Raw genomic sequence first — 144,179 nt, forward strand, 5'->3', positions numbered from 1 at the left:
TTTTTTTAATTGTTTTCAATTGATAAATAACAGGGAGGCAAAAAAATGCCTTCACTCTCAACTCTAGACAAGAATATGGAGGTAGTTAAGAATGAATAGAGTAGAAAAATACCGTGACATCTGAGAACTGGTTTTGACAGAAATGTTTCTAGCATTAATTGGGGCATTGTAAGTAAAATGTGGCAGACTTTGCACAGATTCATAGTCAGTACCGCAGTAATAACCCTTGACACACATTATTTTTGAGCCACTGCTGCCCCGACGCAATGTGTTAAAATGAACTTCCAAACCCAATCAGAAGATGTCACAAACATTACTGCTCCACTCCTCAGCACATGGTAGCAAGTCAGGGCAGGCCTCCGGGAGACTTGCAACGAGTGGTGAAGTACGGCAGCAAGGCAAGAGAGGCCCTCAGATGTTTAAACTCTTACACTTCTGTAACTGTAACTTGGTCTGACCTGGAACCAGTGAACACTGCAGCTGCTGCTCTTTCTCATACTCTCTGTAAACACATGTGCCCTGTGCATTTAGCAGGTTCTTGTTTAAATGAAAAAAATCCCATAACTAAACCCCCACATTTTTTCGTATTAGAAAAAACTATCTTTCTTGTATTCTTTTTTAACCACAAATTTTACTTCATCAGGCTTCTTTTTAAATTGCCTTACACTATTGTACTTCATCTCAGTTTAAAAGAAAGTGAAATTTTTATATATAAATATATATACATATACATATATATATATATATATATATATCCTATATGGACCACAGAATTTCTCTGCATGTGTTCTCTGCTACTCAGTTTACATGGGCAATAAGGATAATAGAATTTCCACAGCTTTTTCACCTTTCAGACCCATTCCAGATTCTTTAAGGGTCTCTGAGAGACTATTTTTAAGCATGCTATTTAATCATCCATAGAAAATACAGATCCACTAATCTGAATTCAAAAATGCCCACTTACTTTGGTACATAAAGCTATTTGAAAAGTATTTTTGTACCAGAACATATATAATACTATTTTGAATGATCACAGGGATTGTGAAAGCACAAATTCAGAATGTCTGTTGTGTATAAAATCCCTGAATAGACGGAGCCAGATATTGCTAACTGCTCCTTATTTAAAGTTGTCATTAACATAAACAAAAGGTAAATATTTTCCAATTACTCCATACCCCTTCTTTCCTTAGGGGGTCAGAGTCTGCAAGTACCTGATTCAGTTCCAGAGGGATACATTTTCCACTGGCACACAACTACAGCATCAAGTACTAGCACTGCAATATGTTGGATGGCTGAGGATGTCAAGGGGTGAGATTTAAGCCTGAAGCAAATCTCAATTTGCAGACTGTGTTCATCTCTAATATATGCTCAGGTTCAAATACTATTTATTTTAAAAATGGTTCCAGAGTAGATACACACTGAAAAAATCAAGGATGCACTGGTTTTGCTTTACCTGTCTTCTGAAGAATACAGTAGTGCTCTTCAATGGATGGGCATGTGGAGAGGATCAGTCATCTGTCTGATTACAGTTGCAAGGCATGGGGTGCCATAATCACAGTATATGAAATGTTGGACTGAAGAAAGTCCTGAATATATAGCTGTTTATTAGTGGGCATTTATAACACAATATTATTTATCTCTAGTACCGTATTTCCTATATTTTAGTAAGAAAAACTACAAACATGATAGTAAACAAAATTAAATACAAGCCTCACTTTGTTGTTTTCATAAAAAAGGAGGTCCTAACAAATTAAACTTTTTGTGGTTCATTAGACCTAGACAACCACAACAAATCTTCAACAAGTGTTCTGCGGGCTAAAATCTGACGTAGTTACAGGCCCAAAAGTTTTATCAATTGCTGATTCATCTGAGGCTGAAACGATCATGACCAAATGTCTTGCTCTTCTACTGATGCCATGAAGATTTTTGCCTTTTCTTTTATACCCCTCTTATACCTTTTTACAACTTCTGTATTCCTAGCGCTTTTTGCCTACGTTCTTGGACTTGTTTGTCAAGCTAAGAGACTCAACATTTTAGAGGCTTCGTAGCTAGGGATCAGTGTGCCCCAGACCCCAAGGTCCTCTCCAGAACACACTCAGTAAACTAAGAACCATCCAGGGAAAGGTTCCTTGGGGAGGGGGGGCTCGCTTGAGCCTCTAACTGGGGAATCTTTGATAGATATGCTAATTAGTAAAACCTATAATGTTATACCCAATGTTGGGGGGAGGGAGAGACAGAGATAGACTCGGCAGGATGCATCTCGATGCATATGACTTGGACGTGTGCACCTAAGGATCCTTACAATAAATACCAAGGTAAAATCCCTTTTCCCCTTCTAACCGTGTATGACTCTTGATTTTAAGACCAGGAAAAGACATCACTACCAGTCTCACCATAACTCAAAGGATCCGTTTTATACACTCAAAAAACCCCTCCTACCTTCAGAGGTCCAAACCCTTCAAGCCAACTCTTTTGACCTGGCCCTGATTGTTACAGATCAGGGCCAAACTGTGGACTTAAATGCAGGCATTCATAGTTTACGACAAAGCCATTCCTTGCTTCTCAGGGTGAGATTTGGGCAGAAACTATTTTATTCAAAACAAATCTGATAAAAGGGAGAATGACAGGAGTGAGACATGGCTCCTCCTTCCACAAAGGATGCTTCCTTACTAGCAGAATCCTCCTCTCCTTTTCCCTCCCTCAGTTTGACAATTGCAGAGTGCCAAGACACGGAAATCATCTTCCCACTGGTGACATCTGTCTCCCCAAAGAGCTCCGGAGGCAGTTATTGTGATAGCTTTGGAGTCTGTCATATGATTAGGTGAACATCGAACAATCTGGGACTTCATTTTCTTAATGCCAGTGGCTCACATTTGACTGTCTGGTGTCCTGATTTCAGCTGGGATAGATTTAATTTGCTTCCTAGTAGCTGGTACAGTGCTGTGTTTCGGATTTAGAATGAGAGTAATGTTGATAACACATTGATGTTTTAGTTGTTGCTAAGCAGTATTTATACTCAATCAAGGACTTACCTGCTTCTCACACCACCCCATCAATAAGGAGGCTGGGAGGGGACACAGCAGGGACGGATGACCCAAACTGGCCAAAGGGATACTTCAGATTATTTAACATTGTGCTCAGTGGAGGGGAGGGGAGGGGGTAGAGAGTGTCTGTGTGGTGTTTAGCTACCTGCTGAGTTAAAGTACAAGAGCTGGAATTAATACTATGTGTGATTTTGTTTTCATTTTTTGCGCTAAAAACAAGGAAATAGAAGCTTTTAAATAAATGTATGTATTTATAGAGCTTGTAGTTTAGGAATGCCTTCTCTTTCATTTATTGTGTGGTATATATCTGTCATAACTATCAATCAGCATTGTCCATTTATGCATCTACTAGAAATATTGAGTTCTCATTGTGGAAAGCATGATGCTTATGAACATGTTAGAAAGCTTTATCTGCCACTTCTTTGCAAACAGAGACTTCAGAACACTCTCATTAATGAAACGTAAGTGAAAAAGATTTTTTAAAGTAATAGCTCTCCTAAGAAATGGCATTTAAAAGGAGGAGTGATAAATATCAGAAACAAGTCAAAGAGTTGAAGAAGTTTTAAGCATTATCCTTTTCAGCATGTCTATCAATAGAAAGCTGACAATGGTATTATTGCTATTTACATACTGGTAACACACTGGTATGAATTTGCATAACGTATTGTAGTTCTGTGCTCTAGGGACTTGCATTGTAACATATTGGTGCTTAATGAACTCTGAAAAAATTGATTTTCCACAGAGTAAATTAAGGAATGCATTATAGCTGTTAAAGCAATCTTAAGGGAAATCTGAGGCTTCCACTGCAGCACCGTGCTTAGTAAGTAATAAATTACATGTTATACTTATTTGCCTTAATTCATGCTAATTTTGTCCAATTAATGTATCACAGTAATTCAGAAGCCTGTCACAGGAGAGCTAATTATTTATTGGATTTTTGTGTTCAGCTCCCTAGGAGTCTACTAGCAAACAAACTTGCGACTGTCTTTCTGTTAGGTCCACAATGACATTCTTATGTCTTACTGGGGAAAGAAAAAGAATGTTAATCTTTTTTTATTTCAGTTATATAAATGGATCATTATTCATTTAAGTTAGTTTTTTGTTTACAAATTGGTGTCACGTCATGACAGACTGCCATACTGTTAGAATGAAATCCAGTGTTTTTCCTCTTCCTGTAAATGCCTGAACATAACATAATTCTTCTTAAAGACCATGGCAGTACTTTTCACAATCTGAAAGCTTCTTCCTAGTGGTGTGTAAAGTTAAAGAAAAAAACCCTTCTCATTCTTTTCACTGCAACTTGCCTTTCAAAATCCACTGGCTTGAAAAATCACAACGTGCCTATAGCAATTGATACTGTTTCATAAAATTAGATTTTTAACTGTGGCAGAATGTTAATTCACAGCAAAAAATGAATTATTTATGAGATTAATTTGTGCAATTCATACCTATAAATAATATGGCAGTTGCTAAATAATTTGCACAGTGTGATAAGATGCAGACATCACAGTTAAACAATAAGAGAGTCACCAGCTGTGAAATACCCACTATCTGCTGGCATTCTGTCATGCACAAGCGTTTACAGAAAATTATTTGTTGGGGGTGGAAAGTATTAGATCTGATACTTGGCTTCTTCTCATGGGTAGCAGGAGAATACTTGTCAGTTGATTACTGTCTTCTACACTACGTGAAAAGAAGTGGTATTTCTTTAAATGTATAATGCAAAGTGATGTTACCAGCAGGCTACATAAAATCATGTGATGTAACCTGCCATAATATGATGCACATGACCGACTGTGTCACAAATTTAAAGAGACTTATTTTAGAAGAACTGTTGAGAAAAAAAATATTACCCCTTCTCCATTTCAGTCAGTTGCCATTGATCTGTGTTTGCCTATAGCCAAATGAATACCTGGTAGTTCAGTAAACGTCCCTGAGCAATATACAATCTTACATTGTAGCTATTATTATCACTTTAAAAGCATCTGTCAAGTACTTCATAGTTTTCTATCATTGTTCTTCAATCTCTGTCTTCCTAGCAAGCACACAAAAGCTCATCAAGGAATTAATTATCCAGTCCCTGTTTCATGGAAAACAGTTGTTTAATTGTTTATGGCATTCAGAATTTGAAATTGTTTTTGTCATTTTCTTTCTTGATTTCTCCACTCTGGAAAATATAAAGCCTGCACTTAAGCACGTTTTAAGTCCCATCAAAGTCAGCAGAGACAATGACTGAGTTTTCCTCCTAACTAGGAGCTTTATTTTCAGACCTGCATTACTAGGACATTCTGGACAAGGGGACAGAGTATGTGCACACCTTCCAAGGGTGGGAGCACATTTGGCCAACCGTACCATGCAAACATGATGGCTGTTCTACAAACGATTCAAAGGGGTGAACTATGCAAAAGAGTAGCAATCAATAAAGAAAACTCAAGAATCAGGAAGAAAAAAACCTTATGACAATGTCAGAAAATTCTTCCTGTCAGAAAATACATCAGTTTTGAAAGCACACTTGCCTGGAAGTGTTTATAACTTTTTTCACCTCTCAATCCTTTTCCCTTATGAGTAGTCTGCATCATTGCCTATATGGATAAGTGTAAATAGCCTCTTCTTGTGAGCCAAAACCCACACAATCTGACACTAAAAATCACCTTAAGCATTAATTATATGGAACAGGTGACAGAGGGTTTGCACTGTAAAGATGTCACACTGTGGATAGATAGAATAGGAAAAAGCCTAAAATTTAAAACAAGAACTGGAATCCCCAGCTGGGACGAAAGTTTAAAGTGCCCATGCTTATTCTCTTGTTAAGCCACTATGTTTGCTCCTGCTAGATGTGGCAGAAGCTTATAAGCTAACTTTTGTGTTACTTTAACCTAGTATAGAAACTTCAAAAAAAACTCCCACAGTATCAAAAAACCCTTGGAGAGGGAAGGCTGGTGATGAGGAACTAGATATTCATTAGAAACACTGTCTGTAACAGAGACTATGTTTGCTCCTTCCTCCTCCAGGCCACCTTCCTGTAGAGCCCAGCTGCACAAGAAAGGTAGGGAGGAATCGTATTGTACTTTCCTTCTGCTTCTTTCTGGTTGTGCTGTCTAATAAGGACCTGTCTTTAGAATCCTCTTATTGCCATGGAGGCAGCTGCTTTTTTTCTAGCTATTTTGTTGGGTTCTTTCCTGGTCATTCAGAATATGACAAAAGAAATCAAATTTCAAACACCTTCTTGTACCTCAGAAATGTATGGGAATTTTGAGCCACACAGCAGCAAGCGGCAAGACTGCTGTGAACTTTAACAGCCCAAGAGCTCATCCACAGCCTCTGGTTACACCTGTAGATTCTGATTTTTGCATCTGTAATTTTCCCATTGGCAATGTATTTTTTCATTCCTCATGACACAAGACATTTCCTGACACACCATTTGTTTCCAGTGCAAAGACAACACCTTCCTCTACACCTGGAATGTCTTTGTCTCCCTTCTTTTTCTCCCATGCTCTCCTGCCACCTCCGTAGCAAAGACCCATCAGCAAAGGGTTTCATACCTTTCTTTTCAGACTGCCAAGATTTCAGTGGTCTTTAATCATGCAACAAATTAAGAAAGGCTTCTCATGAAAGCATAAATATGTATTTAAGATAATGTTCACAGTGCAGATTATTTTTGTAATCAGTGCCTGTAGTGTTTCCTGCCACACAAAGTCTGTCATGTCAATAGGCTTTGTCAGAGCATAAAACATACCTTAAAAAAAATATTTTTTTACAAATTATAAATATTACTGCAGATTATTAAAATAATTTTACAAATGATTGAGACCAAATCAGTCTTGGTCTCAGTGGTTTTAGCAAAGAGTGAAATGGTCCTTCAAAATAGCTGCATCATTCTAAGCCACAGCTGGATGCAGAGCATGCACAAAATGTCTTTTTGGCAGTTCATATTATCATGGACAAAATCAGTGCAAGTATCACTAGAGAGGGAGAAAGAAAGATGTGGATACTCTCATAAAACTGCAAGTTTATATAAACTGCTTTCATTTACTCACTGAGTTCAGAAACAGATTATTTAAAGAGATAGAGAACAATGACAGCAACACCTTTAAATTATAACTAAGCAGCACCTGGGCCTCAATTACAATACTAAATTAAAGCAGAAATTATATAAAGGAAAAGATGACCCAACTCAACATTAATTGTAGAATGACAAAACCATGCAGGCTAGAAGGAAGCTCCAGAACTCATCTGGTTTGACTTTCTGCTCAAAGCAGATCCAGTAAGTCAGGCTGCCCTCCTGGTGAATGATTATCTTACTGTGGCACAATGGAAATCAGAGATAGCTAGTCAAGTAAGGAAGTTAGTGGCTTGTTTTAGAGTGAATTGTAGCAATAGGGAAGACGAGAGAAAGGAACCTCAAAAGAAGATATAAAAATAAGGCAAACTATGGCTACAAATAGAAGTTGCAGGTGACCACACATCTACATCTTGCTTCCATGCTGCCTTACAATATAGGTGATGGAATGAATTGTGCTAAGAGACGCCCATTGCAGATCTTTGTTTTCCTGCCCACCAGCAGGAAAACAAGGTGAAGAATACCCAGAATCCTCCTTCCAGGACTCATTTATGACGGTATTCCTCATCCTGAGCACTATGAGCTCTTCAAGTTCCTATTGTGTATGAAACTATTGCATTCCTGTTTCATGTCTCCCAAAACACTATCAAAACAAACTATAATTATTTTTCTGTAATTTAAAAGGTGACTTTCCAACTATATACAGTTTGAAAACAAGGTTGTTTATTTCTTTCCTTTGATAAAATCAAGCTGGTTAGCAGAAACAGCAGGAATTCTGCTTGCTTATCAGGACTTTGTATTATTGTGGATTCCCTTTTTTCTATCTTGGCATTCTGGTATATATTTGAGTGCTTCCCCAAGAGAGAGGAGAGAACACAGGCATTGATTCTACACTGCTTGCTGCTACAACTGCAATTGCCGACTTTCTACAAAACTTTTTCTTGCAAATGATGGTTCCATATGTAAATACAGGATGAGCAATAATCATCTTCAAAACTATAGTTCAATAAAATCACTTATGAAGAGGCCCATTACACAAGTCATGCCCCCTGATGTGCAATTGACCCTGTAGTCTGTTGGAGGGTTGCACCTCACCTGCTGCTCATACAAAGCTCCTTTTTCCAGCATACTACTGCAGTTCACTGTTGTATTTTTAAAGTGCTTTATATTGTTCTGCTGGAATTAACAGAGGGACTGGCTTGAAATCTTCAGGTGAAATGTGTGATAGAAATGCAAATAAACTACTAGCTTACTATTTGATGCAGAGACTGCTATATAGCTCTACTTAGACATTACATTTACTTTCCATGCCTATCAGTATGCACTCAGAGATTGATATATGATGGTTTCATAATTCTTAAATACTTTTTTGATATCTTAAACCTATAGAGCCTTCAGACATTTTCTTCAGGAGATCTGGAATACTTTGCTACTTGAAATAAAAAGAGCTTCAATTGGCAGGGTTTTAAATCCAAACATTTAAGGCATTGATTTTACTTAGTTTTTCTAAAGTAACTCCTTTAGGAAATTGAGTGCTACATTGCTAATTTTAACTTTATTCATTTTAAAGTGCTCCGGGATACTAGCACAAAGGGCACTGTAAAAATTGCATTGTGCTGTATTAGGTTTGAATAGGATGAGTTATAGAACTGTTTGAGACTTTGAATTTCCCGAATGTAGTTATTACAATGCTTATAATACTAAAGGCTTCTTATGTGTGCATTTTATGTTTGGGGCTTTTTTTTTAAATAATCATAACTTCTAAGAAATATCGACTATACATAGTCTGTAACTAAAGCTTTATAATAATTTCTATTGCAATACATCTATACAAGAGGATTTTATAGAACAGTTATTCACACCTACATAAATATAATTTAAAATGTAAATGTGCATGCTTAAATTACAGTGGAAATTTACTTTTTCATGCAATGAATCTTTACACTATTTCCAGTCTTGATTTATCTGCAATGGAATTTTTCTTTTGCAACACAATTAATATGTTCATGTTCTGTAAATCTGAGTACAGCACACAAAAATCTATCTGAATATCACATAGTAAGTGATTGTGTATTCTGAATAAACAATGCAAAATGAAGCAATTTGTAATGTATTTTGAATTCTAGGACATTTTTCCAAAAGAAGGTTAGGGGTTTATGACTTACAGCAGCACAATTAAATATACAATAAATACAAAGATTGTATTCCTTTTCGTTTTATGATTATACAAATTTATTCTGAACTGTTTCATTGATTTCAGTAAAAACTGGTCCATAATACTTTAACTTTTAAAAGAATAATGTAATTTCATAGGTGTCTCTTTCCCATAAGAATTCCCTGAAAAAATAGATTATTATAAAAAATGTAAATGATGTTGCAGAGAGTCTCTTTTTTTCCAGTGATTCATCCCAATACATGTATAATCTAGCATTCACTGGAGGGGACAAATATCTAACACGAGAAAGCAAAAAATTACTTTAAAAGCAATGAAAATATTTGAAAAATACTGTGAGTTGAGAGAGAAAAATAAAAAATATCCAAACAGACAAATATTGGCTTTGGAAGAATAAATAAAACATCCCTTAATTGCTTTTTCAAGACCGGTGGAAAATATTTCTCACAGACACAGGATTTTTTTTTCCTGCTGCCTCTCAACGCTGGATAATTTGTGAAGGAATAGCTTAGTGTAGAAAAACAAGGAAGATGAACTTAAGCAATGTTTTAATAGATATACCACCAAAGTTCAGCAGGTCATTGGGGAGACAGATCGATGGAATGTATGTTATCACTAACTTCAAAAAGAATAGATCTATCACAGAAAAAACACCCCAAACTATTTAAAAATTTAAAGCATTATCTATAGTATTTTTATTCAAAGGCTTTTTTGAACAATTGTGTTTCTTGCACACTTCTTTGACAATAGCAAGTTTCCACAAACCCTATCCTCATGGTCAAAATACCACATGGGGTTTTTAGATTTTGTGTGTAACTTGATTTGATAAGTACTTTAGTTCTGTTTAAAATATATATGCATTAGTGATTATAAGTTGTCTTTAAAAGAAAAGAGCTATACTGCTGTCATCCAACAGAAAAAAAAAATACCCAAAACTAAACCAAAGTCAGAAAATGATAGACATTTTTGCTCTTATGTTCTCTATATTAAAATACATGTTTATCACAATAAATCATGTACTACATAGCATATTTTGTGTTATCTGCCTGAGTCATATCCAAAAGAGACTGAAATCCACAGGTACCTTCTCACTGGTCTTCATATTTCTTGGAGCATGTCTTTTGTGTATTTCAGTGTGTTCTTCATTCTGATACTATAGATCTGCCTTTATTCTTCCTCCCTGAGGCCCATGGATTTTGTGAGTATATCACTGCCCACTTGTTCAGTGCTGCAGTACAGTAGGCCCTTTCCTGATGAACTGAAAGTGCAGTGTTTGTGCTAAAAGGACCCATCGACTTGAATAGCACAGGGCCTCTAAAGACCTTCACCCTGCTACTCAGACATGGGGAAACACGGCCTCATAGGCCAAAGAGATTGTGGAGAAGAGCAGTCAGTAGCAACAAGGCAACACAAACAAGAAGCATCACCTGAAGGCATGAGCATGTGTGTAACATTCACATCCTGCTGGTAGGTTGGGGAGACCAGAGAATTCTCTTCCTCAGAAAAATAATAACTGCAAATTTGTTACAACGTTGTGAAAACCAGGAGGTGTGATTAAGATACGTGATGTGTTCTACAGCTTCTACTGCAAAATAATCTGATTAATCTAAATTAATTTAATGTAATAAACTACTTACTTTTCCAGTGGTGAAATCTGCCTGGGGTTAGAGAAGAATAAAACAATTTCACACTTCTCACAAGCTGTATAATGACTGCTATCTCATTTAGAAAATAGAAATTTACAAACAAGTGGGAAATGTTGCTCACCCCTGCAGAGAAAAATTTTCGTTAAAATATTCTGGTTGTGCAAATAAAACTCAAAACTTTGTCTGTCAAGCAGAAAATAAAGTTATTTTTTAAATGCCTTGCTTTTTCCATCAAATGAGTTTTAAGTAAGCATATTCAGTTTTATTTCTATGAGTTGCTCTGCTTGAACAAAATATTTGTACAAAACAATCAATGTTCAAAATAAAATCATTTATGTTGGCTGAATTCAGCATTTTTTTATGTCCTAGTTAGGCCTAAAGTTTCATTCATTGTGGTTATTTTGGACAACTCAAACTATTTTTCCCTTTGGGACTGGGAGAAAAAGTAGAATACTGGAACAAATTCATTGAAACATATTTGCAGTCAGAATTAACTGAAAATTTACCCCAAGGAAAATTTCAAATAGGAAGGAAAATGTAAGAAGTGGAAATATTTCCATATGGAAATCCTGCCATATTGCCTGCCAAGAGTTGTCCTCCAAGTCTCATTTGCCAGAGGAGTGTTGCACGATCAAGACATTATACATACAATAGTAGCCTTTCTTAGCTAATCTGACTGAAGAAAATCCCCAGAAGATGTAATGTAACTAGGCAATCCAGCTATCCATTTATTAGTAGAGAGACATGGAAGATGACCTACCACCCTTCTAAAAGTACTGGAGTAGCAGCCTTCCAGCTTTCTGACACATGGCTCTTACACTCTTTTTTAATACAAAAACCAGTTCTGTTCCACGAATAAAGAAATGGGTTTAGGTCACAAACCCAGCTGGGCATTGAAAAAAACCCAAATAGTGAAATATAACTTCTCACGCTCCTCTGACCCAAGACTCTCTTAATAGTTAGTGGGAACAGCAGACACCTCTGCGCCACAACTCCTCTAAAACAGGTCAGATAAATTTTACCCAAAAGTGCCTATTTCTCTCCATGGACTCCCAAAATTATTGAGTAACACATTCAGATATAGATCTACAGCACTAGGTGAGATTAGTCCTCTTTCTGGTCTTCAGTCACATAGTGTTCTAGTGCAAGGAGAGAAAAGAAAGGGAAAAAAGACTTTACTTGAACTAGGAAGTTACTTTTACTGTCTTGTCTAAGCTCTTTTTGCCCAGGCCTTGATGCTATTTCACAGATCTCTTTCAGATGCCTTTTACACTTTGTCCTGAAGAATGGTGAAACAGAAATTTTCAGTCTCAGCTCCTCTCTGTACTTCCATGTAGCTCCCACAAAATTTCAGCAATCAAAACTACACTAATATTTTGTAAAAGAAAACAAAACCTCTTTGTTCTGAATAGCGTTTTTGGTTCAACTTCCCTATTCAGCTTAGTGAAGTAAATAATAACATTATGTATGTACCTTTTGATATATTTCTGCAATGCTAATTAATTTAACGGTATTAATATTTTTGAATTAATAGTTTCAAGAAACGCCAGTTTTGTGGTCTGTATTCGCATCTCAAGAGGAATATTTTAAATTTCCATGGACTTCATTGAAGACAGTGAACTCAGTCCAGTGTAAGTGACAACAAAGCCTACTCTGTGGCTGTAACTTTCTCCTAGCAGGACTCCATCTGTAATCATACTTTATGGCATATTACACTGGAGGACAAAAATTTGCTGCAGAAATCCAGTCTTGAACTTTGAATTTTTTCCCTTAAACTGCTAGCTTAATGGAAGAATTTAAGGATATTTTGCCAGCAAAGTATGGATAAAAGAGATGAATAAATAAAAAATAAAGAGCATAATGAGTGCGTATATTTTAAATCCTTTCACCACTAATCAGCTATTCTTACACTTATACAATTAAAACAGAAAACAAGCATGAAGATCTGGAGAGGTTACTCAACTCATCCTCTACTCCAAAAGAGGGTCAGCATTTAGGAGGTTAACTAGGATATATAATATAGCCTTCTTTTTGCCTACCACAACATGAGGGTATCAAGAAAGTCAGATTTTCAATATTTTTCAGGAGTGCAGTCCAGGAGCCTAGACATATAAATGCAAATGAAAAACTAGTTACCTCAATGTTTGTATATTCTAGTTCCAGTTGGCAATTATCTAAATCTGTGCATAAGGACTGACCTAACATCCATTGAAATCAATGTGGATTACTTTACCATTAACTTCCATGAACTTCAGAGCAAGCCCCTATCCAGGCCCCCACATGGAAAAATTACATGCACAACTGTAAATGTGCAATGTTTCAAACAAATTTGACTACTTAAAATTTTTTTTCTGGAAGTTTAATCCATAAACTAACACAAATCAGCTTGTTAGAAGAAAATCTTGCCTGCCAAATTGAAACATCATTTTTAAAATCAGAATAGATTAATTAATAAAATCACTAATGAATGTAAGGGTATTTTCCTCTCTTCTCACATATTTTTGCTGCATATGGCTTCATATACCTGAATAACTTGGAGTTTCTTCATGCAGCTCTAATAACAGCTCTTAATAACAGCTCTTAACAAAGCAACAAAGACACTCACATGAAAAATTTAGATATCTACAGAGAACCTTTAAAAAACACTAAAGCTCTGTTTTACTTCGTGTTTCTTGAACAACAACCTTTTACTATTCTGAGTACTTGCTGTACAATGGAGATGTTAATAGTTACCCTCAGACTGTACCTTATCTTTTACTGTAAACCTCTTAGGCAGTGCATTCACATTTCATGTCCTTTCACAGTGCAGCTCACTTGGAGACAAAAGCAAGAGGAATTTGTTTCAGTTGAAATATTCCTTTTTAACAGACACTTTCCAGCTCCCTTGCAGAAGCTGCCAAAAGGAAAATCAAGGATTGGGATTAGCTTTTTTTTTCCTCAGGATCTGAAAGATCTGTAAAGTCATGGGGATTTTTAAAACTTATTTGTTATTGATTAAAATGTCATTAAAGCATTTGCTAGTTGATGGGCTGTCAACTATGAGAGTCCTACACCTCTAATACTCTAATTGTAGAGTCTTTTAAGATGTTATCCTCAAATCTTAAATTTGTCCAGTTGGAAACTGCTCCAAAGTTTTACACTTTTCCAAACACTGCTATTGATTTTTTTTTTTGCTACAAGAACAATAAAAGACTAATCATGTTGATCATATATTAGTCTCAGGCTGAGCATTCTAGACACAGTGCTGGACTTTCATTTGTTTACATGTTCAAATCTAATGCTATTACAGATGTGTATGAGTAGGAAATACTCTGTTCAGGTATTTTTAAATATACTACTAAAAATTACAATAGTAAATTTTTTATAAGCTTTTCTACTTTCATATGTATATTGCTTATACATAAAAAAAGAATGAAGTCTCATTCATTCAGAATTTAACTGACTTAGAAGCATAAATTTTTGTTATTTATGTTACATAGAACATAACAGAAAAATATGTATTGCCTAAAGACTTTAAAGATGATTATGACCTTGTAATACAAAATATTATTCTAAGCAGAGGTGTACCCAGTAACTAATTCAAAGCTTCATTATAAGGGAACTTATTTCATTAAGAATTTGTGATGAACCTTTTGGCTACCACTTTCCTCTGCAGAAATGCTGGAAATCATATAATAATGCTCCTATCCATCTTTCTACTCTATTTGCAGACCCTGCACAAAAATCTCAAGAAAGAGGGACTGCTGGTGTTCATGGACCCTAAAGATTCAACAATTTTTCTTGTCTCTAAATGGAGAAGTGAAGGTTATCTCCAACATACGTCTTAGCACTAGGAAAGCAGTAGAAAAACCACTGTATCAACACCCAGAATGGTGCCACAGCTGTTTTCATGCTATGTGCTCTAAACCTCCAACAGAGAGACCTGTCTCCAGCCCCTTTGATAACAAGATCTGGTTCCCTGGCTAAAAACTGCAACAAGGTCATAACTAACAAAAGGACTTTAGTATTTCTTGTATTAAAACATACGACATAAATGTACAAAATTTTCAAAATTATTAAGCAACAGAAATAGCAGAAATAGAACATACTGTAAGTAACAAATACAGTATGTTTCAATAATTTATTTTAAGATTTGCAACCAGATCATGCAAGGTGGATTTCATCAGTGTAAATACTATCATTTGGTATTTTCTATATATCTTCTAAATTGGGGCGCTGGCTTTTTCTCCATCAGAGGTCTGCACTGAGAACTACTGTCAACATTCCCACCAAGAAAAATATGACCAAAACTGGTTCATAATGTCTAAGACCTACACAAGGGACATGGCTGCTTTTGGGAGTCTTTACCTTAATACAGGCATTGGACATAAGCCTTGATTTAAGTTCCCTGGCAACAGATCTATTAAAGCTATATTACTAAGGTTCACACTGCCCCTGAAAGCTTTATTAAATGATTATTTCATAGCATGGAGGGAAATGCATTGAAAATTAATATGCAGCATCAGCCAGTCATGGCTCATAGCTGAGATATGCTCTTTGTATCAAAAAGTAGGAATTTCCAAATAAGACAGGGTAAGTGAAATTCCTCTCATTAACTTTACTTTGCTAATCTGACTTCTAGGGCTACAGTGAGTGGGAGGAATGGCCATTTCTAGAGCTGATTCCATTTTTCTTCTGTCTTAGGAGCCCAATTTCATGTAGGATGCACTGCCCTCTTGGAGTGCCCCTCTGCTTCTGCATATCATAGAAGGAGCCCAGCTGCCTCACTTTAATGGCTGAAGTGAAACAACATGAACCTCAACTTGTATGAAAAGAGTAAGATTTGATGTATCCATCCAGCCCATGGGATTCTGACAGACTCAAAGACGCATCTTGAATATTTACAGAATTCAGTGCATTAGGCCATTCTTTTTGTAGAAAACAATCCGAGACAACTAATGCCAAGTAAAATCATGCCCACATACATCTCTTCAAAAGGATTTTTCAGAAAAAGCTAATTAGCTGAACTTCTACAGTGTTGCCACACTCAGAATATACATAATTTCTTCTATAAAAACACAATTACATGTTTTATGGAAGTGATTTTTAATGAATAGTAAGACCTCTAAATAATTTAAAGACACAATTTAAACCTAACAAAGTTTGTCATTTTACATTATTATATTGCTAAGAAATGTATTAACTCAGATCATGCAGTTCTAAAGCTGTGAACAATTAAGAAAATGGGCAAGTTCTCTTGTTGTCTTCAATTGATTTGGAAGGTGAGGGCTAGGAAAAGCCCAGGCAGGCAGCTCCTACCCTACGAGCACCAGGTGGCAGTCCAGCGTTGACTGACAGGTCTTCATGTTCTCCTGCACTCCCCAGGCCAAAGGCTTTCCTTGTTACAGTATTTGTCTGCCTAACCCAGTTCTGAAAGTCTTCCACGCTTTTCTAGATGCTAAATAAGATACATTCACCCCGGGATTTAAGGGCAGAGAATAAGAACAATGTTTTTCATAAACTTGCCCATACTGCCTTACTGATGCTGAAACGCCAAGGAATTATTACTTACAGCGTATTTCCACAAATTGGGTTTTGAATTTTCCTGGTTGGACAGACCATACTAGTACACCCCAAAAGTTTAAACAACTATAAAACCATGTACAAGAAGTATGAGGCATATAAGTCTATTAGAGCATGATGTTTTTCCCAGAACATATAGCAAAGGTAATTTCAAATCTCCGTTACTCGAAGTAAAATAATAACAAAACCAGAAAATCTTCACATCTTCAAATTAACACTGCAAAATCTTGCAAAATTGTGCTCACATATACAGATAGCTGTAGTTTCTAAGATGGAACAATAGCAATAATAATTTAAGTAATTTCGATGTTTACTGGGATGGTCATACTCCTAAAATGCAAACCTGCACTGTCTTATGAGGACATAAATTTTGTAGGCTTTTCTTTCCTATTTTGAGATAAATACAAACAGACCTTTACCAGAGCTGTGAAATGGCTCTCGCTACACATTTCAGGGTCATGTTTACCTATCTGTTTTCAGGCATGTATAGTTTTTACTAGTTTAATTACAGTTTATCATTTGGTATCAACATACTCAAATACTATTCAATAAAGTTCAAATAAATTAAGAAAAAAAAGGAAATATCTGCACAAAGAAATGAAATTAAAGTCATACATTCTATAAAATATCACTAGTGATGACCACAGGAATAAGAATTTGACAAGCTACACTGGCTAACATCAGTGAGCCACAGGAAAAATGGAGTAGTCCTGCACTTCTCAAGTCTTTTTTTTCTCTTCTATCCCAAAGTGGTACAATTTCTGAGTAATAATAGCATGGTTTTATTCCACAGAGCCAGTCCTTTTGAGCATTCTGAGTGGGATCTGCTGACTTCAGTAAGGAAAAAAAAGAAAGTTTTAATGCTTTTTAATGCAGCTAGACCTGCAAAACCATCACAGCTGAGAAAGATGGATTCTGTTCCTTCCTGTTCATCTTCAATAGAATTCTTTAAAATTACGATGAAAAAATGCCTGGTTGACATAGGTCATTAAATGTGGATGTTCCCAGTCATGAACTGTGCTAAAGAAGCAGGATTCTGTGCCTGCAAATAGGCTTGCAGGACAGGTGCCTCATAAATGACTTGGAAGCAATACATATTTTCTCTGAATCAAACATAGAAGGGGACACACATGCTCTGAAAAACAGCTCACATTCCTAAAGTTACTTAAGGGTAATCACAGAACTTTTCCAACCAGAATCCCACTGGCTCTGAAGCAGCTGAGGCAACCCCATATCAAGTCATGTATGCACCACTCTAGATCCGGCTTTTGTGTCCAGGCTGCCCCCACCATCTCCATACCAATCCTGTTTCTGTGTAATCCAGAATGCTGACTCCCCTTAGTATCAAAGGGAGAGAACTGCTGGCAGAATGCTTTTTCCAAAGATATGTTGACACGGCAACATTTTGCTGCCAATCTGCCCCAGCCTTGAGTTCCTAACAAAGCCTGCTTTTCTCTTGGATCGTTTTTAGCACAACTCTGAGCTTCATTTGGAGGGATGGATTTTTGTTATTAACTATTTTCTATTACAGTTGTCTTCAAATTTTATCCATAGTACAAACTGACACAATGACTATTAACATGGCCATGGAGCAAGTAGTGCATTATATGTACTACTTGCATAAAAAAGGCACCTATTGAGACCTTTTCATCAATCAGAAATAAACATTTTTTAAACCACACATGCAACACTTGATTTGCTGTGTCTTTTATAATATTAACTATTTGCCTGTCAATTTAAGAAACAACTTTAATTGATTTTCAGATTTCAGGCATCATTACAAAGAACTATTTTTATTTTATTGCAGTGGTTTCTACTTTATTGTTTCCTTTTATGTTAGTCTGTTGAGGTCTATTTATATGAGGTATTTTCTTCTTAACCATATTATAGTACCAGGGAGCTTTCCATAGTTCTTTTGAAACTTAGAAATAGCGTGGCACTTACATGATACTTTCATAATGTTGCCAATCCTCTGATAAGTGGTTCACATCAGATATTTAGCCTCAATACCTACTGCTTGAGAATCTACACTGATTCTCTTCACGTTTTGCCTCTGCATTTCAAGATTTATGAATATTAAGTTGTGCTTGCCCCAAAGCAAAAGTATACTCACTAAGATATTTGCTGAGATCAGGAGTCTCTCTGCCCCATTTTTAAAACAAAGGCATTAATAAGGAAGCACTATAAAATGTACGACATTGAAAAAATAAGGAAAATTCAGTATTTTTAATAAAGCGAGAAAAAAACTCTAGTTCAAAGCACCCTATCTGAGCTACCCTAAATAATGCAAAAGAGTAACAATTCATGGCACTTGAACAGAACTATTTCTGCTAAGAATATACCCGGATTTCTAAAACTATGACCATTATTTTTTTAACAATGGTCACCTATGGTAAAAAATATAACTGTCTATAATTTTAACCCTTAGAAACACATGGGCAGATACTATATACAGCGTCTATGTAGGTCAGTTAGACCCAGTGGCAGTGGTTGCATCATTACCCAGCACACACATAATTACTTTGTGTACCAAGCACAGAAGTCATGGACGCATTCAGAGAGTACACACCTACATATTCCAATACTGAAACCCTTTCATAAGGACTAACACAACTTCAGAATTTAAAATGCATACATAAACATGTGAACTTAAAAAAATTCCTGAAATTAAAAAAACTCCTGAAATATCTTTTTTTTTTTAATTATTACATTTCTTAAATTCTATTCCAAATGCTCTCAGCTTCCTTTGTGATTTGATCTGTTTTTATGTGTACATGAAAATAAGCAACTTGTTTAAAGCAAGATGAAACTGGTCCATATTGAAACAAAAAAAAATCACAGAAGAATAGGAATTAAGAGGTTTATAGGTTTACAAACAGGTGGAATAAACGTGCTATGGCAAAAACATCCCATTGAGATAAATGCTGAAGCAAACTAATGGAGACTTGGTTTCTAAACTGTGACTACACAATATTAATTCTGCCCCTCTGTTTGTAATTACATTGCTTTCCATTCTATATATTAAACAGTTCCCCAGCTCCTCTTCAGAAAATAATAAATTGTTTAATTCTAAGAGAAACCACATATGGTTAAGATAATTCAAGAGAGACAACTGAGTAATGCCATTCATATCTTTTTTTTTTTTTTTTACACAAATCTTTATATTAAACTGAAAATAGACGTCTATTCTGTTTATTACAGTAGATATTCTTACTGAAGTCAATAGTATATGGGTATTCACAGCGGGTTCTGTATAAGTCACTATTGAAATATCTTATTGCAATTATTTTTCAGCAATTTCCTCCCACTGTTTTTCTATATATTATAGCATATCGAGCACAAAATAAGATGTTGATATCTCGCAGTATAGCTTCTATTGGATTATAAATTAAGATAAATTGGATTGTCAATTAAGAAACTCAAAAAGTCAAGGCACCCCTTGGATTTAGAATGCTCACTCTGCAACAGAGCCCTCACCTCCCCACCAGCATCAGGGCTGAAACTCGAGCCACTTCAGGATAATTCTCTCACTCAGCATACCTGCAGAAAGAAGAAATTCCCTGGCTTCAAGAAATAGTGTTACAGAAATTTTTTTTTCCCTTTACTGGCAATTGCTATGTAGGACATTATATGGATTCCCAGATAGCATTAATGGTTCTGTTTTCTGCATGCCTCAGGCCACAGGGCTGTGATTACTTTTAATCAGTTTCAAGACTCCCCACCCTCAGCTGTGCTTTGGTTATCTTCAGACTGGATCAGTACTTTGTAGCCTACCTACCATAACACTTGGAAGTTTCCCTGAGGCTTTCAGGCTATGTAGAATGCAGCCAAAATGAAAGTTTAGGTCCCTTTCCTTCCCCTTTCTTTCCCTACAGGAACTTTTCTGGCTGCTCCCTGTTTCCCATCACTAGTCCCAAGTACTATACAGCAAGCAGAAATCCTACCCTTTTTTCTGTAAGGCAATACCATAAAACAAAACCAAAACCAAGACAACCAAAGCAAACAAAAACAAAAGGAAAATAAAAATATAATTGGTAAAATAAAATTTTCCAGGAAGCATGCAATGCTTATTTATATTACTCTTAAATTTCTTCTGATTAAACATGCAAATACACATAAATTCACTTCACACATATTCCTCATAAAAAATAGTTCCAAAATACACTTGACAAGTCAACAACCTCTAAAGCTCAGTGGAATGGGTGGAATGGGGAGACAGTGTGTGGTACCTCCCCAAAAACATAATGAAAAAGATTCTGTCACACACACACTTGTTCCTCACTCATTAGCCTTCTTCATTTCAGTCAAACTTATAACTTAAGTGTAATTGACCTCTACCAATATAACAAGCATGCTTTCTTTTTCATATGATCTCTAAGATAAAGAGATGCCAAAACTTAACACAAGTGCTTAAAGAGAGTGAATACTACTGACAACGGTAATTTTCACTATCATATGCTAACTATCAGTAGCATAACAAACACTAATTTTTCTATCATTGCAGCAAAATCATGTCAGTGTATGGGGTGGGAAAAAAATGGGAAGATGTAGTGACAGTACTCTGTGTATATCCAACTCTTATTATTCAGAAAAGCTAGGGAAGGGTGGAGGAAATTTATTTATAAAAATCCCCATTGAATAATATATTAATTATCAAAAGTGTTTTGCTCAGCAAAACACTCAGACAATTTATACAGGACATAGACAAAATACAGCAGCCATTCAGAAAACCGAGGCAGATGAGATTAGGCTTGTGCAGGTTGTGTCACTGACACGCAGCCTTCTAGACAAGCAAGTGAACATGCTACTAGACAAGCAAGTGAACATATTACACAAGGACCTACGCAAACTACAAAACGATCAAAGACTGCTTCAATATCATAATGTAAAATTGTAATGGGAATGCAGACAGGATGATAAAAAGAACCAAATCTCTTTGAAATGTGAATCAAGAGGAAAAAAAAGTGACAGGCTCATAACATTTTCAGATGAGGGTTTAAGATTATGGCACTTTCTGCAAGAGCAACATAGTAAGTGAACACTAACACATGCAGCTGTTAAAACAACAAGATTAACATATTTTTTACAAGCTGTATAACTCCACCATTAGAGAACTCTTCAAATTTCAGAAAGGAAGATATCCCAGGACAGGGGAATGGAAGGTCTAGTTAAATGGAGAGCAGTGCTGCTAAATAAAGTCGAGTGGTTTTTAACCTTCAGTACAGAAACTGCATCTCCTATAAAATAACCAGACTGGCCTTCACTGATTTCCCAGCATTTTCCAAAAGGAAATGCAGCAAAACAGTAGCAAACTACTCTTTTGGTAGTTTTGTGATAACAGCCATAAACTCAAATTTAGCCAAAAGGAGAGTTTTGCAACTGCGTACCAGCAGTGGTCAAAAGCTGCCTCTTGCAGCTCTGGTTGTGGGAAGCCTAATGCAAGACTAAGACTCCAGCTGCAGGAAACCATGTGTTTTTATTTAGTGTGGACTACAATACTTCACTTTATTCATTATTGAAATATGGGTTGCAGGAACAGTTTTGTCCTTTAACTGGAAAAATACCCAAGTCCCAGTTAACTTCTCTGTGAAAGACTGGCTGACTGGCTATGCTGTGACAAAAAGAGCAAGGGCAGAAGCTCTGTACAAAGACAGGAGACTGTCATGAACAGCCATGAAAAAGACAGGCCTAAACACAGTGTAATAAATGCGAAAGAAAAATAAATAAATAAAGAGAATTAAGATAAAGACCCAGCAAAGGTACACTTTTTTTTTTTGGGAAAAAGCAATCCCAAAATCACTGTTAAACCATCTGTGGGAAAACATGCTTTTCCAATTATGGGAGAAGGTGTACTTGACTGCCCCAAGTAAAATGTTGCAACTGTCTGGTTTCAAAATAGCACAAATATTTCTGTTAAATTCACCTGTAAAATAAAAGGAGAATTGGAACAATTTGACAGTTTTTGATGGATTTGTAATTTGACTGCCTCTTGTAGTAATTCTACAACATAAATCTTCATCTTGAGGCATAACAAAACACCAGGCAGCAGGTTGAAAATGCTTCTTGAAGTAGCAGTCAGTTTGGTCCTACCAAATTGAGACAGTCTAATATATAAACACAACACTATAGAAAAAGAAACAGCAAAAAAATGTTGCAGGTTTAGTTTAAGGTTCAAATAATTTCATGAAAAGTAGGAAACACTTGCTAGTAACCAGAAAACAAAGTGAACAATTTATGATCAAGCTTACAGTGACAGCCCTGCACATAGATGTAGGAGCATAAGCTGCTTCTGCAAGGTCTTTTGTGGCCTCAAGCAAAGGATTCAAATACTTAAGGATAAGCATTGGTTACTTTTCAAGATGAAATATTATCTATGTGATAACCTCTTGGAATATCTCTTTCTTTGCTACGGAACACTGGCTCAAGCCCAAAGTAGCTATAATAAGAAATCAAAGCGACATAAAAAATAAATATTTACAAGCATATATAACAGGGAAGCCAAAATGGGAGGAAGATCAGAAGCAGTAGATTTTCTCTGAGTGCCAGCTGGTAGGATGCATGTTGCAAGCCCCATGAGGAGGCATGTTTGGCCCACAGGAGCTCCAGTACCCACAACTGTGATTTAAGGCAGGGAGTAAACTCCAAAAAACTTAAATCAAGAGGACCAAATTCAGCAATTCACACAGTACCAGTAACTGAAAAACAGATTAAACCCCCCACAACTGGATATTTATTCAAAAATTAAATATCTTTTTTTTCCAAGGAGAAGAGCATTTTACTCCAGCTATGTATTGCTTTCTACTAAGGGTGGTGATTTGCTGGTGCATGCAGGGAGAGGGAGAAAAGGTGTTCAAGTTTTTAAAATACATGTTTATGAACAAACATGTGGCTTTGGTCCAAGTCTTTTTGTTTACTCATTTTGACCTTAATAACTTAATACCTTAATAACTACTACGCAAAGTATTTTCTACAGAACTAGAAGAACACTGCATTTAGAAGGGGTACAAGTTTTGTTGGCTTGACAGGTCAAGGTGGAGGGCTTTTTGGAGGCTTGTGGGACCTTCACTTCTCCTCATTTTGAGCTTAAAAAAAAGACAAATATTCATAATTCTTCATTTCTGTTGAATCCTTAGAAATGTTTTTCTGCAGTTTAGCTACTATTGTGAATGATTCCTTTACATAGCTCCACAAACTACCCTCATACAAGGAATAGAAGAGCAAGTTAAGAAAAAGTCAAGAGAAATGCCTAGGGAAGACAGCACTGCACTGTACATTACAAAGATCAGAGGCAGCCCAGAAGCAGAACTAGAAAAAAAACCTCTGTTCACAACTTGCATCGCAATGCAGAAATTCCCAGAAATCTCAAACATCGTAATTCTCATTTCTGAAATCAAGAAAGCTGGAGGAAAAAAATTGCAGGAGGGACCTGATAAAAGTACAAGTTAATGAGTCACTTTTGTGGAAGGTTTTACTGAGACATTTGACCTTAAATAACAGATACAGTAGATTTTTAAGTCAAGTCAAAAGACTATCAGTCCTTGAATCCAAACCACTTTCATATCTGGTGAAGAAAGCTACTAAAAATGAAAGTTTTCTTTGCTTTTTTGGAAGGAATTCACTGAAACAACAAACCAAACAAAAGGCTTTCAGCCTAAGCAAACAAAGTGAAATTGTGTTAGGAAGAGTTCTGAGAAGCAGATTCTTCCTAAAGTGTCAATCATGACAGAGTAATATACGATAGGGGAAAGAACTTAAGGATCTGTTCAAAACATAGAATGAGACAGGAAACAACACTGAAATTTGTACATACACAACAATATTAATCCCTCAGTTTCCTTTGCTCTCACCTCTGACTGGCAACCTCAGTTCATAGAAGTAGTGATAGAATATATTTTTGTGATATGTTTACATATCATATCTATTTCCATGACTGTAAGAGAGAACACCGAAAATAGAAAGGAAGTGACTGGTTTCTCAGAAATAGAAATAAAATTTTAGAGAAATTGTGTTAGTGCTCTTAATAGCTAACTCTAAGAAAACTGGAACAATTGAGGAATTTTCAAAGCAACAGAGAGAAATCAGAAATCTTCATGGTCATTTAGTGGACTAAATGACTTGGAAGACCTTTCAGAAAAGCTGAAACATGGAGATCCATGCTGAACTTTATCCTACTCTACATGAATTATAAATCAATAAACTAAGATATACAGAGGCTTTTTATTTTGCAATATTTACAACACTTCTCTGAGAAGCATGCTGTGAGTTTATCATGTTCAAGAGGCATCTGGATCTGACACTGGGTGATGTTGGTCAGTGGTTTAGGGGTTACAGTGATAATGCTGGGTGGATGGTTGGACTGGGTGATCCTAGAGGTCTCTTCCAGCCATGAGGATTCTATGAGTTTGTGCAAAGTTTGCTTGTCAGCATAAGAAGGAGAAAGAAGAGGCCCCAGCTAGTGCAAACATTGCTAATGAAATAAAGATAAGTCTTTGTGCTGATGCCTGGTATATCACTGCAATTTGTATTGTATCTTGTACTGTCTTTTAAATGTCAGGTATTGCAATAAGCGGTTCACAGAAACACAGACTTTGTCTAGACTGAAAAAGACTTTGAGATCATCAGGTCCAACCTATGACTGAACACCATGTCAACTAGACCATGGCACTAAGTGCAATGTCCAATCTTTCCCTAAACTCCTCTAGGGATGGTGGGCAGCCCATTCCAGTATCTAATCACCCTTTCTGTGATGGATTTCTTTCTAATGTCTAACCTAAACCTCCCCCAGCACAGCTTAAGACCATGTCCCCTCGTCCTATCGCTTGTTGTCTGGCAGAAAAGGCCAATCCCCACCTGGATACAACCTCCTTTCATATGAAAATCTTTGTTTTCTTCACTTTGTCTTTAAAATGATTTTTGCTACAGCTTTTAAAGGAAGTATTAATCTCTGGGTTCCAAAGAAAAGATTGAAAATAAAAGTTGTGTTCTCGGGCATCCAGCTAGTCTGTCACCCAAAATCTGAATAGTTGTAGATCATACAGTCACAGATCAATGATCTCTGTTGTTTAAGATATTCTAATATAGAGTAGTTAATGAACATTAATACATATGGATTTGTTTTTCTACATTAAAAAAATCTAGACATAATTCTAATTGTGATATTCTGACATTTTGTTTATTTGATGAAGGAAAAATAACCCCAAACCAAACATGAATTATGGTATGACTCAGTTGGGAATTAGAAGCTCTGCAGGAAGGATGATGAAGTCTCTATCTGTGTCAACTGGGAAGCACACATTAGCATAAATTTTGCTCTTTCCTGGATGGCTAGACTTGCAATGCTACTACCAACCAGAGAAGCCCAACTTGCACATGCTTACATGGGATATTCCCTTGATGCAGTCTCCACTAATCTTCTAAGTGTTGTATGTGATTTCTTCTGTGTGCAAAAGCTACAGGGCAAACAGCAATCAATGTGTAATTTGACTTGATGCCCTTTGAGTTTCCCAGTACTCTGAAACAGGCAAAATCACTTAGAGCAGATGATTCAATTTGTCAGTCAGCACTGTGGGTAATGTGCATCAGCCCTAATTCAGCTGTAGCAGAAGAGGGTGTCTTGTCAGTCCGTCAGCATATTGGGCTGGTAATTCACAGGAGCAAGGCAGATTAGGATGTGAGCCATAAGCGATCCAAGCAAGAATATTTAGTTAGAGAGGAACTCATGTGCATGTACAAATATTAACATTTATAGTCACATAGCAATACATTTTATAGACATAAATACAGTGATTATAGGTATTGAAAGGAAAGTTCACAGACAGGTGCTTTCCCACATACCTCACCAAAGCTCATCGAAGGAACAAAGAAATTCTCCCTTTGGCTGTTTTTGAACATGCTTTCCAGTTTTCCAGGCCTCTCAGGAGGTTTTTGTTTTGGTTTCACTTTGGTTTTGGGTTTTTTTGCTCTCAAACTGCCTGGCTCCATCTGTCCTAGAACTCTGGGGCACAATTCTGGGAAGGGAAAGGTAAGAGGGAAATGCAGGTTCCTTCATTTAATATTTATTTCAATGGTGAAGTTTTTTTATAGGTATCAGCAAAGACAGAAGGACCCCTTGCTACACTTCTGTCAGGCCTTTATACATGGTGTTTGAAATCACCTAAACAATAGAAAATGATAACAGAGCAAGCAATGCATGTCCACTGTTTAGTATATTAATGTCAGGAAATAATCATTTACGCTAATTGTATCTACATATGAACAATCAGTTCTGCGGTCTAGGGTTTAAAAGTCCATTAAAGAAGACTATGTATTGATATAATACCCTTAATTCCGGGACTTACCTGAAGGTTATAGTAATATTCATACAGGTAGGCAGACAGTAGGCCTGTGCAGATGCAGATTTATAATTCTCTTTCATAAATAATAGTTTTATAAAATATATAAATATGGTGTTTGAGAACATCCCAGTATCGTATTTTAGCTTCTATTTGAAATATGCTAGAATACCTTTGGCCTCTATTGAAAATACAAAAGACCTGAGAAAAAAGTAAGATATCCTACATTTATTTAAACCACATAAGACACCGAAGAATCTTTTATCAAAGATCCAGGAGTACTTACCTTTCCTGATAGACTATTTCTTGAAATGTCAGGATCCTGGAGAATTACCATTAAGCCTCCAGAGGACATGTACTTTTCCTTATTGTCTCTTCTATTGTTTATCTGAGCTCAAATTTGGCCCAAATCATTCAGACACAAGATTTCAACAAGCATATTAACCCAAGCAGCGCTGGATAGAGTGTTTCATACATAATTAGTAAAAATCAGACATCTGAAATACAATCACCACGGAGGATATTGCAAACAAGTGTGCCCTTCCCATTTTAATTTTAACAAGAGGCCTCAAAAAGCCCTTACACTTTTGCGCAAATTGCCTGCCCTTTGTGCGGCACTGTCCTCGCTGGGACGCTGATAACCTACGCAGGGCACCTACAGTCAACACGACTTTGCCTTTCACTACCCTGATTAAGTAAGTAATGTTCACTTTCCAGGAATCCCCCATGGAGCAGCAGCATTCCTATGTGCCTGGCCGTAACAGCAGTAATGACTGGATTCTGAGAGAATTTGAAAACCTTCCTCAACACACTTATTTCTGGTTTTCAACCTATATTCAAAGCGATACTTTGGCATTGCTATGTAATTTTTGACAGGGTTACAGTAAATTCATCATGCTAAACTGAAATGTTTCTGGCAGATGTCTGCTCTGCAACAATCAAGCTATGTGTACAGTAAAATATGACAACCACAGAGATACTTCTAGTTGTAAAAATTACACATATAACACTTTATTAATGATAACTTGGAGTACGATTATGCAGTATATTATTTATTGTTTTAATTAGGAAATATTTATTTCAAAAACTTGCTTCAGCATGTTATATGGATAAAAAATTTTTAAAATTTAGTCTTGAGTCAAAAACTGTTATTGGTAAAAAGGAAATAAGCAAATATGTTAATAATAACAGAGATTCTTTTTCAATCTTTCAGTCTTTTCTTTCTTGGCTACTAGCAAATTACTTTTTCAGTCATTTCTAGTTTTCTCCCTCAAGACTTCCTTGGAGCAATGGATTTAGAAAGCTATATAGGGGGAAGGGGGGGGAACCCTGAATCATTAAAGGGGAATACCATAACTTTTCCAAAAGTAAACCTTACAAAACAGGAGACAAAGAAGTAGGATTTATTTTGAAAGTAATTTAAACTATTCATATGTATGAGAGTCAAGCTTAAACCATGCCAAATATCTAGTTCCATGAGCAGAAGAATTAATTTTCATTTGTGTGATTTCAGTTTCTCAGCTTGAGTTCCATGCATTTAATAAAATGGGAACTTCAACTGTAGGTTTTTCCACTATTAAACATTTTTAGTAAGTCTCCCTTCTGTGGATTCCTTGACAGCTTACAGGAGCTGACCAAATTCTGCCAGTGTCCTCTCACTGGGGTAAGAAAAAGATCTGTCTCCTTTGTTTTTGTTTGGCTTTTTAAAATTGCTCTAACTTTTCATTTCATTTAAACGAGACCAAAAGGCTTAAAAGTTCTTAGTAGGGAGTAAGAAAATGGATAAACACACATGCAGGCATATACATCACAGTAGATTATTAAACCCTTTTCTCTCTAGAAACCAGGAAAAGAAAAGGGTAAAATTCATTTGGTCATTGGAGAAATCCCCTTGTCACATAATACAGCCTTACAAACTACTAATGATTTCCATAGGGGTCAATTTTCATTTTATCATTTGACTCCCTTAAGAATAACACAGGACCAAGGAAGCCTAAGGGAAATAAATAAATAAATAAACCTAATGGTATAGTTTGCAAGCTAAATTTCTCCTGGAGTAGAGGAATGCAAAATTATAGCTGAATCAATGTAACACAGCATTTTATTAACCTGTAACTAAGGAGTAGGGAAGTGAAATATGCAGTAAAGTCTCTACACACGCCTGACCTCTCCACCTGCTCTATAATTTCCTGCATTGCAAGGTGTGGAAGGATAGTGTACAAAAAACAGTCAGTATCCACTTCCTTTTCTCAGCCCAGAGGAATTGGACCTTGTAGCTCTGTATTTTTGCTCTTTTAACATTTCAGAGTAGATTTGTAATGGTTATGATGAGCCTACTGGCAGCTCACAACACATGAATCCCATTGGTCCTTTGTTTAATACACTGGAATGCATTTTGTCTTGTAAATTTTCCATAAACTTCTATATCATAGATGAACTTCGATGCTTTATTTCACCATGAGTGAACTATTTATCTTAACACTGCTGCTTATCTTCCTTTCACAGCCCATTTTATTAAATTTTTTTATATTAAGCAAATTCACTTTTTATCTATGATGTTTGTTTTACAGGTAATTCATCCAATTTAAGGTATTATCTTAGGGACTCCAATTTCATTTTGCCCTTGAAATTAACATTTAATGTGTTTTACATTTTTGAAATAGAAATTAATCTTTATTTGAATTATTAGTCCAGAACTATAACCTACATTCACCATATTTGAATGCTGGTATGGGAATCATCTGTGACCACGTATTATCTCAGACAACTACTGTGAGAGAGGACATACATATTTGTGTTTTGGAGATCCTGCAGTGGTTAAAAACATACGTCTTTTATTTTAATGTTTGACAAAAGTAAGAATGCTATAAACCCCATTCACACAGGGTAATTTATTCCTGCCACTAGACAAATCCATGAGGTAGTACTGTGCCATCTCATCTAACCTCTCTAAGATGAAAGGAAATAAAATTCTGTCCAGTTCAGCATTTATCGACTCCTTTTTTCTCTGTATACGCTATACATATAAATATGCATTCATATACTCACACAGCCTTTTAAAGGTAAGCCTATCTCTGAGAAAAGCATCAGTTTTGGACCAAGACTACCAGGAGGTGGGTAATCAAATGCTGGGTTAGATGGTTTGTTCAACTCATTACTATCTTCACAGCTACATTCAGGTGGGAAATTGGACATCAATTTTTGTTTGCCTTTAGAGTTTAGTTCTTTCTGTATCTCTCTGGCAAATAAGAAAAGTTTCAAAGCACTGTAATTTGTGCCTGTGAAGATACCAGTACAGCATGATGAAGTCACAGCTCAGTCTTCTGCTGGATAAACTTGAGTAGAATAAGCTCTGAAATTCTCTCTTTTTAAAGTGATTTTATATCTGTAAGTGATTTCTGATGTTCTGTTTTGAACTTTCTGTTTTTCAAAATGTGAAAGACTGAAAGCATGTTCTGAAACTGATTTCCTTAGCACACTCACTCTTCCTTGCTTCCACTCACTGCATTATCCTTTGAAATACTGAAAGGTCGCCATGAAAGGCTGCAGGATTTCAGCTGAAACTCATTGTTCAGTACCTTCTTCACCATGATGCTCAAGTCTTTTCAAAGTGTTTAAAATTAATCTTTTTTATATGAAGTATATTCTGAATATTTCCTTTCCCTTTCATAGCATGGAAAAACATTTTTTCAGAAGAGATCCATCCTATCGGGCTCAGTTTGCTCTAAATAAGCACCTTGTAACTGTATGTATTTAATTTACTGTTCCATCAACTATTGACTCATCTACAAATTCTGCTAGAAATGTTTCCAGATCATTGGTTAAAATGTTGAAGAGTGGCAGGCACAGTGCCAATTTCCTCAGAACCTCTCTAAAATCACCCTTTTAATATGTTTTCATTTGACAACTACTGTTTTGAGACCTTTCAGTTACGTGGTTTCAGTCTACATCACCTCTATATATTAAAGAAAAATATCGCAAATCAGGATGTCATATAAGTCCTAAATCAAGTGTTAAGAACTCAGATATATTATGGCTACATAATTATTTTTATAAAACTTTTATTCTCATTAGTGAATAATAATCGAGAAGTATTTTCCATAAAACTACACTGAAAATTATATTTTCTCTGTGAATAAAATGATTCCAATTACTATTTTTGAACATGAAGAGTAGTAAGGGAGCACCAACCTTTTGAAACAGCTTGTTTATGTTAAAATCCACTCTCACCTATGATGTTAAAAACAAATTGATAGGTTACTACAAGATTACAGGTAAGTTCAATAAGAAAAAACATCACTCTTCAGTAGTTTTTCCTTCATAAATATGTATTAAGCATCAAAGAAGCAATGAGACCCAACAGAACTGGACAGGAAGTTTCAGTGAAAACAGAGGATGCTGGATTAGTAAACCAAGTGCCCAAAAGAGTGGCAAGAAGCTGAAAGCTGAGATGGAGTGAAAACACAGAACTAACAAACATAGATATGCGTTAATGACATGGTCAATTCATCTTCTCAGTTTGTCTGCTAATACAACACTTGCAGGTCTCCATCCTGGAAATTTTAAAAAGTGTTCTGCAAATCCCATGGAAATCTTTCAAGGGATTATGTAGATGATCATAATGCTGATTCTTTGGACCATTTCCTTTACAGAAGTTAAGGTGCAAGTGAAATGCTCTCAACTTTCATGCCACAGAAATCCATGCATATTATAGACATGAATGTATCTCTTACCTCAATACACTTTCCAACATCTGTGTGTCTTATTAGCAGAAAAAAAAATTCCTTCATGAGTTGCTCCCTCAGTCTTGTCATAGTTTGAAATGAGAAGCACAGCTCATACAGTTTATAACGCCTGAAATGAATGTTGCACTGAAAACAACAAGTTGAGACCAGATTTGATTGGACTAGGCAAGAGAAACTAGGCAGGGGCATACAAGCTATATGAAAGGTTAATATAGGAAAGGTTATGACAAGAGAATGGTGATTGTTCTACACATCCACTGGGAATAGAACATGGGTACATCAGTTTTATTTGCAGAAATGAAAATGAGATTAAATGGGATGAAAGAAAAAAGCTTTCTATCTGTAAGACTCTACTGTAGCACCAGTGAGAACCATCTCTGGTGTCCAAAACTCCCTTCATCAGAGGTTTCCAAGAACATGTTTTTAGACACCATTTCAGCTTAGACTGCTGAACTCAAAGTTCTCTAGAAGTTTCTTCCAATCATGTACTTCTGTGTTTCCACAAGATTTGTATGCACATTTTGGGATTAATATCTTTCAGCATTAGCCTTATTTATACAAGTGATTATGCAAAGTAATGTCCCGAAAAGTTGTAAGTTGATATTACTCAGAAACACAATATAATTTTGTCCTTTCCAAACAATGTGTAAGATAGGAATTCAGTACGAAATAACCTTTTTTTCATTTACAAGTCCATATACTACAAAAATATTATGGTTCTGCTTTCAGATGTTATAAAAATTAGTATCAGCTTCAAAAGGATGTGATACATGTAAAAATACCATTTTAACACCAAAAAGTAAATTTTCACCACAGACTTTTGTAACAAGACTTGCATATGCTATACATGGAACAATTTAAAAATCATTTTGATGCATTATGAATCACCTGTAAAATAAGTAAGTGAGGACAGTCTCAATTTTGGTAAATATTTATAGAGCCAAACAATATGAAGTATATGTAACAATCAAATTTCTAGTGAAAATGTGTGCAAGAAGGTTTATTTTGAAAGGAAAATTCCTACTCCCAGTGTCATACCCAATTAAATTCTCCAGGTAATGACCCCATTTGCATAGAGAGCTGAACCCACAAGTGGGAATTTTAATGGGCACACCACCTGAGTACATTAATTGAGAGTGACACTACTTGAACTAGTTTTGTGCTTACCCCACTGAAAATTCTACTCATATTATTTTTAATGTCAAGCTACAAGTCAAATTTCAAGATGATGGATTTGTTCTTTTTTAAGCATTGAATTTGAATAAAAGGCAGCTTTAATTCTGTTATGCATTGCATGGCTTTAACTAATCTGTAGTTCTGATTCTTACCATTGCTTCATTTTTTCAGTGGTTGGAATTTAATTTTATTCATTAATTTGCAAATAATTAGATAGAAAATAATGCCTTCAGCAGCTAAATTACTTCTGGATTGCTGTTTAATGTACTTTTACCAGAATATGTGTTACAGTTAAGCTGACATAATAGTTTACTACAATCCAATTGTGTAAATATGTCTAATTACTCTTTCTGAAGAAACAAGCGTGAATATAAAATTTCAGTCATGGATACCTTAATTTTCTTAAACTTAACCCCATGAAAGCTTGGTAGTTGCAAAGCAGATTAGGCAGGCAGGGACAGCAGCTGTCAAGAGTAGTGGGATCCTTGCAACACATTTCCCTTTATCCTTCACACACTACTTCTAATGACCTTGAAGTTATTGTGGATTCTAAGCCACTGCTGTTAGTCTACATTAAATATGTAATCAAGGTGTCTCCTCCTTATGTGAAGAAACAGACACATGGAGTTGCATTTCCTAGGGAAGAAAGGAAATCCGCATTGTTTAATACATTTATTCTCCCCAGCTTGTTCTTATTAGTCCTCAGTAACTCAAAGTAGCTCAGAATCAAAAAACTGGTGCATATATATATACATATGTACACACACACACATATATATATGCTACTGTAAAATGTACTGATTTGAAACTAATGTGCTAATCTTATTCTTGTAAGCAGAACTATTTTGAAGGTTGCCAGTTTGCAAGATTCTGCAGAATCCATCTTGATAGAACTTCTGGTGCTTTATTTGAGCAAGAAAGACATGACCAATACGTTTTCATTTTCAAATACTTCAACACTGTTGAGCTTCAGTTATTTAGATGCTAAGTTCAAAGTTCCAAAGACATCACTCTTACAAGTCTCTTTGACTAGAAGTTGCATATAGCAGAGCACATAAAAAGATGAAGAAATAACTTACAATGTAACATATATCTTGGTATTGTCCCAGACCGCCGTAATGAAGACCCTTTCAATTCTCTTTGAACCAAAATTTAAAAGCAAAACAAAACCAAACATACTACCTTGCAATAAAGCTAAGGAAACAAAGGTAGGCGCTGTGAATCTGGTGCCTAAAAAAGTAGGATTGTAACATGAAACGTAGTGGAGTACAGCACATTCACAGTGTGGTCACTTTGTGCAACTTGGAGATGAGACAAATTTCTGAATCCTACATCAGTGATTGAAGAGGAATTGTGTAGTGCTTGGGCACCAATTACATACCCTACTGAGATGATATAAAGAGCCCCAATTATAGTGGAGTATTTTGTCAGTTAAAATAGCATACGCATACCTGAATAAAAATCAGTAAGGTACTATTAAATGTATAAAAGGTATTATACAGTCTTTCATCTTACATTCCATTTTTATGAGTACTGAATGGTAATGTACTAACAATTGCTATAATATGCATCTATAAAATAAGCAAACAGGATTGTACGCAGTGTTTTATTGAGCGTGGTGAACCAATAGGAGAATTGGAATTGTTCAGCCTGGAAAAAAGACCTTTTGGGTGGCCTAACTGAAGCTTTCCAGTTACCTGAAGGGAGCCTCAAAGGAAAAAGGTCATGTAGTGATAGGACAAGGGAGAATGGCTTTAAGCTGAAAGAGGGGAGGCTTAGATTAGATACTGGGAAGCAATTCCCAGTATGAGGGTGATGAGGCACTAGAAAAAGGTTGTCCAGAGAAGTTGTGGATGCCCCATCCTGGAAGTGTTCAAAGCCAGGTTGGATGGGGCTCTGAGCAACATGATCTAGTTGAAGTTGTCCCTGCCCATGGCAAGTGGGTTAAGGTCCCTCCCAACCCAAGCCATTCTATGAACCTTTGGTTAAAACCCATAAAAACATTAAGAACTTCTAATCAAATTCAACATCTGCCTGTTTGGCAGAATGGTAATTCAGAGAACATTCTCTTTCCAACTATACCAGAAACAGCCCAGCATATTAAAGATTTCTGTGGGAGAGAAAACCCATCCTTCTATGACACTAGCACCAAATCACTGGTAAATAGCATAAGCAAGTGTTTAAGAGAAGGCTAAACTTCGTACAAGCAACCAACTTCACATCAAGTGCACTGAGCACACTCAGCAAGTGCTTCTTGGAAGTGAGTGCAGAGTATTATTTTTACTGAACTTCTTTCAATGTTAAAATTGAGTTAAGGTCTCCCTGCTCTCTTTGGAAGTGCGAAGAACTGGCAAAAAGTTTGGAAGGTAAGGAAAAAAGTAAGGTTAATGACTGTAGGATTCTAGAGTTACTACTGTCACCATCAACACCATGTGGGGTTTTCCAGTACATAGTGTATGCACTCAATTAAAGACTAAGACTAGGGCAGTATTTCTTTAATATTTTAATCATCTGTTTAACTTAATTTTGGTGCCAAGAGTAAGATTTCAGCTACATGATTCATTCTATGATCTGTCTGTTGCCTTTAAGAAAGTTACAAGACTGCAGACAGTAAGAGCTTTATCATCGAGATACATCAATACAACTGGCATTGCTCTCCAAGAACATACATCAAATATTGCAACCATTAAGATAATGTGAAAAAAGCCTAAATGTGTGAAGAGCTCAGAAAAGTTTCTCATTTAGAATGTTATAAAATCAGTGATTCATCAAAGTCAACAAACAGTTTTTAACATGAGGACTATGGCTGAAATAGAGCCATCATTCAATCCAAAAGCTCCTGAATGTTCCTGATCCTTCTTCACAGGAGCCATTTTTTCTAGAAATATGTATTATGGATACTGGCTAAACCAACTAAAATAGGTGTCAAATGGTGCTATTTGTCTGTGTTTATAAGTTCTTTTACTAAAACAATTATTTTCATGCACAGTCTCAATGCAAGACTTCATTATACCCACTCAAACACAATTTCTGCCGGTTTTAACATCTTTCCTCTGTAATGGCCAGAAAAGCAATTTTATTTTACCCTCTACAGGGGTATAGATGTAGAAAAATTAGTGTGAAAGACTGTAGACATGCAGTTTCTGCAGTTTTAAAGTAGTATAAGGATTCATACTTAGCTTAGGTCAACATGAAAAAAAAAAATTGAATACTAAAAGCCAATTACACTCTTGGATCAGCTTGTTTTTAGTAAACTGAAGACTTGCTGTGGATATATTAAAATAATTTTCATATTGATAAAATGTAATCATTACTGGAATTTCACCTAATTAATCCAATTTCACCAAGGAACGGATTTGCCCTCTTAATAACAAACTTTTTTACTGCTGGAGGTTCATGCTAGCACAGCTTCTAGTGCCAAAACTGGCTTAGCTCTATCTGTAGGACAACTTGGTACACTGGTTCACCCTCTGTGTAAATCACCCAAAGGCCAACACCTTTCGGAATTGTTAAAGAAGAAGAAAAAACACAAAAAGACATGAAATTATTCTTCAGAGGAGTAACAGGGCAAGACTAGAAGACAATGACATCCCAAAGTTTCAAAATAAAGATCTTTATTTCAAAATAGTGTTCGCAAGTAGTACATCCAATTGATATAAAATACAAACAGCATGTTTTTTAAATGGACCAGTTTGCAGAACTATAAACTGAAACACTGTACAAGTTCAGAAGAACTATTATAAAATAGACAGTTAAGCTCTAATGTTTTAATTTCATTTAAACTCTACTTTCACATTTGACTTCTAATTCTGCTTGTTTTCATTACACAAGGTGCTTACAAGATTGCTTATAGAGTGAAAATTACAAAACAGAATTTAAGAATATAAAAAGGAATTCCTTAAACTACATGCTAATATTCTCTGCTACAAAGATACATTTTTCAAAAGTGCTAATATCTCTATGTCAAACAGTAGCAGATTACATTTAAATGTCAAACAAAATACACAAGTTTTTATTTTTTCAATTGTCTGTAATACTTTGATACATCTAATCAATATGAGGTTTAATAACACTATTTTCACTTCTTAGTATTTCACAAATAAAGAGGGAAAAGACATACCTGTGTGTCCATGTGTGTGAGAAAAGGTATATACACATATGCATATATGCATGAACAAAGTTCTTGTAATTATTGTTTTCATAATTTCAATAAATCAAAAACCCACTGAGTTCCAGTAAGTATAAACAAGGGCTTGCACAGGGGAAACTGTATAGATAACTTTTACACAGGAAGAGAACTCCCTAGATTGGTTTTTTGTTTTAGTTGGTTTTTTTTAAACCATATCAACCTGTGGTAAAAGTAATTTTTAGTAAGATCTAGCATTCACTAAAAGCATGATATATAAATGTGCAGTTTTCCAAGCACAGAACTGGAACTGTTCCAGCAGGTCATGGATATTGGGGCAGGACAAGAGACTGAAAGTCATCTTCTCTGTCCCAAAAGCACAATCAGATAAGGAACAGCCATAATTCACCTCTGTGACCAGAAGGACATGAGGAAAGACAGTTCATGGTGCTGTCTAGCCCCAGAGAACATGTTCCCACAACCATGGTGTCAACCATAGACCCACAATGGACAAAGCACTGTCTAGACTTTTTCCAAGGTGCATTGAGTCCCAATGCTCAATGTGATGCCCCCAGTTTCCCCAGAGGCATTATGCCTTACAAAGACAAAATGCCTCCAGGCAATGCCACTCAACCAAGGCACTTCTTCCCCCTTCCCAATGTGGTTCAGCCTTTTAGGAGTCATAATTGAGCCCCATGGGCCTGATTCTGAGCACTGGGAATTTATCATTTTAACTATATGATTCCTTATTAACCTGCCTATTACCATAATATTTTTGTGCTCTCTAACTGGAAATTAACCAAAGGAAAATTCTGACATGAATGGAAATGCGCTCAGTTTACGCAACACAGATCAGAATCTGGCCCAATTTATGGAAAAAAAAAAACCCATAATAAGAATAATACTTGTAGCAACTATCAGAAAACAGATTAGGAAACCCTCTGAGGGTGAATCTGCATTGCATCAGAATACACCACAATATTGCATATGTTAAAGCAAAACACTTCCCAGCTCCTATAGTTAAGGATTTGGCTTCAGTGATAACTTGCAGTAGTAGGCACTACTAATCAGTGTTCACAAGAAGAAGCTTTGGTTAATATCAGACCATTTGTTGACTTAGCTTCACACTCCTGTGATCTTTAGCTTGTCACATTTGCATAAACTGAATTCACTGTAGTAGAAACAGACATTTATGGCCAAGTCACTCAACACATGCTATTGGCTATTGATGACTCTTGTAACAAGGACTAGATTTAGGAGATCTACAAATGTACAATCTACAAATGGGATATCCTGGGTAAACAGGAAAGTTTAAGTATGTGAGATCAAGATGTGTAGGTGGTTTACACAGAAAACTTCATGAGCTACAGACATGGAGGGGAGAAATTAGCACATGGTAAAGAAGAAAATTGGTACTTTGATTCCCTAAATCTGGGAATGCCATAAACCCCTATGTGTTCCACAATTACAATTACAGAAGAGACGTATTTCTTGGAAAACCTTAATGGCGTAACAGGGAATACAGTTAGGTCCAACAGATCCTAACTGTACTTTTCAAACATTTTAAACCCCAATGCTTTTATTTTTAAAGCATATCATATACTTTTTAAATGATCTTTTTTTACACAGTTATTTAAAAATAACACTTAAAATGTATCTGAGAATAAACATTTTTTCATTTACTTTTTGCATTTAATGACAGAATTCCTCGGTCAAGTCGGTTCTAATTTGGTTTTTATACCCTGTTTAAATTCTGCTACCCTCTGCAGATCTTTCTCACACCGTAAAGAAACAAATTCTAGGTTACGTGCACTGGCTCTGCCACGTAACACTGACCAGACCACTTAATGTACAGGTTTAGATTCTTGAGTAAACTTCTAATAATTTTCCTGTTATAGACAAACTTTGAAGATTTGTTAGTCTATCAGTTTGTTACTCTAAGGATATATTTCATGTCTACACAGATTTCCAAAGTCTCTTTCTGAGACGAAGCATTTCAAGTAATAATAGTACTGAAGTAAAATGATAAGTTCTCTATTCTGTCTTGATTGATAACAAAGAAATCCTGGTACTCTTCTAGTTCAGGGCAAAAATTATATTTCACTTTAGTTTGTCAGATAATCTCAGCAATGGAATACCAGGAATTGCTCTCTAATCAATTACATATTCAAAACAAAGGACATATTGCCAACATGACCACTGTAGCAAAACCAACGGTAGATTTCTGATGCTGGCTTTTGAATTAAGTTTAAAACAATAGAGCAAAGTTGCTTTCAGCCCAAAGAGAGAGAAATAAAGACATTTTGATTTTCAGAATGCCTGTAAATGTGTGCAGGCATTTGAGTGTTTAAACACTAAAGTAGGTAAAGGCAAATACTTAAGGCTTTGCCTTGCAGTCTGTTCTCTGACCAAAACCTATCACTTGATTCAAACAGCAATTTTGCCTTCATATGGCCTGCAGTATCAGGCCTATAATTCACTTTCAATAAACTCTTCCATTTGCAAAGCCAAAAGGAAGATGGAATGTAGCTTTAGTCTCACATACAAAACTATACATTTGGTGTTAGAATACAGATTTGAGGATTGCTTTTTAAAAAAATATTTATATAAAGGGAATTAACAGTGCAAGTGTGAAAATCTTACCTTGTCTTTCTTCAAATGTATTTAAAGAAAAGCTCTCCAGTTTTATAGAGAATAAAATAGAAAGGGATAAATATTTCATGATGGGAAGCAGATCCCACAGCATTCCATGCAGATCTCCAAGCAATCTGAAGATTCACAACATGCGTCCATTATGCCACAGTCCATATCACACGGGCAGTTACAGTCATCCCCCATCTCATCCCCGCAGCAACAGCAGCAGGCTTCTGACGTGCAGATGCCACAGGATGCTTGTCCCAGAACAATGTTACAGAGGGTGAGAAATTCACAGAACAAGCAAGCCAGGATACAGTGAACACAGCAATCTTCATATGTAATAGTTCAGTAGCATGTCAGGAACAAACAAAACAAACAAAAAAAAAAGCAAAGAAGAAAAGAGAAAATCATTAATGTGTCATTCTAAATCCAGATATATCACAATGGCAAATAAGTAGCTAGAGGAAAATGGTTCAGAGTTGACATAATCTACCACAAAAAATGTGTTTCCCATCTTCACAGTCACTTCTGCAGCTTAACTCATCTCCAACTCAGTGCAAGTTTCCCGTCACCACTTCATGCAAATCCTAAGTACTAACTGCTCAGATCTGCTTAGATCAATCTCCTCAGTCATTTATTATGCAAAATATCCATATATATTATTTTCAGTTATACATTCCTACACAAACTGATTAAAAAAAAAAAAAACAACCAAACAAACAACTAATCAGGGAAATTACCTAAAATTATTCCCAGCCTTTCCCAATTCATCACACCTTTTTGAATCTGTTTTGTTGGCTTGATACTTATGAAGAAAAGTAAAGGAGTTGCCTCAGCATTGTTGCTTTCTTTATTGTTTTACGCACATGTTAAAACCAGCTTAACAGCATCTTATATGCACTTCTTACTTTCAACAATATGTAAGATATTCAGTCAAAACACAGATTTTTTTCTACTGCTTTTCTACACAAATCTATGGGCAATCCTTTTAATGTACCACTTCAAGAGAGTTCATAACTACACCTGAACATCAATATCCAGCTTTTAGAAGTACTATTAAATTATATGAGATAATTAAGGTGTCGCACAAACTATCTGCAAAAAATACGGCACCCAAAGAGTAAATAAATAGAATAACTTCAAACAATTAATACATCCATGAGACATGACAGGAAAACAAAGATTGGAACTAAACATGTGCCAGTGAAAAGGAGGCTACAGGAGTGAGGGATGTACTCAATTGTACATAATATGTATAAACATATTTAATTTGTAAGAGGCAGTGAATAGTCATTCAGAAACAAAATGAAAACTTAAAAATACAAGAAGTGTTCAGGATGGAGAAATATTTTTCTTTCCTAGCCCCAGCTTTCTTTCTTTTTACTGCTTGCAAACTTTGAACTCTTGAGCCACAGACAGGTGAAGATAGGGAAAATGTTCTGGGGAAAACATCCTGCACAACCTCACCCTTTCCCTCTCGCTGCAGTCTATCACAAGTATCCTCTATGAGAGGCTGCTAGGAATGACAGGATATTGAGCAATATGGACAACTGGTCTGACCACCTACAGACATTATGTTCTATACATGTTATGTTCTTACAGTTCACAGGCTGAAGTTTGTTTTCATAGGGAAAAATTTGCAATTACTTGCAACAGTAATACTATTATCAGGCTTTCTAAACAAATTTATAAATGTAAAAAGTTATGCAGTAGCCATGGCAAGTATCTTGATTGATTCCAAATACCTCTACCATTGCAGAAACTCTGACTGCATGATAGTGCAGCAATGACTTACACAAGCAAGAGTGAATACTTACAGCAGTGCAGCGACAGAAGCTCAGACCTGCCAAATCTGTTCCAAGAAGCCAAGGAATTACTTGAACTCTTAGGGCATTCCTACTTACTATAGTACTTAGACACAAACTTAGCATGCACATTCCTGTACTGAAATGTGGCCACAGTCATAATCTACTAATGAACCCTTATGCCTAAAAGGAAAAAATGGAAACATCAGGAAAAGCAAGATGGGGGAAAAAAAATCCCAAAACCCTAACCTTAAAATTTCCCTACTACTGTGCAGGAAGCAAAACTGAGAGGAAACCACAGGTACATTTAGGGTGCTTTAAAGAAAGTTGTTTCTTGTATTAAAAGGTTTCTTTTCCCAATGACATAATGTCGCTAAATAAATGACCTTCATAGAAAACACAGAAGGTATGTGAAAAAAAGCTGGGGAGTATCAATTCACTGAAGAGGACCAAAGCCAGACTGATAGTGATTAATTAGCTGGTTGTCATGGAGATGGTGTTAAATATGCTCAGGTAAAATCTCCTTTCAGATTTTCTTTGAATATGAAGGAAAAAGATAAAGAAGCTAAGAGTTTTATCTAAGAAACCTTCATATTTGAGGAACTAAGGTTTTAGTATATTGCATCTTTAAAATACAGCTTGAAGAAGCTAATACAACAACAAATGTTGTTCTACAATTTTTTTTTAGTACAAAACATAATAAAACTTTGTGTGTATAGGTATTGTGAGTAAGATGTTCAAAAAAATCTTTCCTGCTTCATGCAGGGATATGTAAAACTGCAGGGAGAGAAATACACATTCACAGACATTATAATATGTTTTTATTCATGGACAAGGAACAGAGTTCATAGGTTAAAAAAAAGGAACTGTACTCAGAAAGCATTTTCAGGACCCACAAAAGAACTTTCCCCTCCTAATCTAAAAAACCCACCAAATCAAGACTTAAAAGAAGAGGCTGTGTTGGTTTAAATAAAGGTATTTCAAAGGTAAAAGCTATCAAAAATGGTCCAAGACACTGTAATAAATTTTGGCCATTAGTGTTATTATGGAAACTCTGTGGAGGGTCTTTCTTTTCATCTCTTCTTCCCTGACTGAAACACTAAAAGGATTTATTTACCTACTCTTTATTTTTATTTCCTTCTCCCCAGATGGCAAACCTAATACTCGATTCAGAAAATCTTTATATAACAAATTTACTTAACCTCCACAAACAATTAACAGAAAGCAGAGATACCCTTTAGTGCTCTGTTCATTCTTGCAATGACTCATTTGTACAATGAACATATACTTTGATCCACATTTCAAGGACAAACCTGAAATAATCATGCTTTTATGTTCTTCATGTTATTGACTTTTAATAGCTATCCAGGTAGCAATTATTCAACACATGACAAAGCATGCTGTTACCTAGTCCTACCTAACTTGCTGAATTCAGAATCGTGACTCTAAAAGGCTGTAATACATTTCGATAAAACAGGTGGAAGAATAATTTCTTCCACGTATGACCCCCATTTCCTGGCTTCTTATCTACAGATGCAATTATAGGAAAAAGATAGTTACACTGTATTTTTGTAGTAATAACAAACCTACATGCCACACAAAACTCATCCTTCTCCAGTATCTACATTCCTACAGCAACCTGTCCATTCCACAGAAAACATTATACAGCTAAAACTGACTTCCTTTGACTGCTGTTACAATCAGTGGAATGCAGCCATGAAGGTGCTATACAAAGCTCACTCCAAAAGAGAGGACCACAAATTTTTCATTACCATGTTGGAGACCACTACAATATATTTCACTGCTTGCACAAGACACCCCAGTAATTTTTTCCTGCTTATAAGATCAAGGAGACTATTTTAAGTTACATATTATTCTAAATTTCAAAACTTTTTAGTATATTAAGAATAAAGACTATACTTAACCTCCACTCTTTAACCTTACCCCATCAAAAGCCTAATTTTTTTTTCAGATGATTGAGGAGTGGAACACTTTAATCCAACTAGAACTAAACATATCTTGTGTATTTGTAAAGTCGGTGATTTTAATGTCTGATAATGTGTTTTCTGGCAACTTTTAGTATATTCTAGTCTTTCTAATAAGGAAATGATACAGTAATACCAGTTATGACACTGGCTCTTTTTTGTTTGTTTGTTTGTTTTGAGAATTAGAGGTTCTCATTCTTCTTTTTCCATTAGATACATTAATGCAATCAAGAATTAGGGGCATGTCTTTATTGTGGACAAAACTCCATCAGCCTTGACGTTCATGATGCACTACTGTTGATAGTAAGTTAACTCCCAAGTTCCTTGAGGTTTAAGTTTTCATTAAACCAATTTCCCTCTCTGTGGAAGTATTTAAGTCTCATCACACAGGCAAATCATTAATGAAGATAAACTTTTTCTTAGGACTTCTATACTACTCCACACCAATCTCAAATTTCCATTGCTTTTCAATTCTTACATTACACACTTCTCTAATTGAAAAATGCTGCAGTAGAGACTGTCACTATACAAAAGTGAGGATGTGAGGTACAAACATTCTCTAGAGGCATACTTTAAAAGAAAAAATAAATATTCCAAACCAGTACATCTACCTTAGTTCTTCTACCAAATGCTCCTGATTTCACTGAAGCACTATATCACATTTGTTGACTGGATCCAAGCTCCCATAAGCTAGGCTGAGTGGCATATATTACAACAGTCTTGGTCTGTCAGCAGTGCTAGTACATTTTATTAGGCCAACTCGCATTTGGGGAAAAAAGATGAACTTTCAGATACTCAAGCTTATCTTCAATTATTCTCTCATTTTGTCTGGGATGAAAGCTAGACCTCAAGTTAAAAGGGTCATTCCATCTGACATTTTTTAAAACCAATTTAAGTAAAGGTGTTTCCTTAATCCTTTGGCAAGTCCCCAAAAGGCAAAGATTTGTTACAGAACTTCATCAAAACTGTTAAACAATGCCAAGGCAAGTAGAACCCAACCAACACGTTCAAGTTTTTGCTGCTTTATATCACACACACACCCCTCCCCCACTATGTGCTGATTTAACCAAAGAGTGTGTACAGTACACGTAACATCTACTTTAACTGGACTCTAAATGTTACCACAGACAATATCCAGACAAGAAATAGGCTTAAGATCCCTTCAAACTGTTTACACACTGTTATTCAAAGCCCAGAAGGCCCCCCTTCTAACTTACCCCAGTTATAACAGCTATGCTCATTAAAGGAAAAGAAACAATATCAACAATAAAACTCTTTTAATGTTTGTCCATGTTTTTAAACATCTGCATGTGCACACCACTTTTTACTTCTAAAAGCTCTGCATACAGATATTACCATGGTATCCAATTCCTTTCAAATACTGAAATACATATTTATTTTACTTCAATTTCCCTTGTATCATCTCCTCTTCATTTTTATGAAAAGGTGCCACTCTACTTAAGAAACAGATTTTTAAGAGAGCTATAAACCATCAAAACTGTACAGGAAATGCAGAAGGTGAACTGAAAAATGTACAGAGAAATGCATGTGTAGGCTGGTATATCCTGCTTTTATAATGTTTGACACTAACCTGTCACAAACTGACTCAAAAAGCTTTCATACCAAGCAGGCAGGTCATATATGATAAAAGTTTTTCATGTCTACAGCGGTAAATAAGCTCACTTACAGGACGGCGACCTTGGTCAGCTTCTTACTAACTATATTCACCAAGTTCAGACAACTCAAAACACATCTCCAGGCACTCTGCTGTCTCACAGAGAGAATCAAAAAGGGCAAACCCACAATCAAAGTGACAGCTGAGGTCTTCAGCAGGGGTTTACTGCGGGCCCCCGCAGAGCCCTGAACAGAAGCCCCAGCAGGTGCTACAGGCGTCCCACAGTCCGGCAGCGCGGGCTGGCAGTGGCAGGAATGAACACACAGCCCACAGCCAGAGCGGCACAGCACCAGCCAGAAACCACTCCAGCACAAGGTTCTTAAACAGCTGCAGAGGCAAGGAGCAAAATTCCCAAGCAGAGGCACAGACGCCATCACACCTCCCACCACTCTGCAACGCACGGGGCCCATGGGTGGCCTCTGTGACCCATTCCCTTTCTTTTGAGAAAACCCACTGCACCCAGGAAAATGCTCACAGGAAAATAAGAAAAGGCAGAAAGAACAAACTGACACGTATGGAGTATGGTTATTTCTAAATATAGAGTGACATTTATTTAGACGGGGGAAAACATAGTTACAAAGTCTAGCATATGTGATATTTCACCATTTAAAAAATAAAACTATTATCTCTATTGAACAAGAAAATGAAAATGTTGCCTGCACAGGCAAATCACACTGAACACATGGAAACTTTCATCAAAGCTTAGATTCTCAGCTCTCAATACAGATATAACCTCAGAGTAAAATGATCCATTTCAAACATACAGATATACTAAGAAATATGCTAATTTCCAATACCTAAGACTTCCTTAGAATATGAAGCCTTCATTGCACTGCTCATCATTGCAAACACTGAGACAAGTTAGCTGCTAGTTAGCCCATGTCCTTATAAAACAGATGCTGTTGGAAGGCCCTTATTTTTGTTACAGGCCCTGCTTTCCACTCAATCCAGTTAAAGAACATGTAAATTACCTTTCAAGACTTCTGTACAAAAAACGATGTAAACCATGCTTAAAACACATCATGCTTCAAAATGCATTCTTAAAAAACACACATTTGACCATATGATAGTTATTTGCCCACTGCCTGATTGACAACTGTGTCCTGATACTACCTTGTCTAACAAAACCCCCTGTTTAGCACTTCATGCTCAGACACAAATCCACTTTGAACCAATTTCTAAAACACAACAAATAAAATGTTGGCTAAAGTACAAAGATTGCAGGATATTAACAAGTAGCTGCCTAAATACTACCTAACACTAGGGGATGGATTTCAGAAGTGTATGTATGCTTAAAAAAAAAAAAGCCTGGTTGAGAGATGGTGAACATATTTCTGCAGTGTTAGTCTATTGATGCACACTCTTACTGAATTTCAGGAAATAATACTGATCAAATGACTGAACACTATACAAAAGAAAACTTACTGCTGCTCTGGTGTCCCTCAAGAGGAAAAAAACCCAACACAATCCTATTGAAAATCATGTACACTAAAGGAAAGTTTCCTGGAAACCATTTTCCATATATTAAGTTATATAAACCAAAGTAAAACACTCCTACTTTAAACAGAAGTCTGCTAGCATCTAAGACAACTATTCACTCACTATTTCCCATGTATATATGCACCTAGTGGCTCTTAAGACCCTGGCTTAACACAAAGGCTATTTGTTGGACTTGCTTTGTCTTCAGTTAAGCCATCGGTATCACTTGGGATATTCTAATAAATTAATGTAGTCAGCAGCATCAGTTAAATAGTGTCCACCAACCCCATGCGTTGACTCAAAATCTAGAACAGATGAAGTTGCATTATACTAAAAAGGGGGAGGGGGAGAGGGATATCTCATTTAAATGCGCCCTGAAATGTTAAATTCAAACATTGAATTTAAAAGAACACCCACACTTTGGGTGAAATAGTTCATCGCATCTCTAAGCTCAGTACCACAAGAAGCACAGTCCAGAAAGCTGAGGAAGGCTGCTTCAGGCTTTGCTTCTGGAAAAGTATGAGTGGTAACCTAAATGTGGTGGCAAGTCTGCTCTGACTGTCCTTCCCCAGAGTCTTGTCCCCATGCCACAGGCTTTCCTTATCTAGCTCACTGCTGCATCTAGCCTTCCTACACTTCCTAAAGACCTCTCCTGAAAGAAACCCATTGAAAAAACATGCCTTTCTGGTTTAGAGATCCTGGGAAGGAAGGAATAAAGAGTAGATCTCACTGTCCATACAGGAGGCAGGCTCATGATCTGTTCACCATATCTGCTGTTTCCAAATGAATACAGCAATTGTGTGTGCTCAAAGCCTTTTGAGTATGTGAAGTACGACATTAAACTCAAATTATCGAGTCATTGGAGTTGTGGGAACTTCCCTGCCAAACACAGTAACTTCTGAGGTCACAACTTGAACAGAAGCGAGAGCTCCATGTTAAAAATTAATTAAAACCTGTATTCCCTCTCTCCATCCTTAACTTTTCATAAATGATTGCTTTGATTCAAAAAATGCGTAACATCAAGCTTCATAAAGATTTGGTAGGAAAACTTGGTTTGTATTTTAGAAAATAATAAGCACATACCTTGACCCTTCACTCCCTTAATTAAATTCCTCTTCCACCCTTCCCCCGTCCAACTTCCTTCCTTTCCTCCTCCAACTCTGCATGTCATTATTACTTACCTTCCACCACTCTGATACACGTATGTATGTATGCATGTATGTATGTATTCAGTTACTCATCTGTCTTCATTTCCTGACATCTAGATCTACTGTTCTGCTGCCTCACTGCTGTCTCCCTTAGACCTCCTCTCTTTTAAGTTGCTCTGGACAGGTACCGATGCATCTGATCACAGCAGCTAGACTGCCTTCCTTTTTATTCATTTACATTGCTTTTTCATGTTTCCAAGGTGTTTTTCTCCACTGCTCATAACAAACAGGTGCAAGACAGTAACAATTCTCTTTGCTAGTGGCCTACCAACCAGAGTTTTGGAAGTACTGTGACACCTCTGGCATAAATAATTCAAAATATTATTAAAATTTCTTTGAGCTAAAAAATTTTTTATTCCCAATATTCACTGAAACCTATCCAATCCCTTTGAAAAATCTTTAGAACTGAAACAGTGTTTAAAAACTGCTTTTTAGGAGTGACACTCCAACTATTTCATAATTCCTTTGGTTTTTTGTAGTGTAAGTTATGGAGCTGAGTAAGATTTCTTCAGGGACAATATGGATTAATAATAGATGTGGAGGAAAAGCAGAACTGGTGAGTGCACTCACACCCTCTTAAGTCTCACTGGATGTGAAAGTATTTCTAACCAGCATATTCTGGAATGCTGACACGACTACATGTACTACAGACTCATTTAAAAAAGAAGTTTTTAAAGCTTTTATACTACTGCTACCAAAATGTCTGTTACATTTTAAGCATTTCCTACACATATTCAGTTCCAAAAGCTCACAACGTGTGACCCACAGAACAAGTGAAATTTGCTGCTGGAACAATTGATAGAAGAGTTCTTAACTGTGGTGGGTGGATTTTTGAGGGGTGGCAGACCGGGAGGCTTCATAGCTTGTGTTAGGATTGCCTAGTAGCTTGGAGCAGTACTGACCGTCATGGGAAGACATGTTACCCAGGGTAAAGTAATACTGAGCTTCATTTAGCTTTCTATTAAATATACTGGAATCTGCTGTATATGAAGCAGCATGCTACATTTCAAATAAGCATGAGCATGAATATATTCCTGGGCAGGATGGCGGGCAAGCCCATCATGTTTCTTGATTCTATCCTGCTTCAAGCCTTTCCAGGTTCTCTGTTCTGTCAACAGACACAATATTCTAGAGCAAATTACCAGACCTGAACAAACTTTGCATTACAACCAAGTGTGGTGGTCCAAATATTCACATCTTGTCTTTTAGGAAGAATCAAGAAGAAGGCAGCTTTTGAGAGGGAATAAGAAAAAAATGAAAAGTATTTTTCTCTTTTCTGTAGTTTAAACTCAGCTTGACAGACAGAATTTTCACTTCTCTTCCTTTTTTCTTTTCTCTGGCCACTTTCCTTCACTTAATTCAGTTAGTCTTCTGACTGACAAAAGAACAGAACACTTAAGGAGGAAGACAATGCAGATGAAGTAAAAATACAAGGTGTGTATTTTCAGGTGTGAAAAAACAAACAAGGCTAGCGACTAGATTATAAAATCCAAGGGACTACATAAGGAATAGCAAAATTAAAGTGAATTGAAATATCTGAAAGTGTACAAGTTTACCTTATTTCTTTCTACTAAAACTTTCTGGATGCTATAGTAAACAAAGTAGGTGAGTTAATTCAGGTGATTCATTACTCACAGTACAAAATAAATATAGTTTGTCTCTTTCTGCATAAGACCCTTTAAAAAACTGCCTAGAATTCATATTAGTACACTACATAGATGTGCCCAAATACAAATACACATCTTCAAGTAAATTCAAACCCAGCCATTCTTCAGCAGTAACTACTGGCTTATGAGGTTAACACGGTACAAGTTAAAGCAAAGCCAAGTAGTTGAGCAATGTTGCAAATAATTTTCAATAGTTTCCATAATAGTTTCCATCTTCCTGTAAGCCTTGTCAATAGCCTCTACAGAAATGTCATTGAATCAGAAGAGGCAACTGCTCAGAAAAACACCTCCTTGCCAAAAAATGTTTATTATACAAAGAAGCTGTAGAAGTTAGGTTCAAATCAAATTGTGTATACCATTTTGAAAGGGTGTATATGCAATTAATATACTCTTCTGACAGTATAGTCAGATGTATTTATCAAGCGCATATATATATATATGCATATATATGCATATATTCCTGATTTAAATGCAATTACAGTCCTTTGAACAAGTAACTGGGCTAATTTTATCAGGTTTTTATAGTGCAGCCTTCCAGAAGTAGTCATAAGGGGTTAACATAACTTGTAGTAATAACACAATTATTTTTAAGTTATCAGCAAATCATTTTTCCCTTAAATAGAGAGCTCTTCATTGTGTTAATTTAGATATTTCAAGTGACTGTTGCCAGACTTTCTGATTGTGCATCTTCCAAAAAACTGGGCTGATAGAACAAATAAAGTATGTATTGATACTTCCTGAAAGGCAACAGCTTGATAAGAATACTACTTATAGTTTATAGTTCTGTCATGCAGCCCCATAGGGTACCTTGCTGAAAAGCAGAAGAAGCTGTCAGAAGGCTTGTACATGTGTGCATGTAGATGTGTTTACACAAATATGAAACATGTCTGTCAGAAAACTGTAAAGCAAAATAAATTTCAAAACCAGAAAATCACTTTTACAAACAAATACTCCCTTACGGGCATATTCCAATACACCAGACATACTTTAATCACTGCACGATAAAACCTGTGCTTCACTGGGACTGGGTAACAGCAAACTGCAGAGCTGCAGACATTTGCAAAACGGGACACGCTATTCAGAGCATATATCCAAGTTCTCACATTCAAAATGAGAACATTACAATGTATCAGATGTACAATGTTGACTATATTTAACCTTAGCTATTAGGTGACTGGAGAAACAGCATGTGACAATAGGACTACCCTGTATTTCTGTGCTTTGAAAGAATGCAAGTTATACAATGTGACAACACTATTTAATTATCTAAATTCTAATCAGACATGCATTTAAGAATAATAACATTTCTGACTGTATATAAAAATATTATATAACGGCAGTTTCAGGCTACTAACAATTGTGTTGGATATTAAAATCAGACATTAGAATTTAAAGCTAAATCTGAAGGTATCATTAACTTTCTCCTCAATCATTTAGTCATTTGACATAATTATATTCAGTTATTAAACAAAAAAACCCTCAACAACTGTATTTATTACAGGATAATTTTAGAAGAAAAAGGAAATGTTTGCCATAATTAATGATATAGGGGAATGAACAGGGCAGGCACTGCCTCTTTGAAACTACATTTTTTTTTTTTTATTCAGAGGTTGAATTTTTTAAAATTCAGAGGCCTGCACTTTCCTTCAGTCACATGAACAGATCTAAGACTTCAGATAGAGTCTTGCCGAAATGCATTAAGGAGAACCATATAAGAATATTTCACATAACAGAAAAGGGCATACAGGAAGTATGAAGTTGTGATTTTGGAAAGAAATGTTAGAGGACTAAAAGTGCAACAGAAAAGTAACAGTAGATTCTTGAAGACAAATATGAAAATAAACAATAGCAAGGGGGACCAGCCCATGGAAGGCTCTGAGTGAAGCTGTTCTTGATATTACTACACATATTCACTGAGTAAGTTTGACTAAAGTAGTTGAAGTCAAAAGGAGTCACTCCACTGACATCAGTAGTCTTCGTTCAGGCCGCTACACGCGGTCCTTCTGATCCCTCTTCCTTTCATCTAGACTGACAATCCTCCCCATTTCACTGAACACTTACTGTCTCCCATTTCTCTAAGAATCTGTCTGTCCCCTCCCTCTGGAGGTGTTTTTTTAACCAGTCACATCTATGCTTGCCTCAAACCAATAAAATTTCTGGTGCCTCTACACTCTTCTTGTTAAGGGCAGTAGCAAAATCCATTGAGTATATTAGTGCTAATGGGAAGGCCATGGAGCTCTGGAACCCTGAGTGTAAATGCAAGCAGAGAGCACAGAGACACAGCTAAAACATAAGAGAAATTATTTACTTTTGCTTATTTAAGCTACGCAGAAGGAGTACAAAGCTTTTTCATGCACATTATCTACATCCCAAATATAGCATAAGGCACACTGAAGCACAGGTCGATGTTTTATTATCTAGTGTCCAGACCTCATGGCTAAAAAGGATATCAGCTAACAGAACATTTCAAAAGCAAAGCCTACCCTCACAGAGCCTGCCATTACTGGATTTAAATATTTACTATGCTTTGAACTAGTAGTACTTTAATGTTTTTTTTTTCTGGTGCATGTGTGACAATGTTGACAGGAGTTTCTCAGTTCAGGATACTAAGTACAGAGACTAAGACATTATCAGATCATGTTGGCCAAACATTTGAAAGCAAGAACTCTCCCATTCCTTCCCTTTCCTTCAAATACTTAACATTTTTCTTTGGGAAAGAAGCTTGTCTTTTATCTTAGTAACTTCTATTTGCTTCTGGAGCATAAGTCATGCTTTTCAATTATTTTCAGTTGATTGCATAATTTTTACTGAGGTTTGGTTGGTCTTTATTCGCTTTGGGTTTTTTAATAAGAATATCAGCTTACCTTCTGGTGAAGTACCTGGCTTTTGAGAAAATGCAGAGCTTATTTTACTCTTCTTGCTGCTGTTGCTGTTGACAGACAAGGTGGACTGAATTTTCCTGTGCATTTTTTCTGAAACGGGAGCCGAAAGCTTTCTGTTGTCTGCAGGCATGTGCTTGACCCCGTTGTGAATTCCACTTCCCTTACTCAGACCCACATGGCCATTTTGGATTTTGCCACTTTCTTCCTCACTCCTTTCCAGTGCTGAAGTATTTGGTTGAGGCAAACGTTGAGGTTGTGCTTAAAGTGCAAGAAAGAAAGAGTTAATTTAAATTGTAAATTGATAACTGAACACTTTAGGCTAGACTGGGAATGCAACTTTCCTGGCTCTTATTGATCTAAAAACAGACTGACAATTTAACCTTCCCCCACTAAGACAACAAAGCAAAAAAATATCTCTAGATTAACAATAACTATTAGGTATTCAAAAAGCACCTCACTTCTGCATGAGGCCTAGATTGCCCATTCAGCAGTGCAAGGAAAGCCTTGCAAGGCTCTGTGAACTGCACAGAGAGAATAATGCAAGCAATTTGAAGAAAGGGAAAAAGTCAAGAGTGGGAACAAATGAACAAAACTGAGACAAACTTGTATTGAGGGAATGATGTATTGATGAAAAATGTGTGAAATATACCCAAATGAGAGAAAAAGTGTAGGAGTAAACATGCATACTAGTAACAGGCTAAGATGCAGGCTGGCCAACCTGCCAGCCTTCAGAAAATAACCCAGTGTCCCCCTGACACTCAGCAGTCACAGACCAGTATATTAGAGAAGAACAGGAATATCTAATAATAAACTAACAAGTTGGAGCTTAAATTCATAAAGATCATGGATTACTGAGAAGTACAAAACCTATCAAAATGTGGTTCTGTGGAGGAAGTAACCAGAAGGAGCATGCATTCAAACACCTATGGCAAGCCAGAGTCCCCCCTCCATATTCTTCAACTCAGAACCACAGTTTTAGAAATGGCTGTAATGGGCCAGTTAGGGATTAATGGCAATGCTAAAATGGTCAAAGGAAAAAAAAAACCCAACCCCATCAAGGCAAGAATCTGCAGTGATCTGACTAAGTCCCTGAGAGTACGTGTTATAAACTCATTCTAATGAGTAAGCATGAAACTTGACCATTCTGTGTTGAGCTACTGTATCATAAAGGAGAATATTTGTAACAACATGGAAAAGGGATTTCCCATGTATTCTTTAGTCTGTAACTAAAGAAAAGATGCATGATTTTTTAATGTAAATCTTTGTAATTAAAAAAAAGTGGTCTCAATTTAACAATTCTTATTTAGAAAAAAAAAATGCAGATTTTGTGGCAGAAAAGTAATTAAACTGTACACACAGTAACACAACAGGATTTCACAATCAAAAAGCATCAGCCCAATCACCTCTCCTAATCAAAACACTACTGCATCATGCTTGGACAAAAAGAGGTTTTCAGACAGTCCAATCTTCAACTATTTGAAAATGTTATGTCAAAGAAAAAGTTCAGACTCTATTAGATACTCAGTGGACAAGGAATTAGCCCCAGCAGTAAGGAAAAACATTGCTGCAGTTCATTCTCTTTTCAGATGGCTCATATCAATTTTCTGATGATTTCACAGTATAGATTCACATATAGATTAAACTGTTTACAAGGTAAAAATACACATAGATAATTATGGTTAGCTTGCTCTAAAAGAAACATCTCCTCTGATCACTTCAGGTGCAAGTTAACAAATTTTGCAACAAATACTACTGGGAGACACAGACCAACATGGTCTCTAAAAGGACTCAGTTCTAAATTTGCCTAACGAATCCTCAATGCTTTCCTTTTATTCAGAACACTAACACCATTCTCAGACTGCTTTCTCCACTATCATAAACTTTTCCAGATTAAACTTCACACAAATCTTAAACTTTATATCCTGGTCACGCTCACAGGCAACAAAGGATTCTTTTTCGTAATAATTTAAATATCAACTGGTTCATGCTTTTCTTGCCACTTGGTATTTTAGTCACTGCCACTAAGGTTTTTGGAAGATAGCTTTGACTGCCCACACCTATCTAGGTCAGCGTAACCCTGCTTGAACCTACTTGACCAAAGTGGTAATTTTCTGTTGCAGGAAAGAAACGACAGGTTGGGGGAAACATTTGTTTTAGACTCCCCAAAGATGTTACACGGAAGAGAAAGATCAAAGATCATTCCCTTCCATTACCAGTAGTAACCGCTCAGAAACCTCCAAGCCAAGAAAACGGGAGCACGTTATCTGAGACCTGAAGAACTAACTGTTGCCCAAAGACTTTTTTATTGACAATGCTGAAACTGCTTCTCCTTCAATTTTGTATTAGTGTTTGCAAAATCTGAGAACAGAAGCATAAGCAAGGCCCTTTCTTCACTTTGGAATTCAATTTCTGCTATGCATTTGGTTAACATTTCCAAACTCTCATAAAGGTCCCAAAACAAATTTTTAGTGAACTCTCTCCTATCTGAATAAGTATTATTGTAAGTATATTACCAGGAACCCTTTGCGTAGATTTGCTTTACATGTATGTGCAAAATTAATTTCATTAAAAATCAAGAAATTCCTTCCATTTTAAAAATAGTCAATGTAGACGTAACCACAGTCAAAAATCTTTGCCTATGTCAGAAATTAAAATTTACTCTCTAAAAATTCAGTGTTTATGTCCACAGCACCTCATAATTTTATCTTCATTCACCCACTTAAGTATACATTTTGTAATTAAGGAACAGTGTTTTTCATGTTTCATGTAATGAAGTTTCCTCACCCTGCACTGCCTATGATTCCCTGCTGTAGAGCAGTGCAGTTGTACTAATGAACTAGAATTGCTGGGGAGCAGTTAACCTTCCTCAATAAACACAAGCAATAGACTATTAAAAAAATTCTCTATGTCTGGATGCCAGTTTATAAAACTGACAGTTATGAGCTTTTCTAAGCCAGTTAAATTGGTGGTGGCAGATTACAAATTGTTTGTATATTTTTGGGGCTTTGCTACAATACAGTAACTTGATAAAATATCCAAAATTCAATTTTCAAAATTAGGTGTGTTTCTGTCAAACTAGGGGTAAATGGAAAGTCTTGGAAATCTAAACAAGATGTTTATGTTTTCGCTTTTATTATTATTTTTAGGAAGGGTTTAGGGACTTTTCTATGGTTTTTTAATTTTAATTTTTTATTAAGTAATCCTGTTCCCAAAGTACTCTTACTTGAGTCTTTTAGCATTAACATACAACTTTTTAGCTGACTGGCTTTACAGTATTCACATGTGATACCCAGGTCAAATCAAAATGGAATAAAACCCCAAATGGATTAGTTATCTCAATTTAAATTTATTTTAACTTTATTGATAATTTTGCACTAGGGAGACTTGAATCTTATAGTTAAAACACACTTGAAACCAATTAGGAACCATATGACCGCATTCTAGCATAAAGAACAAAAGCAATTGACAGTTACAAGATTAAACCACAACCACTCAGTTTGTAACAGAAATATTTTTACCTTATTTTTTAAAGGTTGTGTATATCTTAAAAAAAAAAAAAAAAAAAGGTGTAATATGGAGAACGACACAATGCTTCTTAAAACACAGTGATACCCAGGGACTCTCACTCTCTCTTTAATGATCCACTGCTCTCATTCAGCTGTCTTTCTTTTTTCAAATCTTTACATATGTGACAGCTCTCAAAAGTAGACCATAGACCATCTGGCATTTTCCGAGGTGTAACTTGTGCAAATTCAGCTCTACTGGGAACACAATGCTATCTTCTGCCTGCGTTATAAAAGATACAATAGAATGTAGAACTTATGAGTTGTTTTGAATTATTCATTTTTTGCCTGTATATTCAAGAAATTTTACAAACTCTGCATTTTGTACTACATAATCACATGCGTTAAAGGTACAAAGAAACTTTTTGACACCTCTTTTCTACAGAAAGATGGCATTTTGTTTGATATGTGAACATTCAGCGCCTGTTATATCATTCTAAACAGGCCATGTGCTGCTACAAAAGATCCCATTTTACACTCTATGTATGAGCAAAAATGTTATTCTTGATATTCACTAACTAATGCAATGCACATCAAAATTTCAAATGTGTGTTGGATGAACATTCAGCATCATCAAATCAGGATGGTACTGGTCACTTACTATATGTTAAAGATTTAAGAAAAAAATCATTCCTCAGACAACATAGAAAAATTGTCATTTCAAACATCTACAATGAGTAGTTTCAAAATGTCCTAAGAAACTGCTTTTCAGGTTAATATGTTTTTAATCTTTAGCAAAACCAGTAGATTTAAGTCAATATTTTATACAGTGCTAACACTAGTGGATTTTCAATAAGAATGATAAATATTAGATTAATGATTCAATAGACTGAATCTTTTTTGATAGAAAACTAGCAGATAATATAGGTAGTAATAACTGCACATGAATCTGCTGCCTGTGGAAAAGCAATAAAAAGGCAATATATTGCTATAGCATATAATCTATTAGCGTGTTTCACACTTCCTTGTAGTTGGTTTCCCTGCAAAGTGGGCCTTAATACAATAACTTCTGCTGTTATTTAACTGACTTTACAGAATAATTTAATTGTAAGGTTACTATCTGGTGAATTCAAGTAGTAAATATTTATTATGGTTTTTGATGGTTTTGAAGTAACTATGCACATTCTCTTTCAGCCTGTAAAAGCCCTAGCACACTTTAAACGAATATGCATGTATATATGCACTCTGACCGTACACTGTTTTTACACCTTGCAAAGTCCTAGCTATTGTTAAAAGAAAAATCCTGACGCATGCATTTAGCAGAAAAATGTATGTCAACAGAGGGAAACTCTCAACCAAAAGAGGACAGTCTAAGCTATCATTAGGGATTTTAGACAAAACACAAAACCAAACACACACTGAATGCAGACTCCTCTGAGTCAAAGTGAATCAAAAGAAAACATCAGGAGGGAGAGAAGAATTGAGACAGTTAATTAGTAGCCTAATCACATCAAAAGCAATTCCAAGGCAGCTGATACAGACACCCGTGGAGTTCGCTATGCTGGCCAATGAGAGTGATGGAAAAAATACTTTCCAGTTTACAGCCTGGGTTATGACTACACACCCAGAGAGGTAAGAACTATTTTTTTCTTTATGTATGACACAATAGTTTATGATGACAAATCAGGCCACAGTAACAGTATTTTGCAGGTGGATGTGGGAAGAATAAAACGCACAACTCCTGGTTGTAAAAACTGTAATGGTATTTTCAAATATTGAGAAAATGCAACATATTGTTTCACTTGACAGTATTCTTAACACTTCTCTCTTCCCAAAACAGTTCCAAATACAGTAAGATGAGCTTTTTCAGAAATACAGAGGTCCTGATCGGGTCCTCTAACACTGAAAGCCAAGATTTACATGGTGATTTGAGCAGGAAGAACTGTTTGATCTCAGTGGTCACTGCTCCCTCTGCATGGATCACATGGACCATACGTAAGGAGGGTAAGAATCAGGCCTCCGGTTTTTATCAGTGCTTCTTCGTAACAACAATTTAAGCTTAAGGGAGAAAATAAAGCAGATGACAGTCAAGAATTGCACAGTAAAGCCAGGGGCTGCCTGAATTCTAGAGTAAAATTAAGGCGATTCTAAATTACTTCTGGAGAAAACATAAATTCTTTAGATATAAAAGGCAATATTTCCCACTGACTAGCAAAAAATCTTAACTTTTCAAAGGTATTATATATTGTACGTGTTATACGCTCAATAAGAATAACATTTTAGTGAAACTGGGAGAACTCAAGTATCTCAATCCTCCTCCATCCCCACTTTCTAACTAAAATCCTGACTAGTCTCTAATATGATCTTCTAACTACATCAATAGTTTTCTCTGTCTAGCTATCCAGAATATTAACATTCAGATTACAAGATGTACCTCTGAGTCAACCTGTGAAGTGGCTTTTGTCAGCAATTATTTTTGAATATTTTCTGGGACATAAATAGCATATACTGCAGCTACCATATCAGAGAAGGCATACATTAACTAAATAACAAGGTACTATCAAGACACCATCTATCTTTTAAAATCATTTTTTTACACTGAATTTTTTATACCATGCTGACTTTACAAGGAAAACAAAGTATCAACTAACAGCATCAACCACCTTTTTAGAACTGCTTCTTGTAAGAAGTGAGGACATCTTCAAAATGAATACAATACATTATTATGAAACAGGATGTCCTTTGTAATGAAAATACTGTAGTGAAACTGCTGGTACGAGTTTTACAGGATCCACACTGAGAACACTTTGTTAGAGTACGTCTGAGAGCACATCCAGGGAACACCTGGTATAACAGAAACAAGGCTGCCAGGGGACAAAAGGAAAAGACATTTTATCCTGTCAGCTTTCACTTGGTGAAGGGTGGACAAGAATGGCAAACACATGTGTGCATGTGTGGTAATGGGTTGAGAAGCAACAAAAGTGAACAAGACACTGCCCAAAGTACTCTTACACCTGTGCAAAGACACCTGCAGTGCCTTCCTTTGGAAGTACTGCAGGGCTTTACACACTGTTTGAAGGGTTGCAGGAATTGTATAAAGATGTCTTTGACATACCCAGAAAGACGCAGTTACCACAGGGAAGCATGAACACGGCTGGTAGCCAGGGTTTACAGAGTTGATAACCATTCCAACTGAAAATATGGAGTAAATTTCTCTATTTACAAATCCTTTATCCTGATATGATTTTGGAAAATGAAAAAATGCTCACTGCTTTTCTTTAACAATCACAACAGCAAATTTTAAGCCTTTGCTAAACTGAGCAAATCCCTAACATTTTTAGTTACCTATCTTGTAACAATTATCTCAGAATCAAAATACCCTTTGGCTTCTAATTACCATTAGACTGTCTGTAAATTATTCTTCTTTATCAAACACACATCTTGTGACATTAGCAGTGTTTTTTCTGAGAATGCAAACATTGTCATCTATGATAAACTTTGCAGATGATCTGGCAATTCTTGGTAGATCACAATATAATTAAAAATAAAAATAATTCACATAATGCAATGATTGTTAAAGTACACCTACATAAAGCTGAATATAGTTCTTACTGTAGCATAGTTTGTCACTTCTTGAGAATGGACACTTCTTGGTACACAAAATACCAAGAGCCAAACACAAACCAGGGCATTCTAGGTAAGAGACACCCATACACCTGGGGAATAAATCCCTATATAAAATTTCATTCAAAAGCAGGAAATTTTACTGCAAGCTTTCCACTTGTAACATTTCTGTATCCATTTTTCTTCTCACACATTCTGCTAGGACGAGAAGAGAATTGTACTGTATTTGCTCTTATGTTTCATAGCGTTACAACTATGTACTGAAGTGGTAACAGTTGCACAGACATGGAATGGCAGGTTTCCTCATGGTCACCATTCCAAGACTCCTAGGGCATATTTATGGAATTTAATAGATTCATTAATTACTACTGCAGCTAGTTTGTTGTTTGGTGGGTTGGTGGTTTTTTTGGTTGTTTTTGTTTGCTTATTCGGTTGGGGTTTTCTTTAAGATTTTTTTTCTTTACTTAAGGTGAGATGTTTAGTTATTTTGTCCTGTGTTTTCTACAGACATAATTTGTTAAGAGGCATCTTCATCTGCTTGGGGGGTTTTTTGATTGGTTATTATTAATTTTTCCTTTATAGGGCACAGTGGCTTGTAAAAACTGGATCTGAGAACTAAATAATCAATGCATTAAGAATCAGAGAATTAGCTTTTTGCTAATTCTTTAAGTAATGAAATCAACCTATTTCTTCAACACAAATAATTAGCAATTTCCTAAATGTGAAGACAGTCCCTGAAATGATGAAGGGCACTAGGAGTGCAATACAATCCATCTCACTGAGGAACAGAATGCTTTGCTTCTGGAGCTCCAATTTTAAAAGAAAGTTTATCAACCACTAAAGGTAATTCAAACTGTTGGCATGACATTACAATAGTTATGCTATTCATACCTGCTACAACATATAGTTATACCAATGCATAAAGACACACTGGTGTCCCATGGAATTTGAGACATTAAGTTTCAAATATTTGAAACAGTTTTGATGCCACTCACCATTGTGTTACTTGCTCCCAACTAAAATAAAAAACATCAAAGAGAAGCTACAAACAACAGGACATCGCTTGCTGGGTATCGCCTCATAAGCAGCACAGCAGGATGCACCAGACAGGAGAGATAACCTCAATGTCATTAAAAGCCGTAACCTGAGCAAGTGCACAAACAGGTCCTCTTGCCTCCAGCACCTCCCGCTCCCTTCCTCAAAACCCCAGAAACCACTGACAAACTAGACTGTGTTTCACTGCAGGAAAGAATGTGGGATGGTGAGGCAACAGCTTCTCGGCCAAGCCAATTCAGCATTCACCTCTCAGTGAGAAGATATTCGGAGGTCAGGTTTATTTTCCACTGACCATATCTAACAAGTGTCCAGATGTCAAGATTACAGTGGTGTCTTGGGTGACTTTATGATGTATATCCCGTATCGCTGCCGTATGCCCAGAAATTAAACTAAACTAAACTCAGCTAAACTCATACAAAAAAATGTATACAAACTGGCTGTACTGGGTTTTAAAAAGAACTTGAAGGGAAATGCTTGGAATGAGCAATTCTGTTAATGTTCACTGCTCCCTTGATTTCTAGCCCTCAACTCATGTGACAGAATTTCAGAAGCTTCTAGAAAGTGTTCCACCTCAAATGTGATCTCCTGCTCTCAGTGCACTATCTTTTGTAATCTCTACCATTTTAAGTAATAACCAATTACTTAACTACTATTAACAATACTAACTAATTGCAGAAATCAAAAATAGGAGTGAAAACATAGTAACATCAATAAAGAGGATTATTTAAAAAGATGGCTGGGAAACACAGAACATGAGTATAAATATAGTAATATATACATTGATAACCAAGTTTTTGATTCCATTGCTGCACTTACTTTCTCTCTGCTATTCTTTCTCACAACCTATAGCTGATGCTAAGCTTGGCATCAGCTGATACAAACTACCCCAGAAAACCAAAGAAAAAAAGAAAAAAAGCACAGCTGCAAGAAAAATGTAACAGAGGAAGCAAACGGACAGTAACTACAAATAACAAGCTAAAACTTGGGATTTTACATTATTAAAACAATAGCAGGGCAAAAACATCAAAAGAAAAAGGAGCAGATAGGAACTGCCCAGAAGAAGACAGCACTGGAGGGGAAGGAGATAAAGAGAAAAAATACATTGTGAGCTGAGCCACTTCACTTCTGTGAGGGCAGAAAAGAGTATGGGAGAAGAAACAAAAAAATTCACAAGTAAAATCCCACTAGATCTGAAGTATTTGCTACAGATTTTACAAGTAAGAGGAGAATTAAATGATAGATTATTAGTTGATAATCAGTGAAATATAACAAAGATAAACACTTCATACTTATACAGTGATCTAGCACTGAAGCAATAGCTCCCCTTCTGCTCGAGGTCAGAGAGGATCCTGGAGCCCAGGCCAAAAATCAGCCATTTCAGTAACAGCAGCATAATGGAAAATGGAAATTCTGTGTCAGAAAGCAGGGTGAGGGCTTGAGGTCCACAACAATAACTCTTCATGATCCAGCTTTTCATAACTGCAGACTGCATAGTTAACAGAGAGACTGCCAGTAGGAGAAAAAAGATGTGTAAACATGGTAGAGAGAGCAGCAAATGTCCACCTATTTCCTGATCCTGAAAAAGCAAAGCGTGAGGAAAAAGAGAAACAGCATCTATCTGCACAGACAACACTAAACACACTGAGAAGATTTAGTCTCTGTTATGGATGTTCTTCAGCTGCAAGAATTCCCTTATGGCATGCAGGGTCTAGCAGATGGGTACAGGACCAATCCACCTGGCTCCCATGCCCATGGGCTGGATGAGTGGGGCTTCCCCACCCTAAAGCACTCTAGGTACCCCAGGTCACCCCAGGTCACACACGGAAAGTCCAGGCAGAGCTACCATCACCAGTGCTGTCTCATGGGCTGCTGTATGCCACTAATGGACCAGCTCGACATCAGGACGACCCGGAAATGATAGCTCTTTTTCCTCTTTTGAACTGTTTTGCTGTGCCTTGAAGTGATAAGGCACCATCTAACCCAAAATGTTTTTGTGCAAGCTGTACAAGTAACATTCTTGAGCATATGCTTTGAAAAGTGTTCTTATCAGAGTCCTTGAAAAAGCTAAATTCTCTTTTTTTCTTCGCTAGATTCAAAGCCACAAGCAACCATGGACTAAAAGGCTGAACCTCTGTATCAGAACTGTCTTTTCCCTTCCTCACCCCACCCCACCAGCAGTTTAACTTTGACTCAAAAACGGTTGTTTTATATGCTAAGGGAAAAGGAATATTTCAGAATATAAACCTTTTTCAACTGAGAAGTTTGTGTGTTAAATTCAAAACTGAATGTACTCAACATGCAATCATTGTCACCAATACTAAGCAAAAAAGGCAAATATTTTTTAGTTAACTGCTTATTTACCATATTCTACCAAAATTATCTAGGAAGACCTCTTTCTGACTTGGCTGGAAAAACCCACACACCCTGGCCAAGTTTTCATAATGACCTCCATTACAGGAATTCAACATCGTTATTAAAAAAAAAAGCTAAATGAACTTTTGCCTGTTGCTCATGGGTTCATCCCTTAGAGTAGCACAAAAGTCAGACTGCTGACCATGCCCTGAAGACCGAACTTCCTGTAAAAATGGTGCACTTGGTTTCCTGAAAGGAAGCAAAGCATAAGCTGCTCAAACAATAGACAAGAAAGCTCTGATATCTGAGTGACACAGTTACAAATCTGTCCTGTTAGAAAAATACAGTGCCACATCATTGACCAACAACTACAGGCACAAAAATTCAGAGAAACAAATGCACTAACTCAAAGGAGAAAGCATCAGATTAGCTGAAGAAATAGATAAATTGTCTTAATGGGATGAAATTACCTGTAAAACATTTTTCTTTCATTCCACAACTGAGCTAAAATTCTGATTCTCCACTCTGTTCATGAAACAAGATATAATTCCCTATGAAACTGTTGCGTCCAAATGATATTAACAGTAAAATACTAGTTTTTATCTCTAACATGCAGATAGGGATTATTCTCATTCCAACATGTTTAAAAGCATTCAACATTACCTGTGGAATTATTTTCATTCTCTATTAAAAATATTTCTTTCAACTTACAAAACTATGCAATTTGACCCGCTGAAGTTTAATTGGTTCACCTTTTGTTTAAAAATATTTTTAAGTAGCATTTGAATTAGAATTAGCTCCATGCTTTGAATCGTTGCTTCTTGCAACACAGATTTTTTTTTTTAAACCATTTGTTTTGTCTTATTTAGAAGGCATACTTCTCTTTATTCACAGAAAAAAAAAAAAATCCTTCTGCCCACTAATCACAATTACTTTTTTTAATGGAGTGCAGAGACAGCAGTGAAATCTGTGCTATGTCAGTATTATTCACAATACTGAAAAATGCCCATTTATTGATTTTAAAAACGTTTTGTTACAAGGTTTTGCAACAAGCTGAAGGATTTCACAGAAAAGAAACAGCATTTTAAGTGAAAGCATTAGAATTTATCTACTTTTTTTTGTCATTTTACAGTTCAGGAGCTTTAAAAAGTCACAGCTGAGACAGCAAGCTTCTCTTACCCAAAAAGATCCAACATACAGCATAGCATAGATAGCAACTACATCAAACACAATCCTTGCTGCTTATGTAAGCCTTCAGCCACACAAAAGCACTCATGGCATCAGCAGCAACAGCAGCACCTGACCAGGCTGGTGATGGGTGAGCCAAACTGCTGCCTCCATCCCCCTGTGCTATGCAGCCATTCCCTGCAGGGTAAACATCTTGGCCTCACTTCTTGCATTTCTTGGCCCCAAACAAAAACACTTAAGAAACCAAACAACTTAAACAACAGCTACAGGGACAGAATGACACTGTTTTTAATACTACCTTATCCACTCTGCTGAAAAGCCTGCCAATCTGCCATTTTATTTGCCATTTGGAGTTAATTCCAGCACCCTTTTCTGTCATGTTCCTTCAGTATAACTAGCTACATTTTACTGTGCCATAATGTTTTCTGAGGCTGGTAGAACTAACAACTCACAATGGGAATATTTCCCTACCACCTTTTATTTAATTAGCATTATGATAATCTAGTCAGAATTCCCTGTTTCTGTACAGTGAGGTACTGAGTAGCCAGAGTACTTGAAAATCATCAATATTTTATTTTTAAATACATCCTTTTTATTGGCATTCCCAATTTTCAGTCTTTAACTTTTTGCTTTTGTCGGTAGCTACAAACTAACACAGGTTAATTTTTTTTATTTTATGAAAATTTAAATCACATAATCACATGGCTCTAGAAGCTGATTTTCATAGTGTGTTGTAAAATTTAACAGCTGGGGTTTTTGCCTGAATTGCACAGCATCTTTACAAAATGTTTAATTCACTGTTAATTCTCCAATAGTCAGATTACTCATGCTAACAAGAAGGTTCATTGCTACTTAAAAACCAGCTTAAATGTTGATGTTAACACATGGATGCTGAAACAGGCTTTTGTACTGAAGCACTTTAAAATATTTCCAGTCAGCCTCTAAGCACAACCTTACTCATTGCTTACAGGTATGTCATTGTAATGGAGAAAGAAGCAGGGAAAAAAAGGACTGTTCAACAAATGTAAGAAAAATAGGAAAAGGGGGCACCAGAGAAAATGATGCTAACAGAAAAAATAAAAATGGCTTGGCGTCAGAATTATTATAGGGATGGGTCAGTCTTTTCTTTAGTCAGTCTTTTGCTTTATAAGACAAATATGGGAAAGAGGATACAGAATAATTTATTAAAAATGGGAACAAACCTTCAGCATTCTTCCAACTTTGACTCCACCATATCACTGATACACACCCTTTACTTTCTTCCAAAAGTACCCTAAATTCTAAAGAATTTTTTTTAAATCAATACTTTGAAGTGCCATTCCATTATAGCCATCATGAAATGCACTTCTAAGTTTTGAAAGCAAAGTGTATTATTCTATCAAAACCCTCCCTATTCTATCAAACATGCCTTCTCTCCTTTTCCATAAGGACCTGTTCCAGAAATATTCAACCAAATATTAATAATGAGACCTGAACTTCTTGCCCTATTCCAGCTATCACAGCAGAATCCCTGGTGTGGATGCAGATGTGATAACAAACAAAAGCTTTTGCCAGGCTGTTTTCTCTTGTTCAAGGAGGGAGCATAGCACAGCAAATGGGATCTTGCTGTTCTTCTCAAAATGTTAGAGTAGCAGATGCTCTGTTATAATGCAAACAGTCAAAACCAAATAGTGATTTACTTAAAATTGAGTCTGTCAACTAAATTGTAAGTAAAAGATTCCTCAGGCAAAACACTATGCTACAAATGAGAATCAGAAAATCAAGTGGACAGAGACAGGGACATCAAGAAGACAGTCAGAAGTACATCAAGAAGAAGTACATCAAGTAACAGTCAAAGGAGTGGAACAAGAGAAGTAACAGATAAAAAAAGGTACCTTTTACTAGAATTCCTCCTTTAAGAAGTGTTGTCTTTTTTCCCCTTCCATATTTCCAAAGTTAAACACTGTCTTATTTGTTGTAAATACAAAACTCACACTAGTTGCAAGTTTCCAGGATTTGATCCAGCACAGAACAGCTTACAGAAGGGCTGTACAGAAGAGTCTCATGAAGCACGGAGATCTTTACAGCTACTTCAGCTGCCTTAATGTACACTGCCAGTTACTTCATAGTGTGATTAGCTGAATGATCTATTACTATACAAAAATATTTACCAATACTGATTTTACATTATAAATATGATAGTGACTCATCACTAAAAAGTCATCACACATTAAAAAGAATATATATTGAGGTAGGGAAGTACTTCACAAAGTAATAGTTACAAAGTGACATGGGAAATACTAAATGAGATGGTGTAATTTGATAAAATCACCTGTAAGAAAACTAAATGTACATTATTCAAAGCTAGCTCTGTATCCCACCTCACCATCCAAATACTTTTCTGCATCACCTCTGTGAAAAACTGAGTTTGATCCCTCAGACAAGCTTTTCCAGGCAGGTTAATCCCAAATTTTCCACCAAAACTTGATTTCCTTCATTTTGAAATTTTAGCAAAAAGAGCATTGTTCACTGATCTCCTGTATTCCTGAATTGTACAGACCTAAAAGATGTTCCATTCTGGTTTGACACTGCCCTTACAGACAATTCTGGTCAGCATAATAATCTTTCACTGCTCTTCTGTCAAAACGTGCATTTTATTTCAACTCGCAACTTATGGAATACGGTCAAAATATGCACCTGTCCTACAAAAGGAGATGGGAAAATGTAGATATCTTCTAACTGGCTAAGAGGTTTGATTTTTGAAGCTGTACCCATACCTGAAGACAGGCTTGCCCATAGTCTGTCAAAGAATGGGCAAATAGTTTATGCTGTCTGTCAGTAGCAAAAACTTGCCCTGAAGGTCAAATCTGACTCATAGGCCATTTTTTATAGGTTTGCCTAACAGTTTGCTCTACTTGGCTTGTCTCAAAAGCAAACTTCTTAACATTTTATGCAAACATTATACAACCTTAAGTCTGAGCTATAAATCAATAAAACTCACTTAAACTTGAGGAACCTCTGCAAGAGGAAATAGCCTCTTAGTTGAAATTCTTCTGTAACTAACATTAGCATTGCTAAATTTTCTCCAAACAAGTGTCATAATATTTATAGTTCAAAGCGAAAACATGATAATTGAGATACTGCATAGCACTTGAGGGAAGATAGTTTAGAAGCAAAATTTAAGCCTCTAAAATTCATGGGTCCAGACAAACTCAGAATTTCAAAAGTTGTTGGGTTAGAATGCATGAGTTTGCATTTTATAATCACAAACTTCAAGAGCAGTCTCCACCCAAAAATATGTTTCTCACATGCCAGAACACTACAGTTCATTCAAAAAGAGTTAAGGCTCAGGTAGTAAATAATTAATCATTCTCTTAAATCAAGCTTCAATATATCTGGAGGCCTACTTCATCAGTAAAATGATTTAACAAAATTGGTATTAGAAATAGCCTGAGTGACCACAGCTGTTTGACATTTTAATGTTTTTCAAAAGGGTCCTCTGGGTTTGGATTATGAATAATTTTTTAGGGGAAAACAGCAAACCACACTACGCAACATACCAATAGGTCATAAGCTCCTGTCTTTCCTTGTCTTTTATAAAAATTCCTTCAGGGAAAGGTACTTGTGGGTACTTTTGCACTATAGATATCATATTGTCAGAATGCATAAGAAGGAAGCAGTATTCAGACCTCTCTTTCCTCCTGTGTAGCTATATAAAGAAGAAAAATGTTTAACCATGACTACTTAGCTAAGGCTGCTCCTGTGACCATGAGTCCCTCCTCCTCTTTCACTTTTTTATCAGTAAATAAAAAATTCAAAAAGATTTTAAAACTATTTTGACTCTTAAATTTTGAAGAATTCATTTAATTGTTTTGATGTAAACACAATATACAGTACTACTTTTGAGCTCTATAAACCTACTCCGTGCTTTTCACACCCATGACAATAAATACAAAATTAAATCTAAAATGGGAAAAAGAGAACTTTTGCCATGGTTTAAGTTCATGACATTTTTGCCAGCGGACAGGTTCCTAAAAGTATGTCTTAGATGATGATACTTTCTCACACTTTGTAATTTAGTGTTTTCTTTGCTAAATATGGCTAACTAAATCCTGTTAGTACTGAAAACAGAAGACTGAAACAATACTGACTCATTGGTTTGGTAGTATAGTATTTCACATACAATGCAGTCGAGTTTTATTATTCTTCCTCTTTAAGGAACTACTACAAGCATATTCTACTTTTTCCCCTATATGAGGAACTAATCAGAAAAAGAATGTAACTGTTCTTTCCCATATAGGCATAACAGCATGATTAATTCTGAGACAGTACCAATACAACACAGGAAAATATTCTGAAATTAAGATACAATTTACTTCAGGCCCAAACACAGCAAGCAGAGCAATCTTCACATTACTTAAAGAATTTCACCTTTGTCTGGTACTGATGATTACTGCCATCCAAACTTCCTCAGCCTCAGACCATAAATTCAGATAATGTTTTGAGAGTCAGAAGTAAAATAAAACAGAAACTAAAAGGCTGCAAGTAATTCTGGCTATTAGTGATATGCAGAATACATACATCTATCTTACGGCCATCTGGAATAGTTTAAAGTTCTCACTGAAGTTTGACTACTGTACTGTAAATGGATCAACAGCAGCAAGAAGTTCATTTCTTGACATGGAGTGACAACAGAATATAAAAATTCCTGATCTATCTCAGTCCACCATTAGCTGTATTTCCTTAGAGCAATCAACGTAGAGTTGAAGGGAAGATGCTACACAGAAAACACTTGCACCTCGCACCAGCTCTGTTTACAAGGGACTACTAATTTCAGCAACACTCGCATCATTTCACAGTGACATCTGTAAACACAGAATTCACAGGACCAATTAGGTTGGAAAAGACTTCTGAAATCATTGAGTCCAACATATGACAGAACACCACTATATCAACTAGATCATGGCACTAAGTGCCATGTCCAGTCTTTCCTTAAACATCTCCAGGGATGGTGATTCCACCACCTCCCTGGGCAGTCCATTCCAACATCTGATCATAGTTTATGTGAAGAAATTCTTCCCGATGACCAATCTAAACCTGCCCTGGTGCAGCTTGAGACTCTGTCCTGTTATCGTGGGAGAAGAGACCAACCCCCACTTGGCCACCACCTCCTTTCAGGTAGTTGCAGAGAGTGATAAGGTCTCCCCTGAGCCTCCTTTTCTCCAGGCTAACACCAAAGACTCAGTCAGACTCCGAAGACCGTAACTGTAATGGTACAGGTATCTGTGAAAATCCCTCTCTGCCCAGGAGAGGGTAAAATGAAAATCAAAGGGAAAGGCTTTGGTTGTGCAACTCACCAGGCCCCTAAACAGGCCTGAGAAATTTTTCAAAGACTTTTGGAGCAGCTGTAGTAAGAGAACTGCCAGGTCAGGGGAGAAACCGAAGCAACACAGGCTAGTTCTCTGCTGGGGAGAGGATTAGAAAATCTCTGGGACAAGAGTTCTCCGGGAAGACCTCTACTCCTCTATTACTTCTACTAGCCAGATTTCTCAAAGATTAATCTTTTTTAAAAGAAGGTTCTAAATATCAAATACTGTGCTGCTGTATAAATATTGAACTGATTAAGTTTTGTTCATTCATAGGTTAACAGATTTTTATACTTGGGTGTGTTTGGAACACTGTGCATAAATCACTTCTTTAACTAATAGAATACACTTTTCAAACTCAGTAATATATTTTGCATAATTTCCATTAATCTATTCTGCACAATTTCTGTAGTCACACACTGTTATGCTGCAAGAAGACTGTATTTGTCATACTTTCTAGCTTTGAAAAGAACCATTGCAGTTAACTCAAGCACTTTGCACTATTTTATAGACAGAATAAACAGGACCATTTGAAATCACAGCAATTGTAAGATGACTGTGCATCATAGAACAGACAAGAAAAGGTATCTGGATTAATATAAAACAAAACAAAGAATTCTAACAGCAGATTATCTACTTCTTGTTGGAAAAAAAAAAACCAGTTCCAAACACAAACAGTGTAACTTAAACTATAGAAATCACTCACTTAGCCAGACAAAGAAAGGAATCTCCAAACCTTAAAATTAAATAAATAATAATGTAAAGTGAAAAGGTCAACATAAAAATATAGAAAACAAAAAGATAAAAAATCTAGGTTTATATTTCAGAAGAATATAGTAAATAAAATAGTTGCCACAAGAACACATAAAATTGTTTGATCCCCACAGAGCTGAAAGAAGCATCCCTTTCTCTGAAGAACCACTCTTATCAGGAGGGTGTTCCATGGACAAGAAAGAGGCAATTGAAGCTAGAAAATGATGGATAGCAATGACCTTTCTATCTGTAAAACATGGGCATATTTTAGGTATTTAATCTTGAGAATTGGATTATTATTAATCAATTATTCATGACAATTTGAATCTATGGTAGATGTTTTTTGTTTTCTTAAATATCACATAGCTAAGGTTCTGCTTGAGAACCAGAAAGGAGATTAAATCCTCACAAGCAAATAGTGTTGAAGACTGGCATTTTATTCCCTCCTAAACATTCCTTTCCCTGCATAGCAACACACATTGAAGATAACCTAGTACCCCCTGCAAAAATCCTGCCTAAATATTCTAAAATCCATCTTTACTGCCTTTTTTTCTCTAAGAGGCAAAAAATATCCCATACCTCTTCCAGAGAACAAAGCAGAGCATTGTAGTAACACAGAGCAGCAAAAACTGCTATGGCTTCATTCCCACAGCTACAGGTTACCCTGATGCATGTTTTAACATGCACTCCTCCTCACTTGCCAACAGTGAGTGATAACAGAAGCAGAACCACTCCATTATGGGCCACCAGACCATACAATGAAAATAAGCAGAAGGTGTTTGCAGATATTTAAAATGCACTGCCAAAAAAGACAGCAGATGGGGTTATTCTAAAGCTCTTTTGAAAAGCAGAACCTCTGCAGTCAGAAATAAAATAAAAAATATGTGTGCATCTGTGAAGGGAAGGGAACAGGTCTCAATATTTTCTTGAAGAATAACTGTACTGAAAAATAGATGTATTTCCAACTGGGGGAACCACTATGGAAAGACTCTCACTCAGATCCTAAAACTGAAGGATATGGATAGCAGTTGCCACCTTGTGATGACTAAAACCAATTTAACACACATAAAATCAGCAAGTAATTGGCAGTTTTTCCTGTTCTCAAATACTCTGTTAAAAAATGTACACCTTATTCCTAGTCTAACTGAACTTCTGGACATTATATTGAGTTCTCCCTTTGTCTTGCTATAGTTGAAGAACTGTCTTACCAAATTTCTGTTTGTTGTGGTATGCTTCTTAGGGACTAGGCAAAGCCCCTCTTTACTCCCCTTGTTAACACTAAACAGATTGAATTCCAGGAGGTTTTCCACAATAAGGCATGTTTTCAACTACTCCAGTCATTCCTGAGATATTTGTGGTTCTCCCCTGACCCTTCTCCAACTGAACAGTCTTCCAGTTAACAGTTATGCAAGTGTATTCATAATTACGACAGAAAGGTAATACAACTGCTTTCTCCTTCTATAGCCCTTCTTTGTTTGTATGTCAGTATACAGTAATCTTTTGATTCTCAAGCTGTCTTCAAAAACAATAAATTCCTTGGTTGAGGCTTCCCGTAAGATTAACCACTTAGCCAGGATATTATGAACATTTTCATTAATGGGGAGAAGGGATGCTCCAAAGGAGGTGGGGAAAAGGCTAATTCGGAGAAAATCTCTGGAGGTTAAAAAAGGGAGTTTGCAAAAAGGACTGAAAGGGCAAAGCAAGGTGAATGTAAAACATCTTACTGTGGAAAACGGGGGCAGTGTTTTAGTTTATTGATGTTGCCTGGTAAACTGAGTTCACAAGTGCAAATGAGAAATCATACATAATGAAGTCATTACAGGGGCTCTAACAGTGGACTTCGTTGTTAGTGTGCCAGTAGAACTGACTGATTAATCTAATTCCATATAACAGCAGGATAAAACAGCTGCAAACAAGGAAAACCTTGGAAATTAAATGCTGGAAACATTTATAAAGTAAAAGCTAATGGTAAGACAAATGGAGTATGTATCAGCTGTGGGGATGGAAAACAATCTGTATGGGAAAAAAGGAAACTGAATCACTAAGATAGTGGTGAACAGTTGTGAAGTACGCGCTGTCTAAAACAATTTTAAGAAAGAGTTTTAAAATATAGTGTAATAATCAAAACACTGTTTATTCCAACCTCAAACTTCTTTCACTATGCAACAGTCTGCAAACTTTAGTTTGGTGGGGTAACAGATCTGGTTGAATCAAGACCATTCTGAGCTACAATACTTATTTTTTACATGAAATACCTAAGTAATGTTTCTGATAAGAAAGCTTCTCTTTGCTGCACTTGTTCTAGTTTTCAAACTTACATTACTAGGTATATTGCATTGTAAAATGTCTGCAAACTACAAGACGTATAACTGAGTCAAGCACTGTTCCTCAATTTTTAAAAGAACAAACTTCCCTACTCATAAGTCCCCCCCCCAAAAAAAAAAAAAAAACAAAAAAACCCCATAAAAACCTGCTTTGATTTTTGATTTCATAATTTTTGTTTCTTCCATCTGGAAGACTTTATACTATATATATATATATGTAAAAGTTACCTGAAGCAAAGAGAGGTTTGCATCATAGCATCTAATCAAATATGACTCATAATAAAGCCTCTACTACACACTTATTAAGACTAAGTGTTTAAGAAACTTACAGCTTTCAGCTAAACTTGCTTTTCACAAACTCAGAGGTAAAGCTACTCATGGCTCCAGGCTAAGGACGGTCATGCACACTGGAACAGTACCTTTTACCTCTACATTTTATCCGATCTTTGCCCTGCTCCCTGTTCCTTTTTTTTTATATAATTCAGCAGCACATAACCCTCCCATCACAGAGATATAACTACATATAATCATCAAGTCACTTTACCAGGGGTTTCCACTATCTGCTGCAATTTCTACTATATGTTGAAAAAAAGATATCATTTCCTCACACTCCCCAGTGCAGCCACTGCAGTATGTCTTGGTGAGGAACAGATTAGAGGATGTACAGCATCACTCTGCAGTCCTTCGTCCTTCCCTCCATAGCTCAGGCATGCTGCTAACTGCTATGAAATAAATCTGCTTTCTCATGGGTTTGGGAATAAAGAAGCTTCTATAGGAAGAAGGAATGAGAAGGAGGCCATTCCAGAAGCAGAAGATGCCATACACACCTTTCCATATCCTCAACATAACCACAAAGCAATTGTTTGTCGAGGGACAATTAGGTCTAAAATAATAATCTTTTGGAACTAAGTAAACTCTCAAGGTGTGCAGGACAATTCTCCCTGTTTGTGGTCCTTTAAAAATTATTTTAAATTGTCAGATAAATATCTGGTAAGGATCTAGGTAACTATTCAATACATTAGAGGTGTAAGTATTTACTGGGATTAATTACTTAGAAAAAAAAGGATTAACGAAGATTTGGAAAGAATTTTAAATGCTAACACAAAGTTCCAGAGAAGTTGAATGTAAAGATAAGACTAAAAAACAACTATGCAAACTAATAAAACTAACGAAAAAACAACCTAAAAAAAACCAGATAACTGCAGCAAAAAATCACCAGTTTTGACAACAGCAGGCTCAGAAATATGAATTTACCCCACTTTCTACAGTATAGTGTGCACTGTAAAGAGAGACTAACCCTGAAATGTGTGATCAGATGCCCTCAAGAGAGCTGGAGCACCACTCTGCATTTAGTCCATTTTCTTTCTGAATACACCCTATAATTAGAGAACAGTTCCTCATGCTGCCTCTCCCTTGAGCAACTAACGTTCACGCACTCACAGAATTTTAGAGCAATATTACCTCTGGCAGTGGACAGAAATATTTTTGCCTTAGGAGAGTTCAATGGATAGCATATGATCTTCAGTCCAACACAGGACAATAGGAATAATCTTGCATACCTTTTTATGTTTTAAAGCATACAGGACATACACTAGAAATGTGGACCCATAAAAACTAATTTAAAAACTCCACAGTTTTACAGCATAGGTCTAAAACCTTATCTTACAGCATTCTTCTAGTTTTGAAAAGAATAACTACTTTAGGATTCAAAACTCTTAAAAAACCTACAGCTGACCAGTACTCAGTGCATCTGGAAGCAACTGCTTTCAGCATAGTTTACTCTACTGCTTACATATATGTATAACCTGGGAAACTGAAGGTGATGACACCTAGCACAGCTGCATGCATGCAGTACTAACTATAGTACTATTAATGATAAGAGAAGAATGCAACACTAAGGCTTTGAAAGCGTAGATGCTACAGAGGTCTTTACCACACTGCACCACTCGAATCACACCTTTCTTTATACTCGTTGCTTGTGCATCCTGACAGGAGTCAATCTGGGAAATAAATTCAGTAGATGTGCATTACGGTTGCAACACAATTGCATTTGACACACATTTAACAGAGTCAACAGGCAGTATCCCATTACACTGTGAAAGCATGCCTCAATGGCAGCAATTTGCTCTGGAAATACTTACTTCTGATGAGGTCACCATCAGTGCGATTTCCCCAGATGGACTGCTCTTGTATCTCTGCTTGTATACTTTGATTACTGCAAGGCTGGTTTATGTCTTTATCTCCTGTCACAGTAGTCTCTTGGTCAGTTTTTCCTAAGTCAAAAGAAATTTCAAGATATTAGTTTCTACAGTACTTTTTCTCTATGTCAGCAAAATGAATTTTTGAAAATTAAAAGTAAGAGGGCATAAAATATAACTTGTCCTAGCATCCCCTTTTGTTTCCTTAGAATTAACTTACAATAAAGTTGATTTTCCATTTGCTTTCTGGCCTAGATCAATATAATTTCTCTTTAAGAAAGACTTTTAGTCATATTGTACCCAACTGTGCAAAATAATAGCAGCTTCTGTAAGGAATTATAGTGGGGGGGGGGGTGTTTTCTTATTTAGTTAGCTTCCACGAAATTTTCATATAAAAATTTGAATAGCTTTGTCACACACAAAAAAAACATTATTTTTTACCCACATAGTAATTTTACAAAATTTTGTTCTCTATTTTTTTATAATTATACACATAATCAAAGACAAATATAGTTGGAACTTCAAAAGTGATTAGTACAAAAAATCAGAAAAAATTATTATAACACAATTACCTATTTTTCATTTTAAAAAATAGTTTTTAAAAGCCACTGCTGATTAAAAGTCAACATTTAGCCATTAATGAAAAGTATTTCTTCTCTCCAAGTATACATAAGATGCAAGGAAAATTCCATAGTAAGGTTATTTGAGAGATTCTTCAGCTTATTTCACAATGTAACAGATATTGTTGTTTTGATGATTTTGCCAGTTATCACAAGCAGACCAGAATTTCCTCAAACCAAGGTAAGTGACGGTTTACATCTTCACTGTCATTAATGTTTTAATAATCAAAGCCACACACAGAGATCTTTTTGTTCTTGATTGCCACAGATTTTTCCTAGTGGCATTCAAGGAAACATTTTCAAATCTGGCATTACTTTGTTCATTATTCACAGCAACAGATTATCAGTTTATATTATCTTACTCAAGGGATCTGTAAAACACTACATGTTTTCAGTCTCATGTATTTCTTTTTAGTATACCTACATTTATTATTTACAGTAAATCTAAATGAGCAACTGCTGAAAAGTCTGTTAGCTCTATTTATTTGTTTCAAACAAGAACATGTTTATAAATCCCATATTACAATGAATCATACTGTATCCTCCAGTAAAGCAATTATTCCAGTCCTGAGACACAGAAAAATCACTTTTTGCTACTATGACATAGTAAAGGTTAGTTTTTCATGTAACCCACAGCACTTTGATTTTAAATCCTAACTTTCTGCCTTTGTTATCCACCCTATTAAACTGAGGCACTGAACATCACTCAAAATAATATATGCCATCTTGTGTGCATAGTAGCATATGCCTTCAAGCACTGCTGCTCCCCTTCTATCAGTTTCTACCTCTGAAATGTCTGACCTAGCTACCTCCATGGTACGTCGCCCTCAGTCCTCCCTCCCAACCACTTGTCCATATTTCCTCAAGCCCATCCTGAGAGGAACTGTTTCTCTGGGATTGGCATAGTTATTGAAATGAATGGGAAGATATTGACTTTAATGAGTTTTGCCCCTTGCACTGATGACTTAATCTTACCTAGATACTCATCCTATTAACATTAAGAAAACAAAACCAAAACCACAAAACCCCCGACAAAAAAAACCAACCCCTCCCCCCAAAAAAAACCTCAAAAAAACAACACCAAACCAAACCAAAAACAACAACAAAACCAAACCAAAACACAGAGTTTTTCAACCTCTTTGACAGACATCAGATACAAATCATTTCTGCCTGGTATCTATCAAATACAAATTGACCATATTGAAGTATGATGATTTAGTCTCTGCAGTTAAGTATTAGGTGCAAATGTGTTTCAAAAGTGTTTGAAAGTGTTCTGGAAGGGACTGAATAAAAATAAGTTGTGTCCTGACAGAGCTAGTGTAAAAGCAGTCTACTTTCCACAAACACTAAGCTTAAATGACCTATTTTAGGAGATTTTGCTCTTAAATTACTTTACTACAGCAATGACACCAAAATTATAATATGTACCCAGCAGTGCTAGTACAGACCCGCAGAGTAGCTGTATAGAATTCTCTTGTATAGGATATGACTTTGCAGAACCCTATTATTTCATGTAGTAAACAATGAACGGCTGTAAGGAAACAATAATGCTAATATTATGGGGCCCTCAGTGTTCCAGATTACATTTTTATCTAAGAAATCTGAAGGAGTGCAGAATACAATCAGTCATCATTATTCATACAAATTTATTTTTCATCCCTCTGCTTGTTTTCAGTTCAGTATTTTTTTATTTTTTTCTCACTATGTAGGCTGTATGTGTATTTTTCATGTGCACTTCTATTATTCTAACTGGATATAGTAAACGGCCAGTCAAGACCATGTAAACAATAGTAGCAGTTAACAAGAAAGAAGCAGCAATATTAAAAAGTTTAAAAAGAAACAATGTTGCAATTAAACACCAAACAATTTTTATAGGACGTTCGAAACAACATTAATTATCTCTTCTTTGATCTATTGAATTCACATGAAGACTTCCCTGTAAATGTGCACAACAGAAACCTGCACCATTAATCATGTGTTTGGTATCCTTCTTTGCATGCCAGAATTGCCCACTGGAGCAGCTGATCCTGGTAGATGCTGCTCTGTGGTGTGGTGAGCTCACCCTGGGCACCAGCTAAGGACCACCCAGCCTCTCCTTCCTTCCCCAGCCCCCAGCAGGACAAGGGGAGAGAACAGAAAGACCCAAGGGAGGAAACTCATGCGTCAAGATACAGTTTGTAAGTGAAGAAAAGAGGAAGGAAAAGTAGAACAGGAGATGCAAAGGCAATCACCCACCATCTCCCACAAGTAGACCGATGCCCAAGCCAGTCTCTAAGCAATGGCTACCTCCCCATAAACCTCCCCCTCTGATTTTATTGCAGAGCATGACATTCTATGGCATGGAATAGCCCTCTTGTCAACCTAAGCCAGCTGCCTGGATTATGTCCCCTCCCAACCCCATGCCTACCCACAGTCTAGTCACTGTAGAGAAAAGTGGGAAAAGAGAGAACCTTGACTGATGCTGTGCAACTGCTGCTCAGCAATAGCCAACCCACTGGTGTGCTATCAACCCTGTTTGACTCACTGATCCCAAACACAGCACCACAGAGGTTGCATTGAAGAAACCCATCACACCCAGACTTAGTACAATGGGGCTTTAGAAATAGTAGATCTTACGATCTCTTTATTTGACCATTTTTTCATAAATCGTTTCTGATGCATCAGACCACTGAAAACAGACAAACACTGGTGTCTTGATTCAGTTGCTTTTTCTTGAATACGTACCACATCTCAGTTTTTGTACAAAGGAATTAACTGATTATTCCCTTATAATACACAGTTGATAATGGGATCGTATTTTCTTTAATACTAGAGGTCCCCCTAAAACATACCAATTACACCCAGTCACACACGAAGACAGCCTCAAGAACATTCCCATCTTTTGTTGATGCCATTACTTTTACATTAGGTGCCTAAGAATAGTCACAACAGTAGTTTATGAAGAATCAACACAAAGACCTTAGTCTGACAGAAATACTAATGGATCTGGCCATAGACAAGTATGACTTTTTTCCACTGCATCTTCAAGTAAATTTGTAACACTTTTCTGTCTCAATCAAGCTTACCTTTAAGAATTCTTTTTGTAAAACTTCCTTAGTATTTCAGCTTCTGCTTCCTTTAGCACACCCTTCCACTCTCATGTGGCTAACCTCCAATACTGACAGCCAAGAAGAAAAAGAGATGCTCCTCTTAACAGTTCAAATAATGGAAAGAAAAGACTCATTATGTTCTGAGTCTGGCAGTGCTAAAGTATAAATCCAATCTCTCTTCAAAACCATACTCTAGGTCATGCCACAAAAGAAACACAGACTTCTTACCTACCACAGTTCAGCCCCAAATCAGCAACTTGTGTGGCTCTGCACTTCCCCTAAACTAACAGCAGTGCCAGGGCTGAAGAGCTTCTAGTCAAAAGCCCCAGGGAGTGACACCCACACAAAACACCCTGTGGTTTATCCTGAAGGTAAGCATAGACAGAAACTCTACTTGTCCAGAGATTAATGCAAGTTTAAGATTTAAATAAGTAAGAGATATGACATGCTAACAAAGTATAGAATTGAGATGACTAACAGCCAAATAATATCTATGATACAGACAACTGGTAAGCCACTTAGTGAAAAAAAATTAAAATTTTAATCACATCTCAAAATTATTGCTTCATTAAATAAGTGAATAAAGTGAATTATTGCTTTTTCTCTACAGAATTACTTAAGTATACATAAATCATTTTTATAGTACATACATTCATTTTACCATAATCGTGTTATATTTATTTTTTAAATACACAGCAATATATATATATTCCATAGAGTAGAGACTTGTTTTCACCTTTGAGACTATTGTAATATTGAATGTTAACTTTTGTTTGAGTTTGGATAATATGCCTCTGGTTACACACACTTCTTTGCAACGTGACAAATACATTCTGCAGGACTCCACCAACTGAATGTCAGCAGTCTGGATTAGCAACAAGGCTACTATTACAACAGCCCTACCAAAAAGAAAACTTAACAAGTAGTCAAAGCTGTCAAGAAAGACCTCTGTAAATTAGGCAAAAAGGGTATACTGGGCAATCTCCCCCAATTTCTTCCAATTCTATGTCTTTGGGAAGTTGCTGGAACATACGTCAAACTAATTCCTGAAAAATTCTTAGACCATCCCAGTGACTTATCTCTCTTTTCACAGCTATATTTATGTATCTTTCTCTATAATGTAGAGGATATAAAGTGGAGGTGAAATTAATACACAAAACTGATAGAAAGTACAAAAAAGATAGGTAATGGATGCGTATTTGCAAGACACACTTCAAAGAGCTCAAGTATTTGACAAATAACCAACTCCTCTTCTTCAAGTGCTCATCCATTTGTACATCCATACTCCAGCTGCCCCCAAGAGCTCCACCACATCTTCTTATTCAGAAATGGGTCTCTGTGTGTTCATACAGATGGTATCATGTATCATGAAGTAAGTAACATACACAAAACAAAAATGCAAACAAGTTCCCACAATAAGTGGATTGCATGTCCCCAGAATGTGATTGGCAGCTGATTTCTGTTCTTTAGATGACACATAACCCTACACATTGACTCAGTCATCACTTCCAAGAATGTGAATCATAAGAGTGCATGACTAGCAAAATGACAAACTGGACTTGAGAAACAGGTTTAGAGCTTGTCTATAAAATGTACGAGTTTGTACATAAAATGAATTTAATGAATTCTGTTGCAACAACTGAAGGCTTTGCTGCTATGACACATCCATTTTCTGTTCACCAGCAATGTGGTGGACTGCATTTGGACTCCAAATAGTAAAGAAAAAACAACTGCTGAGAAAGGTTTCTGGAAACCTGAGTGCATCATTCCCATCAAGGAGAGAGAAATAAGCAAAATGCACTGGCACGGTGGTCACTGTGATCTCGAAAACTGCACTCACAAACAGTTTGACAGTTTTACGGCTTAGGGGCGGGGGAAAAATTTGGAAGCATGGGGCAAAGTTTACTTAGGCACCTAAAGTTGACCCAGTTGTTGGGATGAATCCTCAGAAGGCCTGAGTTTATCCTATAACAAGCAGATGCAAATTTAAAAATACATGTGCAAAGTTCAAATCATCCCAAATGAAATTTTGTCCTTCAAAGAAGAGAAAAATTACAAAAGAAAAACAATTGTCACAAAACATAAACACAAACACATAAGAAGATCTATGAGGAATAAAAAAGTCAAAGAATGTTTCCAAAAGGAAATGTAACAATCAGTTCTCTGTCTCAAGCCTACAGTTGTTGGGAGGGACTGAAGAGCATGTGGCAAACACTGCACTTCTAACACTTCCTCTGTTCATTAATAACCTTGCTGGCAAGGAATGCTACTTCCTGCTGAAAATTCCACTGTTCACAACAATAACACAAAGAAATCCTAATAATACCACATTTTACAATGTAATCGTTAACAGTAACACCTACCATCTACTTCATGAAATGCCTAAAAGTTTTAGGCATTTTACATAACAAATAAGTTCAACAGTTTGTGTAACAGAATGCCTATTCCAGCATTTGCCTGAAACAATCTCACTTCATTAAGAACATCTAATAAACACTGATAATCCACAAATTATGGAGTTGGAAGCATCCAATTAGATGTTTGATTGTTTTAAAACTAAAAAAAAAAATTATTTGGATTCAATTTAATTTCAGTGGCTTTCCCTTAAATGTCTTGTTGCAACTTTCAATGGCTCCAGAAGTGCCACAGAAAAAATTAGTTTCTCAAAATTAGAGCAATTTAACTGAGCAGTTTTTTGGGAAACTTACAAAGAATTTTGCAGGTGCAAGCTATGGTATAACTATGAAAGTACTAGAAGTTTGACAGCTCTGAACAAATTTGAGTCATGATAAAGTAAAAATGAACAGCAATGTGAAAATAGGTATTCTGCATTATTTTAAGTGTTACGAAGGTCAAACACATAAGTGAAAACTTTTCAAAAATAATCACACTAATTATGCAGTCAGTTATGAATGTATGCCATTCATCCAAAGAAGTTTCACATGTATACAAAACCAGTTTCATGGAAGTGCTAAGCAACACTTGGCAGCTGCGGCTGTATTAGTAAAAGCATGGGCCAATAAAACTGGGCCTGTACAGCAAGAGTTAACTTTAAGGATATTCCATATTATACATGTTCCAGGGGCTTTCTACTTTGAACTAGTTCTCAGATTTAATCTCAAAGATTGAAGGCTTACTAGTGGCTGGAGTGTACTGGGCACATTCCTGCAACTTTCAGATTATTTTGAGCAAAAGGAATCCCATCCAGGTCACGCCCTAGGATCACTCCACAACGCAAATCAAAGTAGAGGCGAACAGATTTACTTCAAAACTGCATGGCTGATCCAAATAAAAACAGAAGGACAACACACTCATTGCAGGATGTTACTTATTAGGAAAAAAAAAAGAAGCGTTATGAAGCAAAGAGAAATCTAACTTCTGAGAGCCCAGAGCTGAACTGAAGAAGAATTACTGTGATATAAAATAAACCTGTGATACAAGATGGAACAAAAATATTTCAAACTCGACACAAGACCTTTACAGTCAACTCTATGAAATACAAGTCTATCACACCCATGTGGGCATGAATCACTTCACTGGAAGGGTATGCACGTGAAACTGAAAGCAGACATATACTTTCATGACAACTAGAGTCAGACACCTATTTACCAAAGTCTTAGATATTTTAGCCAGTAATATTAAATAAATGCCTCAGTACTGCCACACAGCAATGAAACAACACAGATTCTCTCAACTCTTGTCAAATAGCAAGAGACAACACAATTTCAGAGGAAATATTTGGTAAGTTTGAGCAATCTGAGCACACTGGTTAAACATTAAAATAAAAATACATTACTCATAACACTGAGGCGTTGCTGGTAAAGTGGAATAATTATTGTGATAGCAATCATTGTTGCCCCAAGAACGTCCAAACATTCCCTGCATTAAGTCTTTTGTCACCCAATCTCATGTAGCCATCAGATTCCTATAGTGCTCCTCATCATGAAAACAGTTAAGCACAGAAAACATGATGAGATTAGAATCACATTCTTGAAGAGGAGTACTTTGTACATTTTCCGAATGGAAGTATTAGTTGCTGCATATGGTTTCTTGAGATAGCAAATCAGAACTGCATCTCCATCCAGCAACAGTGAGATGATTTGCACCAGAGAGAACACTTACGGAATCTGACCCTTGATATTTCTACTATATTTCTCCATCCTCCCCACCCCACTAAAATAAAAAATTAATGTGGATTTCCATCATGTAAAGAGTAATCATAGTGAAATTATCAGTCTCAATTTCATAATAAGTTAATTATCATAATTATTGTTTTGATTTTCTTTCTTAATTGAGAAAGCTAAACATTATTCCTTTGTTATTCTAGGTTACAGTTAGTTACCAAAAAGCAAAGATAAAAGCATTCCAAATAATTTATAGATGACAGTCCTGCATTTTCTAAAATGTGGCCTGATTCTCTAAATTTAGTTCCATGTCCACTGAATTTCTCTCTTGTATTCCATAGTTTATTCAAATGCAGAGGATTTAATCAAAAAAGTCTACCCATAGTCCAGGCAATAATCACACCATAGCCTCTGATATATGAAATATTTTCCTTAAAGCAAACAGTCCAATGGTCATGAATTGACACATTCCTTCCTCAGGGACATTATTTTGGTAGCTACAAGTTGAGAAATACCTGATCACAACCAAATTAAAGTGGTCTGAGCAGAGGCATGACACTATTTACTGACTACATAATACAACTAGATGTAATCATAATTTGGTTCCAAGGTCCATGAGCTACAGGACAAGAAAGAGGGCATCACCAGGATCTTGAACAAGGCTGCACAAGTAGAGCTACACTTTTGGAAGGATGTGGCAGAAATTAACATGATCACAGAAATGGTTAAACCTTCCACCCTGCAGCGTCTCTTAGAGCAGCAGACCCCACTGACACAGATAATGGTTTAAAGACTGAAGTTGAATTTTGACATTGTCAAAAAAGAAAATGCTAGGATTTCATCTGCTCTCTCTCACAGCACACTAATTGTATAGGGGTGGTGTCCAGATTCTCACTAATATTTATGCATTTATTCAAAAATTAACTAACAAGGAAGAACAGTGATGGGGGAGATGTTGAGAGAACATATTGGTCAAAGTAACACAGAAAAATTCTTTTAAATCATGAAAGCCAGAGCACACAACATCTGTAGGCCAAATTATGCCTCAAACCAGTTTTCATCATGTCCACAACTGATGAATATCCCTGCATACTGCCTAAGCTTTATTGAGTTTGTCTGGTCTTTAACTAAGTTGTAGGATAGTCATTTTTGAATATGCAAAATTCAACTGAAATTTCTTTTCCTTTCATGGAAAAATACAATTAATCTTCAGCATCTGCATGTATATGACAGCAAGCAAAAGGAGCACTTTGTATATCTGGATTTCTTGATGGTACCTCACAGAACTACAGAAGAGTGAAAGTTTGTTCCCAGGGTATAAGGTATCTGTATCAGTTAAACAAATATACAAAGCACATTAAAGTATGCTGTTAAAAATGAGAAATTCCTTCTCATTAGACTGCACTTAATACTTTATTATACATAGAAGATAAGCCATCTTTTCCTGATTAAGGAATCTTTAATTCTAGGTCAACCCAGATTTCAAGTATCTCACTGTAAATAGATGAAGTCATTTATAGGTCAATAATATGAACTTCAATCAAAGCTTTTAAAATTATCACCAAATTCTAGAGAAGTCAATGTCATTTTGGATGTCCTGGGGGTAGAATAGAAGGATAGGGGCTGTTGAAAGTCCCAGACATACTATCTTAGTTCCTCAGCCCTGGAATATCTGAATTACCTTACCCTGTAACCACACACTGCAAAGCTGACAACAGAAATGCTGGAATATAGACTGGAAATGTTATGAACTCACCTTTTCCTCTTTCCACCCCCACTTCCCCAACAGACTTAGACTAGAAAAAAGCAACAAATATCCACATTAAGAATCCATATTATCCTTAAATCTAAGTTCATTAGAATAAATTTATGTATTTGGCTGCTGAATTCTGTTACAAACCAGCTTTGTCTATATGTGGACTGTATATAAGCTTTAAAACCATGTGCCTTGATAGGTGTGGCCAGCGCGCAAACTATAATCATAATGTTTGTTTGTACCTTACTGATCCCTAAGAAAGCTGTGAGGTTTAATTGTGTCATTCGGATTTTCTGTGCATTACTTGTCAGGGACAGATCAGTATTTCTCTGCTTTTTCATTAAAAAAAAGGGCATGTATTTACAATCATACATAGGACTTTCACTTCACAGTGAAAATTCAGTTTGAAGTGGCACTGTGAGAATGAGACCCCTTTCCATGCTATTAGTTCACTGACTTATAACTTCAGCAACTTTGATGTATGGCCTACATGCAGAATTTAACCAGTGTGGCCAGCTGACCACCTAAAAGATAAAAACACCACACTGAAAATAAACACATATCACAGGTACTGATGGTTCTGGCAAAAATGTGATTCCAGCAGTTCAGTTCCGCATGCTTGATCTTCTGCATTTAATCTTTTTTATTATTATTTTTTACTGTTTAGAAGTAATGAGTCATTCTCTAGGACAAAAAAACCATCCAACAATAAGATAAGTATAAGCCAACTTGCTGTATCTCCCTGCCAAAACATTTTTTACTTAGCTACAGATACTTTCTGGTTTCTGAAAGGAGTCTTCAACTCTGATTACACATAGCTATTGATTTTCCTAGTTACAAAAACAAGGCTGCATCTTTAATCCACAGTTGCACAACTGTGTTACCAGGCTCTGCTCCAGTTAACCAGTTATGAATAAAGTTACAGTTCTTGAACAAGATTATTTGTCTGTTTTTCAGAGACTGTTCAAACTCCTGTGAGAATTCTGGAAAACCATAGCTGTAAATGAATAAACAAAAAACGTCTCATATTCACAGACCAGGACTTGACAGGCAAACAGACTTCTCAGTTTTGAGGATAATCTGCAATATACCTTGTGAAACTTCCCTACATGAAGGTGATCAGGGTATCAATGTATTTTGTTCAAATAAGACATAACTTAAATAATTTATCTTTAAGATGAAAGTACTTTTAAACAACCTTCTGAACAGCTGATAGGAAACAAGTTATATTCTGAGAAACTGGTTTTAGCTGCAGCGTCACAGAGTAATCTAAGAAAAAACCAGCAAAGTGACCTCCAACCTCAACAATGCTCTTGCTATTGGATCAAGCCTCCATAATTTACTTCAAGACCTGGAAGGACAGCTTCACAGGAAAGAATTTCTAAACACAAACACAAAGCTGAGAAAAACAAAAGCAATTTTTAAGGAGCAACATCTGCCTCTGAATCACTGCAGTTTTTCAAGTACTGAAAATCAGTGCTGAGACTAGCGCATTTCTTCCTTCTTTTTTTGGGTTTTTTTTTGTTGGTGGTTTTTTTTGTTTTGTTTTGCTTTTTCATTTTTTTATGGGAATTTCAGATTAAAACAATAAAGTGGTGAAGTGAAAGTGCTACAGAGATACCCTAAAGAGGGGAGGGGAAAGAAAAGAGGGGTTAAAACCCACAAATCAAATCAGTAAATGTATCATTCAAATATAAGGCGTAACAATTACAGAGAAACTTTAAAGCAACTTACCTCGAGGGAGCGAGATCAAAGAGCTGTTTTCAGTCGGAGCTTGCTCTGGCCCTCCAGGCCCCGGAGGAAGAGGCTCTCTCACTTGGGACATCTGCCAGCTCTCTCCCCGAGTAACAGAGTGCCTGCACCCCCCTCCAACAAAACTAACACGCGACCCTGAAGGAACAAGCAAACGAAAGGACTCGTTAATGTATTTTAAGCAGAAAACTCACGGCTCGGGGCGAGGGGACTGAAGAGGGGACAGTAGGGAAGCGGCGGCAACTTTGCGGCGCGGCGGCGGGCGCGCCCCCCGCCCCCTGCAGCGAGCACCCGCGGGGCCGGGGGGCGGCGGCCGCGGGGCGGGAACGGCCGCGGGGGGTGGCCGGGGGGGCCCGTCCGCCGCGGCGGAGCCGGCTGGCAGCGCGGCGCGCCTACCTCCGCATTTCCTCCCGCTCCGCCGCGCCGCCCGGCCCTGCGCCGCGCCCCGGCCGCGGGAGCCTTCGCGCCGCTCCCGCTCTGCCGCCGCCGCGCCGCCTGTCCCGGCAGCCGCCTCCTCTCGGGCCGCGCCGCCCGCCCCGCGCCCGCGGGCCTTCCCCCGGCAGTGGCGCGCACAACCTGGCACTCACACCCGCTGTCCCACCGCCGCCACAGTCACTCCTTCTCCATCATTTCCGGACGACGAAACGTCCCACTCCGGCTGGCGGCGGCTGCGGCTCGGGGCGGCGGTTGTGCAGGTCCTGCCGCCCGCCAGCGACGGGCCCGCGGGCTGGGCAGGGCTGGGCTGCGCGGGGCCGGGTCTGCGGGGTCGGCCGGCCGCGGGACGCCTCGCTGCCCGCAGCCGGGCCTCCAAGCCATGGAAACTCCCCCAGGAGATCGTAACCAGTCAGACAGAAGTAGATAAGAAGGGGAAAAAAACCCAGAGGATGTGAAAGTGAGGCTTTCCCGCCTGGGCAGGGTTTGCAGCCGCAGCGCTGGCAGCGGTTGCGGGGCACGCTGCATGGCGCAGCCGCCCGCTCCCAAGTTGGCCGCGGTGTTCTGGATCGGCCGCCACCAGTTGCGCCTCGGAGTGCGGAGCGGCACGTGGAGCGCCGCAGGCCCCGCTGCCCTCCGGCCTTTGCACGCTCCGCCGGGCCCTGCTGGCGCGGCCGACCTTGCTACCCCTGCCCCTGGCTGGTAACATGCAGATATATCCATTAAAAGGGCTTCACAGCGGGCACATAGAAATACTCAAAGAACACGAAGAATAATAGAACAAGCAGTTTTTAAAAGTAGAACCCTAAAGTGCAAACTACTTCCTCTGCTACCGTCTGCCAAGCAGTGTTACCTGGACTTTCTCCATATAGGAAATACATTTCTTTCCCATGGCACAGTCTGATGTGATCATCAGTCTCATGCGCTGTTCTTGCCCACGACATGGGGTACTGCAGTTATTGCTTGCACATGTGCTGGTGTCCATAAGCTACATGCTTTGCCTTGCTTACGCTATCACAGTATGTCACCTTTCTCGACTGAAGTGTGCCCAGGCTTAAAATGCATTTTCCTTAAAATTTACAAGCAGATTTTTTTATTATGGTTTAGTAAATATGCCAGCTTTACTGGTACGTCTCATTACAGTGAGATATTTAGATATATTTCTTGGGAAACAAAAGTAGGAAGATAAAATATGCAACTTGCAGACTATCAGCATCCTAGCATAAGAGACTATAATTGATAGATATTCATTTTGATATCACACATGCTAAGGAATATGCTCAGGCATTAAAAGTTAACTTTTTAAAGTTTAGCCTTTCACTGACATGCCTGCAAAACAACCAGGATAAAGTGTAAATACCTGACTAGGAGCCAGTTCTGTGTGAACTCCACACCCTTCAGGGCTAACTTATTTCAGAAGTCATCAGTAATTTTGCACCAGTGTACAGCTTTATTGTTGTCATTGGTGGTGCAGAAGAGAAGTGTGGTGAAAGGTGCATATGCTTTACTCTGAAAAATACTATAATTTTAAAGTATTTTAGTAACCTAAGGTGTTCTTTGATGCAGCATAGTCTTTCTTTAAACATGTATATGGGAAAATGGGAAAAAAAAAGATGTTTTATATAGGAAAGCAGCTGTATAAAAAAAAATCCATTTGGGGCACACAAAGCTATTATTTTACTGTGTAATAATAATATTGTTCTCAATATCTACACTTTTCATCTGTGCAAACATTGCATAACTTTCCATAGTCCCCTCCTTGCTGTCCTGGGAGCAGAGTGATCAAGACATAAGGTAGCATGACTTACCTCAAACTCCCAAGTGAGTCAGTGGCAGAAGAAAGGTTGTGACTCACTCTCAACGTACAAGCTTGTGTTTTTCCCTCTGAAACTGGAAACACAGCAGAGAGCTGTGGGAGGAGCGATAATTTAGCCAACCACACCCTGCTTCCAAAATATTTCACTGGATAATAAATGCCTATGAAGAGTTAATACCACCCAGGGTTGGTATTTTGGTGGGTTTTTTTAACCTTATCTGTGAAACCCACATGGTAACCTCCATGACACTCAGTTTATCTTCTTTAAAAAGATGATGGGATGAGCTCACCCTGACATGCCTGAGTTGTAGAGTTAAAAGCAACTAAGTGAGTTTACAGGATCTTCAGCAGACATTACAACTGATGCAGTCAGAGGTAGTCCTAAACAAAATCAGATTAAGAAAAGGTAAGATAATTCAATACACCAAAAACACAATTCCATGAAACAGTACATTAAAAATACTGTGCAATGCACAACACATTGCCTACCAAAGGCTGTGATTGTAAAAAGATGAGTCCAGATGCGGTGCCTCTTAATGATATACCACAGATAGGCAAAGCTCATTGGCATAAGCACTTCTGACAGTACAACATACTTCTAACAAATACTCAGCAAATCTAAAATAAATGTTGTATTACTTTCCTGTAAAATACGTGTCATTCTAAAATATTATTAAAAATTCTTAGGAAGTGGGCAGTTCAGATACTAACACCAGCAGCCTTTCAAGTAGGCTTCAAATTTGAGATATACTGTATCTTACTATAGCAACTGAGTTACAGACTGTTGCAGATATGTGTTCCAATATAGTCTTCCATTGCTAAACCATAAAATTCAGGTCTTGTAGGCAATTAATGGCAGATTTTGGGATTGATGTGAAGAGAAATTCAAAAGCCTTGTAAATAGAAAGTAAATACAGTTTGTAGGCAAGTTAAAATTTCATGGAAGGAAAAAATCACCAAAAAAGCCTTAACTAAAACAACCTAAAAAAAAAATCCACAAAAAACCCAACCAAAAAAAAAAAAAAAAACACAAAACAAAGACACAAAACCACACCCCGTAAAAAAACCCATACACCACTGTCACCATGAAAAAGCCCTCCAAGTTTCTTTCTCTATTAAAAAAGATTCTTTAAAGCACACTTATATTAAAAGTGCACAAAATGTAGAATATAATCATATTTCTTCAGGACAGAATTGTTTATCATCATTTCCTAGACTGAGCTCCTATGCAAGCCATACAAAAGATATTACCTGCAGTCAAAATAGACTTGTCACTGAACAAAATAAAGTGTTCTAGAAAGATGCAAGTTGTTTTTATAAAGTAAACCCACATCATTCCAAAATTAACAGCTGCAGAGGTTGTTTGCTCACATTATTAAAAACTGGAGCTATATTTCTAGCTTGAATTTTCCAAGGCAAACTTTTAGTGTTTGTAGGTTTTTGAATTTCAGATCGTTTGTGTTGGAGGAAGTTGTGGATAGCAGAGATGCCCATCTCAGAAATGCTGTAGTAAATTGTGCATAACTCTTCAAATTAAAAATATAGTCAGTAGCTATTATTTAAGGATCAATTAAAGTTTAGGTAGTCAAATTTTCCTACACCCTAATACTACCCTTTCCTTCCCCAGGCTATTTTTTACTGATGCTGATTTCCTTCTGTCATGAAAACATTTTACTTCCCTCTTAACACCCTTAAATAGCTCTGAATAATGGACAATAATGTTATTGAATCTTTTTGTGATTGATTGCTTGTACCTTAGTACCTGTGAGTTCAAGTTATTCTTCTGTGTCTGACAACATGAACTTTGTGATATGTAATTCTACATATGTGTATTAATCTAAACTTCACCAGTCTTTCCAGTATTAGGATCATGGCAGGATCTCTGTCCTAAATATTTTATAGTGCAGCAATGCTGAAATGGAAAGACAGTTATAGTATAAAGGACTAAATAATAATAAACTAAATTTGGAGTTAAAACGAAATTATATTGTAAAATAACATAATTACAAGTGACACAATTTGGGGGGTTTTAATTTTTTTTTTTAATATAGATTAAAAGCAGAAATACCCACAATGTATGTATAAAAGGACAGTAAAAGAGAACTTGAAAATCACTGTCTTGCTTGGTTTGGAGTACTTTCGGTCTCTGGTGTTCACGACCTAGCTTGTACATTACCCCTCTGCAAAGCACCCTGTATAAAGCCATGTAAATTGTCAGGTGCCGGGGCAAAGCTGGTTGCAGCTGTGTTGTAGATAAGGATTTGTACTTCATAAAGCATGAAGTGCTGTGGGATTGATGGTGCCTTAGACACCAGATGGTCCTAACAGGGCAACCAACCCCTTTTAGGCCAAGGAAATCCACCTCGAAAGAGCACTAACATAGAAACAAATAAACAGTTGAATGTCTAAAATGAAACTAGAGACGTGCCGGTTTAACTCCTTCCGTAACCATAACTGGAATAAAGATATACATTATTTTTTAGAGAAGCAACTCATTCCAGTAATACTGTACCTGGCAGCAAGGTGTTTTTCTACCATAAACAATCCTTATCCAGGTTTGATGTTTTTCTACCATGGGATGGACTCCACAGTGGGGGGAAAGGGAATATGAGGCTTAATGCTTTCTGCTGGCTCGAGGTATTTTTCTCCATTTTGTTTTTCTGTTTATACTAAATATAAGAAATATACTAGTATAAGAAATAGTTTGTTTCTGTAAAAAGTTGTCTACCACAGGTGGTAAAGATTTCAGTAAAATTGATAAATTAATAACTAAAACAAAGAAGATTCTCTGTGGTTAATTAGTTCTGATGTAACTCTAATGAAGTTCAAGGAGTTGCATGGAGATGAATTCAGCTGAACAAGCTTTGTCCTGCTTAGGGCGAAGCACGTCACATGGCCTGGCTTATGGTAGTTTCAGCTATCCCTTAGCAAGCTCAAGCAAGTAGCTCACTCAAGCAGGTAATAGATCTCATGAAAAATAAGAGATAATATATTGAGGCATGTAAAATGATGTTTTATCACAACAAAATGTCAACTAGTCATTCACTACATTCCTACAAATAAGTCAAGAAGTGTTTGGTATACAATTACAGCTGTACAGGATTGCAACAGTTAAATTAACTTGCATATATTCCTTCAGTTATTCAGCTTTTCACTTTACAGTTAATAATTGCGCCTGCATTAATAAAAAACTTATTTAGGGCATCAGAAGAAACTTAAAATTCAAAAAAAAATTAATTTTTCAAATTCTGCACTGATTTTTAAGGCATTGAAGGTTATTTGGAACTTGTCTTGACATAAAAGATCATTGCAGCAAAGACAAGTGATGCACAGCAGCATCTTTTGAGTTAACCAGGCAGGAATTTTAAGGGAATAGTGATTTAAAAGTGTAGCTATCTTAACACAGAATATTGTAATAGGAGCTATATAGAGACTTAGTAAATTTATAATCACATAATGAATTTACCTGAAACATTTAGTCCTAATAATCCTAGAGGCTGTATTTATAGCATCCAAAAAAAAATTTAAATATTTCTGATGCTTTTCAGGTTAATGAGGCTCCTTATGCTTTTGCAGCCCAAGAAGTATCTGGATCTGGCAATATTCTACATTAGTATTTCATGCACATTCCTTACAATTGTGAGTATTCATGAAATTTACATTACCTTTTCTCAGCAGTATCAAACTAATCGCCAATATCAAATGATGTTTAAAAAAATACCTTTTCTAGAATTCTACGAAACCAAAAGTATTTCCATGTGAAAAGAATATCTAATCATCTGTTCCCAAAAATTTAAAAACTGAAAATACTAAATCAAATATGTTTTACAAATAGAATAAATAATGCAGTGGAACAGAATAGTGTATGTTGCTGTTTGAGATCACAATAACACATTCTATAAAAATTTAGTTAATTCTGGACATCTTTAATAGGAGTTCATAATACGGACTACAGATGCTCGTTTTGAGCTGCAAGAGAGTACTCTGTGAATGGGTATTAAAAATATTGTGCATTCTATCTTATATTTTCATAATATAGAATGCTCTTACATATTGTGTATTACTCCTCATACATATTCAGAGCATATATTGTAACAGCTCCTTTGGAATCACTAACATGTAAGCTGTGAACATGAATTAACAGCCAAATGCATTTGCATATTATGAGTCCATAATACTGAATGCACAACCAAATCATTGACAAAAAGTCATTGCTATACATAGAAACAGAATTTATTTTCTCATGCTTCTCACTCACAACTGTGCTGTCTTGCACAGTCATTTCTCACCTATATCTTAACAACTGAAAAAAGAAAAAAAATACCAGTACCACAACAATTCTGGGAGTTATAGTTTTCTTGAAGTAAAATATTTCGTGAAGGTTTTTGCTCTGTATCATAATCAATATTTCCTTTAATTGCCTGAATATATATGCTCCTGGTTTTTCATTTTGGTATCCATATAAATGACTGGACTAAAGTCTTAGCATCAAGTGCTCGTTCAGATAGTATATGTAAAATGCAGATCATAAAAAAAAAACCATAAATATAAACCTCTGTCAGTTCCACTAGTACTTTTAACCATCATTATTTTGTTTATTTGTATATTTGCCTAAAATAAAGGGGGTTTTTGCAGCTAGGAACATGCAATTCTCTAGATTGAGCAGAACTACACTGACGAAATAATACTACACAACATAATTACAAAACTTCATTTGGATCAAAAAGTTATTGTTTGTCTAGGTTGACAGATGAGCACTGTGGCAACCCATGCAAGTAAGGATTGAAAAAGACACCCTTTTACTTTTCTAAGACAGGGAATGAGGGAAAATAGTCTTCTGCCTCAGTTTCTTACTTAGAAAAATGAAAGTTATACAAATCTTAGGTCCAGGTCTGAACTAATTCTGTGACTTTGCTGCTAGGATGGGGATTTTCCCCAGGAAGAAAAAGAAAAGCTAAAGACCAATTGGTTTTGCCCGGTTCCCTTCCTCATCCCATAGAGTAGCTGGAATAACTGGAAAGACACAAGAAGAAATTACCTATACCATTTCAAGGACTTCATAGTCATCACACTGGCAATTAGTTTTAGAATAATTTCAGGTGTATTATTTTAATAAGCAATACTGAAAGTTACTTTATAGTTCTGATATTTGGGGATATTGGAGAGTTCTGATTTTGTATTGGATATTGGATAGTTCTGATTTTGGAGATATTAACTCCAAAAAGTACTCAGTTATGCTTTCTGGGAATTAGTGGCAATTCTAAACTACCTACCATTCAAAAACAAAATATTTACACAAGACTATAATAAACCTCAGCTAAAATACTGACAAAATCAGAAAACACAAACTAGATTTAAAGTGAATCCCATATAGCTGGTATTTTTGGATCCCATCTATGGACATGCAGTCCTTCCCAGTGAATGATGGCACAATGATATTGCTCATTAATATGTGTAATATCTGCCACATATCATTGAGAGAGAAAGAATGTATGTATGTATGTTTGTATGTGGACATAAAATCACTGGAATTTTAGTATTTTGCCTTTAAAAGAAGTTATTACATTTAAGTTTACTGTAGAAGCCTATCGCAGTGTAAAGATTCCTATATTTCCCTTTTACTTTTTCTGTGGTTTGTTTCAGGCATTTTAAAGTATTCATGAAAATGCTGTAAAAGTCATAACGTTGGAGTGTAATTTTATGTAACGTTGTTTTATATTTATAAGATCTATAAACAGGCTCTTGTAAACTTACAAAATCAGTTGTTTTGAGGTCAGAGCTGTGGGGTTTTTTCTTTTATTATTGTAAATAAAATAAGATAGTTTGTACTGAGTTGTATTATACTTCTAACATAATAGCTGCTCTCTCAGAGAATGTTTCAAGATATAAATCCCAGCAGACTAAGTTACCTTGATAATCAGTGATCAACATAAGCAAGTGAAATATTTTTCTGTAGTTTTCCAAAGTGAGATTTATATTTCCTCAATAAATTTTTTGAATTTTTGACGTAATGCAATTTATTATAGTTAAAGTAAAATTCTGATAACCATGAACTACAGCCAAGGAAAATTTAAGCAATTGTGCCATGGGTGCTTTCACTGTTAACTGTCTGGTGTTCCAGTCCTGGATCTCTGACCAGTTCCCTAGTTTTTTTGCCCAATTTTGTTATGTCAGTAATATATATATATATATATATTTTTTTTTTTAAGTCAGATTTGATTATATAATAGTGGTAACCAATCCTGACCTGATCTAATGCTCTCCAGTAGTTAGTTAAGCTTTCAAGCACTTTTACTCTGCTCTTCAAGGAGATTTGACACCTGGATTTTAGAATAAAAGGTACGTTGTTAATCAGTTTACACCATAAATATAATTAAGAAGTAAATTGAGTAGCACAAATGCTAGTGCCATTCTCTCTCATGATTTTGTCATTTGCAGTGGTGACAGGAGATTCCCCCCCTACTCCACTTTTCCTCACCTCAGCATCTGTCTGTTCTGAAACTAGGAGTGGGAATGCTCCTCCTGTGATCGTCCCACACTGTCAGCCCAAAACAATAAATACTTCTCACCGGAATTGTAAATTTCTTCTTCAAATTGCCATTTGTGAGTAATGCTGAAGAGAATTATATAAAATTTAGAAAAGGGCTGTTGAAATGCTGTCTCAAAATGCCATATTATTAACAAGGTCTTATATTGTTGAAGAAAAAAACAAAATATACACCCAGAAATTTATGTGAAGGAGTACTCAAGGCATATATTCAATACGTATCTCTTTTTGCCTGCCATTGTATATGGGATCAAATATGCTAGGAATTAAAAAAAAAATGAAATAATTTGTTACAATGGGGAAAAATATGGAAGTTAATCTTCAGAAACATAGAAGTTATCAGCCATTTAATTTTCTTGTTATAAAACTGTAGTTGGAAAAGACAAAACATGAGGGTAAGCAGAAACACGAAAAATGCTGATTTTCCCCTTTTAATACCAAAAAATAATTCTCTTTTATGGCATCCAAAGCTTCTAACATCTTACCACATATTAAGTTCTCCTCCTGTATAAGATTTGTTATTGAATGAGAACTGATGAATAGCACCAAGGTGTCATGACACAGGAGAACAGTATAATACTTCTTAAAATAAAGCAGAAGATATTTTGTCTTATTCTCAGTGTAAATGGTTGAACTTGGGAATAATAGAGTGATTTAGGCCTCACATTGATGAAAAAAAATCAGATTCTAGACCCATGGATACAGCAATTTGAAAACTACTACAGTAATTTCCTCTATAGTTTGCAGGGAAATACACGATTTGGAAATTTGGTAAAACAAAGTGAAGAAAATACACAACAGATTTCTATACATACCCATTAATGTTTGTGTAAGTATCTGTCTGGACACTCATAGTTAACTACACTCACAATGTGCATGCATAAAGGATATGCTACACTAGACCATGAGATTATACATTTATCCTCATTTGTGATGGTGCATGCCTAGAACTCATGAATGGAAAAAGATATGTTATCAAGTATTTAATCCTAATCAATTTTTATTAAAGGAGACAAAGTAACAGTAGCACAAACCTACAGTACTTTACTAAAAAACCCAGCAAGCTGGACTTCTTATCATGCAATAATTAATGAAGTTTTATGATTTATTTTAACCCTGAAGTGTTTTTTTTTAAAACTCTAATTATATTAATGTACTTAAAGAAATGCCATTGTTACTTAGTTTCATTAAGCATGACAGGTAACAGTTTCAAAGACAAATGCTGAAACTTATGAAAATTGCAAGTTCAGGTTGAAGTGATGATATGGTATCAATGGGATGGAATTGTGCTTCTCACTGCATTATTCGATACTAAAATTTATTTTTTAACGTGTGAAGGATGTTTAGATTCATTAATTTATGACTAGATTCTTTCTGCTTAAGTCTTTCTGTCTTTGGATTTCTGTCTTTCATTTTAAAATATTCTGTCTGTTTATAAATCCACAGCCAATCTCATAAAATATTACTGTCAGAAAAGAATCCGTTTTCTGCATACCATGTGCAGTTCGTGATATTGATCATATAACTAAGTTAATTAAAGGAGACATGTCTCTGTTAAAACTGGAAAAGTTTTACTATTGTCACCTGTGCTATACTCTGTGCAAAATCAGGAGATTTACATTTGTTCAGTTCAGTTCTCACTCATCTTTGCAAACCACAGGCTACAGCTGTAATCCCCTAGCATAACCTAGATTTTTAATTTTCGATTGTGAATACATAAACTACTGAACCAAGCCAGCATTATATTTAGCTTAGCAGAGCCTGTATCATAGGTCACAGATCTGAAGCTCTTGAGCTGGAACTGAGAGGATCCTGCCATAAAATATTTTCATTACAGCTTTATGGTTCAAAACATAAACATGCACACACTCCATACTGTTGTCCATAGATGGGGTTTGCTTATGTTGCGCTTTGTAATAGCCCATGTAGTGGAATTTTAGTACTTTGGGATAAGTGAGCAGTTAAAAACTTTAATTTCCAATGCAGTTAATGAGCAGTGGTAAGGTGTGTGTACAGTAGACTTTTATGGATAGCAATTAGAAAGAATGCTTACAGCACCTGAACAGAATAGAATAAACAAATACTTGGACTATCTGGTAATTGATACATAAATTTAAATTTCAGAAATGACAAGAATGAAATCATTTATTCAATCTCTTTCACAGTACTGTAAAGTCAATACATGAAGGGTATCTAGAGCAAACCATTAGCTCTGTGTTGGGATAGAAGGGCCTTTCCAAGTAAAAATATAGTTAGTACTAAGTATCAGACAGTACTGAAACCTACCCCTGTCAACAGGTCTAAGCTTGCTAGGGGCAAGACATAATGTAAACATTTGCATGTTGAATGTAAATGACTATGAACCCATTGGTAGCTTTCTCTGCTAACATCACCTATTTCTGCTCTTTGCAGGCTGTGTAAGCTGTAGGTTATGGCCTGGCAATTTATATTGCTCTTTACATCTCCTGTACATCTGGCTCATTATTCTGCTAACCTGCCAAATTTCACATGTAAGTGGGTACTATCTCTTAAACTTATTAATCCAGTATGATTAAGAGACAGCATTCATAGTGGAGGAGTATATGGGGCAATTTATTGCTTTTGAGAATGATTAAATGCTGAAATGGAGCCAAGGCATTTGATAATCACAACAGCTATTTATTGTTGGAGTATTCCAGCCACATGACTGTTTTCCCATCAGCCAGTAAGAGAAGCACATTTAACAAACAACATTAAAAAGACAGATTTTTCTGGGTAAATGAGGGTTTGAGAGCCCCAGCTCATCTCCCATGAAGCGCAGGCATAGGTAAAATTTGTATAGAATTCAGGAGTATGTTCCTCTCCCTGGGAGCAGAGCTAACGGCAAATAATTGCTCAAGGGAGTTACCTGTATAGAAAATGAGGACTGAGACTGAGGTGTGAACATATGTGATTCGAGTTAGGATTTATGAATCATTTTCATATTGCCACTGTAAAAGTATTATCATCTGTCAGACTGGCCTTTTAGCACATGTTGGAAACAAGTCCAGAGTGGTAGCAATTGTCCAGTCTCATGGGAACAAGCCTGTTTCATTTATATCCCCAAAAGTATTGATGAAGTAAGGATCGACACCTTAGGAAGAGGCCACTACAGAATTAGAAGGGAGGTTCTAGTGGAAAAATCTCCTAAGAGCTTGGGGAGGAAGTTGAAGTTGAGTTTGGGTTTCGTTTTTTTTTTCAGTTAGTTAGTGTTGTGAGTTATCAGTAAAAGGCCAATGCAAGGATATTAGTTCATATTTATTTATGCAGTGAATACCAAGAAACTCAAAACGTTCCCACACAGTAGCGTGCTATATACAAAACAGCCATGTTTGGTTAATGTGGGGGTTTTTACAAAGAAGGCATTACTGGTACTCAGGTCAAAAGGAGGTGGTGTCTTGTGCAGCTGAACTACTAAACCCAGGAATGTTAGTCTGTAACCTGGTGATTTCCAGAACAGGGTAAACTAATCTGAACGCACCTGGTGACATTTCTGATCCTCATTCTCCCTATTCCTCTGAACTCATATGCATCAGTCTAAAGCTGTATAAAATTCAACCCTCTTAATTTAATGGAAATGAAGAAGGAAAGTGGAAGACACTGAAGAGTTGTGCGGGCAGGTTTGGAGAGTCTCTCTAAGCAGGAAGCAGGTGCCTTAGCTTCCCCTGTCAAGCTGGCACTTCCTTGAGTATTAGTCAGAAAATAAATATAACATGTTTGTCCTTTCCATTGACCATTACGGAAAAAAAGAATAGAAGGCCTCATTTACCCCAACAGGTTTCTGTCTTCAGCTTTCTGATATTCTCATTTCAAATGATTCGCAGAAATAACAGAGGAAGTCTGAATTGCTGAACATACTTAATAGTGTTTTTCAAACAGCATCCTGGCAAGGACAGGAGATGGCCTATGACTGCACAGTAAAATACATGAGTACCTTTATTTGCAGTTGCTAGTTGTCTGATTTCAGTGTCTAGTTTCTTCTCCCTAGTTAATTTCAGAAGGAGGAGAAAGAGGGAGGAAGACCGAGGAAGACAGCATTCCAGAGGGCACTGATTTTCACTCGTCTTTGCTCATAGATTTTTCACTCCTCTTTGCTCTATAATTCCCATTACTCACATGGTCTCATGTGGTGAAAGGGTACTTCTGAGGAACTGCCACTCTGGAGATTCTCCTAGAGCAGCCTGTCTTAGAGAGCAGGCAACACCAGTGATTTCAGAGAAAGGTGCAAGAAAAATTCCATAGTAGAAGTGTGGAATAATTCCTTCACATCTACATGTGATGAGATATTATACTAATTTGCAAAGAGCTGCTTTTCTTTACCTTAGACATCAGACTTGGTCCATACAAGAGACCATCCCTACACATAAACAGTTTATCACGGCATTCTGTTTTGCACAAATAAATGCATAAAATTTCACTCTAATGTGATGACGGATTCCATTTTTGTTCTCTAAAAGTGACTCAAATCTCAAACTGATCTCAGTCCATAAAAAATCTGAGTCCCAGCTGCATTTCTTTAAATATAATTTCTTCTGCATCTTTTTTTTTTCCTTTTTAATGCAGGAAACCTCAACTCTTCTAAAATCTACCACAAACTTGCACTGCATCTATAAGCAAAGCACTCAATCTTTGCATGTCTCCTTTTAACTACCTATAAAATAAGAATGGCAGTATTTGCTTCCCAGGAAGGTTATATTCGCCTGGGATGCTGCAATGCCAGGTACCAGTGAATTCCAAGAAGTTACTATTTGTTAAAACTCTCAAGACAAGAATTTGCAAAATCAGTGAATACACCTGTAAATAATCTTCAGCAGGACCATGTCAGGGGTCTCCATTAGGAGGCACCATTACCAGATTTTTAGTCTTGCCTGACTGTCAGTGTTCCGGTTTGGCCGTTCTCACATGTGGTATTATTGACAGAGAAGGCTTTACACACTTTCTCAGGCAGTCAGAAAGGATGTGATGACAAAATCAGAGCTACCACCAAGATAGCAGGGTAGTTATCTCTGAAAGCATACTGGGCCACGGTTTCAGAACAATCCCACAACACGATTTAGAAGTTGACGGGCTTCTTGTCAAAGACATAACAAATCAGCTTGTTCATTCTTGGGATGATAATGACATTTCAGTGAAGCACAGCTGAGTTCCTTTTACATTTTCTGTGTGCAGCAAAAAACTCCATAACAATACTGTTGAGCCTTCTGAAATGAATACCTCTTGAAGCAATAAATCTCTTAAAGAAAATAAAGGGTTTCTGGGCACCTGGGCTATGTGTTTAAGGATTTGAACTTTCTTAATGCCTAAAATCTGGGGAAAAAGTCCAGAAAGGACACCCAATTAGAAGGATATTGACTCATCCTGACAAAGAGGTGGGGGGAGGGAGAAAGGGAGGAAGGAGGGAAGAGATCAAGGCTCAGAACAAAAGGCCTATTCATTTATAACAGCTTGGCTGTGGAACCATTCCATCATGCTTAAAAATACTTTATCCATTAGTTGGGAGCTCTTTCTAAATGACAACTTGCTGCCCACATCTGACCACAACCAGCTCCCTTTTCACACTGAACATAGTAAGGTTCACGTTGTCAAAAGCAGCTTGCCACCTCTTCTGGACGTTGTAAGGAGGTGAGGCAGAGTAAAGCAAAGGTGCCCTGAGAGAAACAAAAATCCCTGACCTCTATATAGCAAGGGGAAGAACAATGGCGTTCAGTTCCTCCCAGACTATTTTAAAAAAAGAGAACAAGTGAATACAGCATTTAACTAGAATTCTCCTCGCACGAAAAACAGGAAGAGCATTTTAGGTCAATCAAGTTATTAAAAATAAGATAATTTAATGCCTCAGTATATGAGCTCAACAATAGTCCTTTGCAATTTTTTATGAAGCTCTTTATGCTAAGCTCTGATCACACACCTGAATAAAATCATCAAACATATTTCACCAATGTTCCTACATATGAGCCAAGAGATATACATTTTTAATTACAAATACTAAATACTTGTTGAACAGCAGGATTTTTTAAATCAAATTATTCTCTCCTAGGAACACTTCCTCCTCAGTTATAAAGCAGTATAGGTGGAACTATTAATATTTTATGCAGGGGACTGTGGATACAACTTCATACAAAAGCTTTTCTTTATCTGAAACGTTGACTGTTGCTGTAAAATTGGTATTCCTATCTTTTCCCAGTATTTTGTTGCATACGCTTTCAGAGTGCAGTTTGAGGAAAATGAATGTCTGGTTTAATGTGTGTTTATTTCTCTTGACACATATGTTGCGTCCTTATGTTAGTTTGCATTGAGACTCTGGAGAAGATTCTGGGAGAATACTGTGCAGTTGATCTTCTCATCAAAGTATCAGCTTTTCTAAACGTGTCATTCAGCTACAGCAAAAAGTACTCTATATTACAATATATGCTATCTGATTCACCTTCTTACAAGGATCATCTTTGTAACCTTCTCTCATGTGGATATTCTTAATAACAGCAGCTTTATGTAAATGCAAAAAGACTACATCTGTATCTACATCATCTGTTTAAAGTAAAAATATGGGGAAAAATACTTAGGTTCTTATAACAAAGTATTCAATAATTTATATTTGGGGTTTAGATTTTAGATATAGAACAGCAAGGTTTGTGAGAATTCCTTGCTTTCTTTTCTTTGTTTAGTTGATTACTTTCAAGCTGGCATGCAGAAGCAGTGGTGAAAGTTGGCATTGTAAATAAATATTCATATGTGTCCAGTTAGTTACTCCTGAACATGGTTGTAGTGTAAAGAACTAAATGAGTGTACAATAGCTGTCTTTTTAGTTTCCTGAGACAAGATAGCGCTTAACCTAGGTTTGCTGGTACCTTGAAATATTTATGAGCAATACAGTATGGATTCTAAAATATATTTCCTTTAATGAATACTGGCGTGTTTTAAGCCACCTCTGCAGAAGGCCTAAGAAAAATGGCAGGGCAAGATCAAACATTGTTTACATCTCACCTCCAACAAAATATTTTACTTTGGCTGGCCTTTAAGTGAATGTAAAATTCCATAATGCAGCAAACCACAAGCCAAATAGAAAAGAGAGACCAGAGGTCACACTATCCAAAATGAAGAAACAAAGTCTGGGTATAGTTTTATCATAAGAAGTGTTATCTATGTTTTATGTGCAATGCTGGGCTCGTAAATGTTTCTAATTTAATGGGGCAATGTATCCAGATGTTAATAGCTCGTTTCATTTTCTAGACTACATCAAAGAGCAAGATGACCTCTACGCAATAGCAGGAATGAAAAGACTTCCTAAATTCTGAGCCCAGATGCAAGGCAATTTCAGAAGCCTGTCACTGCCTGTCTCCTGTCTTCTGATGGGTTGGCTGGTTGGGGTTTTTTATTTAAGAGCAACTTCTACTTACTGCATAGGAATGCTCTGAAGATTAATTCATTTGCATGCCATGTGAAATATGAAATGTGATAGGAAACAGATTTCAGTTATGGAAGTTAGGGTGCTGCTATCAAGCTGTGCGGGAGAAGCTACCTGGTGGTGTCTGTTGACTTTAAGGTTCTTGCTCTGTCACTGCTCAGAAAACACATCAGGGCAGAAGGAAGGGGTCTCAGGGACAGCCTCATCTTTCCCATCCCCAGTGGGAAATGCCGTGTGGCCCTCAGCCAGCGAGCACCTGTGCAGACTGCTTCCATGTCCTTATAACAGGTGTGTGTTGAGCCTTGCATAAAGTTCTCATTCCCACCTGGGCTTCTCTGTCAAAAGTACTTTTAGCTGAAGTTGGATCTTAATGCATATGCATTTGTTAATCAGAAAAATTGGACCCTCAAGCAAAACAGAGGATGATCAGCTTGTCTATATGGGTGTAGCTCATATATCATGTTCCCCTTTATTATTGAATTCTAATTTGTGGGGCTAGTGGACTCCTTAAAACAAACACTAAGAAATCCCTGCCTCATCAAACATAAGCAGTCTTAAGCCAGATCTTAGTACCAAAAAAGGCTGGATATGAGAAAAAGTTTCTTCACACAGAGAGTGGATGGGCACTTCCCCAGGGAAATGGTCACAGCACCAAGCCTGATGGAATTCAAGATACATTTGGGCAATACTCTCAGGCATTTAGTGTGACTCTTGGGGACGGTCCTGTGCTGGACTGAGAGCTGGACTCAATAATCCTTTTGGGTATCTTCCAACTCAGCTTGCTTTGTGATTCTGTGATTCTGTGATTCTGTGATTTGTACCCATCATTCTTTGTTCTATCACAAAAGTTTCTGATAAAGCATCCCTTTCCAGTTTTCCCTTTAGGCCCCCTTCAGATACTGGAAGGTTGCTATGAGGTCTGCACACAAACTTCTCCAGGCTGAACAGTCCCAGCTTTCTCAGCCTGTCTTCATAGGGAAAGTGCTCCAGTCCTCTTATTGGCCTTGTGGCCCTCCTCTGGACTTGCTCCAACAGTTCCATGTTCTTATGTAGGGATGCCAGAACTGTATGCAGTACTCCAGCGGGGGTGTCACAAGAGCAGAGTAGAGCAGGAGAATCACCTCTGATCTACCAGCCATGATGCTTTTAAAGCTGCCCAGGATTTGGTTGGCTTTCTGTGCTGCAACTACACACTGCCAGCTCATGTTGATTTTTTCATCAACCATCACCCCCAAGTCTTCCTCAACAGACTGTGGAGAACGTTATTAATTTATGTTTCCTAAGTCTATTCTACCAGGCCACACATATTTGCAGTTCATAACTAGCTGAACTTGGTAGTTGTTATTCAGTAGCTTTTCTGAGTAGCTCATTCTTCCAATTATTTTCAAGCCTTTATCAACTTTTAATACCACAAATGTCCTGTATTAACTTAATGACGTGAAGAGGATTTCTTGTTGTTTCAAACCTGCCTTATTCAGATTTCGTCTGATAGCTGCTTTTTCTCTCTGGAAAAGACAGTACAGAATCAAAGACTAATATGACTCAGTGCAAGGGACCTTCACATCAGCTCCAGCCAGTGGCAGTGGGACAATGTCCCATGCGCATTGCTGAGCTGAGGACCATTGTCAGCGTCAGTTTTCAATTCTCTGGCCCAGGGATGAACAGATGATTGCTTCCAGAGCAACCACTTGGATATTGCCTCACGTGACAACACATTCAGCTCTTTCCCAGAACTCCACTTGTTTTTGACACCTTCCTCTGATATATTTGTCTTGCCACACTGTACTGGGGCAGTCAGGTCACTGTGGTGGTGAAGAGCAGTGACGGGCAGAGGCCCTGGACAGAGCTGCTTGCTGACGTGGTGGGTTGCACACAGTGCAGAAAATACAGCTACTAAAGAGAAGTAAAGAACAGCATGTTAGGGCTGCAGCTGTTGCATTGGGCCTTTCATAAGCACAGCCAACCTGCAGTCCAGATGTCAACATGATCCTAGAAGAATCTGTATGTGGTCTCTGACCCCCACAGATGGGACAATGAATAACCCCCACAGATTACTCTGTGAAAAAGCCCAAAATATTAAACTAGATACAGTAGGCAACACTGACTGTGAAGAGGAAATTTGGATTACACTGGCAAAACTAATGGTCAGAGATGGCCATTGACTTTTATTCAGAAAGGTTAAATAAAACTAGGGTGCTCCAGTAGGATTAGTACCTGACAAGGTGCTAAATTTTACTCACCTTATAGGTACACCAGAATTTGGACACAGATGTTTGGCTGATGTGATAGCATTCAATGCTCACTGCTACAGTGTCACTCCCTATTTAGGACGACTGCCAAAGAGAAGTTTAGAATTTAGTCGGTCATGGAGTGTGTTTAACATTAACATTGGTTTACAATTTGAAGAATTCCAGCCAGGTCTGCAACAGTGGACTCTCGATGACTCATCCTTGTGGCTGTTACCTGCATCATTTGTAGTCTCAATCAGCTGCTAATGCTTCTCCTGTAAGATTATAAAATAATTGCAAATAGCTCAGATTAGGAGGTGTAAATGTCACTTAAAGCTCATTTCTGTTTCATGTTCTATCCAGCAATCTCTGTAGGCAGCAGATGAGGATCCACAGAAAAACAGGATCCTAGAAACAAACAACAATAACAAGACCTAATCAGAGTGTAATAATCTTTTGAATTGCACTTATGTTAGAAGGTAATCACTGATATTCACACGACGCTGAATAAGTAGCATTTCATATGGACTTCATAGTTACAGAAAGAAAATAAAGAATTTGATTTCCTAAAGAGCATCAGGAACAAAATATGAAGAAAACACAGGTCTGAAGTTTTAGCGCTGGCTTTCAGGAGAGCTGTTATTTTCTCAGTTACGGTATAAGATTCTGTGCATACTTAAGCAAATGTTGTGTCCATTCTTTACAAATGCTGTGCTTAAACACATTTTTCAGTTGCAATATTGCAGCAATGTCCACTGGGTCAACTGTATAGAGACAAGCCTATGTGAAAACAGGCATCTAGGTAACTTAGCTGGTGGAAACTTCTGTTAGAGAGTATAAGCAACACTCAGATTAGATGGCAGATGAGGGTGAAACGTGATAGGTTTCATGAAAAAGGGTCCTAAGAGACACCATCAACGTAAGGAGTTGCTGCCCTGTCTGTCTTGTTCCAGTGCCATCCAGAGGAGAGCTGCTATTGCCACAGCCTCCATATGTGAGCACTGAGAGGGCTTTCAACACAGACATGCAGTTAGACCCCTAGATCTGGGGGTATTACAGTATTGCCCTGCAGTGTCTCACCTCTTGTGTTTTTAAAATACAGTAATAATACCTACTTCACCAGTGAGTGCAAAAATAAACTTCCAGTTTATGTGAGGTACTTGAAGAAAGGGCATTGTTGAGAAAGAATTACTTTTTTGTTTATTTACCAAATGCAAGGAAGATGTCATTCACTATTAAGATTTCTTCACAAAATTGAGATGCTTGAATAAAGTTAGACAGTAATAGCAGAAAATTTAACACTAATTCCAGATAAAGAAGACCAGCATTTTTCACAATATAAATACAGAAAGAAAATAAGATTTCAAACTTCTGCTTTATTTTTATACACATACACTAAAACAAGAAATCTACATTATGCACAGACATAATGCACATGTCCTAGCCACTTGGAAGCTTTTTATCTGCTTAAAAAAAATGTGTCTGCAACATGATACTGAATGTATACATTTTGTACAGGTTTATTTCTTGTTTTGATGAGGCTTATTTCTTTTATAAAATTAAGATAAAAGAATTGTGCTTTGGGGTCTAAAATGTTGCAATTAAATATCTGAAAGGAAAAAAGTATCCAGTATATTATTTAGATATTTATCATATTCCATCACATAATCTTTGCATTCATAAATATGGTAATCAAGGACTGTGGACTTTAAAATCAACCATATAGCAGAATGTGAAAAGTAGTATTTTAGTGGTTCATGATAACAACCATAGTGTGATATGAGATTCTTTATATACACAAATATGATCTTTAAAATGGCCTCTATCAGCTTAAAAATGGACAATATCATGAAACTTGTTAAAGCCAAGGTGAACTGTGGCACCATATCCAAATGCAGAAAAAGACAATCACATTTTTCGACATTTCTACTGCTGATGGCATTGAAATGTCAGCAAAGCTCAAAGCAAAAGTACACAATAAATTTGATATTACACCACATGTTTGATTAAGCCCAAGGGTGAAATTGTAACCTGCAATTTTATTCTGAGTCAGTAGATTTCTGACACATTTTGATTTTTAACAAAGGGAAGCTCAGTCTTAAGGCTTCACAGAATTCAGCAGGACTGTCATTGTTTTATTCAGACTCTGCTAGAAATTGGTATTTACAAGCCCAGTGGACACAAGTACATTAATAAATTTTATTATTGTAAAAACTGCTTCCAAGGAATTGTTTCAAATAGCAAGGCTATGACTATACTCGAAATGCAGGCTATTAATTAATGGCACATGTGTGGAGAAACAGCAACAGTATTTTCTGATGAAAATTAGACTATTTTCTATTTCAGATTTTTAATACTTTAAAAAGAGTTTTATACATGTACCTGATGTAGTTCACATTTAAAATGTAGGAGTGTTGATGAATGAAAAGATCAAGGAATTTCTGGACATACTTGTTTATTTTTAAAAATCCATTAATTCGCATTATAAAGTATAGGATAATTCCAATAACATTTAAAAATACCAACTCTGCCTCACCAGGAAGACAGGGGGAAATTGTATCAGTTATTGTGACAGGTCTTGAAGAAGAAACGGCTGACTACAGATAAAAGAAATACAAATGATGAAATCCGCTCTGGTTTATGGCCATGGGAGCATGGTAATTAACTCACACATATTCAAACACTTTTTAAGAAATATCCCATTCAAAAGCCACGTGTTGTTTTTGTTGTTTCCTAATTTTTAACACACTGCTGGATGGCTCAGAACTGATACTGTCAAAGCGACAGTCAAGGACCGAAGTAATTGGAACTGCTGGGCGAAAAGACAAGCTCCATACAGGAATTTCCTGCCACTCCAGTGACTGTGACAGAAAAGCTCTGAAAGTGCCGGTAGAGATTTAGAATGATGAATAGCTGCTACGGTTAGTGAGAAATCTTGGAAGTTCAGTTTTGTTTTATTTGCTGAAATATTACCAAAGGCTTGAAGCCTGTGACTTGTAAAATGTGACTCCAGAATGACCTCTGACAGTTGGGGCTCCTGTGGATGTTATGCTTCTATTTATCTGTGAGTATTGTCAGGTCCTTTGTCTCATTTCTCAAAATAAAAGCACAACCTTTGTTCCACTGTTTGTCATTATTTATAAACTACAAGGTCACTTCCTTTATTTTGAGACCTCCTAATTTTCCTGATGTTATTTTTTCAGGCTGTCTTTTCCACCATTCGTGATAATTATCCTTGTATGCCATTCTCCAGTTTTCAGAGATAAACTTACAAGGCTATGTCCACCTAATGGACTTCAAAGTAAATTGCTGCAATGTTGAACCTAATTACCCTGCTGCTCTGTGGAATCTGTAACCCTGTGACAGGCATGTGGGCTCCTGTTACCTTGAAGCTCCTGAAGAAATAGGCTAGTGAGAATAGCATCCACAGAAAGCAGGGAAATGACACAAAATAGGAAATTCGTGAGGGTATCTACCAGCACTCCCAGGCAAGGGACCCACCTATCTCTATCAGGCTGGACACTGATTGCCTCTTTTCCCTGAGGTTCTCAGATGTGAACTCCCATCAGGTTTTTGCTTAACAGGCACCTAAACCTTAACAGGCTAATGCCTGTGACCACAGCAAAGAGCCAGCAGTAGTAAGTTAGCAGGCGTAAATAATGTCGTAAACCCAACTAGAGTATTCAGCTGCACAAAACCCACACTCAAATCCTACCTCTAAGGTAGGAACTCTTCAGTCTCTCAGGTCTTTGGAGAGCATTCCCCATGATAGAGCAAATGAGAACTAAAACAACGTCTTTGTAGGTCTTTTTCATGCAAGGAATTATTTGCTAAGTACAATTAGAGGTTATCAACATGATTATATGTAAGAATCAAAACGATGAATTTGTGAAATCTTCTGGTGTTTAACCACTGTTTGGTTGTGATATACAGAAATGTGTGCCAAGTACTTTGTAGACATCACCTTGAACATATAGAAAAGTAGTAGAGTGATAACTTTGAGGAGCTACCCAAAGTATTAGTCATCTGCAAGGTATTTGATGTGAATAGGCCTTGGCATGATTTCACCCAAGTGGATCCAATTGCAGAAATAGGGCCTGAAGGCTTACCTGAAGAGCATCTTCCAGAAGCATTAAAGCTTAAGACTGGTGAAAAATCCATCGGTACTGGAAAAGTGTCTGCTAGGCACTCAAGACATAAAACCAGTACCCAAAATAAGTGCTACAACAATTTTGTTTTGTATATGATTTTTCAAAAATGCTACAAACATCACATGAAGCAGACAAAATGAAAGCAATAATTTCCAAAGCCTAATTCCATATCCTTTTCCTTCCTGGCATAAGTATAAAAATGCAAGCTAGAAGAAGATAACTTCTTACTGAATGAAACTTTCACAGAGACCAGATCTAAACTAATTTCTTCTCTTCTGCTAGAGTCTCTTTAAAAAACAGAAATAAATTAATCTGAGAGATTGGGAAAGAAGGAGTCCAGCAAACCTAATACAAAAAGAAAGAAATATATTACATGGGAAATGTAAAATTATTGGTATAGTTGAACATAAAAATATTCTGTAAGTTCTTTCTAGAAATTACTTAGATTAACACTTCCAAAGATAAAAGTTCTTTTCAAAGGTATAAATGCAAACATTTACCATTGATAAAGTTAATTGTCAGATGAGTAAGCTCTGTCTCAGTTGTAAAATACAGAATTCTGCAAAAATATAATTTTTTCCCAAAGTCATAGTAAAATGAATTTGCAGGCCTCTAAAACATTTTTCTTCTAGTTTCTCTTAATTCTATTGTGCTGTTCATATACCATTCTCTTTCCTATACAACTTCTCTTTTCCAATCCTATTGCTAAGTATTTGGCTGTATTCCTGTTTCATTATAACAATAAACTTCTAAAGTATTACAGTAGGTCTCTAAAATTATCAACCCAATATATTAGGGAAAAAAAAAAAACCCATGTAATTTTTATCCCTTTTTGTTTACTTGTTGACTAAAAAAATAAATCCTTTCTAAATTTAGGACACAGTATCTATTGAGATGTGAGTTGAAGAGTCAGCATAGGACTTTCAGGACATTTTCATTGTTGCAGTGCTCAGGTACTTACCTTACTGAAACACCAGAAAAAGGGATGAGAACAGAAGTCATTTAAAGACAAGATTGATGCTACTCCTCAAGCTACCAGTTATGTTCAGAGAGTAACCTCCCAGTTTTACCCTTGAGACCCATGTGTCCTCACTCTCACCCATGTTTCTGAACTGACTCTGTTTTCTCCTGAGTGTGCTGAAATCATACAACTTGCCAACTTTGGAAGAGTTACTGATAAAGAGGAACTAAGTTGATATTTTTATTTAGTTGACACATATGTTAACATATGTGCATATTGTGATATGTCCTTTGCTTTTGCCTAGTCTGACAGATTGCTTAAGATTTAAAAAAAATGCCATGGTCACCTTAATCTTTCTTTCTGATCTAAGCCTTCTGCAGCTGCTTTTTGAGAGAAAGAGTCACAAAATATTGTGGTACGCTTATAAAGGTAAAGTGTTCCTTGTCCAGTGGAAGAACAATAGACAGTTTTCCATTACATTCATATAACGTCTGTAAGTTATTAAAAATGCTCTAAGGCATGCATGTCCCAGGAGAAGTGTGAATTGAAGGGAATATCATTTATATTGTGCCTATTTAAAATATGTTCAAAGAACATTAAAGTTGAATAGTCAGTGTTTCAGACAGGATTACCTATTAGGAAATGCCAGATGAAAGTTTATCTACCCAAATTTTATATATACCTGTGTCATAGAATCGTACAATATGCTGAATTGAAAGGGACCCATCAGGATAATCGAGTACATCTCCTGGCCCTGCGCAGCACATCCCAAGAATCACACCATGTGCCTGAGAGCATTGTCCAAACGCTTCTTGAACTCTGTCAGGCTGGTGCCGTGACCACTTCCCTGGGGAGCCTGTTCCAGTGCTCAAACACCCTCTGTGTGAAATACCTTTTTCCTCATATCCAACCTAAACCTAAACCCTGACACAACTTCAGGCCAATCCCTCGAGTCCTGTCACTGGTCACCTCAGAGCAGAGACCAGTGTCTGCCTCCTCTTCCCCTCACAAGGAAGTTTTAGACAGCAATGAGTTCTCCCCTCAGTCTCCCCTTCTCCAGGCTGAACAGACCAAGTGCCCTCAGCCACTCCCCATACAGCTCCCCTTCAAGTCCCTTCACCTTCCTTGTGGCCCTCCTTTGGATGCTCTCTCATAGCTTTATATCTTTCTTGTATTATAGCACCCAAAACTGCCCCCAGGACTCGAGGTGAGGCTGCCCCAGTGCAGAGCAGAGCAGGACAATCCCCTCCCTTGCCCGGCTGGCGATGCTGTGCCTGATGCACCCCAGGACCCGAATGGCCCTCCTGGCTGCCAGGGCACTGCTGACTCATGGTCAGCTTGCCATCGACCAGGACCCCCAGGTCCCTGCAGCACTGCTCCCCAGTCTCTTGTTCCCCAGTCTGTCTGTACATCCAGGGTTGCCCCATCCCAGTTGCAGAATCTGGCGTTTTCCCTTTTTCAACTTCATATGGTCAGTGATTGCCCATCTCTCTTTCGTCAAGACGTCTCTGCAGGATCTCTCTTCCTTTGAGGGAGTCAACAGCTCCTCCCAATTTGGTTTTGTTCCTTTAGTATCATTGACTCCTCAGTCATCATTATTTTCTGCTTTGTAGAATAAACTGGAACCTCATATGGAGCTTTTAAACCGCCAAAAAAACTGGACAAGTCCTTAAACAGGTATAAATGTTCCTTGTCAGTTGCAAGGCAAGCTATGGAACAAGAACAAAATGCAGATTAATTCTCATCCATTCACCAGAAAGAGGTTGATCTGCTGTCTATAGCCTCTATTAGCTAATTAAACCAACCACATTGAATTGGCACATTCATTCTGAAGTTCATTGTGCTTGCATGCAAGTCATGGCTCTTTAATATTGGGAATCAGTATTTTCCCCTTTCTGCTAGATCCCAATTAGATGGATACTAGCTGTCTCAAATTCCTGCAGTTTTACCAAAGCAAAAAGCTTATTTCAGGTTTATCTCATCCACATCCTGGTGATTTTACCTAGAACATGATCAAATGTGACAGGGATATCATTGGTAGGAAAAGCATATGAAAACTGTCGTCTCAATGCCACATACTCAGATGTGCTTACTCCTGACATTTCTTGTCCTCTTTGACTGCCCGGACTTTAGACCTTTCAAAAACCTTATCCAAGTTTTAAAAGAAAACTAGAGCTCTCGATGTTCTGTGATTGCTTTTCAATTCTCCAAAGAATTTTCTGTTTGTTTCATTTTTTCCACCTTCTCAGAGAAGGGGAAATTAACCTCCAGTAATGGTCACCCTTCGTGAATTGGTATAGTCTGAGGGACATAAGCTTCAGCAGAGGATATACTTGAACTTTACAGAGGTTACTAAATAATTTTATGATATTTTTTCTCCAAATCATCCATGTGCTGAGAATAGACTCAAAGCCAAAAGGAGAATATTTGGAGAGACACAGCTGTCATTGATTTGGTGGTTTTAATGAATGTATGTCATCACATATCATTATCACTTAATAACTTGATATGTGACAAGCTGGTGACCATAGCTACACCTGTGTCATTTCTGAAAGCAGGTAGTCTTAGGAGATGCCATAGATCTTTATGTTGATGTATAGATCACACAGCTGGAAACTGAGAAAAGCTCTTAAAATGTTCTACTATACATTTTCCCTAGTTAAAGTGAAGGGAAATTAAATATTCATACAATATGAAGATTCCTAAGCTGGAAATAGGGTTTCTCTTGCCAAAGGAAGCAAGCACCTTCTATGAATATTTTGCTTGCCAGAAATATGGAATAAGCATTACCTGACTTCTAAATTCCCCCTTTTATTTGATTTCTTACCAGACTGAAGTGAAATGTGAACTGTAGCTTTAAGGCCTCTCCCAGGCTTAATACGCTCCAGGTGTACTGGAAGCAGTTAATTGCTTCTGAAGGGGACTTAGAGAATATTGTTCCAAGAGCCTGTTATTTCTGAAAAGACACTAAGATCAGAGTTTTCTGCCTCAGTGAGTTCCTATGGTGAAAGTTATTCATGTACAGGAGCTATCTGGCTTGAAAGAGAGAGCTTTTATGGAGAACCTCTTTGTGGAAGGATGAATGCACTGAAGATTCTCTACAGAAGGTTATTTGAATTAGATGCATCTTAAACAGTGTATATTGAACTAAACCCCTCTGAATTTTATGGATGGGCCCAAAGTGGGAAGTCAGGCTCAGGATCCAGGCTTCCTTCTTATAGAGGGGCTAAATTTGGGGTTTACATAAGGCTCCTCTCGAATGCCATTAACAGTGAACTCTAGATGGCTCTTTTCAAAAGTGGACTGAAATCTCTTGATGTAACTAACATTCTTTTGAGAAAAATAAAACCTTCCACAAGAGTAACTCTGCAGCTCCATCATATTCTGACACAGTTTCTAATTTTCTAACACTGTTCAACTAAAAATGCATTTGTATTATTTATGGTAATTAATTATAATGAGAAATAAATGAAGGAAAAAACCTTGAAGACCAATTCCCTCCTTTCTAGCTTCCACATTATCACATCCTGATAACTAGCAACATCTTGCAGCCAAGGGATACCACAGTTATGCAGTTATGCTCTTGCAATTTCGCATGACTGTGTATTTGAAATGAGGTTAATATTTAAAAAAAAAAAAAAAAGAAACAAAAAAACCCCAACACTCTTTGGCAAGTGCATCTCTCCAGAAGCAGATTTTTAGTAAATGGCATTGAATTATGAAACACACATCATGTTGATTTGCAAAGAAGAGCTAACTTGTGATTGAGCCACTGTGCTACAATATCTAAGGTGCAGACTAAGAGCATCTTTTTTGATTTTCCATTGTGGCTTTGGATAAATCATTACATTTTTCAGTCTAATCTTATTCTTGGAAGAAACATATCTGTTGGAATTGAAATTTTCCAAAAATTTAGTCTGTATGGGAAGTTTTAGAACAGATGTTTCAGGCTTGGCAAAATTAAAAGTAAAGAAAACAGGCACTTATTTTGGGAATCATGAATCAGTTTAAATGATTGATGAGATCTCTCTGTTTGAGTGTAAACAGGTTGTACACAAATAGCTTTTTTAAAATAACTGTCTTTGCCTAATTTTTTACATCCTACGTACTTATCCTTATTCTGCTGCCTTTAATTCTCTGCACTCATCTGCTTACTTATAATTTCAAGATCTCTAGCACTTTCAGAGGACATGAAAATGTCATCTTCAAATCTGGCATGACTCAAATACTATAATATTTGTGTTGTTTCCTTCTTATTTAAACTTCCTAAAGAACTTTTGTAGGGAGGAGGTAAAAATTTTCAATGAGACACTATGTCCATATTTAGCTACACTTCAACTCAATTTCTTCACACTTCTTGTCATGCTAAACTTAAACATAATTTAATATAGATGTGTTTCTGAGTTATTATATATATGGCCTTTCTACATCTTTCCTTTGCACAACTTTTGACACTACTTGAATTTCCATCAAGTTAGAAATCTGTTCATAATTCCAAGAAAGTATACACAATCTCTTGTTTTTTCTGGCTCTCCTTCTCAGGGATTATTCATTGTTTGCAGGTGATTGGTGGCTGAGATATTTCTAAATCCAGGTTTCTCATAAGCATGATTAGAGTGTCATTAAATATTTTTTAATGTGCATAAATTGCTGGCTAGAAACCCCAACCATCTGTCATTGCCGTGTCCTGGCAGTTTGTAAGACAGTAAAACAAGACATTCAACCCATTTTGCTCCTAGAACAACTGTAATAATCCAACAGAAACCCAGGATTTTTTTGCCAGAGAAGTAGCATTTCGATGCTACTTATTATTATTTTAAATTCACTATTATTATGCAGTATAAATATAGCTGCAGCTTGGAAGACCTTGGTATCAAGATTTCAGACACACTCTGTAGTATCAGCAGTTTAATAAAATGCAGCCTACTCTCAAATGATATCAAAGTGAAGAACCTGGAACACTTTGGATTTCCGGGAAATTCCTAAAGAGACTTGTTCTCTGTTTATTTAGTTTTACAACTACTAAAACATGAATAGGTTCAAGAAGCAGAAAGAGTGTGCTTGGCAAGGAGTGTATAAATAGATAGCTGGAACACTTCTTTAGATAGCAAAGAATCCTTGACACCATACATGTAATACCTAAGAGCACTAAATGTGGGGATAAGGCCCACTACCTCCTTATTCCCTTCCCCATTAATAAATTAATTTTAAAAAAAATTAACTTGAAGGCCTCACCTAATGTACACATCTCTTTATCTTTTTTTTTTATTATTATTTTTATCTTTTAAAAAAAAAAAGAAAAATTCTTTAGGTGCTTCTTCCACAACAGGTATAAGGAAGTCACTAAGTGATACTATACTTAAAAAAAAAAAAAAAAAGGAAAAAATCCTACCAGTTTTCTATCATACCTTAAAGTGCTATTCCACATCATCATTTGCCTAACTCAGAACCCAAGATCTGTTTTTTCTGTGTTACCTGTAAACTGGCCTGTTTGAACTATTTCAGACTGAGGCAACAAATCAGTTTGAAGAACTGCTTTGGAGAACACCAAGTACCAGAGGCCCTGCTCATATGAACAAACTTTACACATCCTTCCAACTGCACTTTTTGGCAGTGCATCTCACAGAGAGGCAATATCCTCACAAGTAACTTGTTTTCAAACTGTTTAGGGTTGCATAACCAAAAAGTTTAAATTCTACCCAAAACCAAATAGAAACCAGAAACCAATTAACCTCCTGCTTTGTTTAACACTTTCATTTAAAGTGTATATTTCAGAGAGACTCTGAAAAGCTCCATAGCTGAAATAAGGAAAGTATGGGTTTTGGTAACATCTGAAACAAAACAAGAGATGTTGTCATTTCAGAAACTCAACAACATGGACAACCATCCTGGCACTTTTAATTTAAACGACAAGTATTGTGTCCTTTCAGGAGTCCTTATACCTTCACATTATGACAGTAGGTTGAAGTCTTAGGATGCAGCAGCTCTGTCCTCGTCATAGTATCTCTAAAATTATGCCATCTCAAATTAGTCATGAAGCCATGAATGTGCCACCCAGGAGGATTATTTTTTTTAGATAGTCATCTTGTTCTACTAAGATATTTTAAGCCCTCCAGCAAATTATTCAAAAATCTCACTGCTTTTCCATTCTGCCAAGGCTGTATTTAAATGCAAGTAACTGAACTGAGGCAAAACAGTGTGCCCAGTGGAGTCAGGCTGTGACTTCTAGCAACAGCACTGACCAGATGTGTTACAGGAATTTTACAATATAATGTTTGAAACATATGTTACTATTCAACCTGCTCTGTCAATGCTGGAATCCTGCTGAACAGTGTCTGCCTCAATCATGAAGCTTTTTTCTTCATGTCCTGTAGTGGGGATTGGTAAGAAAATGAACACTGTCTGTGATGCTAATGCTATCACACACATAATAAAGGCCAGTCTGTTTGCTGAGTTGGATGGGGTAATGGCCTTTGCATAGCACAAGAGGCAGGCTCAGAAAGCGTTTTACAGTGGTAAAATTTGTAATATTCACATTTCCATCCATGACAGTGACTACTAGCACTTTGGGACTTCCTACGGGTTACCAGGGCAAGTGACTAAGAATGAAAATCTTCAGAGTGAGCTGGTTCATAGGCATTTCTTAGCATTTGCTAAGGGTCATCCTATTCTCCTTCCATTCCAGAAAGCACAAAATAAAAATAAAGGCTACACAATACACATAGAAATTGAAGAGTTATGCCTTCAAACAAACAATGGAAACCTATTTTCTATAATAGAAACCACATGCCAAAATCCACTGTGTAAAGGCTGACTCACTGCTAAGTGTTTTTTCTGGTTTATTGACACAGAAGGTACACTGAAAAGATATATCTTCTCTGTTCCAAATGTGGCTGTTGTCCAGTGTACGGTACTGACTCCTAACTGTCTATTCTAATACCAGTTCTGTAGTTATCCAATTAGGTAGAGCTGGGAAACACATATCAGACATTCACATCCACATCTGTATGTGACAGACAGAACTTCTGATAGTCAGTGAAGCACACGGAAAATGGCTGATTAAATTCTTCCATCTGAATTTGTAGGTCGAAAATCTGATCTCAAGTTTTTCCACTCTTTCTAAAATCTGACAGTTCAACATCCACCTCCCCAACTTCAACTGATTCTTAATGTGATTTAGAATGACATGAGACTGCATTTTTGCTGGATGAAATGTGCACTGTAATTTGTTCTAAATGTTAAAGAAGGAAGATTACTTAGATTTCTGTATTCATAACCACTCAAACTAGGCAAAAAAATCAGTTATTTCTACCTGTTTAGACATAGGTAAAATATGTAAGGATTTTTTCCTATAAAAAAGCATTATAATCAATCTTTCTTTTAACAAAAGTTAAATTAATAAGCATAATAATTACACATCAGATCTCGTATGTCTTTTTATGAGAATGTGCAACCCTATTTTGTAATTGTTTTTGTTGAGGAAAACTGAGGAATCCTTTAAGAAGATTAATACATGCAATGTGCTTTTAAATGATAAAAAACCGCACAACATTTGAAACATTTTAGAGCAGAAAGCATAATAAAATCTATTAGAAGTAGTGAGAAAATATTCAAAAAGTCAATTTGTAAAAGCATTTACTTATATTTCCTATGTGCAAATCATTTTGTATGGACTACAAGGATCAGAGAATGAAGTGTCAGCAAATAACTTCTGAAATACAAGATACCCTTGTAGTTAAATATTTCATTTCTGCATGAGTGGTCGTGAACATCTATGGATTTACCAGCCTTTTGTAGCCTATATAGCAGGATAATATGAGAATACCTTCTACAAGTGAAATTGAATTTTAAGATATTCTGATAAAGTGGGTCAGAATAGTATGGAATTATCAACAAACTTAAAACACTTCATGTCAATTTTTATTACATTCAGTAGAACAGAGCTCTCAAAAATGATATAATCTAACCTTTTCAATAATAAAAAAAGAATACTCCTTCTTTAAAAATCTGATCTCACAAGTATTTTTCTTTAGGGAAATACAGCTCATCTCAGAAATATCCCTCTCTTCCTTTCACTGTCATTTATCATTGAATTCAACTGAATCTCTTTCACTGAGACTTTATAATTTCATCTTTAATACCCCCCACTAATCTCCCTCATGGTGGCCTTCAGCCAACAAATGTTCTTTACATTACAATACCCTCATTTATTCAATTCCCAAGAAACAGATCTGTGAAAGGGTTAACCATTTGATTGTCAAAAGCTTTGGGTTCTGCTGAGCTACTAAATTTCATGTGCACTTATTACCCAGGTTAGGTTCAAGCCATTGCTGGGCTGGCACAGCGTTTGCCTAACAGGGATAGACCCCTGTAGGGAAAACTAGACAATTAGATGATACTCTGCACACCTAGCATTTATTCAGCCTAAGCCATACTGGTATAAACTCAAAGGTAAACCATCTTTCCTTGATTACTCACTGGGAGTGCTGGTTCCATGAGAAAGGGTTGCAACTAAATCTAAATTAGACAGATGAAATTACTTTACCAGATCACAGCTCCTGCTGCCCCTCCATGCAACACTAGGATGACATTCTACTTTGTTTCAAAAAGGGGGTGGGGAGAAATTATTTCCATGCTAAATGGATAATATTAAAAGACTCATTTTTCACCATTTAATCAAAAGGAAATTACCGACCAAACAAGCAGATAAAATATCACAGGGTCTGAAGTGACAACAGCAATGTATTTGTCTCTTGTTCAGTCTTCCCATTTTCAGTATGCCTATCTAAAAATTATTAGGTGAAAATTAGTCTCTCTACCAAGTGACCTGCATTTCATATGAATAATTAAGCATTCTTTGGAACAGGTACATAAGTTTACTATGTCCCCAGAGAATGTCCCTGCTTCCTATCCCTTTAACCTTTCTCCTAGTCCACATTTAGTTATTTAACGCAATATTTAATAGACTTAACAGGAAATATTGAGGAAACTGTGCCTTCTTTTCAAGATGCCTGATGGTAAAAACATTAGACACATTAGACGAGGAAGATTTGGCTTCAGATTCCTGTTTTAAATTACACAATTTGCGGCATCTTAAGGAGGTCTTGCCCTCTATATTGAGACTCATGCCAAGTCAGGGTCTGTTTCCAGATATTTTCTGTTACAGTGTCTGATTCGTGCAAGGTCTGAGAACAGTTATGAAGTTTGAACCTGTGTCGGGCTCAAGATAGAGAATTTTGTTGGTGTTTAGACAGGTGCTAAGTGTCTGGACTCAGGAGCTTTAACACCCCACCCTGCTCACCAGCTGAAACAGTTACTGGCGCAGCTAACAAACAGCTACCTGTGCCAAGGATCCACAGTGCAAAATATTTCTGCATGAAGTGGATTCAAGTAGGCAGTTGCTGCTCTCGCGATATTTTTTTCACCCAGAGCAGGTCTTCATAATTGGTCACCCACAGCCAAGCAGAAGAATGGGTGTTAACTTTTTATCTTCCTGAAGAAATTGTCTGATAAACAAGGGGTTCTTAAACCCCCTTTCAAAGTCTATTAACTGAGTTTCTGACGATCTGCTCACTTTGAAATAAGAAAAGCAAAATAAGCATCCTTTGGTTTATTTGCCAGTCTGTATCATGGTGTTATGAAAACCTGAGTGCACTGTTCAATTTTACTTGAAGAGATCGCTTGTAAATACAAGGGATAACAAGCTCAGGCATTATGGCACCTGTGAGAACATGGACGTATCCCACCCATCCCTTCAGTGAAGATGAAGCAGAGAAAATGGAAGAAAAGGCTAAAACTTGCTTTCTTGTACTGGAAGATACTGGTTGCATTCTAGGCATAAAGAAAATTACTACTTGTGATACCAAATGGCATATAAAGGTTGTTTGATTGCATGGAAGAGGGACTAACAGCTTTTCCAATTTTAAAAATGGTCCTATTAGAGACAAATGAAGGGGTTCTAATCATCATTGAAACAGCTCTTTTTGATTAAGTCAGAGGAATCATTTAAGATATAGGAGACAATCAACCATGTTCAAATTTGAAGAGAGCATCTGACATAGCACAAAACAAAAGAAAGTCATAAAAATAATTTTATTTTTGAATTATCCCTTGCTTATTAAATGCACATTCATAAAAAACCATGGCATAATAATAATTGATATTTAGGCCAAGATGTGTAAGAATTATTATCTTTATAATATAGATGGTGAATTAATTAAGACAGAGAGGAGGAAAATTATCTACATAAGGTCATACAGAAAGCCGGTGAAAATAGTAGGAAGAAGCACCAGATGTCCTGTTTCTGAAATCTCTGTTATAACCATTAGATAGTAATTCCCAGTCTGGCAAGCAGTAAGGTCTTCTAGTGTGCTTCATTCCAGTACATATTAAAAAGCTAAACCCAAAGCCAACAGCAAAATGTTGCCCACAGCATATTATTTGTTTACTGTTTGGCTGATAAATGAAGCCCATTAGAGACCACTGACAAAGTGCCTAAATCTGCTTTACATGTCCTTTGCATAGAGCCAGGTTTTGACCGGTCTGTAAACCTGTCTAATGACTTGTTAGAGAGGAATAAAAGGCATAAAGCACTCAGTGTTCCAGCAGAGGAGGCATCCACTGCTATGGTCAGCGCATGGGGGATGGCAGCAGCCTCCCCGGCTTCAGCTTCAGCAGCCACCCCAGCAGCCCCCAAGCAGCACAGGGTCTCTGTTGCTCAACCACAGGCAGCACTTGCCTATGACAAGTTACTCAGAGAGATTTTCAAATAGCTGTAAGATAAATTGAAGCAAACATGATTGACTGCTTCACACTTAAATACTATTTCATGCCAACCTACATTTTTCAGCTTGGTTCATTCTGTGTGTTGCAGTACCACTGCATTAAGATAGCTAAACATAAATTATAGGCTTTTCTTTACAACTGTTTTTTCAAACTTGATTGTTGCAGTCACCACAGAAATATTAACCAAGATCCATTGCAAGAGGACATAGTTAAAAAGATGTAAAAGTTCTTCTCTACGAAGCTATTCATTGAACATTCTCAATGTGTGGAGTACCACATCAAATCATAGTACCTTTGTTTTGTAGGTTGCCATCTCTCCCAGAAATGATGGGTAATCAAATTTTAGTATTCTTGAAGTCACATGAAGGCATATTTCTTTAGGTTTTGCTATTTAATATGAATGTGAATTACAAATTTTGAGATTCTGGTTTTTTCTTACTAGAGTATCTGACGAGAAACATTCTGAAGGAAAAACAATAACCTTAGCAAGACTACTGTATGTCTGGATTTCTCTTGTCTTGGTGATTTTCCTATCATAAATTTTGCTTGGGCAAGATTTATTCTATTTCATCCAGTGTTCCAAAGATCTGGTAGCACCAGAAAGCTTGAGAGGTTTTGGAGAGTACTAATAGCCTGATGCAATCACATCCACATTCAGAGAAGAGTAAATCAGACACATTGCAGGTAAGATAACCTGATTAAGGATCTGTATTCCCATGTAGAAAAAAACTCCCCTGAAAGACTGAAATCTTATGCCTAAGTGTACAAATAATGTTGCAATTGCAGCTCTGAAAATCAGATCCTCTGGGGTTTTTTTCCTCATATGAGAGACATATTCTTTGCATCTGGGAGTTCACCCACATTACCTTGCCAATATGTCTTTAAATCTGAACCAGAGACAGACTCATTTAGCCCATAAGTTTATTCACAGAATCACAGAATATTCTGAATTGGAAGGGGCCCACAAGGATCACCAAGTCCAACTCTTAACGGAGTGGCCCATAACCATCAAACCCACAAGCTTGGCATTATTAGCACCACGCTCCGACCAAACGAGCTCATCTCCAATATCTGACACTACAGATACAGCTGGCCATCAGCTGGAAAGCAGTAATAGGCTGCCCACATGATGTGAATGGACACTAGCATAGGAAGAAACTAACAACAAAGATTCATATATTCGTGCAATGATTCTTTTAAGATAAATGAAATATAAATAAATCTTGGTTTCTGAGTCTTCCTTTTCCTTTGTCAATAGATGTTTTATATGAGATGAAAGGCAGTGATAATGAAGAACCCTGAGAAAAATGTATTTGCCCCTCATACTAGTTCTGCCCACCAAATATTAACAATTGAAATTATGTAAATGAAAGTGGACTTCCGGTTCTCTGAGAATAAGCTTGAAACTAACAGAAGGTTTTTCTCCTCTTTTACATGGAAAATTATACATTTACCTATATATACTACTACAGTTGCTTGAGAAGTGTCTTTTATAAATTCCTGATGTTTTGATAAGTGAATGTTACATATGAAGGCAACTCTCTCTTCATACATTTTAAACTGTCTATATTTGGAGTCTGCTCTGTTCTCATGTATGAGGAACTATTTAAAAATGCCTATAGCACAGAAACTGTCACTGAAAGATAACATCAGGTGGAGGATGAATGCTGTCAACGCTTCCAAAACCAATCAGTCATTAGGCTTAATATTTGAGCGTACACATATACTTCTGGAGTGGTGTGGAGAGGGAAAGATGGCAAATGTGGACTTTTTCACTGAATTTCTACCTGTATTACTTACAAAGACAGAAAATCATGTCTGAAAAGGACTGAAAACATGACAGAAGTGCTCAAAAATATCATGGTGTGAAAGTCCAAGTTTCAGTTACCTATCTGTATCTAATTCTAGTACTATCTCTCTCTCTCTCTATATATATATATATGCATATAAATGTATATATAATGTCCAGACTTTCATATATTAAATATCTGTCCTGGAGATTTACTTTCAGGCACCTGAACTATGTAATAAAATAATACATTAGACATAAAAATACTCAAAATGGGATCAGAACAAGTGTTTCATGAGGAGTAAAACAATTCATTAAGTGCTGGAGATAGATAAAGAATTTGGCAAGTCAGACACTGAGAGAAGCTGTTTACAAGATCTCCAAGGAACAGTCTGTGCCTGTCAGAAGCACTGAATCTACATTTTGTAAGGTTAGATACCTTTGACATTCAAATAAATAAGTGTTCCTATATCCTTTTCAAATGAGTCTCAGGTTGACCCAATTTGCATGGAAATGTTTACACTTCCTTTACCTTCAAGGTAATTCATCTAAACTTACTTTTTATTGCACTGAAATGAAAACTAATTTATTATTTCCCTGTTTATGGTACTGTAGTATTTACAGCCAAATATGTACCACACAAAAATATGACAAAGACAACCCGCTTGAAACTTATGTACTAAAAGCAACCTGTCAACATAGTCCCTGTCATGAGATTTGTCACTTGCTTTCAACAAACAAAATCAGCTTTTTAAACTACCACTTACCTTAAGTTTTGGCCCAGCTGTGTAAAAGAGCCGAATCAGGAGCAACATTCTTATACTTTGGCATCCAAGAGACAGCGTAAGTAGTGACTCTCACTGCATCAAGGCTGTGAGAAACAGCCTTGGTCATAACTTTGTGATAATGACCACAGGATTCACTGTGGTGAATTGAAGTACAAATGACACCACTTTCAGAATCTTTTCAACCATCTGCAGGATTCACTAGTGAGTCTAGGTTTAGTGAGACCTCCAGGACTGCTGTATGTTCAGGGCCTGTCTTCTAGGAAGAGGTAGCACTAGCAGTTTGTTTTGAGACATTATCTGTCATGGCCACAGTTGTCTGGAGAATATTATTGAAGTCATCAACAGGAGTAACAGAGTATTAGATAAAAGGTACAAAACAGATTAGGCCAAGTGCATGGGTCTCTGGGACATTGCAGCATTATTTTTGTATGGCATCTGACAAAATGGCTGTAGCCATCTTCTTGATATACTCAGACATGCAATAGGAAATAGCCAATAATATCAACGTCAGTGTCATAGGGAGCCTGGCATTCAGGGCATTCAGGTCCTGGCATTAAGATTTCCCAACACATATGCTGTGCTTCTGATTCTGCCTTTACACCTCAGCAAGAAGATATCACTGCCCTGTCAAGCCTCAGATGGAGCCAGGTTCAACAAGGCAAGAGGAACATGAACTCAGTGCAGTCCTGTCACGCAGCAGCTCTACTGCTGTCCCTGCTAGTTCCTGTCCCCTGACATAATGGAGCAGGGTGGAGCTGGGGACCACAGCAGAGCTGGCATGCAATGGGACCAGGGGTGCAGTCATTGCCCCGTGGTGGAACTGCTTTGCTGCTCCAACAGCCTGCCTAAGGAACTCCCTGCACTGCTCATGCGTATAAGCTTCATTCCTCTGGTCCAAAAGACTGTGCAGGAAGGGGAGGGTTAAGTAGGAGGCACAGCTCTGTGACATAGCTTCAAATGTGAGATTTTTGCTGCTCAGTGGAAGGCTGCCTCTGCATTTGAAAAAAACCCATAAACTTCCTAGTCAGATAGGCATGAAAATACAGACGTATGTATGTATGTATGTATGTATGTACGTATGTGTAAACACGGATGAAGTACCTTTGATGTTCAGAGTTCCTTAAATCAGGGGAGCCCTTGCTTGCAGTCATTTCAAGTGACAAAAGCCACCCCTGATAACTTCATTTGCTCACCATTTAGTAAATATATATTTCACTCACTGAAAGATGTTCAAATGCTGGAAACTGGAAAGAAGTATCAGACATTTTTATAAATACAGTGACTGATTCCATGATTTATTCATGAGGTTATAAGGTACTGTTGGGTTTAGCAATCGCTCCATAAATAGGGCAATAAAAGCACAGACCAACACCTTTCACTTACCCTAGTAAGTAACTTCATGGTCAGATTTGTATGGTATACTGAGCAGAAAGCCATTTTATATCAGATAATGAAAATATTTAGAAAACCTCTAGAGCAGCGAGAACTGTAGAACTCCTAAAACTATAATTGTTTTAAGCCATTATTAGAAATGAAAAGATTGTGGAATTACGGAAGTTTCCCCATAAATAGTGTGCTACACCAAAAATACCTCAGGTTGCCAAGAAAAGCCTTTTTGAATTGCATGAAAAAGAGGGGACACTTTTTCAGCTATCTTTCTCTACTACTTAACAATAACTATATGTATTACAATATCTCTGTTGTCATAAATATTGCATTATAAGCAAAGCAGATATCATTTGGAATACAGTGTACTTTATATTATTCAAAATGAGAAAAAAACCCCTTAGAATAAGTTATAAAAAATATAATTATGTAAGGGTCACCAAATGCAACCACACATTCACTGCAATAACTTCTAACATCTCAACTCTAAAAAATTTAAAGACAAACAATAATGTCCATTATTTTAAAAAGAATAAATTATTTGGGTTCACTTAAAAGTTGGGCCTGTCCTAAGCTGATATATTTATTCAACATATTGGGGAAATATCTTTTCTCTGAGATGAAACCTGGATCAAAGTTTTTCTCCCCATATGTAAAAGCAACAGCAGGTTACTGTGAGAGGTGTGATTCTGATTTTGAGGAATTTATGTGAACTCTGCTTGATCAAGAGCTGAGGCATCTCCAAGGAAAATCTGGGGAGCCTTGAGTGACAGTAAAATTTCATTGGCTAGTATAATCCTGCCAAATTGATTGAAATAATTTGCACTCACTACACATTAGAAACCTGTAAAAACAGATTTTATCCTGTAACCAAAAGTACAACAGAAACTCCAGATCTCAAAAAACCCAAAAAAATCCCAAAGAAAGTCCAAAAAGCATATTAACATGACCAAAATGCTCTTAGCTGAAAACATTGTTCTGAATTTCTATACTCCAGTCTATTGGAAGTATATATTCAGCGTGTCTGCTAAACCTTTCTTAACAGATTCAGCTTAACAACTATATGTAATATTCATGTCACATAATGGAAGCTGTCCAGTATTATTAAAAACAGATATACTTTGTAATAATTTATTTTACTAGTGCATTAGATCACACAGCTTGTTTTTCATGTCATATTTCTGTATATTTTTTTGAAATGTTATAATAAAATTAAATTACTTTTGAAGGACGACCACATGGCATTAAAATTATTGGTAGATTCACCAGAAGATATATTAATGACTGCAAATCCTGTGTAGGTGGTGTGGTTCATTTAAGGCCAGGCAACCAGACAGTTAGGTCTGGTAATTCCCACCTGGTAAGTCATCCCAGCCCTCACAAGTTTTGGCTTCCCAAGGACCACTGAATTGGCTTTTAAATACAGGATGGAAATATTTAGTCTGCATCTACTTACTTTATTTTGTGGGAATGAAAGCAGTGTTCCCGTCTGCCTTTAAAGCAATGATAGTAGCATGATACCAGCACCGGCTATCTCATAGCACATATGTCTGGGGAGCAAGAGGCTTTCCCTGAGAACACAGGCTTGGCTAGGTGGAGCCAGCTGGGTTTCTAGTTTCAAATAGCCAAGGTTGTTTAGTGGGTGTAAAATACTCTTGGTGACCTGTTCCAGTGGGATTCAAGCGCTAAGGGATAATCTTAACAAAAGAACAAAGTGAATGTAAGTTGGTGGTTCTCAAACTATCACCAAGGACTAGCCTTGTTCTTGGCCATCTTGGGCAGCAGACTCTTGTGAATAAACTCTGCAACTGTTTTTCCTTTTAAAATGCCGCACTTCAATATCTGTGCCTGTTAGAATGGCTCCTTCTCCTAAATAAACAAACCTGCAGTTAAGTTTGTGCTCATCTACTGCCTTCCAAATCTTTCTACCAGCAAAAATAAGAAATTTTTCATACACCAGACACCCTCCTAATTGTCAGACAAATCATTAGCAATGTGAGCTGTTTTACAACAGGTAAAACTAAGGAGGTTACACATGATTAGCCTAAAACCACAAAGGCAACCTGTGTCTGAGCAGAATAGAGAGCTGAGCTAAATAATATAATTATGGGTCCTTCATGACACCTGACTGCCTTCAGAAGCCAGTCAGCTTCATGCCAGGATGGGAGAATGTTACTGTTCACGTATTTATATCCTTTATCATATTATGCCAAAAGTAGTTCAGTCAGTTTTTAGGAGCCTGTATGGAAAATTTTCCACTGTTGCTGGCTACATTTGCACTTCCTGTTTTTATGGGTGGTTTGTTTCTGGAAGAGTCAATGCTGCAAAAAATACACAAATCCATCAAAATAAACCAAAACTGAGTGTGTGCTTTTCATGTAAAACCGAAGCACAATCTCATTACTTTGGAGAAAAAGCTTTAATTTTGTGAAACTTCAAGAATTGTTTTCAACCTTTTTGAGTATCTCACCATTTCCTTTGTTTCTCAGCTACAAAGTTTGGCTCTGGGTTAAAGGAAAGATAAGGTTATTACGCACAGTGAAAAAGAAACTCACTGCTCTGCACCATCTTTCTCCATCAGTCAAAAATATAACTACAAATAATTCATTTACAGCAAATTATTTTGCACAAGGACTTTGCAGAGTGTATCTGTACTCTCTATGGCTGCAGTATGCTTGGCTTCCCATGAAATAATCTACTCCTGTATTATATGTACTATCCTGTATGTCAAAGTGGTGGTTTTTTTAAAATAGTTGGGTTTTCTCCCTGAAATAGATTTAGAAAGAGTCAAAGATTTTTTTTTTATTGTCTGATCACCTCTCTGATGTTCCAATTTCCTCAGTGCACTCACACCTGAGGATTAAAGTGTTCTGCCAGGTTTTTTCCAAGGCAACTAACAAAAATCATCATTATTTTGGCTACTTACTAACCTTTTACCTGTTACCCTACCTACATGTTCACCAGCATCTTTCTCATAAAATTTCTGTAAGAATCACAGAAATGCTGAAAAAATTATTTTTACAGTGCAGTGGAACTGCTAAGCTTGTGCCTCGTTTTTGATTAATTTCATGCCTGACTCAGTCAGAGATTAGGCCCTGACACAGGTTATAATTAAATATTGAAATCATGAAGTGCAAGAATGTTTAATTTTTAAAATATGAGTTTTAATTTACCTCATACAGAGAATAGCTCTGGTCACCTGCAGAGATGCATTACACACTACATTGCCTAATGTAGGATGCCTGAATAAGGCTGAGCATACAGTTAAAGTAAACTAATGCAATTTACTGAACAGCAGTCAAATATTTATCCAGTTGATGAAGCAGACTTTATGTGAAACTCAGACAATAATTAAAGAGAAGCCTTGCTTAAAACATGCTTATTGCAGTTTCCACAAATATGTTATACCAAAGCAGCATCTTCCTTTTCTCAAATATTGATGTTCTCCTAACACATTATACAGTGAGCTTGTCCTTGGCATTCTCTTGACTATTTAATGAATACATTTCCTGGCATTTGCCTTATCTTTGTTATGTTGTTCTTTGGAGAGCTAAAACTATTAGTTAGCCCTTGACAGAAAAACATCAGAGCAAGCTAGTAAAAGGTCTTACGGTATCAAAGTTATTAACATGGTATTTGATTAAACCATAGAAAGATGGGGAATAGATACTACAGAATATGTCCCTTGTATTTAGGCTTTCACAGCCTTGAATGTCTTTTCATAGAACTTTCACATTTGTTTTTGTCATTTTATCTGAGCAGTAGTCTGTATAGTCACAGGCTGAATACTAATCCAACAATTATTTTGCAGTGCTCTATCATTCCAAATAGAATTGAATACATTATATATTTCCACTTCTTCAAAACAGATATTTTTGCTTCAACTTTAAGTTTTCGTAGTAAAAGAAATTTAAAACTTTTATACCAACCACAGGAAGTATGTGTTGAGGAGATATGTGTTTTACACAATATGGAACACAATGTAAACTGTTAGCATGCAGACATTTAGAAAACTATAAGTGGTCTTAATTTTTTAATTTATCACATTGAAATTTGTGTACAACATAATTTACAAGCATTATTAAATCTTCACCCTTCAAAGCTTTATTAGAATCAGGAAGCCTGAGTCCTGAGTAGTTTTTCTTCAGAAATGCCTAATGCTGACTACAATAATGGAGAAGAGAGAGCTTGCACCCCATCTATGTTCCCGAACTAGATGGAAGCATACTTCCAAAATAATCTAATGACCAGTAGGTAGTGAAGAATATGTGCTCATTGGCTGTTAAAAGTCATTAGGAGGTTCTCAGTTTTTTCACTAATGGAAAGCTGATGATATGTCTATGTCTATTGCCTTCAAAATAGACCATATTTCAAAATACACCCTGCAAATTACAGTGCACTTAATCCAAACACTCCTATCTTTCGCACACCTCTTGATAATTCAATATAAAGCGACCGTGTGAGGGTTCTGCTTCCCTGAAGTACCATTTTTGTTTTAACAGCTTGTTTTTTACTTTATAAAGTCACACATACAAACAGTCTCTCCATTTAGAAGGCTAATGGTGCATTTTTAAGAAATTAGTGTTATCTTATTTAGTTCAGAAAAGAGATGATGGCAAATTCCAGCAACACAAGTTAGTGCATGAGGAAAGCTGTGGAATAAGAGCCTAACTGGAATAAGCTACCACAGCTACTTCAGTGGAGCCATGCCAGTAAACATAAGCTGGGCTTCTGGCCTGGTATTAGAAATTGCATCCAGCCACACTTCATTTTCAGCTGCAGCCTCCAACCCAAAACAGCTGCATCCAGAAGCAGCTGGGAGGCTGCCTCACAAACTGGATTATTACTAGTCTTGAATGTGCAGTATCACCTCTGTCCTTGACATGCTTAGAACCAATATACCACAATTACAGATTTAAGTACAAGGCTGCTGTTCTTACATGTCCTAGGGTCAGGAAAATTTAGGGGATTTCTGCATGTCCAAATTCTTTAAAGTCAGAAAATTAATTCTTATTAGCAATAGGACATCACAATCAGATTGAGCTGCAGAGGATATGGTATTGTATGCTGCCATTCTCTGCAGTATTGAAGTCATTGCTCAAAGCACGTAGGAAAATGGCAAATCAAAAAGTCTTAACTGCTCTTTACTCACTAATAAACCCACTGGGGGATTAACAGCCAGTATGTTTTGTAGGGTAAGGCAAAAATCTGGCCTAACTTGTTTCCTCTTATCTAATGAGTGAGGTTGTTGTCAGTCCATCCTACTACTTCCCTATTCCGTGAAGACTGAGACACTGAGAAAAGGCAGCTGGTTTAATTTTAAATCAAACATTGACAAACTCAGTCCTATTTACCAAATGCTTTACTGTTCATATCATTCCGTCCTCCTTGATAACACAGGGTCAACACATACGAAGAACTGAAGCACCAGAAGCACAAACAAGGCCACAAGTACTGTCATCCTGTACCTGATTTTTTGGTGATTTTTAAAATCTGCTGTTGTGGTTGATTTTTACAGGGTCTTCAGATTTGTTACATTATGAGTTAAGGTAGGCTTGGACCTTCAGATTTCCAGGATTAGTTGGGTGAGTGCCCAATTAGGCAGTTAAGGTATTGATTAAACTTTAAAATATAGAAGTAAATTTGAAATGGTTTTGGCTACAGTATTTTATAAGTAAACATGTTTGAACCCTTTTAAATGCTTTTCGGTATGGTTGGGTTTGTGTTCTTCTCCCCAAAAAGTTTCAGAGCTAATAAAAAATACTTGAGTAACTTTTATGTACCACCAAACTGTTGAAACCCTGACATTTTAGCTGGAGGAAAAGCAGAGGCAGATTATAGGACATCTGACATTTTTTTGAGAATCACTTCAGTTTGTCCCCAAATATTCTTGAATATCCATAAACTCTGGATCCTATTCACTGTCAACTCTGTGCTGATTCACATTAAATGATATTACACCGATTTTTTTTTTTCTCTTCAGCTATTTTACTTTAAAGTCCCCATTTTAATATAGTAAAACTTTTTCAAGGACATAGGAGTTTAATGGCCCATTTGTCTTCCAAAGCCACTGAGAACAGACTAGTCCCTGCCTCTCTATCTGTAAACACACACAGGCAATCCCAGGAAATCACACAGTAGCTGATCAATTCACGAAACTTCCAATCTACATTTCTTTGTAGTATAACTACAGTGTTTCCCATGACCATACAAAAACTCACACTGCTCCTCCCAAAATTACTGACACTGCAAAAGATGCAATTTATTTCAGCAGGAAATATCCAATACATGTAGGTGCCTTAGGTGAAACTATCCAAAGATTCTTGTCTTTAAAACTTTTATTTTTTACACTTTTATACCTCCTCTGTGTATATATACCACGGATTTACTTTTCTGCTATTTATACCTATTTAGTCCACAGATGTGAATGAGTGTATTTTGTGTAAAAGTGTCTCATGCTTTGCCGACTTTAACATAATTTTAACTATAATCCTTGCACTTTGTTTATCAAGATCTAAGACTGTATGGCAGGGAAGCTGTCACAAGATTGATTCTGTGTTGTCAAAAAGAGAAAAAATAATGCTTGAAGTGTTTAATACTGTGGCCCTTAATTACGAGACTAATTGTACTTAATAGATCCACTCATGGGGGCTGTAGAAGTGGGTCTGAACAGATTATGTATTACCCCCTAGAAACTTGTGCTTGCTTTGCATACCCACTAAGAGCAAGGCTGATTCACGTGCCATAGCAGATGCCACTAATACAGAGGGCCGTGAGTTTAGCCTGCCAGAAAGAATTCATTTTCACATTTAACCATTCAATGCAGCAAGATACATGGGTACACACTGGCTTGTGACTGTTACAGCCTCATGCTATTTTACAGTGCATAGAACCTGTAATGGAAGAAATCATTCCACAATAAAAATTATTTAAGACGGCCTTACTTAGTCTGTATGCATCACAGGACTTCAAATTATTTTACATGGTGCATAATGACCAGCTATTGATGTTCTCCACTCAGGCTTACCAAGTGAATGGAAAACTTCACCTATGCTAAAAGAAGGTTCATAGTGCCATTGTGTACAGTGTCTTGCTTTGAAGGCTACTACCAAAGATTAAATAACAGCTAATGGCTACTCAGACTATTTCCAGTGTTCTTAGAAGTATTTCTTTCGTACCTCTAGATATGTTTACACAGATATATGTGTGTCTGTGTACATACAAATTCATACATGTAAGTTCTAGTGTTTGGGTCACTTTAGCATAGTGTAAACATTTTAATTGTCTCCTCAGAACTAGAATCCTTTTGATAATTACAATGAACCATCCTCTCAATATTCCAACAAGTAAAATTTTAAATAAATAAATAAATAAATAAATAAAGCTTTAGAAGGCTTCACACTACCTTAAATGACTGATTTTTGTTTCATGACAAATGTGGCTCCTAAAAAAGGTTCCACTCCTATAGTCTAATTTGGAGGGTATCTTCTTGATAAATCAATGTTAGATTTGTTTCCCCATCACTATATGTACTTGTGAGTAAAAATAATGCCAAATTCTTGTTTGAAGTTGTTAGATGACAATTGCTCACAGAACAATACCCTTACTTATGCAAATCACTAGAGTTCATGGTAAGCCTGACATTTGCAGAATTAATGAACTAAATAATTAAGTGACCTGGGAGTGAATTGGTAAACCACAACTATTAATCTTTTAATGAATTCTTTACTATCACTTAAATTTTTTGCATAATTTTAAAGGATTATGGTAAAGAAACATTAGAATATAAAATCCATTATGTAAAGGAAGGTTGCTTTTATAAATCTGTCATTATGTCTCATTTTATTGATTTCATTTCTATTCAAGATTTAGAAAAGTGACAATTCCTGCACTGGTGACTAACAGTCCCCAACATTTCAGTGGCAAGATTTTTTCTGGCTAAGACAAGTCTGGGATCATTTACTGCTTCAGAAAAACCACTGCCTAAAGTGAATAATTAGCATACAACTGTAATTTAAGAAATCCCCTATTTGATGGTGTGCATCACACATTTCAGATTTTCAAAGCACTAGTCAGTTAACCAGGCACTGTAAATGACGTTTCTGAACCAGTTCCTCTTAGAGATATTTTTTCCTTTCCACATGTTGTTGGCTTTCACCCTTATATCAGCTTTGCATCACATCTCTTACTTTTTCATGTTAGAGTATCCTAAACTCAAATAGTTTATTAATCTTCAACTTAATATCTTCTTCATATCCTGTCTTGGGTGGTATGTATATTTGTCTTTCCTCATCTTCCTCTCTATCAGTGTCCATAATGGAATTAGACATATCAGAGTGGAAATTGGGAAATAACATATGCTTCTGCAAGTACCATTTATTCCATTGATTTCTGTATGGGCTTGAAGTACGCTTTCTATTCTACTATGTCTACATGTATGTATGTACCAGAGATAACATATGGTATGATACCTGTGATTTATTTTTTTCCTACATAACCTGATTTGGCATGACTGCTAAAGAATTCAAGAAAGTCTTCAAAATTTATTCCCTCTTTAGCATTAGTCCCTGAAAGCAGACAGGTAAAAGCAGCAGCATGTACCCAAAATTGTTAAAACAACATTTCAAGCAATTTTTTTCCAAATTAGTACTTAACATTTAACTTTCAATTTGTCTCATGTGAAAGATGCTACAGGGTGTCACTTGTCTCAACATTACAAAACATTTCAAATTGATATTGAAATGTCATAGGGTGAAAAAAGTAATAATGAAAATAATGAAATTAGCTTCTGAATAGGATCTTTCTTTCTAAAAATTATCTCTGAAAACATTAAAAAAAAAAGCAGAAGAGCTACCTGTCATGAAGAAAAATATAGCACTTAGTGGCTCAAGAAAGAAAGAATGGAGTTCTACCCCGTTTCATTGGCACATGCCAGGTACTCAAGTGTCTTTCATTGCAAAGCAGTAAGTGGGTCATGTCCACGCAACAGTCCAGTGGGCTTTCTGAGCAACATGAAACCACCAGAGGTATTTTTAACATAATGCAAAGAGACTAAGTTTTGATCTTAAAAGCATTTCTAATGATGTTTCCTTTGTGAGTACATATGAAGGCACCAGAGACTGGCCATGACTGATGTTTACTCCATCTGGGTTTAGTTTTATGAATAGATATACTTAAATGACAGCAAATAAAAAGAGCAAGGCTGCATGAATATGCTATGGCTACAAGTGTGCTTTGGGAACTAAATCCTAAAAATGAAACCCCACAGTTGACAGAGCTTCACTCTTTGAACTGAGTTCAACATATTTTCCGGAAACTTGTGGAACTTCATCAAGAGAAAATCTAATTCTGTTGACCTATGCTGCACCCACACAGCAGGGCTTTTGCAGTTCATTATGCAGGCACAGCAACTGCAGCAGGAAGTAACACCCACAAAAAAATTTCTGAAATCACAGAGGACTATTTTATCCCACAGAACACTCTGTCATTAGGTAAAAAAGCTATAAGAAACCAAGAAGCAAAACACAGGCAGTATACCATTCTGCAAATTCAGCCACTAATTGTAGCTGATCAAAAATTTTCAACCAGATAAGACAAAGACATTTAAAAAAAACCAACAAAAACATTGATACTTAAGTTTTGAATATATTTCTTTATGAAGAGGGTTCTGTTCACATAGGTGTTTGGTCTACAGGTGTGCACATCTGTGGTTCCCTAACTCCTCTATAATAACACACATGCAGAAACTTACTCTGTGTTAAACATCAGACAAGCTATTCAGCTTTTCAAGTCAAATTAATGTCTAGAACAAAATATCTGTCATACAGAAAGGGCTTTGTATTTTGCATATGGTAATGTGATATAAGCACAGACTAGAGGATTCAAGGACTAGAGGAAACTGGAAACCAAATAGAAGGAACTAAGGAGTTGTGTGAACCATGCAACTAAGACAGACTGCTTTCAAAAGAAATTGTGTTGGCTGACATTTTTTACTTAATTATATTAAGGCTGCAGTGTAAGCCAAGGCTAGATATCAAATAATCCATATGGGGGGAAAATAGCTCAGTGACCTAATCATAGCAAGAATGTATGTCAAGATATGATCTCCAGTAGAAAATAAAGACTACACAGGACAGAGAAACATAGATGAAGATAGGATTGTTTGATTTGTAATATGGTACAAATGTCAGTTTTGTAGTTGTTAATTTTTATAAAAAGCTCTTTCCTTCTTTCCCACAGCTTAACTGTTGATTCTCTGCTGTCTAATACAAAATAAATTTCTGCAACTGCAGCTGTTTCTGCACTAGAGAAATTACCAGGTTCTGTCTTAAGTATTTTGATGAAGGTGTTAAGCATTTGCAGATAATTGGTTCAGTAGGTTTTATAGTTCTTGAATCTCCCATACATGTAATACAAACACAGTGCAAGCAGAGTCTATAGAAAATGAGGTGGAAACAAGAACAAAAGACACTAGCATAAGCTAGAACAGTGGAAATAAAGACTTGGCAGAGAGATTATCCTTGGAGATTTAAAAATGTATAGGTATATATCAAAAGGTCAGTCTTAAAGAATGGAACTTAATTTTGACCCAAGGGAGTCAAGTGAGAAACCAAGAGAGAAAGTCACAAAAACTTTGTTTACATCCCATTTAAGCTGCAGATAAAATTACTTTTCTCTGAGTACAAAGAACCGGGGGGAAGGAGTAGTGGAAATGCTGAGTAATTTATTTGAAAAGTGTTCTAGATGTCATCTAGCACAATTTTTATGTTACTCAGCTAATGCTGGTAATTGCGCTTTGTCTAGCAACCTCTGGAGGAGGTTTCAAGACATAGCAATCGCAACAGCCTGCAGGTTACTTGGAAAATAGAGTATCAGGCTATGAAGGGTAAATATGTAATGAAAAATACAGCATATATGAGTAAAAGAATTATCTGAGAGACCAAAGCAAGCATAATATGTTAGAAAGACACTGAAATAATCTTTTGAGCTCGTTATGTTAAGATCACAGATAAAGTATCTCCAAAATGGTATCGGTTTAATGTGCACTGGCAGAACCCAATTGGCAGCTCTTTGGATTGGCCACAGACCACATGTGAGAGCATTCCCCGGGCTGCTAGTGCCTTCAAACAGAAGCACTTCAGACTGGCAGCATGGGAATACTCCCTTTGAACAGCTGAATGATATGCAAAAGATGTAAAAACAGATATAAATGCTAATAATTAAAAACTAAATGAATAATACCCAATGCAGATTTTTGAAGAGGGCTGAGAAGGCTTTGGCATTCAGAGGATGTGCCAGCCAGCTGTAATAATCATCTTTAAGCACTCCCAGAAAGAAGGAAGACATTATTAGCATTAAGGAAATAAAGCAAGTACCCAATCGATGAAAGTGTGTTTCTGTAGTAAAAGCTTCTGCAGAAAAGCTTCTGTAGTAAACTGAAATGGTTATGCAGTTGAATCTCGTTGCTCTGAATGAGCAAAGCAACATTACATTTATTGGTCTGAAGAGACCCCACTGGAAACATATGGCCTTTTATCCAAGTCTACCCAGACCAATAAACTGTGAAATACCATAGATGTGTTTGTTACTTTATGGGCAACAGTGAATTAAGGAATAAATATTTTTAGCACTGTAATTTTATAAGATGGAAAACATCCAATCTCCTCTGGAACTACGTATGCAAAATTTGGCTTCCCTTTGACACTGCATGCTCCTCAGATGAAAATCTTCCTGTAATTTAAAATAACAAAAACCCAAATTAAACACCTGAAATAATTTATCTTGAAAACTGTGAACTAAGCCCGCTTTGTATGAGCTCTGAGATAAGTTTGATTTATGAGTTTGCTGTACAACTGTGTTGGGCATATCTGCCCTGCAGGTTTTTGGCTCGTGTTCCTCATCCCACTTGCTCTTCCAGGTATGTGAGTACCAACAGCTTCTGCTGGCTGTCTGGTCTGTCCCCAGCCACCCCACAGCTCTGCCCACTGCTACAAACACTCCAGGTAAATGTTCACTGCCTTGGACATAACTTCCCAAACATATTTTCAGACTACAGGTTATGACTAAAATACACTTTTTGGTTCTTTTTTTCAGATATGTCTGTACCTACATTATATGTTTTCCCCTGATGAAAGCCAAACATGCCAGACCAAATGTGAAGGTAGATAACAAAGGTAAGGCTTGGTTGGTGTTTGAATGCTAACTTTCTTTCTCCTTCAAATGCAAAGAAGCCCAGTTAAACAAGCACAAAATACAAAATAAATAAAGGTAACTGGTGGATGACTTAGGTTGTCCAGGCTGTGAATTATTACAAAAGAAGCAGAATTCAATATGAAAATGCTACCATCATAGTGACTGGAAAGAAAGTTAAGATTCACAATGGGAACTCTAATTGTGTATAGATTTTCAGCTGCCTTTTCTCTAAAAAGAGAAACAGGCTTGGCCACCAGAAAAACCCAAATTCAAGGGTACCCAGAAACCCTGAATTTTAGTGAGACTTAAAATATGAATTGACATCCAAACCTACAGATCTAAGATACACCTGCTGGTCTGACAGAGAGATAATATGTACAACATATAAGGAACAAAACCTGGCTTTATAGACTTTTGATTGGTGAAATAAAAAAAAAAAAAACCACAGACCAAAAATGCTTTTATCTCCAAAACTTGGGAAGAACTGTGGGTATGTTTTGGCATTGGTCTTGTCCTTGAATAAAGCGATCATGTCACATAGGCAGTAAAAAGAAGCACAGCTATGTCATGTTTTCTTACATTATCTAGGGATTGCTTGACTGGGAAACACTAAGAAAATCACACCATGGCCGATCAATGGCTGCAGCACAAATGTCACAGCATTAATAACTTCTCACTTAAAGCTGAGAACTTTGCACTGTGTCTGAAATACAGCACAGTGGTAGAAACCCCCTGGTCTGCAAGGTCCTTCCTCTAGCAGAGAATGGCAGGTCTGGGTACTCAGATTGTGGAGAGGATGAGGACAGGAGATGATAAGTCACTTCTCAGCCCCTTTCCAAAGGCTAATTTTCAAGCTCATATTTTATTTTCTGACCTTAATACCACTGAGAAGAGAGAGAATGTGTGCTGTTTCCTGGTCTGTGGCCCAAGCTACTTCGATGAGGACAGAGAACCAATGTCTGTGACGTAGGTGGATATTTCTGCCTTGTGGTATTTTTTAAGCACTAGTCCTGCAGCCTCTTGCTGTGGACGTTCAGCCCTCTCTTGTGCAGTTACATGAATAAAACCAAATAACTGGAGTGTTTTCATTTTTTGGGGCCTACTAAGATGAAATGTTTTAATAAGAAATGGCCAGGAATGAGAAAATTATGGGGAGCAGCAGTGCTGGGAAGTAGTTGTGGTGTAGGGCTTGCCGTACCACAGAGAAAATACACAGTAGAAGAAAACTGCTGTATCTTGACATGGATCTCAGAAACATAAACCACTACCCTTCCTTTGAAAAAAAATTAATTTTGTTTTTAGGAAGCCAAAACAAGGAAAAAGAGGAAGGGGGCTGGGGCTGAGGCTGACTCAAGACCAAACAAAAGCCCCAAACTAACTCCAGCATTTTTTACTGTTAAATTGATAAAATGCATGAGCACTCACTGCCATGAAAAGTACAGCTTACTAGCAGACCCCAGACAGCTCTCTACCGACTGGATACTCTGAGATTTTTCTTTTCCAGCAGTAAAGGATACACATGGATATCTTCACATTTTGTGGATTATAAGGGAGCTAGAGCTCTCCTCAGTTTACATTGTGTCTTCCAACCCCAGTGCAACCCACAGGGTCACCCACCCTGAGACACCCAGCAAAGTTCTGCATGTGACATGCTGCTGAGCCCTGGGGAGCGACTGGGAGGCTTGCAGGGGCCCTCCAAAATGGAAGGGGTTGAAGGGCAGCCTGTCTGCATGTGGCAGTCATTTGTACTCAGGAAAATGAAGGACAGGGTAAGCACATTTGAGGATGTGGCATCCCTCACCAAGAGTGGGAGCACTAGGCTTTTCCTGTTTAATTGATTTTGAAGTCTTATGCAGATCCAAGTATAAACTAACTTCACAAAACTAATAAAGCACCTTCCAGAGGTATCTTATGAATGTTTCCAAGGCATTTTCCTGCTGCAGGCATGATTTCCTCTTTTGAGCAGACCAGGTTGCTTAGGCCAAACACTGTCTCTTCTATTCTGCCTTCCCTTGCTCCTTGGAAGTATGTGCCTTCAGCAGACACCATCACATCCAACAACACAATACTTTCAAGGCAGGACATTCATACTTCAGGTTGGCATTTCCTGCTTTCCATTTCGTAACTGCAGCCCTTAAACCCGAAATTATTTTGTGTGCCCTGGAATTTTCCAGGGATTCATGCTGCTTAGAGACAACTTCAGCTCTTGCTGCAATTCACAACAGCATTTGATAGACTTACGCAAGCCAGCTGACTCTGAGGGCTGAGCTAGGACTGCACTTGGATCACAGGGAAGGCAGAAGTGTGTGTGCTAGGCTGTAGTTTTGGACATGGCACCTAGCAGGGCATCTTTTATCTGTCCAGAAACTATTGATAACACATGAGATTACAGAGCCAGGAAAAGGCATTGGCATTAAATGTAAATGCACAGGACATAATTCAACTTTTCAAGGAGGAAAAAATGACCTGAATTGCATCCTCAATATTCAAGACTTCACAAGTGGACTGAGGACCCATTTCACCAACTAGAAGAGAGCAACATATCAGTATACCTCCCACTGCCAGGCCAGACTGTCCAATCCAAAATGCTCCCTTGCCTACTTAGGACAGCTTTATAGTTCCTGTACACTACTAATGCAGTGCAAAGGGATTGTGATCGAATGCTTGCCTTACTGAAGTTTGCTGTGGCTCTAAGATGGTATCAATTGCAACAACTCAGCCTTCTCTTTGCTCCTTCAGGATAGCCAGATTCATAATTCTAGCATCTCAGTAGTAGAAGGCCATTATTATTATAGGTGTTTATTTTATTCTGGGGTTCAGAAAAATCCATTTTATTTTGCATTGCGAATATTTAATATACTTTCACAAATGAAAATCCATAGTCATTTTCACATGAAGAAACCTAGATCTGACTGTAGAGAGCATGCCTAGTATATGTAATGATTATAGGAAATTCCATGTATCTTATATGGTCTTTTCTTGTTAACTTCCCAGATCTCCAGATAATTTTCTGCACAGCCTTGAAGGACTGGAAAAGATCTCTAAAGTATTTCCAGTGCTCTAGTAGGCCCAAGGCAGCATTTCCAATGCTAGAAGGTGAACAAAGGTCTGTATTAGCCTGTAACCTAACCTGTGATGACTAATGGCAGTATTGTGAGATGAAAAAATAGTGTACAAGACAAGGCTCAGATAAAACAGATTATGACTTATCTGGATGGTCTAAATAATTTAAAAGCACAAAGCATACACAGCTAGCTTGCTAGAATGAGTAAAGCACATCGTGCTGTGAATAAGAACTACATTTTTTCAGTTTAATGTTTTGGACTACAAGAAAAGATATTGGGGGGTTCAGAGTAGTGCAAGGATAATATATTAGTACTTGCTCATATAGCAAGAAGCAGCTGCCATTTTGGAGTACTCAAAAGATGTGGCACATCAGTCATTATTTCTGTCACAGTGGTCTCCTGAAACTCTTCCCAAGGCTGAAGTCTTACCCAAATGGCAGCTCCCACCATTTTAAACAAATGCACTGTTAGACAGGCAGAGGTATATTCACCACCCTCCGTCATACAGGCAGCAGAGACACTGTGATCTTGCACAAGATGATACATAACTGGCAGGAGCTGTTGACTTCCTTTGAAGGCAGAGAGGCCCTGCCCTGCAGAGAGACCTCAACAAATTAGAGGGCTGGGCAATCACCAACTGTATGAATTTTAATAAAGACAGGTGCCAGATTCTGCACCTGGGATGGGGCAACCCTGGATGCACGGACAGACTGGGGAATGTGATACTGGAAAGCAGCGCCGCAGAAAGGGACCTAGGGGTCCTGGCCAGTGGCAAGTTGAACCTGAGTCAGCAGTGCCCTGGCAGCCAGGAGGGCCAGGCTTGTCCTGGGGTGCATCAGGCACAGCATTGCCAGCCGAGCAAGGGAGGGGATTGTCCCGCTCTGCTCTGCACTGGGGCAGCCTCACCTCGAGTGCTGGGGGCAGGTTTGGGTGCCACAATATAAGAAAGATATAAAGCTATGAGAGAGTGGCTAAGGAGGGTCACAAAGAAGATGAAGGGCCTTGAGGGGAAGCCGTATGAGGAGTGGCTGAGGGCACTTGGTCTGTTCAGGCTGGAGGAGACAGGGGAAACCTCATTGCAGTTACAACTTCCTCATGAGGGGAAGAGGAGGAGGAGACACTGATCTCTGCTCTGTGGTGACCACTGACAGGACCCAAGGAAATGGCCTGAAGTTGTGTCAGGGGAGATTTAGGCTGGATATTAGAAAAAGGTTCTTCACCCACTGGGTATTTGGGCACTGGAGCCAGCTCCCCAGGGAAGTGGTCACAGCATCAGCCTGATTGAATTCAAGAAGCATTTGGACAATACTCTCATGCACATGGTGTAACTCTTGGGCATGGTGTTGTGCAGGACCAGGAGCTGGACTCAATGATCCTTGTGTGTCCATTACAACTGAGCTTACTTTGTAATTCTGTGAAGTATCAGGCTACCAATGTAAGACTATTTACTGTCTCCTGTCTTAGTACTTTACTCCATTATCATTTCCAAACCCTCCATAACCTATAAATTCTGTCATTCCTTCTTTATAAAAAGCAGAGAATACGTTTATGCCTCTCCTGGCCTAGGTGTGTACCTTCCAGCTCCCTTGATCTCTCCCAAGGAAGGACAGCTACGTGCCTCCATTCCAAACCTCCTTTGCCCCCTTGAGTCTGCCAGACACCAAACTCCTTACTTCACAACTCATTCTTCTGAACAGCTCATAGATGGGTAGTACTATCTTTGAAGCTTTCCATGCTGCCCTTTTCCTACCAGTCCAGCCCAGCCCTCACAGAAATTGGCTATCCTGATCATCAGACACTCTCTGAAAGACATTAGTGAAGTAATTTCCCAGGGATGTACAGCAGTCTGCCCACTGGTGCTTTACTTACAAGCTCATTTTGATCATTAATGATGCTAAGCACATAAGGGTTTCTAACTAAAATAATGTACAGAGCAAAGTTACTATATTCTGTCCATGGCCTTCACCTCCTAAAAACCTCTACAACAATGATGAATAAAGGAACCTCTGAAACTAAATATGAAAATATTTGTATTTAGAATTTCAGCTGTGATGTGTGTTTTACTGAGTTGTTGTACATAAGTATTTTTATAGAATCATTGCCAAAAGAATGTATTCCTCCCTTTCCTGTTCAAAACTTTCCTAGAAAAAAATACAAATTTTCCCTGTTAAAGATCAAATAAGGGATTTATGATTTATTGCAGACTTCACAAAACTCCTGTGATGTAGTTAAGATATTATTTGTGTTTTCAAAGTGAAGCAGTACATGAAGTAGCATGAGTTGGTTATTTTTTAATTTTTAAATACAATTAATTGTTCTAGTTACAGTACCACTAATTTTTATCTAGCTGATTAACTAGAGAATAATCCAAATACATTTCAAATTATAAATCTTTCATGATTTGGGGGATTTTATACTAATGTACATTTGACAGTGCTAATTTAAAGCAAATATCAAGCTTGATTAAACATTCCCAAGATAAGAAGGATAAACGATTGAATTATTTTATAGATTTAACTACTATTGATATGATGTTATAAACAGAAATATTTTGATGTTCATCATTAATTTTTAAAAATAATTCTTTGGGTAACAGCCAAGAAGGACTGGAGAAGTAGGTCAGAATGTATGCACAAAACATTTGTGTTCTTTACTAAATAAACACTAATTTATTTATTGAAATAATACACTGTTAATTATTTATTAAAGAAATTACAATTTTGCTGAGCTTCCCTCTGAAAAAAAAAATCATTAAAATGTGACTAATGCAATGGATAGTTTTACATCTCTGCCTCCCAACTGTTTGCCAAGTGTTTATTGGCAAATCACTATCTGTTAAAACATGATCTGCCTCAGAGCATCTCCAGCAAGCAAGTGAATTACGAAGCGTTTTAGTAAGCTTTAAGTACTGTAAAATAGTCAGCACTCGCCATCATAGTTTCAGTCCCCATATGCATATGTGGGAGACTATGTATATATGTGTGTGTATGTATATGTATATGTATATATATATGGGGGAGAAAAACTCTTTAGGCATTGGTTTTCTGTAATTGTTGCTAAGGAAGGTGAATTTCACAATACCTCTAGCTATTTCCCCAGATCCAAGCTTCTAAAAATGCAGATATACCAAACAGTATTAAGTAATATCAGAAAAAGAGAGAAAGGCCTCTTTGTGAGAAGTTACATTAAACACATAGAAGCTTTTTTCTGGTTTTTTTTTTCCTTTTTCTTTTTTTAACCAAGGAACATGCCTGATTCACCAAAATGTCTGAGCACAATCTATCATCCATCCAGAAATTAGTAGACTTCATGCAAACACTCAGGTAAACAGAGGAAGTAGAAGCATGAAAACACCGATTACCAATAAAAAATTGAGTAGATGTTCCCAGCTGGAGAGGGAGAAGAACCCATAGTCAACAGCACAGAAATATGCACCAGCACATTGTTCTCCAAGGCAGTGCTGTAAATGAGACAGTGTCCAGGGATGAGTTGCCTCTACTAATCTCAGCTGGCCTTTCTAGTCAATACATTTAAACAAAAATGTAGATTTTCTGGAATCTATTACTATGTTTGATTAATTTGGGCAAAGGGGTAGGTAACTATTTTTCTCCCATTTTCCATATGATGCACTTAAAATAAACATGTTTTTCTAATGGTGTAATTTCATTTTCTTTCATTAGTTCTACTGAAAAACAAGCAATATTGTGTCCAGCTAGAGCATTAATAAATATAACATGAAATTGGTTAATGCAACATACATTTCCCTCAACATCACTTAGCTCTATATTACTGTGCAAAACAAAATTAAAGTGGATACACTTTACTTTTGCTTTTTCCAACAGTATGAACTGAGTCAGTAGGGGGAAAGAAGAGCAGGTTGCTTCTGGGTCAGACTTACTGTATTTATTCTTTCTTATTTTGAGGAGCCTGGTTATATGTATGTTGCTAAACTTCATTGAACCACTTTGCAAGTGGCAATAAACCCAAACCTTTACTGAACTCCAGATAGTTTAGACCTACTGCATTTCCCTCATCTAAGTAATCAGTTATCAAAGAAACAATGAATTTAGTCTGGGAACACATCCCTTTGGAAGGTCCAAAAATGCATTTTATGTTTTACCCCTTCTTTCTTAATTTCTCTTTCAAGACTTCCCCTATAGCTTTGTATAATACTGGAATCAGACTAATTTGGCCTGCAGTGTTTAAGCTACCCTATGTCCTCACCATCATCTAAAATATAAGGACTCTGTTTGCTGATCCCTGTCAGGAGTTTGGTCACTCCACTTGATAGATGCACTCAGATTGCTGCCACTGTACCTGCAATTTCATGCACTTACTTAGTTGATTATTGTTGGGATGGAAATTGTTAGGCCTATGTGATATAATTGCATTGGTCTTTTAGTCTTAATTTTAGCCTGGATATTCTAATTTACAGCCCATCCTCACTTCCCATAGTCAGCATTTCTGTCTTTACAGAAAGTAATATATTAGATTTAAATTTGATGTCACAGATGAACCATTTTATTCTTGACCCCCTATTCGGTGCACTGTGGTTGAGTGTCTCTCTCTGTGTTCTATTTTACATTTATAGATACATTGCTGGGGGGAAAAAAAAAAGCAAAAAACAACAAAACCCCTCAACTTTTTGCTGTTTGTCTTAATTTACAAGGTCTAATTCAGCTTTACATTTGGCACTTATCTCTATTTTTCTGTTTCCTGGCCTCTCAGACATAG

The 144,179-nt window shown here is 36.9% G+C and overlaps 1 protein-coding gene across 5 annotated transcripts; it reads right to left on the reverse strand.

The window, feature by feature from the left end:
* Window positions 1-36,331: 36,331 nt before the first annotated feature.
* MDFIC (MyoD family inhibitor domain containing) lies at window positions 36,332-88,215 on the reverse strand. Of its 5 annotated transcripts, none has more exons than XM_010413527.4 (5): window positions 88,126-88,215; window positions 85,868-86,023; window positions 74,488-74,619; window positions 52,184-52,459; window positions 36,332-39,829 (listed from the first exon to the last, which is right to left on the reverse strand). In XM_010413527.4, the coding sequence occupies exons 2-5, from the start codon at window positions 85,956-85,958 to the stop codon at window positions 39,582-39,584; spliced, it is 747 nt and encodes a 248-aa protein (XP_010411829.1). In that variant the 5' UTR covers window positions 85,959-86,023; window positions 88,126-88,215; the 3' UTR covers window positions 36,332-39,581. The 5 variants fall into 5 exon arrangements, with proteins under 5 accessions (XP_010411829.1, XP_010411828.1, XP_039426718.1 ...); XM_010413526.2 differs by lacking the exon at window positions 88,126-88,215 and adding an exon at window positions 87,171-87,276; XM_039570784.1 differs by lacking the exon at window positions 88,126-88,215 and adding an exon at window positions 86,473-86,565.
* Between the last annotated feature and the right edge of the window lie 55,964 nt (window positions 88,216-144,179).

This window comes from Corvus cornix, chromosome 1A (genome assembly GCF_000738735.6).
Source record: "Corvus cornix cornix isolate S_Up_H32 chromosome 1A, ASM73873v5, whole genome shotgun sequence".
NCBI classification, from domain to species: Eukaryota; Metazoa; Chordata; class Aves; order Passeriformes; family Corvidae; genus Corvus; species Corvus cornix.

Coding starts and splice junctions, on each gene's coding strand:
- MDFIC (XM_010413526.2), bottom strand. CDS start 87,261: ATGTCGTGGGCAAGAACAGCGCATGAGACTGATGATCACATCAGACTG. Junction 86,024..87,170: donor CCTATATGGAGAAAGTCCAG/GTAACACTGCTT, acceptor TTGTTCCTTCAG/GGTCGCGTGTTAGTTTTGTT. Junction 74,620..85,867: donor TTTGATCTCGCTCCCTCGAG/GTAAGTTGCTTT, acceptor CTTTTGACTTAG/GAAAAACTGACCAAGAGACT.